The 144,179-nt window shown below is 36.6% G+C and overlaps 2 protein-coding genes across 4 annotated transcripts; one reads left to right on the forward strand and one right to left on the reverse strand.

Moving 5' to 3' along the window:
• Positions 1-10,470: 10,470 nt before the first annotated feature.
• On the reverse strand, positions 10,471-104,262 carry METTL25 (methyltransferase like 25). 3 transcript variants are annotated; one of them, XM_046646610.1, is made up of 13 exons: positions 103,998-104,262; positions 85,797-85,961; positions 85,461-85,567; positions 78,101-78,700; positions 75,413-75,560; positions 55,022-55,087; positions 54,309-54,403; positions 50,690-50,719; positions 45,293-45,366; positions 25,163-25,256; positions 13,166-13,240; positions 12,544-12,615; positions 10,471-10,705 (listed from the first exon to the last, which is right to left on the reverse strand). In XM_046646610.1, the coding sequence occupies exons 1-13, from the start codon at positions 104,254-104,256 to the stop codon at positions 10,613-10,615; spliced, it is 1,878 nt and encodes a 625-aa protein (XP_046502566.1). In that variant the 5' UTR covers positions 104,257-104,262; the 3' UTR covers positions 10,471-10,612. The 3 variants fall into 3 exon arrangements, with proteins under 3 accessions (XP_046502566.1, XP_046502567.1, XP_046502568.1); XM_046646611.1 differs by lacking the exon at positions 55,022-55,087; XM_046646612.1 differs by lacking the exon at positions 13,166-13,240.
• A 68-nt stretch (positions 104,263-104,330) lies between these two features.
• On the forward strand, positions 104,331-111,667 carry CCDC59 (coiled-coil domain containing 59). The gene is made up of 4 exons (XM_046646613.1): positions 104,331-104,596; positions 105,543-105,882; positions 108,869-108,968; positions 111,172-111,667. Exons 1-4 carry the CDS (start codon positions 104,443-104,445, stop codon positions 111,331-111,333), a joined length of 756 nt encoding a protein of 251 aa, XP_046502569.1. The 5' UTR covers positions 104,331-104,442; the 3' UTR covers positions 111,334-111,667.
• Positions 111,668-144,179: the final 32,512 nt, after the last annotated feature.

Here is a 144,179-nt window from a genome sequence, read left to right on the forward strand (position 1 = left end):
TCCCTCTTAGTATCACTTTTGCTATATCCCATAAGTTTTGGTATGTTGTATTTTCATTTTCATTTGTCTCGAGGTATTTTTTGATTTCTCCTTTGATTTCTTCATTGATCCAATAGTTGTTCAGCAGCATGTTGTTTAATCTCCATATTTGTGACTTTTCCAGCTTTCCTGTAGTTGATTTCTAGTTTCAAACCAATGTGAATGGAAAAGATGCTTGATGTGATTTCAATCTTCTTAAACTTATTGAGGTTTGTTTTGTTTCCCAGCTATGGTCTATCTTTGAGAATGTTCCATGTGCACTTGAGAAGAATGTGTATTCTGCTGCTTTTGGATGGAATGTTCTATATATGTTGATTAAGTCCACCTGGCTTAGTGTTTCATTTAAGGCCAATGCTTCCTTGTTGACTATCTGTCTGGATGAGCTATCCATTGATCTGTCATGTTTTAAAGTCCTCCACTATTATTGTGTTGCTGTCAATTTCTCCCCTTAGGACTGTTAACAGTTGTTTTATATACTTTGGTGCTCCTATGTTAGGTCCATATATATTAAGAAGTGTTATGTCTTCTCGGTAGAATGTCCCTTTTATCACTATATAATATTCATCTTTGTCTCTTGTTATCTTTTTTGGGTTGAAGTCTAACTGACATAAGTACGGCTACACCCATTTTCTTTTGTTTGCCATTTGCTTGGAGTATCATCTTCCATCCCTTCACTCTGAGCCTATGTTTGTCTTTAGAACTGAGATGGGTCTTCTGGAGGCAGCATATTGTTAGGTTTTATTTTTTAATCCATCCAGCCACCGTGTGTCTTCTGATTGGTGAATTCAATCCATTTATATTTAGAGTGATTATTGATATATGAGGACTTAATACTGCCATTTTATCTTTTGTTTTCTGGTTGTTCTATAATTCCATTGTTTCTTTTTCCTTGTACTTCTGTCTGTGATTTCAGTTTGGTGATTTTCTGTAATGTTTTTCTTAGTTTCCTCTCCTTTTATATTTTGTGATTCTGTTCTGATTTTTTGTTTTGTGGTTATCATGCAGGTTTGTATAAAAGATCTCACAGATGAGATAGTCCTTTTTCTGATAGCCTCTTATCTGCATTAGTCTATGCAGGTTCTGTCCTTTTCCTCTTCCCTTTCTATGTTATTGTCACAACTTACTGTTTTTTGTGTTGTGAATTTATTACCAAGTTGAAATGGTTATAGTTATTTTTGATGCTTTCTTTCCCTTTAGCCTTTATGTTATAATTGTTTATTAACCTATTCTGATAGAGAGTTCCAATTTTCTGATTCTGTCTATTTACCACCTTGCTCAAAGCTTTGTAAACCTTTGTCTTTTTGTTTCAGGTAGGAGAGCTCCTTTCAACATTTCTTGTAAGACAGTTCTAGGGGTGATAAACTCCCTCAGTTTTTCTTTGTCTGGGAAACCTTTTATTTCTCCTTCATATTTGAAGGATAACTTTGCTGGAGAGAGCATTCTTAGCTGATAGTTGTTGTCTTTCAACATTTTGAATATCTCTCTCCACTTTCTCCTAGCCTGTAGAGCTTCTGCTGAGAAATCTCCTGAAAGCTTTATGGGGGTTCCTTTGTAAGTTATTTTCTTCTCTCTAGCTATCCTTAAAAGTCTTTCTTTGTCATTGACTTTTGACAGTTTTAATATAAAATACTTTGGAGAAGGTCTTTTTGTGTTGAGATAATTAGGAGTTCTATTATCTTCATGTACTTGTATATCCTGTTCCTTCCCCAGGTTTGGGAAGTTCTCAACTACTATTTCTTTAAATAACCTCTCTGCTCCTTTTTCCTCTCTTCTCCTTCCAGGGTATCCATTATCCTTATGTTGCTTTTCCTAATTGAGACAGATATTTCCCATAGAATTTCCTCATTTTTAAAAAATCTTAGTTCTCTCTCCTCTTCCACCTGAATCATTTCTAGATTTCCATCTTTGAGCTTGCTAATTCTCTCTTCCATCTGGTCTGGTCTATTTCCAATGCTTTCTATTTCATTTTTCATCTCGTTAATTGTGTTCTTCATCTCTAGAATTTCTGTTTGGTTTTTTTTGAGAGTTTCAATGTCTTTGGTGAAGTAATCCTTTTGTTCATTAATTTTCTTCCTGAGCTCACTGAACTGTCTTTCTGAGTTTTCTTGTAATTGTTGAATTTCTTCATGACAGTAATTTTTAATTTTCTGTCTGTTAGATTGCAATCTTCTATGACCTCAAGTTTGAGCTCTGGAGAGTTGTCATTTTTTTTCTATGTTACTGTGTTACTGTAGTTCTCCAAGGTGCCTGATGCATTGATCCTCTGCTGGCACATTTGAGGTAGTAAACACCTTTCCTGTTTGTGTAAGGCTTTGGTTACTTTGATTCTAAGCTGCTTCTGGTTTTCTCTGAAAGCCTGCACTTTTCGCCCTCCACTGCCTCTGCTAGAGGTGTCACTAGTGCCCTCCTTGGGCTGCTTGTGCCCCTAAGGTTGGTGCCTTGCTGCTTATGATTGCTGCAGTCACAGGTGCTGTCACCAGGGTCACCAGGCTGCAAACACTTCTGCTACTTATGGGGTTGCCTGGGTGTCATGTTTCCCCACTGGTTCTCTGCAGGTTCTCCACAGGCATGAGTGCTGCTGCCATGGGTATCACCTGTGTTGCTGCTCCCTGGTTATCTGGGGGTGCTGGCAGCACTGCTGCTGGGGTCATTGGGTTCATGAGTGTTGCCACCACTGCCAGAGGCCCAGGGTCTTGTATGCAGCCCTTGCTGCTGGTAGGGCTGGTGTTGAGGGTACTGTCACTGGGGGTTAGGTCACGGGTACTGCTGTGGCTTCTGGAGACTCAGGTCACAGATGCCATCTGCCACTGATCAGGGAGGGGGAGGGGCTAAGCCATGAGCACTGCTGCTGTTCCTGCAGCCTCTGTTCTCTGACATTGGTGTGCTTTTGGAAACCTCAGATCAGGCCACCACTGCCACTGCTGGGAGTATCCACACTCTGAATGCAGCCCTTGCTGCTAGGACACCCAGTGTCTGAGTTGCTGCTGCTCGGGGAGGGGGATGGAGCTGGCACCTCTGGCACTTCCTGAAGCATTAGGTTGTGGACACCACCAACCACTGCTGGGGGAGGGGTAGAGACTAAGCTATGAGCACTGTTAGTGCCCTTGTAGTCTCTGTTCTCTGGCACCAGTGCGCTTTTTGAGATCTCAAGTCAGGGCACCATTGCCACTTCCAGGAGTATCCATGTTTTGGATCACTGCTGCTGGGGGAGGGCAAGAAGGCTGCTCCCCTAGTTCTACTCTCTCCTGGAGATCCACTCCACCCACCTTCAATGTATATATGTATGGATCTCTCAGGTGTTCTGGTGTACTGTGCAGGGAGTTCTTTGTTGGTAAATGGATGTCCTACTAGTTGTAACTTAGAGGGGATAGAGAGAGGGAAAAACTCACTGCACCATGATGCTGACATCACCCCTTGCTAATTTCTTCTTATATTATGGTTTTAGCTCTTCTCACAAGTTTTGTTGTGTAATTTTTTCAATATAATTAAATTCAATTACTTTATTATTCAAAGTACTTTCTGATTTCCACTGTGATTTCTTCTTTGACTCCAAAATTATTTAGAAGTCTAATTCTTAAAGCATATGGGAATTTTCTACTTATATTCAAAATAATTTTTTTTAGATTAAATGCATTGTGGTCAGAACTATATATGATTTCAATTTTTTGAAATTTATTAAAATCTGCTTAAAAGTCCAGCACATAGTCAATTTTTGTAAAAGTTCCACGTGTGCTTGAAAAATTATGTACTCTACAGTGGTTGGGAACAGTTTATTACATTCCTCAATTACATCAATTTTACTTATTTCATTTTTTCAAATCTTGTATCTTTCTGATTTTGTTTGCTGTTACCATCAGATAGATGGGAGCATGAAAATACTCCCAGCATGACTGTAGATTTATTTATTCCTCCTCATAGCTGTGTTAATTTTTGCTTTATATATTTTGATATTATTAACTAAATACAAATTTGGGATTATAATATCTTCCTGGAAAATTAAAGCATTTTTCATTATGAAGGTTTTTTCTTTATTTTTAAAAATACTTTTTTGCCTGACATTAAAATCTACTTTGATATTGATACAGCATCCTTTTGATGAGTATTTGCAAATATGTGTTTTTCTTCCTGTTAATTTTGAACTTTTTGCACCCTCATGTTTTAGATGTATCTTTTGTAACTGGCGTATTGTTGGCCTTTATTTTTCCAAAAAGTCAATCTTTGTTTTATAATTGAAGCATTTAATTTACACTTAATGGGATTACTGACATATCTAGACTAAAGACTACTATCCTATTATTTGCTTTGTATGTGTCTGTATGTTCTCTTAGTCAACGTTTTTTCTCTTTCATTGCATTTTTTTTTTTTTTTCTGGAGGATTGGTAATCAGTATCACATTGGTTGAGCAACGCCCCTGTTCTGGACCCCACACCCCAGGGCTTCCTGAACTTTGCAGTCTTCTCTGGTGCCTAGGATGATTGGGCTGACAGTGCCATCAGGGCAGGGCAGCCCAAGTCCAAATTGGAAACTGTTTGGGTCCCAGTTCCCATTTCTCTCCTTTGGGTTACTCTCTTCCTACCTTCTATTCCATGTGTGGGTTTAATCAGTCGTCCTCCAAAATTTTGAGACTTGTTCCTATAAAATCAACCTGGGCCCACAGTTCCAGGAGTGCAGCCAGGTAAGCAGATTGCTCCACTGGCTGGTACAGTATTTCTTCCATGGGACCTGCAAGATTGGGCTGTCGGAATGGTAGTGACAGGCTAATACTGAGTGACTCACATTATTTATGTAAGACAGGCATCCTGCAAAAAAATATTTGCTCATGGTTCTGCTCACTTTTGGGGTGGCCTTTTGAGAATATAATTTCATTCTTTTCCTTCTATTATCTTGGAAGTTATATTCTTTCTAATTCTTGTAATGATTACCTTAGTATATTACAATACTCCATCTTATCAAAGTCTAATAATAACTATTAATATTATTTTCCTCTTGGTAACTGAAAGGACCTTGTTAGAACATTTTTAACTCCATTTATTTCTTTTTCTTGTATGCTACTGGTTTTGATTATTTGAACTGTATATATCTTTTAACTCCCAGTAAACCTTATTATTATTGCTTTATGTAGTCAATATTTACCTGAGTATACCTATCATATAACCTTTTTGTTGGCCTTTCTTTCATCTTTCATTTCCAACCTTCCATTTGAGATCACTTCCATCCTGCTTGAAGAACACCCTTTAGTATTCCCTTAAGTGCAGATCTGCTTTTGAAAACTCTGTTTTTATTTGTCTGAAGCTGTCTTTATTTTAGCTTAATTCTTGAAGGGTATTTTTACTGGGCATAGAATTCTATGTTGGTAGTTGTTTATTTTCAGCACTTTGCAGGTATTGTTCAATTGTCTTCCAGCATATATTGTTTCTGTTGAGAAGTTCATTGTCAATCCAATAGTTATGTCTGTGTAGGTAATGTGGTTTTTTTCTTCCAGACATTTTTAGATTTTCTTGTTGTCTCTGGTTTTCAGTAATTTTAATATATGCCTAGATATGTTTTTCTTGTTTAAAGTTTTGCTTCTTGAATCTGTGGTTTGATTTTTTTTTTCAGTTGAAGAATATTCTTAGCCCATTATCTCTCTGAATAGTAGTTCCCTCATTCTCTCTATCCTTGTCTTCTGGGACTCCAATTATACATATGTTAGACTTTCTTGATGTATTCTCTGTCTCTCTCATCCTGTGTTCTGATTTTTTTCTATCCCTTTGTCTCTATGTGCTTCATTTTGGATATTTATTTCGGAATTTACCTACAGTTCACTAATTCACATTTCAGCTTTGTCTAATCTCTATTAAACCCATCCATTGAATTATTAATTTTGGTGAATGTATTTTTCACTGAGAATTTCCATTTGATACTTCTTTATAGTTTCCAATTTTCTGCTGAAATTCTCAGTCTTTTCTTTTATCTCTTTCAACTCAGTAAGAATGATTATTTTAAAGATACTGTCCCATAACCGAGATATATGGAACCCACGGGTCTATTTCTATTCTGCAGTTTCTCTTATTTTTTAACCTCCCTATATTCTGGTCATTTTTTCTCATGTGCCAGACATTGTATCTGCAAAATTGTTTGCAGAAATAACGTGAGGCCTAGAATAATGTTACTTTTTTCAGGAAAGATTAATATTTACTTCTGCAGTTTACTAATCTATAAAATGGGGATAATGATAGTACCTACTTCATTAGCTGTTGTGAGGATTAAAGGAGTTAATACACATAAAGTGCCTAAGCAAAAATCAATGTTTTCTAGTTTATGAAGACAGACGTCCGCAGGTGCTACTTTCTATTGGACATTTTAGTAAGTGATTTAAGGCAGAATTGATACATTCATTTAGCAAATACTCATCATGAGCATTTTATGCGGCAGGCACTGTATTGGGTGCTGGGTATAGAAATATGCCTAATAATTGTTGGAAGATGAAATCCACCATGGTTACAGACTGGCAGAATAGTAGTTGAGTCCTTGACCATTTCTATCAATTCTACGCCTCCTGAATATTAATTATTAATGCAGGATCACCAGTAGTGAAGATTAGAAGCCTGTCTACCTGCATCTACTTTAACAGCATGTCTCTGGGCTATATATATATATATTTACAAAAAACTGATGGCAACAATATTCTTAAATGGCTTTAGAACAACGAATTAAAGTTGAGGAGATTTAAAGAAAATTTGTTTCTGTGTATTTTGAAAAGAAACTTTAAAGAATGGAGAAGAGCAGCAGAAGGATAAGAAATAAAAAACAAAAAGAGCAATCAATTTAGCTCTTAGCCCAAAGGAAAGGATGGAACTTCATACCTTACTGCAAAGACTTTGGAATAACTATGCATGTTAAAAGTGGGTAATAATAATAATAAATATTACTATTAAATTATTATGCACAGTGGCTAGAGCCACAGATCAAAGAACAATCTTCAGATGCATGTAGTTTGGAAAGGCCTTTTGTATAACTCTCTGCATTTATACTTACAGAGACAGAGTAGTCATGTTAGAAATAATCCTAGAAATAAATATTCATCTTAGCAAGCAAAATTACTGTGAAATTTAACTGCTGAACATAAGATAATATTTTCTATCCAAAAATCAAATCCACTTTTTTGTCCAAATTTAGTGGACAATTCCCCAGATTTTGACTGGGGATGCGAAAAATCCATTTCTAAGTTGTTTTTTTTTTTTGAGGAAGATTAGCCCTGAGCTAACTACTACCAGTCCTCCTCTTTGTGCTGAGGAAGCCTGGCCCTGAGCTAACATCGTGCCCATCTTCCTCTCCTTTATACGTGGGATGCCTACCACAGCTTGGCGTGCCAAGCGGTGCCATGTCTGCACCCAAGATCCGAACCGGCGAACTCCAGGCGGCTGAGAAGCGGAACGTGCGCACTTAACCGCTGCGCCACTGGGCCGGCCCTCTAAGTTGTTTGATTAGAACTTAGAACACATTTTTTTCCCTACAAAATCAATGTTATCAATATGGATAAGTTCCCATTTCTCTCCCTCTAGGGCATTTAACAAACATGGTTATTGCTTTTATATTATACATTACGTATCAGGAATTAAGTGCTTTACATCGAGAACTGCAACCATCTGCATCAATATGACAGAGCTATGGGGTCTAAGAACTGAGACAACCTGTGTCAACATGATTTATTTGTTTGTTACAAGAAAACTTTGCCCAGGAAAGATAAGACTGTAAACCAATAAATAACTTCATTGTTTGTTTCAGGAAATTCCCATATATTAATTTATGTCAGACAAACGATCTGCTCACCTTGTCAAAGAGTTTACTTATCAAGCAACAGTTTACTTAGCAAGACTTGCTTCAAGACCCTTGCCTTGTTATAGATACTAATCTAAACGATTGTGTCATGAACCTTTCCAAATCCCAATCTATTCTCCACCTTAAAAGAGCCACCTTAAACCACTTGAGACTAGACTCCCAAATCCTATAAATAGCCTCTCCTGACTTCTTCCTGAAGAGACTGTCAGGACTCTGAAGGCAGAGTCCTCTCATCGCAGAGAATTCAAATAAACTTAGTTTGGCTTTAGTAGGAGGTTGTCCAAAGATACTTTGGAAGAGTTAAACATATTTATTTCTTTAATCCTCTTAGCAACCTTATGAGTAAATTCTATCCTCATGTTCTTTTTACAGACGAGAAAACTGAGGCACACTGAATAGTTACGTGACTCACCCAAGGACACAAAACAACTTAACTCACATAAATCTAGACTATGGTACTAATATTACTGAGTCTTTCTTCCCCCTAAGTCTATTGATTTGAAGACACCCTGAAGAATCCTAGGCCCTGACCCTCTCAGGCCCATACCGTAATTACAGTACTAATTACCATAATTAGTAATTTTGTTTGCTTTCCTCATTGGACTGTGAGCTCTTTGAGGATGAGACATATCTTGTTTGTCTCCATACTGCCAGTACCTAGCACAGCCTCTGACACATGGTAGGTATTCAATAAATATTTATAAAATAAATATTAAATGAAACCCCACTTCATAAATGAAGCTTTGAGATATTAAGAACTTGCTTCAGCTTACTTAGGAAGTAACTGTCAGATTTGGTGTTCCCACCAATGCACTACAGTCTTTAGCTCAACTGTAAATGAGTTCTCAAAGAGTAGTTTTTATGAGAATCTACAGACAATGCAATGGGGATTCATGTGTATAAAGCTCCAGTATTAACAAAATATAATATTTCTTTGCTTTTTGCTGAAATATTATCATCTCAGTGTGATCATACAGGTCATCTCATGTTGATTAGATGCTTGAATCACACATTTGTCTCTGATTAATAAAAGTGGAAAACATTAATTGATAAATGCAATTTCTGACAATGTTTTAAAACCAAGGGATGTGACTATAAAGTTTCCTTGGTATTGAAATGGTTGTAATTCACTTCCCATACTAAACAGAGCTTTACACATATAAAGTTATTTTTTTCTTTATTATAAAGAGAAATGAATGTTATACAAATATTTTGGCATCAAGAAAAATGTTTAAAATTTTACATAGAAGGTGAAATTATGAAAGGAAAGAAAGTAGGCTGGAAAGATTTTTCTGTTCCTTCTGAGATAGCTACTCATATAGCCAACGATATAAGGAAATGAAATAAAATGACCTACAGAGAGACATCACAAAATGCAAACCTGTGAACCCTGTTTTGATTCTGAATTGAACAAACTGATACGTAAGACTTTTTGAGCAAATCATGGAAACGTGAATGAGGACAAGTAATAGATGTTATTATGGAAAAAATTCTTAATTTAGAAATATATATTAAAGTATTCATGTGAGATAACAAACTGCCTGAGATTTGCTTTAAAATTCTCCAGGGTCAGGGGTGTGGATGACGAGCATGCATGTGTGCATGCTCATGTGTGTACGGATGAAACAAGACTGGTAAAATGTGGATAACTGTTGAAGTTTGTGATGAGTATATGGGGATTCATTACAGGCTACTCTCCACTTCTGAATGTTTAAAATTTTCCAGAATAAAAAGCTTAAAAATTGGCTAATTTCCCCAGTACTGTACTAGCTATACAAAGGACCTGATCATTCACATATATATTGGCTGCAAACTCAATGTTAGTATCACAACCCAATGCAAAAAGTTATTCTTCTCATCTGTGGATAGACTCCAAAATTTAAGAAAACAGTTACTTTTTCTGCTTGGGAGAATTTTGTTACAGTCTCTAGCTGAGCATCAAAGAAGCTTGTTTCCAGTGCCCAACTCTTCTGAGTGTGTTAGAAACTTCAAGTTTTCTGTTAATGAAAGGAACCTGTACCACACTGGGCAGAGTGCTGGCCTTCTCTCATTCACTCTTGCTTTACTCAGATTGGCTTTTTATAGAACACAAGGTAACTCCATTAAGTGCCAAACCATCCCTTTATTTCAGTAAGAGAAATAGCCTCAAGAATTCTTAAAGTGAGTATCTCTTTTATAAGATATATATTCCTTTAAGGGTACAGAATATTTTCTCATCCAACATAGACTAAAACCCAGTGGAAAATACACTTGATATTAGGCCCTTTTATGGCTGGCCTGGCTTTTGGGTATTTCTTTCCTTTAAATGTGGATTTTTCTCTTCTGATAACATGGAAAATCCTTCCAAAACGTGGAGGAAAGTACAAATGATCTTCAACTAATTTTACAATATTTACACCTATACCTTTCATCTGCTTTTAAGTCGATAAAAATAAAAATGCAATATGTAGCAAATATCAAGGGCCTCAAATATTGAACAGGAAATAAAGCTCAGATTACAATGTCCTTTTGATGTACTAACTCAGGAATGTAGGTCAATCCTTTTATAGTATTTTCACGAGTACTTATTTTATTAATGTATGCTTTGACAATGGAAAAATGGATTATGGCATTCTGTGGTTAGTGATTATTTTGCTGTTTATTTAAAACATATACAGCAATGTTTTTCAAATATTCACATAACACGATATAAGAAAAGCCAAATAAGCAATAGGTTCTACAAACAGACGCATCTGATACCTTGCTTCAATTATCATTGCTGCTTCTTCAGAGCAATAACAGCGTAACATCTGGGAGATTTCACAGGATCAAACAACTTTACAAGCGCAGACCATGCAATATCTTCCTGAAAATTGATACGTGATTTAGATATACAATCATTTGTTGAGGACAAAAATGAGAGATTAACTCAGACTATATAGTCTAATATAAAAACTACATAGAAAACAAATTACATAAAATAAAAGTATTTTTGGTGAATAAAATTAACATTTACAATTTCACCTTCAGGAATTCATGCTGAGGAAATAATTAAGATGTACACAGAGTGTGAACTACAAGGTTACTCTTTGCTGTAACTGTGGAAAACCGGAAGTGGCAAATAACAATTGAGTGTTACTTATATAAATTATTATATGATGAAACATTATTGAGCTTCTGTAGTATATTTAATAATGGGAAAATTCTAAATAAAATAAATGAAACTAGTTAGATGCAAAACTGCATTCATTATTTGACTCCAATTTTTTTTTTTTTTTTGAGGAAGATTAGCCCTGAGCTAACATCTGCTGCCAATCCTCCTCTTTTTGCTGAGGAAGACTGGCCCAGAGCTAACATCCATGCCCATCTTCCTCTACTTTATATGTGGAACGCCAGCCACAGCATGGCTTGCCATGCAGTGCCATGTCCACACCCAGGATCCAAACCAGTGAAGCCCGGGCCACCGAAGCAGAACCTGTGAACTTAACTGCTGCGCCACCTGGCCGGCCCTAATTTGACTCCAATTTTAATTAAAGTATAAATAATGTGCAAATATGTATACGTGCAACATACATATATTAGAAAGAAGCACTAGAAAACATACCAAAAATTTAATAGTTAACCCTGAAAGGTGGGATTATCATTACTTTTCATTTTCTTTGTTACATTCTTCATTTTAACTTTTCTAACACAAATATGTATTAACTTTTATAATAAAAAAAATTATGTAAAATATTAGCATCTATATGATTTCTATCACTTCACGACAAAGCTATTAATTTTTGTGCATATTGTTTTGCCTCCCTATTTTATTTAGGTCAATGGAAATTGTTTGGAATAGGGAAATGATGTGTAGTAAAACAGGCCTGATTCTGTCACCTACTAACTTGGGAACCAAAGCTTTTCAGTGATTTTGAGTTAGTTGGTAGCTTAGGAAAGTACACCATTATCTAAATATTTAAAAATTGGCTTTCTCTATAAAAATACAAATTAGAACAAAAGCAAACATTTACTAAAATCCATTTGTTCCAAGTAGACTGTTGAAAAGAAGAAAGTAATGCTCCCCATATGATAAAACAAAATTGTTAAAATAAAGGGTTTATAGTGGAAACAGAAGGCTGAATCCACAAATGGGTTTAATTTAAACAGTTCACGAAACTTTACTTTGATCACAGCTCAGAACAGAATCCACAAAAACCATTCTACCTAAGGATAACCAAAAAGACCAGTTTTTTGGTCATTCAACATTGGTAAAACAAATAGGATTGTGAAAAAACACAAGAAATTTCACTTGATCAAAAAGAACTTTCTATATTGCAAAATGCATATGTCCAAAAGTCCAAAAGTGAATTAAAAGGTAAATTCTTACACAGTTAAATATATACGCTATCTTTTATGCCTGGCCTTTATTAATTTTAGCTATACAGTATGTTATATATGATGGTTTGTGTTCACTGCCTACTGTCTAGTAATTACCACACAATTAAAAGGATGTAAACTTTATTACAGCAGCTTTGCTGAGAACATCTGTTATACATATGTTTATGTTTAAAAAGAGATGGAATGAAGATCTAAACTTAAAAAATATGACAAAAATTATCTTACTGGTTCTATGTGAGAGAAACTTCTCCTAGATACAGGTGGGTCCATATTACTGGATTTAATGAAGATACTTGTTATACATTTAAAAACAATATAATTTACCTGCTCTTTCAGGTAGCAAAGTCGATCCAGAAGAATCAGTGTCTCTATACAAGGAGCCAGAACAACTTTCAACTAAAAGAAAGAATAAGACAGGATAGTGGTACTGAAAAAAAAACAGACTAGCTTAACACTGAAGTTTAAGACAATGTAGCTACAGAAATTTACATAAGGCCAAATCTCCAGTACCCATTGTACATCTTCAGAAAACGAATACTGCAGAGATCAAGTTTTTCTTTAATAATAATAGGAAAAGAGTCACTCTGAGGTAGAATCTAAAGGCAATCATACATTTGTGATAGAAACTTTTAAAGGGGGTACTAAGAATGAAATTCATTAAAAGGAATGCTTGTGAAATAACTGCATTGAGACCAATATGTGTTCAAAGAACTCAGAAACTTCTTTCTGTGCATTTATAATATACTTTAAGAGAAGTCTACCATGTGTTCTCTTTATTAACATTACTGGCACCTAATATAGTTCTGAAATAGGAAATGATCCAAAATGGCTTTTCTACAGCAAGAGAAAAACAACATAGATTGGTTGGTCCCATAATAAGATTTAACAGGACCCTATTCAAGTCTAGTAACACATCCAATTTAATATGTTTAATTCTGAGATTTACCATATTAAAAGCTTCCAGCTCATTCATTCTAGGCTTATACTTCTCATAGTAGTCCATTATAATTTTTTCTGGCAGCTTCAAGATAAAAAAACAAGAATAATATATTTAAAAATAGTTAAAAAAATATTTTTTTCCTTATCAAACATACCCTAAAGTAAAATACACAACAATTTAAAACAACCTTAGGTGTCTGAAGAGTTCTAAAGATATTCACAAAGCAAGTCAATATAACTCTAAATTCTTTCATTTAAATCTTTTGCACTGATAACAGGTTATTCAACATATCAAAAATAAAATCACCAATAACATCCTATTAACATTGTTTAATTTCAACAAGTAGTGATGAAATATTTACTTTCACTGGTTTCTATGCTTGGGGTACATTGTAGGAGCTCAATAAATATTTTTGAATAAAAGTAAGATTTAAAACAATATATTGAAACTACATACCCTAGAGAATAATTCAAAGGGAGCAGGAATACAATAATAACATATATTCATATTAAGGTAATTTCCTCTAACATCCACCTAACAAATCCATCAATAAGCCTCATTCTCCATTTTTTCTCTAAAACATGAGATATCCACAGAACACTGAACCCTTGTGGTTAGCAGGCCACTTTCTAGATTACTTCCATGTTTCTGCTCCCACCAGTTGAGCTTTATGCTTACTAAATCAATTGTATTTGTTTCTAAACTTGTTATGCCAACTGGCATATTATTGCAATGATATAAGGTAAATAAATATTATATAATTAATGAAACATGAATGCAAAGGAAAAGTTGAATGCCTTTGTGAAAGGCTTGATAAAGGAAAGTCATCAGAAGAAACTGCTGTCAATTTAGAGGTGGTCAAAGCAACTGAAAAGACTAGATTAAAAAAGTCAAAAATCTTAAAGGATTTATACTCAAATTTCTTTGCAAATGTCTAAATGAATTTATTATTTTTTAAAGCCCCTATTCCCTTTCTTACTGCATTAAATTACTTTTGAATTTGAAAGGACCAAAGGGTAACAGTGAAAGGTAAGGCTTCGTCTCACCCAGTCTCTAGCGGTAGCATTCTAGAAAACATCCCTGCTTTGGGACAGAGCTGTTGCAGATTATGCCCCCTTCCCAAACCCTTTTAAAAATTTTGTCCATCTTTGAATCTTATGAGTACCTCTTGGATCAAATTTTCGCAGTAGAGTGTATTGGACTAGATTCAGGCAAAAATTCTCATCTCACGAAATTATGTGTGTATCTGAATTACAGCCTTTAATCTTTACTTCTCTCCCACCTTCTGGGATCAGCAGTTGCAGGACTAATTCAGAACTCACAGTCTTTTTTTTTTGATCCTGCTTCACTAGCACACAGCTTCCTACAAACATGGCTTTTCAATGTGATTCCTTGAGTTCTCCCATATTCTGTTTCTCTTTTGTGCCAAACTGGGAAGCACCACCCTGGTCACCAGTTGCATTTGTTCCAAACTAGGAATTGTTGATTTTGCTCCTCAAGACAGGCCACTTTAGAGAACTGTGTTCTGTTGGTTTTGCTGGTGATTTGTAACCCTGGGTATTTTCTCTTGGAATCTTTCTGCATCACTTTTTACCTTCACTGTACTTCATAATACACATGGTTGGGATTTAAAATGCTTTCTGATTTTGTCAAAGAAGTTAGTGTGTATTTCTGTTTCTCATTCTACTTGTTGCTTTTGTATGACTCTGAGAAAAGGTGAGAACATCATCTTAACTCTCATCTAAAAAAACGGAAGTCTGTTGCTTCACTTTAAGTGAACCAAAGCTGGAGATTGTAGGCTATGCATTAGAGGTACGTTTGACGCAAAAAAGTTAAGGCAGAATTTCAAATAGTGAAACTATATGGAAACCTGTGTGCAAAAAAACCCAAACAAATAGCCTTGTTCTTATATCAAAAGTTTGGTGAACGAAAGTATATTAATATGTCTTTATGTGAAAAATGCAGTGTTTAAGGTATGATTTCACGTATTAATCAACTTTTTCAATCAAATGCTCAACTACCAGTCTGATCAGATCAGACCACAAAGATTACATGGAAATTTTAAAATGAAGACACTATCTCCTTTAATCCTAACACCAATCTGTAACATACATATATTCACAGTCTCATTTTACAGATGACCTTATTGAGTGTTAAAGCCAGTGAGGCCTAAGTAGGGCCAACATCCTAGAGACAAATGAAGGCATCAGAATTGAGGCACTGCCCAGTGTAGGTCATACCTAAATAAGGACATACATGGAAACCTACAGGGTGAAGTGCCCATTAAATGGCAGCTGGGAGTACTGGTCATGAAGTCCAGTGCTCCCTGCTGCCCATCCTCTACATTCCAGAAAAAGGGATTAGTAAGAGTTAAGCTGTGTAATAGGGCCCTAGCTCAGTGGGCTGTGGTTTGGGCTCAAGGAGCTATCCAGTACTAAGGGGAAACGGGAGTGGAAGATGGTAAATGAGAAGTAATGTTTAGGTGCTTTAGATTACCCCCCCCCCCGCCCCTTTCTTGTAATTTTTTGACAGTTCTTTTAACTCCAATATAGCCTATGTGTTAGACAGTATATATCTTACTATTCAACACATTTCTAATTCTGGACCAACTTCATCCTGTCTGAAAAAGTTTCAGGCGTCAAAGTTCTCGATATAAGCTCCTCCTTCTTGAATGCTTCAAGAAATTTCACCATTCCTTGAATTTCTTCTGCCTTTATTCCAAATCTCAATTCTTCAGTCTGCTTTAGAAGTACATTTATTTTGCCTGTTGGCAAGTACAAATTTTCTCTTTATTCTTCCTCATAGGCTTATTTATCTGATGGCTGTCAGTTTTGGAGAAATGCTAAACAAGCATTCTTCTTGTGCTCAATGTCTGTTAATAAGTTATATCAATATGACAAAAAGGAGCATGGGCTGTAGAGTTAGACAGTCTGGATTGGAATCCTTCTTCCCTAACTTCCCAGATTTTGGCATTAAGAAACCACTTAACCTATGTCTTCATTTTCTCACCTATAAAATGAGGATAACAGCACTTGTTTCATAAGGGCATCCTTAGTATTCAGTGAGATAACCTATACAAAGCTTTCAGCACAATGTCTGGCACAAAGCTAAGGTTCAATAAACATTAGCTTTTCTCATAATTTTTTTTTTCAAGATTTTATTTTTTCCTTTTTCTCCCCAAAGCCCCCTGGTACATAGTTGTATATTCTTCATTGTGGGTTCTTCTAGTTGTGGCATGTGGGACGCCGCCTCAGCGTGGTTTGATGAGCAAGTGCCATGTCCGTGTCCAGGATTCGAACTAACGAAACACTGGGTCGCCCGCAGCGGAGCGCGCGAACTTAACCACTCGGCCACGGGGCCAGCCCCTCTCATATTGGTTTTTAAAAATGAACTTGTATTTTAGAACAGTCTTAGATTTACAGAAATTTTGAAGAGAGTTTCCATATAGCCCATATTCAGTTTCCCCTATTAACACCTTAAATATGGTTATTTACTATAATTAATGAGCCAATATTGATACATTATTAGCTGAAGTCCATATTTTATTAGATTTCCTTAGTTTTTACCTAATATCCTTTCTCAGTTCCAAGATCCCATCCCGAATAACACATTGCACTTAGTCCTACTGGAGCTTCCGAGGCTTGCCTTATTTGTGACGACTTTGACAGTTTTGAGGAGTACTGCTCAGGCATTTTGTAGAATGTTCCTTCACTGGGATTTGTCAGATGTTTCCTCATAATTAGACTGGGACTATGGGTTTTTGAGAGGAAGACCACAGAAGTAAAGTGCCATCTTCCTTATATCATATCAGGGGTAGATAGTATCAATATGATTTACCACAGTTGATGTTGACCTTGATTACCTGGCTGAGACAGTGAATGCCAGGTTTCTTCATTGTAAACTTCCTCTTTTTTGCCCCCTCTCTATACTGTACACTTTGGAAGAAAGTCATTATGTGTACCCAAACCTGAGAGGGGAGCTATGCTCCATCCTTGAGGGTGGACTATTTAAATAAATTATTTGGAATTCTTTTCCATGGGAGATTTGTTTCTTCTCCTCCATTTATTTATGTATTAAAATTGTCTTTTTATAGATCACTATAAGGGGCCAGCAAAGGTGGACATACTTCAACTTCAAGGGGAATGAGTTGGATTAGTGGATGAGATACATAGTTGATAGGAGATCCTCTCCACATCCTACGCTATCAGAAGACGGGTTAGCAATTGATTTATTTCTCACCACTAGATGATGGGACTGAGGCTGCTCATAAACCTTTGGCTAGGTCATAAGTGGCTCAAGACCTAAGGAAGGAGGATGCAGAGATGAGGCCTGTTAACTGATCCTGCCTAGGGAGCTGGGGAAGACAAAGCTAGTGACAAGGAGGCTGAAGTGGGCCTGACAGTCTTAGGTTCAAAGGGGAAATTATCCAAGCCATTACTCAAAAGATTAGTGTCACTAAGAATCTTCTGGAGCACACAGTGCAAAGGTGACTTGATAGATTTCTTACTTTTAAAATTGATGTAATTATGTATATAACTAATGTTTCTAAGCTTGAAATTTATGGTCAATAAGATAAAATTAAAGAAATAAAAATGTAATGCACAAAGTTCTTCCCATATTTTCTAATGTATACTTGTCAATTACTAGCTAATGGAAATAAAATTTGAACTGGCTACTATCTGAACAGCATAATCCACATATAAAATACTAAGTTCAGTTCATATTCATTCTAAAAGTGATTATTGATATATAATTGATACATTTGATACATATTGATACATCATTTTTTACATCATGTTACTTATTTTTTCATTTGAATATATGTCAACTACAGATTTTTACACTTCAGTAATCGTAACTATCTAAAATAAACATTGAAATTAATGTTTTTTCTTATATTAACAGCAGTATCAATAAAATAATTAAGCAGGTCTTATTTTTCTCCCTTAAATAAATAAAAAATAAATAAAAGGTGTAATGTATTTTCCTATTCTTGCAATGATTATAACTTCTACTACTCCCTGGAGCTCCTGGTTGCCAGGGAGACATTTCTGTACCTAATGCTTCTCTGTGGTTAGCTGGGAGAATAAAAATAATTTTTACACACAATGTGGCTATTCTTATACAGAATTAGACTTATATTACACAAGAATGTTCTATTGCTTAATAAAATATCCTTTTATCTTTTGTGCATTTAGCATGAAAATGTTATTAGGCTTGGTCTTTGCATGTCCTAACATATTGTTTTTGATCACAATTTGAAAGAAGTATAAATTGTTAATTCTTGTCTTTTTCCAAATGTAATTGCTCCAAATCTATACAATCAAAAATTACAGAAAATTTTATTATTAATAATATGCTTATTTTCAAGAATTTGAGGTGGTTTATAATATGAAGCATAAAAACACATCAATAGTAGAACCATTAAAGAAAGGACAAATACTCAAGGGTGTATATAATTCAAGGGAGAAGATCATGATGCCAAAATAACCTAGCTAAGGACAGTTGCTGGAATAAAGCATAAATTGAACTTTGAGCCTTCTGAGAGCTAAGGCAAAAAAGTAATAAGGTGAATGTTCTTTGGAGGAGATCATACTATCATGAAAAATTAAACAGAAATTATGTAGACTGCTATATAGCAGAACTCAGATAACAGGAAAAAGCTTCTTAATGTTATCTTTACTGGATGTCCAGAAATATCCTTGTACCAAATATGTCAAGACTCAGAATGCCTCCAAACCCAAAGCCCCATTTTCTTTTTTTCTTTGCTCAGCAAGATTAGCCCTGAGCTAACATCTGTGCCAATTTTCCTCCTCTTTATATGTGGGTCACTGCCACAGCATGGCTGATGACTGGTGTAGGTCCATACCCGGGATCCAAACCTGCGAACCTGGGCTGCCAAAGCAGAGCATGCCAAACTTAACTACTACACCATGGGGCCAGTCTCCCAAAGCCCCATTTTATTGTGGTCTTGTCCAGTCATTGCTTGGGGAAAGGGTCACGGACAGCAACTTATGCACAGGTCTTCCTGTGGGTACACACGTTTCCTCTCTTTCACCTTATTGGATTAGGGTATTTGTGACCTATTACAGGGCTGCTGCTAGCTGATATGGTGTCTTTTCAAGAATTAGAAAGAGACTCCCCCACTTTCCTTTGGGGGAATGCAGTCCTGGGCCAAGGAGCTTGTCTTAAGTAGAACATGGGCTGGAATTTTATCCCCACTTGTGCTCTCAGCTAGATGCCTCTGTGTACAGCAAAAATTGGATAACTCTATGGGGTGGTCCTGCTGATGATGTGGCATGGAAGAAAAGGTTTACCAAATAGGTATGAAAGAGATGAAATGAATCAATTAGATCTTTTTCTAGGGGGAGGGTAAGGGACTGAAAGGGATGTACAAAGTTTGTTGGAGGCAGAAAGCATAATCATGAAGAAACAACCTATCGATAAGCTCAAATCTGAAGAGAAAAATGATCTAGGACAAAGAGTAAAATGGCTGGTAGTTCAGGAGCTGAATCACTGTAATGGTGAAGGATTAGAAAACCTATCACTCAGGAAGTAACAATAACAGTCAATATGGCTGTTTTGAATCCTGCTCCTATTAAAAAACTACATTCTGATGAGACTAGGCTGTACATCTCTTTCTGGATTTTTGTGAAACTGAGAGATTCCAGTCTTATAAATATATGTATTCCTGAAATAACCGCCTACCAATTATTAAAAAAAACTCCAGTAAATCTTTATTTCTTGCAATCAAATATTCCTTCCTTCTTAAGACCTTGATAAAAGCAAACTATTTAATCAGAGTTCTGATAATGCATCCCTACAGGGATAAACTACTGTAGGTATACGGTGTAAATATGGTAATATAGTTCTTTAATGATCTTATTTGATATAGAACCAGCTATGGATAGCTAGATGCATTGGGAGGGGCACAAAATCCCTCAGTAATATTCCTGCCAAAAATGCATAACTTTAATCTGTTCATGAGGCAACACTCAGCCAACCGGCCTTTTGAAAATATGTCAATGTCATGAAAGACAAGTGTTGAGGAACTGTTCCAGATTAAATGTGACTAGAGACAGGACAACTAAATGCAATGTCCCATCCTGGGCAGAATGCTTTAAAAAAAAAAAAACACCACGCTATTAAAGACAGAGGCAGATGATGTCAGCTTGTTTCATGATTGGTAATGCTAACTTTGTTCACTTGGTATAGGATATTGACTAGGTTTATCTACTCTACGAAATTAGAAAGCCTGTGGGAGGTACTTTGAGTCTGTGTAAATATCCTGGTCTCCAAAAGTCTTTTATGCAATGATTTTAACATCTACTAATGATTCTCCTGTGAATCAATGATTACCATGGTGGCTGCAAAAATCAACCACCAAAAAGTGTTATTTATGGGAATAACGCACATGCTTTTCTCATATCATCAAAAATGACAGATACACAAATATATATTTAACCTGTCTCAGGAATTCGCTGTTTCTTTAGGGTCAGAGGGATTCATTCAGTCTACATCATTTATGGGTACATTATCACATGGAAGTTTATGAGCTCCTTACATTTGTTACTGGCCCTCTTGTGGAATGATTCCTGCACTCACACCTGTAGTTAAACCACCTGGTGATTATGATCAGTCCTGATTATTCTCTGATTTAAAATCTAAAGATCAGTTTACTTGGCCTCTCCACATGTACCCACTCCTTTAGCCTCATCTCTCACCACCGCCTCCCCTCCTTGCTTTATGCTCCAGCAATGGCTGACTCCAGAATCGTTTCTTACATCACTGTGGTTTTGCACAAGCTATTCCTCCCACACATCTGAAATGAATTCCTCACTGCCTACCCTCTCACCTTGTTTGCTCAATGAACTACACATCTTTCAAGACCAAGCTAAGGTCCTTTGTGAGATCTTCACAGGCAAAGTGAGTCACTCCTTTCCCTATGACACCACCGTAGTTTACGTGTCTATTCTAAGTTCATGCTGTAATTACTTGTTATCTTTTTTCACGGGTTATGTCTTAATTATGTTTGTAGCTCCAGAGTTTACACTGTTCTTGGCACATGGGTGATTCTTCAAAATTAATGTTTGCTGATGAATAACTAAATTATTTTGGTCTCAAAAAGTTTGCTTTTGCTGGCCTGTTTTTGGAAAATATCTAAGGATATTCTCCCGAATTATCCTCCAACTACTTCCAGTAAGGTTCTAGCTTAGTGGTTTTCAATTTTGTCCGTTCAACAGTACACCACCTCCCTCTTAAAGGAGCAGTTTTATTGCTTTTATTTCACTTCTCAGTATCTGAAATTAACTTCTTCGTTTGTTTGAGTATTCATTATATGTATGTAACACACACACACAAACACACACAAGCAAGCTCTAGAACAGAAGCTCCTTTTATTTTCCTCTTCTTATGGACAAATACTCCAGCTCATTCTATGACTATCAAACAATACAATTTCTGACGCTTTTAAAACCCTATGGATGTGTGTGCGTACATTCATGCATTCCTGGGCACGTGGTGTATGCAGGGGGAAGGAGAAAGAAAGAAAAGTAATACAAAAGAAGATAAAATGCTGTGGACCATGAAGAAAACATGAAATCTTAAAGACAATTTTGAAGGTTTTCTGAAATTTGGTGAGATACTAAAGTTTGGGTCAGAAGACAAAGTTTAAGAATAGCTAATCTTTTTGAAGTCTAGGTAAAGCTAACCACTAGGATTTTATTGTAGACTATTCTAAGGTTCTACTAAAATGTTTTACAAAGAAGTACTTGAGATTTCCAGGAATTTTACCGTAACATTTCATTCTATTATAAACAGTATACTTGCTGATATAAGGTAGTTGATGTTCTGCCACAATTTATTGTTTTTAGTGGTACAGAGTTAGGCTTAACTTTACTGTGGAATCTAAACATTCCCCTTAAACAGACCTGTATTTTGTGCTGTTTAGAGGTGTTAGAGCTATACAAAATTAAAGATCAAGGAGGGGAGCGTTTTGAATAAAAAGTCTTCAGTACATAAGAACAGAGCACTGCTTCTTCCTCCTTTTCTCTCTCCATGCTTCTTGGTATAATATGGGATTTTTTTTTTTACAAATGTAGGCTTTATAATGGGAATGTTATACTGGGAATGTTAGATGAGTGCATATGGAATCTCTAAGAAGACCATTACTTGAAGGATCTCAAATGGGGGTGATTTTGTCCCCCATGGCATTTTTGGCAATATCTGGAGACTTTTTTTTTAAATTTAATTTTTTGGATTGTTACCACTAGGGTGCTACGGCTGACATCTAGTGGGCAGAGGCCAGGGATGCTACTAAACATCCTACAATGCACAGAAACAGCTGCCCACAACAAGAATTACGCAAATGTCAACAGTGCTGAGTTTGAGAAATTCTGCCGTAAGATATAAAGTCCATGCTGTCTTTCACAACTGACTAGAGGACTCACGGATTAATGTTTTAAGCTGTGTGTGAGCCACTTATATATCCAGCACATGCAGCTCTGGTCTCCTTTGGAATGATGATCCATCTGGGAATGTCCTCTGTTTACTTCTATACATTTAACATGATTTCTTGCAACTAAGAATCTATCTAGAGCAAATTAGGAGATTTTCTAGGCACTTCACCTGCTTACAGTTTTGAATATGAAGAGATGTGCTTTAAAAGATGAGAAACACACCAATGCATTCACTACACTTTCAGTTATACATAAAAGTTTGTTAATACGTGATTATGAGTTTACTCAAAGATCTTTTAAATATTTTGGTGTATTTAATATTTTAAATTTAAATGGTTTGGATACTTTTCAGTAGTTAGAATCTCATGTGAAAATTGATTTCATTTTTAAAATAAAACGACACAAATCTCTGTTTCTTGTGCTTGCGTCAAAACTATCATTTTAGCACTGATACTTCATGATTTGGGAGAACAGTAATAGAATTTTGTATTGGATCAGAAATATAAGTTTGGTTTTAATAACTTATCCTATATCCAACCACTCTGGTCGGGAAGACACAACTCTCTCAACTCGTCTTGCTTAACATTAAAACAAGCAAGCAAAAATCCACAAGAAAACATATATTCATCTACTTGCTTCCTCTCACCAGCACATCTTCTTAAACACCTTATTATGTTGTTCTGTACCTTCCTCCCCCAGTGTCTTCCAGCTTGGGCTTCTTGTTCCTTTTCTTTTTTCTAACCATTTTATTTGACATTTGTATTTAATGAGCTTCACTGGTATTATGAGAAAATCAGCGGGCACTATTATTGCCTTTATTAACTAATAAATGGAATCATTTGAGACTGATTTTACATGGTGATGCTTATCTATATTAATCTTTTTTTCTTTTGTTTTTAACTGCACTTCTCAGTATAGCGGTGGTGAACAGTTTAGGTTTTTACATTAGTTGAATTTGTGTTCATGTTCCAGCTCCCACTTGCTAGCTCCTTGACCCTGGGGAAATCACCTGCCTTTCTCTAAGCCTCTCTTTCTAGATCATTACACCGGGAATAATAATTGTATCCACCATGAGTGTTTTTGTGAAGAGTTAAATGAGATAATGTTGTGATGTCCTTAGTTTAATAACTATTACTTAGTAAGTGCTTAGTAAATATTAGCTATCAATATTCTTATCAGTAACATCATAAGCATATTAAGGAACATTTACTATGGTTATTATTAAAGACACACCTGGGAAGAGAAAGCCATCAGGAAGGATAAGCAACATTCTTTCTGGATTTTTACTGTTTGGTTTTGGGCAAAGAATAATAAACAGCTCTTTATTTGTGAAAATAATGCTTAGGTTTGTGTTCTTGATATGAAATGCAAGACATGAAATTGAGACATGCAATAAAGATATGTACTATTTAAGACTAAATGGAAGGAAGACCAGTCTGATTAAAACTATTTTTTAAAAAAACCCAGAAATAAAATAACTAGAATAACAGTGTCTATTCTTATTCATTTATGCAAGACTAGTAGGATCTTTGTTTTGGTGACTAAATAAAAATATATGTAGGATTCATATCAATTGTATTATTACAAGTAGTACATTTACAAAGATCAGCATATTAAAAATTAATAATATTCAGTTAGCATTTACTATGTACAAACATTGTATTCAGCATTTTACGTATATTACCTAATTTAATATTTCTTAAATCATATGAGTCAGGAATGCTTTTTTAATAGCCATTTTACAGAGGAAGTAACTTGATTAGTACCAGTCTAATTGCTTTAAGTAATAAACCAACTCAGGAGCAAACAGATAATTGGTACAATAAATAGTAATATCCTTTAGCTTTGATATAACTTAACCATATCTGTCTAACTTTTCTCTTTCACTAAATACATTTCATTCCTTTAACCATCTATTTTATTTATTTTAATTTATAATCAATTCAAAATATCAGAGTAATCCAAGTTCAATTTTATATTTTAGTCAATAACTTATTTGAATCATTGAGAGTTTATTTTTTTTTTCAGGGTTAGAATATTTATTATTACTAGTCAATCAGCTTTTCTTCAATAAGAACATTTTGTCTTTAACAATATGTTCTTAATTGTTAGCTTGGACCTCCTAGATGTTACCACTTTCCAGGATTCTCCCATTCAAAGGCGTTTTGAACTTAAGATTTCTTAATCTGCTATACAATCTTTAAATAAATGCAGTTCAAAATTAAAATCATTTTCTCTTGCTTACTTACAATTCCCATTTGTTCTGTTATCTTGCTTTTTAACTCTACTTTTATTTGAGAATTGGCACGTTTTTACCTGGATAAAGCTAAAGGGGGAATCTCTCTAGAGGTGTACGACAGCAAACTACTCATAATGACAGAAAATGTGAACTAGAACAAAGGTCATGGAGGTTTGCTTTCAACATAATTCAAACGTTTTTCACAAATGGGAGAAAAGTAGAAGGAAAATAATTTTGTATTATCTCAATTCATTCCCTCATGGGAGTTCTGTTTTTTACAAAAATAAAGGGTCTTCATATACTGACCTTGGATTCATCTAATCCAAGCTTCTTTAGAGACTTTCTGACATAATCCAGAAAGGAAGAGGATTTGGAATAAATTTTACCAACATGCTGATCACTGCAAAACAAAATTGAATCTCTTTTTAGATTTTCAAAAATTAAATTAAAGATGATTTAAAATTCAATCATGAAATACTTTTAAATACCATCTGTGTATATGGTACAAGACCTAGATGTGATAAAACGTAGTAATATTTCTGTCAACATTTTTTATTTATTTTTTTGAAGAAGATTAGCCCTGAACTAACATCTGTCGCCAATCCTCCTCTTTTTTGCTGAGTAAGAGTGGCTCTGAGCTAACATCTGTGCCCATCTTCCTCTACTTTATATGTAGGATGCCTACCACAGCATGGCTTGACAAGTGGTGCGTGAGTCTGCACCCGGGATCCAAACCAGTGAACCCCAGGCCGCCAAAGCAGAATGTGTGAACTTCACCGCTGCGCCACTAGGCCAGCCCCTGAACATCTTTAAGCCATATATTATAAAGTATTCAGGATCTCCTTCGAGAATTCCTTTAACATACAGCAGTGGAAGACAATATTATGAAGATGATACCATGAGAAAGAATTTGTAAACTCACAGTATTAAAAAGCCTCATATTTGGAGATGTGATCATCATAGCAGTGTGAGAGGATCCTTTTGTTTCTCTCCTTCAATCTACAGTGAATAAAACATCCATAACCCAACAAAAGCACTGCACAACACACCAGGACCCAGCAAAAGCAGTGTACAACACACCAGGATGCCAGAAAGATCCACACAATGGTACACACAAAGGTGGGTGAACTGAAGCACATAGAGGAGGATAAATGGGGAAACAGCAGAGGCAGAGCCCAGGATCCTGGATCCCAGCTGCAGTGGCTAAGCCAGCCATCCCAGCCCCAGGGAACTCGGTGGGCAGCAGCAGAGGCGCATAAGCAACTCTAGCCAGCCAGCCATGGTGGTGCCTGCAACCTAGGGAAAAGGAGTAGCAGCGGAGGCAGAGGCCCATGACCCTGGCCCCCCAGCCTCAGTGCAGAACCTGGTAGTAGCAGCGGAGGTGTGCACAGAACTCTGACATCCTAACTGCAGGGGCGGGCGCCTATGACTACAAGGTAATAGGCAACAGCTGAGATGGTGCTCCATGTACCACGCTCTTTGCTCACCTTCTCCTGTCCCCCAACCGAAGAGGCAGAGATTCTTATCCTGGATGGAGCTGAGGCATCGGCTACCCCAGCGTCCTGGCGGCAAAGCCAGTGACACTAACAACAGCAAGGCATCGGTGACCCTCAGAAGCACAGGTAGTGATAACAAGAGTACCAGGGACATCCCAAATAGAAGTGATGGAGGGTAGAACGTGTATATCCTCAAATATAGCCAGAGGAAGTTCAGATAAGAGCAATCAAAAACTGCTGCTATAGTGCCGCCTAATCAAAACAAAAGAAAGGCTTCTAACCCAAGCAGTTGAAAAGTCTGAATCAAAACAAAGCTATACCTAAATAAAAAACATGTTTGCTACAACCAATGTGCCCGGAGAGGAATAACTCAGCAAGCACCACAAAAAGCCACAGTACCAGGGAACTACAAAAAGAAAACAATTCTCCAGAAGCCAAACACAAAGTCATAGATTATCTAACTCATAAAGAATTCAAAATAGTTGTCATGGAAAAACTCAATGAGCTACCAAAAAAAAAAACCCAAAAAAACAAAAAATGGCAGATCAATGAGCTCAGGAATAAGATCAATTAATAGAAGGAATACTTTACCAAAGAAACTGAAACTCTAAAAGAACCAAACAGAAATTTTGGAGCTGAAGAACTCAATAAATGAGATGAAAAGAACATTAGAAATCATTGGAAATAGAGCAAATCATATGGAAGAGAGAATCAGTGAGCTCAAATACAGAAACCTAGAAACAATGCAGGTTGAAGAGGAGAGAGAACTAAGACTTGAAAAAAAAACATAGAAATTCTACAAGAATTATCTTACTCCATTAGAAAGGCAACATAAGCCTAATGGGTATCCCAGAAGGAGAAGAGAGAGAGAAGGGAGCAGAGAGATTATTTAAAGAAATAATAGCTGAGAACGTCTCAAATCTGGGGAAGGAACTGGATATACAAATCCATGAAGATAATAGTATTCCCAATTATCTCAATGCAAAAAAGACCTTCTCTAAGACACATGATAATAAAACTATCAAACATCAATAAAAAACAAAGAATACTAAAAATAGCAAGGGAGAAAAAGAAAATAATTTACACGAGAATCCCCACCAGGCTATCAGATTTCTCAGCAGAAACCCTAAAAGTCAGGAGAGATTGGAAAGAGATAATCAAAATATTGAAAGATAAAAACTGTCAGCCAAGAATATTCTATTCAGCAAAGTTACCTTTCAGATATGAGGGAGAAATAAAGGCTTTCCCAGACACACACAAAAAAAGCTGAGGAAGTTCATTACTACTAGACCTGCCTTATAAGAAATGTTGAAAGGAGTCCTCCTACCTGAAATGAAAAGGCAAATGTATACAAAGCTTTGAGCAAGGTGATAGAAAGAACCAAAAAATGGCAGATCTGTATCAGAATAGTATAGTAAACACTAAACTATAACATAAAAATTAAAGGGAAAGAAAGCATTAATAATAACTATAACCACTTCCATTTGGTAGCAAACTCACAATACAGAGAGGTATAATTTGTGACAAGAAAAACATAGCAGGGGAAGAGGAAAAGGACAGAACCTGCATAGGGAAACGGACATAAGAGGCTATCAGCAAAAAAATAACTATCTTATCTATGAGACCTTTTATCCAAACCTCATGATAACTACAAAATAAAATTCAGAACAGAGTCACAAAACATAAAAAAAGAGGAAACTGAGAAATACATCACAAAAAACCACTGAACTGAAGTTGCAGTCATAGTTATATACAAGGAAAAAGAAACAATGAAAATATAGACCAACCAGAAAACTAAAGATAAAATGGCAGTATTAAGTCCTCAAATATAAATAATCACCTTAAACGTAAATAGACTGAATTCACCAATCAAAAGAAACAGGATGGATTAAAAAACAAGACCCAACAATGTGCTGCCTTCAGGCGAACCATCTAACTCTAAAGACAAACATAGGCTCAGAGTGAGGGGATGCAAGATGATACTCCAAGCAAATGGCAATCAGAAGAAAGTGGGTGTAGCCATACATATATCAGACAAAATAGACTTCAAGCTCAGAAAGATAACAAGGGACAAAGATGGACATTAGATACTGATAAAAGGGACAATCCATCAAGACAATCCATTAATGACAGTACTATCTATGCACTTAACATAGGAGCACCATATATAAAGCAATTATTAACAGACCTAAAGAGAGAAACTGACAGCAACACCACACTGGTAGGGGACTCTAATACTCCATTTAGATGAATGGATTGACCATCCAGATAGAAAGCCAACAAGGAAACATCAGCCTTAAATGGACCATTAGACCAGACGAACTTAATAAATATATATAAACATTCTATCCAAAAGCAGAATACACATTCTTCTCAAGTGCACATGGGATATTCTCAAAGACAGACCATATTCTGGGAAACAAAACAAGTGTCAATAAATTTAAGAAGACTGAAATCAAATCAAGCATCTTTTCTAATCACCATACTATTAAACTAGAAATCAACTACAAGAATAAAGCTGAAAAAGTCACAAATATGTGGAGACTAAAAAATATGCTATTGAACAACTATTAGATCAATGAAGAAATCAAAGGATAAATAAAAAAATACCTGGAGACAAACGAAAATGAAAACACGACAGACCAAAATCTATGGGATGCAGCAAAGGCAGTTCTGTGAGCTAAGTTTATAGCAATACAGGCCTACCTCAAGAAACAAGAAAAATCTCAAATAAAACACCTAACATTACACCTAAAGGAACTAGAAGAAATAACAATGAAGCCCCAAATCAGTATAAGAAAAGAAATAATAAAAATCAAAACAGAAATAAATAAAACAGACACTGAAAAGACAAGAGAAAGGATCAGTGAAACTAAGACCTGGTTCTTTAAAAAGGAAAATAAAATTGACAAACCCTTAGCTAGAGTCGCTAAGGAAAAAAAAAAAGGAAGGCTCAAATAAAGTCAGAAATGAAAGAGGAGAAATTATAACAGATACCACAGAAATAAAAAGAATTAAAAGAATACTATGAAAAGCTACATGGCAACAAATTGGATAACTTACAGAAATAGATAAATTCCTAGATTCATACAACCTTCCAAAATTGAATCAAGAAGAAATAGAGAGTCTGAATAGACCAATAACAAGTAAAGAGAATGAAACAGTAACCAAAACCCTCCCCAAAAACAAAAGTTGAGGAGGACATGGCTACTCTGATGAATTCTACCAACATTCAAAGATTTAATACCTATCCTTCTGAAACTCATCCAAAAAACTGAAGAGGATGGGATGCTTCCTAATTCATTCTATGAGGCCAACATTACCCTTATCCAAAACCAGACAAGGAAATCACAAAAAAAGAAAAGTATAGGCTAATATCACTGATGAACAGAGATGCACAAATCCTCAACAAACTATCAGCAAATATAAAACAATATATTAAAAGGATCATATACCACAACCAAGTGGAGTTTATTCCAGGGATGCAGAGATGATTCAACATTCAAAAATCAATGTCATACACCACATTAACAAAATGAAGAATAAAAATCATAGGATCATCTCAGTAGATACAGAGAAAGCATTTGACAACACTTTTCATCCATTTATGATAAAACTCTTGATAAACTGGATATAGAAGGAAAATATCTCAACACAATAAAGGCCATATATGACAAACCCACAGCTAACATCATACTCAATGGTAAAAACTGAAAGCTATTCCCCTAAGAACAGGAACAAGACAAGGATGCCTGCTCTCACCACTCTTATTCAACAAACTATTGGAAGTCCTAGCCAGAGCAATTAGGCAAGAAAAATAAATAAAAGGGATCCAGATGGGAAAGAAGTAAAACTGTCACTATTTGTGGTTGACATAGTTTTATATAGAAAACCCTAAAGAATCTACCAAAAAACTCTGAAATAATAAACGAATATAGTAAAGTTGCAGGCTACAAAATCAACGTACAAAAATCAGCTGTGTTTTTATACATTAACAACGAACTAGCAGAAAGAGAAATCAAGAATACAATCCCATTTGCAATTGCAGCAAGAAGAATAAAACACATAGGAATAAACTTAACCAAGGAGGTAAAAGACCTCGACACTGAAAACTATAAAATATTGTCGAAAGAAATCAAAGAAGATACAAACAAATGGAAAGATATTCCATGCTTATGGATAGGAAGAATAACATAGTTAAAATGTCCATATTACCTAAAGCAGTCTCTATCAAAACCACAACAACATTTTCCATAGAAATAGAACAAAGAATCCTAAAATTTATATGGAACAGCAAAAGACTCCAAACAGCCAAAGCAATCCTGAGAAAAAAAACAAAGCTGGAGGCATCACACTCTGATTTCAAAATATACTACAAAGCTATAGTAATCAAAACAGCATGGTACTGGCACAAAAACAGACACAGTGATCAATGAAACAGAATCAAGAGCCCAGAAATAAACCTACACATCTACGGACAGTCAATTTTTGACAAAGCAGCCAAGAACATACAACAGAGAAAGGAACGTCTCTTCAATAAATGGTGTTGGGAAAACCGGACAGCCACATGCAAAAGAGTGAAAGTAGACCACTATCTTCTACCATAAACAAAAATTAACTCAAAATGGATTAAAGATTTGAACCTAAGACCTGAAACCATAAAACTCCTAGAAGAAATCATAGTACACTCTTTGAAGTTGGTCTTAGTAGTATCTTTTGGAATATGTGTCCTCAGGCAAGAAAAACAAAAGAAAAAATAAACAAATGGGACTACATCAAACTAAAAACTCTGCACAGCAAAGGACACCATCAACAAAACGAAAAGACAACCCACCAACTTGGAGAAAATATTTGCAAATCATATATCCAATAAGGGGTTAATACTCAAAATACATAAAGAACTCATATAACTCAACCGCAAAAAAACAAACAACCTGATTAAAAAACAGGCAGAGGATCTGAACAGACATTTTTCCAAAGAAGATATACATATGCCCAACAGGCACATGAAAAGATGTTCAACATCACTAATTATTTACTAGATAAATTATTAATTATTTATAATTATTAGAGAAATGCAAATCAAAACCACAATAAGATATCACCTCATGCCTGTCAAAATGGCTATTATTAAAAAGACAAGAAATAACAAATGTTGGAGAGGATGTGGAGAAAAGGGAACACTCACGCACTGCTGGTGGGAATGTAAACTGGTATAGCCACTATGGAAAACAGTACAGAGATTTCTCAAAAAATTAAAAACAGAACTACCACATGATCCAGCTATTCCACTTCTGGATATTATCCAAAGAACACAAAAACGTTAATTTGAAAAGATACATATGCACCTGTATGTTCACTGCAGCATTAGTCACAATAGCAAAGACTTGGAAAAACCTAAGTGCCCATCAACAGATGAATGGCTAAAGAAGATGCGGTATATATATATATACAATGGAATACCACTCAGTTACAAAAAAAGAAGAAATCTTGCCCTTTGTGACAACATGGATGGAACTTGAGGGTATTATGCTAAGCAAAGTAAGTCAGAAGGAGAAAGAAAAATACCGTATGACTTCATTCTTATGTGGAAGATAAACAAACACACAGATACAAAGAACAGACTGGTTGCTACCAGAGGGGTGAGGAGAGGGTGAAAGGCGTAAAGGGGCATATTGGTATGGTGACGGATGGAAACGAGACTCTTGGTGAGGAACAAGATGTAGTCTATATATACAGAAACGAAATACAATGATGTACACCTGAAATTTATACAATGTTATAAATCAATGTTATTGCCATTTAAAAAAGCCTCATTTTTAAAGGGAAATATAGTTTTTCAAATGTTTCCATTGTGCTACAAAACACATTTTAATTTTACTGGCTCAACATTATAGTGCACTTTTCATTGAAACACCTGCTAATAGTGGCAATAATTCAAGAGCTATGCAAAGAGAACTTCTTCAGTGCCAGCCATTGATCAAGCACCATATGCTGAGTTGGTTCTGACTTGATCTCATTTACGCCCTGCAGATTTTCATTACAGTTTAAACAAAATATCATGAGATGGTTTTGAATTTAAATAATGCAATGCTAGACTATCACATCTCACAATTTTGGTTGCAATGTAAAAATCAAGGGAATGAAAAATTCACCACTTTCAAGTTGTCAAAAACAATGAATAAAACCTCATTTACTCTTGGCAGTACAAATATTAATCCCTATGATTAATTAGACATGAAGTTCTATCAATTCTTCCTTTGAAATATATCAAATATTTTCCTTCATCCCAATTTCTAGACAGCCACCTCAATTTCACTTATTATCACTTCATGTCCTAATTATTGCAGCTACTTCCAGGTTAAGACTGAAGTCTGTTCCCTTCATTTCTGCCTACATTGTCATGGCATTTTCTTAGAGGAACATTTTTATTTACCACTTCCCTGCTCAAAAAACTCATATCTCTCTCATTTTTTGGGATAAATTTGAAACTCCTTAGCTAAGCAATCGGGGCCACTATATTCTGGCTCTAACTGCATTTCCCCATTATACTCCAGACTCCAGTTTTCTCTAGTCGTTGTTTCAGACTGTCCTCCACAATTCTGTCCCGGTGCATTTGCTCATGCAGTCAATTCCTAATGGATTATAAGGTTCTCCACTCTCTTTTTCAGTTTAAACTAGAGCCATCCTTTATGACCAAGCTCAAATTATGTGTTCTTTCTGGTAACATGACTAACAATAATCTTTTCTAGTTTTGAAATAATAGTCATTTGAATAGGTGTAAGTCCCAGGAAGCAGAAATTATATTTTCAAAAATTTTTAATAAGTTTCTGTACCATTCTCAGATCCTATATAAATTTATGTATCTTACGTATAACAGATATCATATAACAGACATGTACATCTTACATATCAGAGAATATTGAATTAACTGTGTAGCCAGAAAAAGATGTTAATTTAATATTAACTCATGCTCCTTATCTTAAAAAGGTTTTTAAACCTTGATTTTTTTTTTTTTTGAGGAAGATTAGCCCTGTGCTCACATCCACTGCCAATCCTCTTTTTTTTGCTGAGGAAGACTGGCCCTGAGCTAACATCTGTGCCCATCCTCCTCTATCTTATATGTGGCATGCTTGCTACAGCATGGCTTGATATGTGGGGCCGTAGGTCCGCACCTGGGATCCAAACTGGTGAACACCAGGCCGCCAAAGTGGAACACGTGAACCTAACTGCTGTGCTCTTGGGCTGACTCCCTTGATTTTTTTTTTTTTAAATGCAAAGGGGCAAGCAATTTTTTCTATGAACCAGTGATTTTGGTTATTATTTTATATTGCTCATCACTGCCTAAAGGAGTAGCTCATAGGAGAGGGAGCATAAAACAGTAGGTAAGTGTGTGGCCTCCAGTCAGGCTGACTCTATCAACTACTAGCTCGTTGTTTATAAAATGGGATAGTAACAGTACCTATTTTATAGAGTCACTGCGGGGATTAAATCAGATAACACACAGAAGATGCTCAGAACCGTGCTATAACGTGAGCTGCTATTGTTGCTATCACTGTTGTTTTTATCATCCCTGGGATCATGGTCTGGATTCTTCTTTGATTACACAGTTATGGAACCAGAGTAAGATGCTCACAAGTGCGTGCTAACCATTGTAAGTTGAAGAGAAAATATAGCGTAAGTGTAGATAGTACGGATTTATTTCCTGGGTCTTGTATTTCAGATTGCTTGAAAATAAGAAAAACGTTTTAAATTTTAATTTCCCTTGTCTTACTTTTCCTTTTCAGAATATAATATCTTTTACTGTTCCAAAATCTCACAGCATGATTATAAGATTACTTTTAGTGTGTTAAGCAATAATTTGCTGCATAAGACTTTTTCTTTAAATCCTTTCTTAATGTGTACTATTTCACACCTGTTTTTAGTGTAACAATTAAGGGAGAAAAATACCAGCCAAATAGAACTAGAAAGGTGATTATTTGATCTAGTCACTTCTCTCTAAATTCCTCCAGAGCTTCCCATGATTCTTAGGATTAAGATCTAAATGCTTAACACAGTATATAAGCCTTGTACCATCTGGTCCTCTTTCAACCTCTGCAACACTGTTTTATGACATTGCCTCTTCAACTACAATAGCATTCTCTCAGTTTCTCGAACACATCATGCTTTTGCCTACAAATACTACTCTTTTTTTTTGAGGAAGACTAGACCTGAGCTAACTGCTGCCAATCCTCCTCTTTTTGCTGAGGAAGACTGGCCCTGAGCTAACATCCATGCCCATCTTCCTCTACTTTATATGTGGGACGCCTACCACAGCATGGCGTGCCGAGTGGTGCCATGTCCACACCCGGGATCCGAACTGGCGAATCCCAGGCCGCTGAAGCGGAACGTGCACACTTACCCACTGCACCACCGGGCCGGCCCCCTACAAACACTATTCTTAGAACACTCCACTCTTGAGCCTTTCACCTAGGGAACTCCAAACTCCTCCTTTCAGATCCTCTCTCAAACACTACTTCCTTAGGGACGCCTTCCCCAGCCTTTGAGATCTCCTGACATGGAGAAATTTTCCTTCATATACTTCCTCTTTTTTTGTTTTTCTGTCTCCCTTGATATCTTAAGTCAGTGGAATCCAAAGGGGGTGAACACATCCCAAGGGAAAGAGAATGTTAGAATTTTTGTTTCTATGTATATTTACTGTTTTATTTCAATTTTTGAGTTTACTTTAAAATCTATAAAATAGAGTATTAGAGAGACATGCATATCACTTATAAATCATTTTCATTTTTTGGGTGTTCACTGATAAAGGTGTAAAAATTGAAAAATATGTTTGAGACCATTACTCTGAGCAGCTGAAGAGCAGAGTTTCCACATGTTTTGCTCATGACTATATCCCCTGGGCCTAGCATAGTACCTCACACATAGCAGGGTCTCAATACATGGATTAAATAAATCATCTCTCAGCTTGCAGAAATAAAAACATCTAGTTAGACTATAACAGGGAAATGCATCCATATAATAAATAGATTTACTTATTAATCAAGCAGACAAGAGTACGGTCAGGCTTAACTATACAAATAAACAAGTATAATTTAAAATACGTAGAGAGAACTACTGAATAAATATATAAGGAAGAGTGCAATGAAAATAAAACAATAATAACTTTTAATATTTATTTCATGTTTATGGTGTGCCAGAGACCCAAGTTCTTGGCTGCATTTACTCATTTAATCCTTACAACAACTCCATGTGGTAGGTCCCATTATTCCCCCGCTTTAAAGATGGTGAAACTAAAGCACAGAGAGATTAAGTAAACTGCTCAAAGTTTGAAGCCACGATGTCTGGCTTCAGAATCTGGGATATTAACTATTAATCAATATTACCTCCAGCACAGTCTTTCAGTATGATTCATACTCAATATTGTTAAATTGAAGATGAAGAATGCCCACCTTGGGGCTGGCTCGGTGGCACAGAGATTAAGTGAGCACATCCTGCTTTGGTGGCCCGGGGTTCGCCGGTTCGGATCCCAGGTGCGGACATGGCACCACTTGGCGTGCCATGCTGTGGTAGGCGTCCCACATATAAAGTGGAAGAAGATGGGCACGGATGTTAGCTCAGGGCCAGTCTTCCTCAGCAAAAAGAGGAGGATTCGCAGCAGATGTTAGCTCAGGGCTAATCTTCCTCAAAAAAAAAAAAGAATGCCCACCTCTGTGTTATAGGCCAACAGAAATAGGAGATTCCACGACATCCTACAAGAGTAGCTGTGTGTGTATATTCTTACAGAAAAGTTATGCAGGCCCTCCTGCTGCACTCAAGGAAAAGGAGTTTTAGTGCTTTAGGGCAACTATGTGATGCTAAATAATTCTAATAATTAAAAATTATATGACAGATGTATATGTGGTAGGAGGAGATTTTTTCTTTCCAAATCATTTATTGCTAGACTTACTGCTTAAACTTATCAGCAGTTAGGGCCAGTTACAAGTACTTGGTTTCTTTCCAAATGGTACTCTTATTAATTAGATCATTCATTCATTCATTCATTTTGCAAACATTTCTTGAAATGTTGTATATGCATGATAGTGTACTGGTAAGCACAGGTTTTGAACTCAAGACTGAAATGAATTTGAATCTTTGGTCTACCACTTATTAATCACATAACCTCTCTTTATCTCTGCCTGATCATCAGTAGAATGGTGGTGTTAAACCTGTCTCATAACATGAAGACAAAATAAGATATTCTAGGTACAATGCTTGGCTCATTGTTTCATAAACACTCAATGAGTGGTGATTATTTTCCTGTTATTGTGCTGGGTTCTAAGGGTAGAATCATGCACAGTTTATAAAAAACCTCGCATGGTTTATAAAGGAAGACAGGTGAACAAATGCTATAATCCTGTGTGATAAGCACGTGACGGTGTGCGGAGGCCAGTGGAGCAGGGAGCACTTTAAGGCCTGGAACTGAACATGGGGCATTCTTAGAGAAACAACTAAGCTACAGAACATCTCAGTTTTCAACAGCACTGTGAACAGCAATATTAAGAAAACAATGAATAAAGATTAACATACTCAAATTAGGCCGACATGTAAAATTTAGAAATAGCTTACAACAATTTGTTTTTAAACTGTGCTCCTTACGGACTCCAAGGAGGTACTTTAAAGGTTTATAATTTTCCATAAAATATGACAGTATCATTGTGTAAGAAATAAGTCCTTTCCTAAAATTTATTGAATTTATTTGGTTCTATATAAGACTGTATTTGAAAATAGAGCGCGACTGCTAAAACAGTCTGGAAAAAACTGGCTTTATTGCCTTCATGGGTGTGGGAGAAGAGGGAAGCACTCAGGGAACACTTGGATTTCAACCAGGCAGCGGAGCTCTGGTTTACCTGGTCAACCGTGACGCTCTGCCTCTTTCACCAAACTGACGGGAATCTTTAAAATATGAATGTGCACTGGGAATCTTAAAGAGGATGATTTTACATGACACATTTACTTGGTTAAACAATTCTTTTCTCCAGAAGTATTTTTACAGAATCATTGCTCTTCAGGACAACAATCTGGAGAACTGCTATAGAATCATCAAAATCTGATTTATCCTTTTTCAAAAGCATTTCTAAATACTCAGGAGCCAGATTACTTGGTTCTATCACTTGTAGTGAACGAAACAAAAAATCATTTAAATTGGAGGACAATCAATGAGAAGCTGATGATACAGGAGAGAAAGCAGATATGAAATGTTAGAGAGGAGTGATGATGGATGGTGGACATCATACAGATGATAATTTAGAGTAAAGAACAGAAGAAAGAAAGTGAGCTAGCCATGTGGCTATCTGGCAAGGAGCAATCCAGGCAGAGGATACATCATATGCAAAGGCCCCGAGGTAGAAGTGTGTCTGGTATTTTCAAGGAATAACAAGGAAATCAGTGCAGACATAAATGAAGGGGAAAATAGTAGAAATGAGATCAGAGACATAATGAGAAGCCACGTCATGTAAGGCTTTGTAGGTCATAGTGAAAATATTAGCTTTACTTCCAAGTGAATGAGAAACCATGGGAAGACTGTGAGCAAGATCTCACTTAAAAATATTAACAGGATCACTATACTATTGTGTGTAAATAAACGATTATAGGGGGCAAAAGTAGAAGCAGGAAGACGAATTAGGAGATTATTACAATAATCAAGATGAGAGATGACAGTGGCTTGGAACAAAGTGGAGGCCCTGAGGATGGTCTGAAGTGGTAGAAATTTAGATATATTTTGTTGGGAGAGACTATAAGATTGCTAAAGGACTGGATCTAGGCAGTGTAAGAAAGAGGAGACAAGAATGCCTCCAGCATGTCTGGCCTGAACAACTGGAAGAATAAGATCGTCATTAAGAGGACTATAGATTTGGATTCGTCAGCATATAGATGGTATTTAAAGCCATGAGATTCGATGAGATCACCTTGGTAGTAGGTATAGATAGAAAAAAGCAGGTATTGATTAGAAAATTAGAGGTTTGAAAGAAGAAGAGGAATCAGCAAAATAAATTGAAAAAAGAGAAAGAGAAAAAAGGTGAGTATCTTGTGAGGGACCTTCCCTAGAATATGAGAGAAAAAAGAGTTTCAGTAAAGAGTGGTAGATTGTGTGAAATACGGATGGCAGGCCAAGTAAGATGAGGACTGAGGACGGACCATGGGATTTAGAAACATGAGGTCATTAGTGCCCCTGACAAGGGTGGTTTGATGGAAATAAAATCTGATTGGAATTCATGAGAAAATGGGAAAGAAACTGACAGCACTTTCAAGGAGTTTTCTGGTATAGGAAAGAACAGATGTAGGATAACAGCTGAAGGGGAAAATGGGGTTCAAAGAGGATTTTCAGAATCTGTGCTCTTAATCACTATGACAGACCATTTCATTTAAATAATGAAAACTGGCCATCAGGAGCTCACTAAATGGTAGAGGAATAGATGAAAACAACTAACTGTATTAGGTTCAATAAGAGCAGTGAATCACAGATTAAACACTATGGGCAAAGAGAAGACAGGAAGAAGGAGACAAGACAGATATCATATCAGAGATGTCTTCTAAACTAGGTTTCAAAGAATGCCTAGGAGGAGGTTGTGGGAATAAAGGGCAGCAGAAATGGGGAGGAGAGTAGTCCAGGTACATAGAGGAGCTCCAAGGAAGCATACAATGTGCAAATTTAATTGCATGGGAAATGATGACTAATACAGAGTGCCACGACAGGGTGCATGTGCAGCTACTTGGGGTGCAGAGGAGGAAGAACGGGGTGATGGATTAGGCTGGAAAGGATATTAGTGACAGATTAGAAATGGTGTTGAATGCCCTAATAAGGATATTTTAGTTTTTAAGTATAAAGAAGTATATACTATCAAACATTTTGAAGTTAGAAAAGTGACATGACTGTTTCTGAAAGATATATGATAGGACTTGAAGAACAGATTAAAAAGGGGCCCTCTGTCAGAATAAAGCATGGCCAGCATGCTAAAAAGGAATTAGTATTCTTTCTTTTAATAAAAGTGAATGCACTAGATCTAATTAAAATTCTACTCAAGTGAACCCACCACCACCCACAGGCTTTTCCAAAAATACAATTGTAAGAACCTGGTTTACTTGCAGCAACATTATTGTAGGAAATTTTAGGAAAAGGTGAAGTAGATGTGTACTAAATAAATGAAAATAAGCACATGTAGGAGAGAAAGTACCAAAATTCAGTTCTCTATCATCACAAAATGTTTATAAAATTATTTATTTTGTGTGTTTCATATGCTAATACATTTTGGAAGCCTTAAAAGATCAGCAACATAAAATTTTGCTGGAAATGGAAATCATTTAAGGAAGCTTCAAAAGTCTTCAAACTACTCTTCAATTTAAAAGATACAAATTTGCTAATTCCAAGTTGACCATACATTATGAATTAAATAATTAGCTTTAATTTTGGATCAGTTTTCTGATCTGACTTTTCACTTTCCTATTTGATTATAGCAAAATCAAAATGAAAATTAAATTCATAATTATAGGTATCAAAAAGTATATATTTCTTGCATAGTTGTTTATAGTACTTATTATGACAGAGAATAATAAAGTGAGTAAAGTGTATACATCATATTTTCTATGCCTTCTAAGTGTTTTAAGAGATTTTTTACCCCATGAAATGCGTTCTTCAGCATTTTATTTCCCTTAGAGAGTTTCCAGATAAGAACTAATTATAAAATAAAGAATTTTATATAAATTATTGAGTTTTAACAGAAATGTTAAATGCTAAATCACAATCACAATTAATAGAGTAAAAATGCTATATTTAAGTCCATGAAAAAACTTTATTTCTAATCTTAGCCATATAAACAATTACACTTAAATTACACCACTTCAGAACATTATTTCAGGTATTCTAAAACAGTATATCACTTGAAGACAATTTATTTCAGTTAACAAGGAAAACTAAACAAAATACGAAAGAAGTAATTAAGTGACCTTATTTTCTGTCTTCAGTGCTCTCGCTGGCAAGAGATTCCAATCAAGTCAACCTTGACTGACAATGCTCATCAAGGAGCATGTAACGCAACTCACATTAAACACATCCTGAAGAAAATTTAAATTCAAAAGAAGCATGGACTATGGACTTAGTCCTGGGCTTGGTTCTTTCAGGTTGTTACGACTTCAGACAAGCTTTTAACCATTTTTATCTTAATTTTTCTTATCACTATAATGAGGTGACTGTAATAGATACTAGGAGTATAATATGTAGTTCAACTAACCCTGGAGTGTAGCCTGAAGACATTAAAATTGTATCACTATTGAACACAAATAAGTATTTATAAAATATAAGGTATAAAGAATGTCAAAAAATGAACCTTTATATCCAACACCAAACTTGAGAAACAGAACAACACTGGTATGTTGAAATCCCTATGTACCCTCATCTTTCCCATCTCATCACTCCGTCCACTCAGGTGTCCCCCACCTTGTGTTTACCATTCTTATGTTTTTCTTAATTGTTTACCACATATTTATACTCCTAAATAATTATACAGTTGTACTTGCTTGTGAATTATATAAATGGAACCATCCTATAGGAATTTTTCTGACTTCTATTCGCAACATTCATCCACTGATGCATGTAGTTGTAATTTATACATTTCTCTGTGGTATACAATTTATCCATTCTCCTATTAATGAACTTTTTGTTCCTAGATTTTTGCTCTTATAAACATTGCTGCTATTGATCATTCTTGTATAAGTCTCTAGGAGTATATGCATAAGAGTTTCTCTAGGATACCTACTTAGGCATGGAACCACTGAGACAAATTATCTAGACATTTTCAACTTCATTAGACAATGCTAACTTGTTTTCCAAGGGGTTGAACTAATGTTGTTCTCCTACCAGTCACATGGACAGTTCTACTTGCTCTACACGCTTGCTAACATTTGATAGTGTCAAACTTAATTTTTCGCTAATCCAATGGTTATAAAAATAATATCCCATTGTGGTTTCATTTTACATTCCCCTGATGACTAATCAAGATTGAGCATCTTATCTCGTGTTCATTGGCCATTTGAGAGTCCTCTTTGTGAAGTAACTAATCAAGTCTTTTCACTATTTTTCTTTTACACAGGTTAATTTTTCTCACAGATTTGTAGGAATTCTTTATATATTTGCATATTAATCTTTTGTCAGTTATAGGTCTTGCAATTAGTTTCTGCCAATGGTCACTTTTCTTTTCACTCTTTTTATGGCATCTTCAGAAAACAGAGTTCTTAATAGTAATGTGGTTGATTTTTAATCTTTGCAGAGTTGGAGGTTTATATTTAGTTTAAGAAATCCTTCCTCTATCTCAAGGTTATAAAGATATTCTTCAATACTATCTTCTAAAAGTACTATAGTATTGCCTTTCATAGTTCAGTTTTTAATCTACTATGAATTAATTTTTGTGTTTGTTGTAAAGTAGGGATCAGATTTAATTTTGTTGTTGTTGTTGCATGTGGTGGGCAGAATAATGCTCTACCAAAGATGTCCACATTCTAATCCTTGGAACCTGGGAAGATAGTGTTACATGGAAAGAAGGAATTAAGGTTGCAAATAGAATTAAATTTCCTAATCTGCTGAACTTAAAATGAAGAGAGCATCCTGAATTCTCCAGGTGGCCCATGGTAATCTCAAGGATCGTTTCAAGTGCAAGAGGGAGGCAGCAGAGGAGGTCAGAGTCAGAGAAAGATTCGAAGATGCTATGCTGCTGGCTTTGAAGAGGGAAGAGGCAGCCATGAGACAAAATATGTAGGCTGCTTCTAAAAGCTGACAAAGGCAAGGAAATGGATTCTCCCTCAGAGCCTCCAGAAGGAATGCAGCCCTGCTGAAACCTGACCTCCAGAATGCTAGATACTAAATTCGTGTTATTTTAAGCCATCACGTTTGTAGGAATTTGTATAGCAGCAAAGGAGACTAATACACTGTATAACTGTATAAATAACTATTGTCCTGGCACTATTTAACGACTAGTCCCTCCGCACGCAGCTAGAAGCAGCAGTAATCTGAAGTGCTATAATCACAGATCGAGATGACTCTGAGTGGGGCTTTAGCCCACCTTAGGACTGCTCCATTTCTGGTTCACCTTCCCTCACACAGTGTGAACATCTAGGGATCTAATCAAAGGGTGAGTGCTTTACCTGGCCTACACGGTCCTCATCCTAGGGAGGCCAGGAACTCTAACTTTTGTCTCACTAGAACTCTTACTCTACCGAAAATTGTGCTCACCTCCTCTACCCACTCTGCTGACTGGCAGACAGCTGCCTACTCAGGAACCGGCAGGGGCTGGCCCCATGGCTGAGTGGTTAAGTTCACATGCTCTGCTTTGGCGGCCCAGGGTTTTGCCGGTTCAGATCCTGGGTGTGGACATAGCACCGCTCATCAGGCCATACTGAGGCGGCGTCCCACATAGCACAACCAGAGGCACTCACAACTAGAATATACAACTGTTCTGGGGGCCTTTGGGGAGAAGAAGAAAGAAAAAAAAAAAACAAGATTGGCCACAGATGTTAGCTCAGGTGCCAATCTTAAAAAAAAAAAAAGAACTGGCAGACGCCTCTGGGGAAAATAGCCTAAAAGCTGACCTTATTTCTCTTAGTTTCCATCTTCTCCTAGATCTTTGCCCTGTAACTTCCTTCATAGGTCTCTGATGTTCTCAAACCATTAGGGGCCGGCCTGGTGGCGCAGCAGTTAAGTGGGCACGTTCTGCTTTGGCGGCCCAGGGTGCGCCAGTTCAGATCCCAGGTGCAGACATGGCATTGCTTGGCAAGCCACGCTGTGGTAGGTGTCCCACATATAAAGTAGAGGAGGATGGGCACAGATGTTAGCTCAGGGCCAGTCTTCCTCAGCAAAAAGAGGAGGATTGGCAGCAGATGTTAGCTCAGTGCTAATCTTCCTCAGAAAAAAAAAACACAAATTTAAATACACCCACACATATGCATGCACACACATCTCCAGTGTTTTTAGCTTTTCTCAGGAGGAGGGTTGGTCCTAATTATCTAGTCCACAGTTATTGGAAGTGGGTTTCCATCATTTTCTTTGATTTTCGTACATGTTATCCTGACTGGAGTATGAAAGACTCCTGTAGGGACATGAGATCCTATACATCCAGAACCTAACAGGCTGCCTGTCAAACAAGAAACAACAGCTGGGTTAAAAAATATAGTATGTGCAAGTCTTGGCAACTTACTAGAATGTGTGGTTTGATGATGGGAGAATACAATCAAATATATTGTAATATTTCTAAAACTTGATAATGGTGATGCCATTCCCAGAAATGACAAAAGAAATCAAGAGAGGGAAGGAAGAGGAAGAGACTTGTTTGGAAGTCGACTTGGATTTATGGATGTGGCTGAATCTGATGTGATGTATTTGTGAGGTACTTAAGTAAAGCTGTTCAGATGAAAATGAGAAATGTAAATCTGAACTTCTAAAGACAGGTGGGAGCCTGATACATGATTCAAGTCCTTTGTTGTGAGGGGAGCTGCTAAGAGAAAGAGGAAATATAGAGAGACAGGAGCTGAACATAAAGCATTAGAGAATGCCCAGATACACTTAAGGGATGAGTAAGAAGAAAAACCCTTAAAGAAAACAGATGAGTGTTCAGAGTCTGAAAAAGAAACTTAGAAGAGTACAGCTTAATAGAAGATAACGGGGAAGTTTGGAGAAAAAACAATTATCAACATGGTCAACTGTGGCTGAAAGGTCAAGGAAGCCCTGGAATGAAAGAAGTCTTAAAATAAATACCAGCTATCTTCTCAGTAGTAAAGGAAGGCAGAAATGTGGAGGAGTGGAGAGATTTGAATTTTTAAGTGAGAAGAAAGGTTTAGAAAAGAATGTAGATGATTTTAAGTGGTCATTAAGAAAACAATAAACAAATTAATGCACAGATTTCAGGTACTAAAAGGCAGGTAGTCAATGTCTGAGTGGGCAAAAATTTGCATGAGTGGATATGAATTTGCACTATTCTGTGAGTTTTTTCAACAAGTTTAGCACCTTGGAGTGAACTCAAGAGGAGCTAGTTTTGAGGAAAATACAAGATATTCACTTTTAGACATTCTGAAGATTAATATATGGAAAAGAGAATGAAGATCAGGATATAGGTTTGGGATTAATCTACATAGAAATGACACTTGAAACCAATGGCATATGTAGATATTTGTATGTCATAATTTCTATCAGTAAAAAATAGATTATTTTCTCTTACTGGGAAGTTATATCCAATCTAAAAATAGCTTCTATCTCTGTTAGTAAGTGTGGATTAGTTTTTGAGAACCTGAAAATTGCCTTATTTTAATTTGAAGAATAATCCTATTACAACCATTGTAATTAACAAGAGGACATTCATGAAACTTGAAAGGACTGCAAATGTATGCTTGAGAACAGCAGTTGTTGAACCAATATTATAAAAAAATTCTCCTAACCCTCGTCTCTGTGTAAACAATGTATTATTAGAGGAAAACAGAAACAAAACAAAACACATGCAGGGCTACTATTCTACCAGCAGAGACTCAAGTGGCCACAATGCCTGTTTATGACCAATATCTGTTCTAATTAGTTAGTGGTTATGCTGTACTGGTTGTAAAACATTTCAAATATAACCTATTCATATGATAATATATTCACTGAATTACTATATGTAACATTTCAATACTTTCTAAAATTCTAAAGTACATTTTCCATATATTACTTTATCATTACAACAACCTTTCAGGACAAAAAGGAACCATTAGAGCCACCACTTTAATAATGATTAACTTAAGATACAGTTGCTGCCTATTTCTTTGTTATTTACTGACATTATGCTCAAATTCAAACACCCAGTGACCCCGAATAAATTCACTTGAAAACTAAAAGTCACTTCACTTACAATATGATATAGTTATTCTTATTAAAATAAAATCCTCGTACCATTTGGTGATGCCATAACAATCTTTAATAATATCCTGAAGTACAGCACGATAGAAGAGTGATTCGGTGGGCAGCTGAAAAAAATGTAGATACATAGAAGCATAAGAAACAAATAAAAAACAGAAATCAAATCAATACCAGAGAGTCAGGACCATAAGTGAATGTTAGAAACCTGACTTTATTGCTAAACATAGAGGACAATTTTATAATTTTTCCACTCTAAGTTAAAATGTACCCTAAGGCTAATTCTCACTGAGAAAATAATTCTGCAAGGAAGTGGGAAAAACTATAAAAGTAGTAGTGAATGAGGAAGAAAAGGCATAAGCAAATAATGAACTAATGTCTCAAATGGAGTGCTTATCAGTTAAAAATGTAGAAATAAAGTCTCATGACCAGCAAAGTGCGCCAATAAGAGAGCAGTCAGGTAGGACATGTGCAAAAGAGAAGAGAATGTGGGCTTGTCCTAATGGTGGGGGAACAGAGATAATATTACCTAGGATTCACAGCCAGAAAGAGAAGGTACGACCCTAAGTCAGGATGTACTAAAAATACGTCTGAGGTCTAAAAGATCACAGCATTGGCTACTGTAGACTTGAAAAGAAGGCCCTTAGGGGGCTGGCCTGGTGGCGCAGCAGTTAAGTTCGCACGCTCCACTTTGGCAGCCTTGGCTTTGCCAGTTTGGATCCCAGATGTGGACCTACGTACCACTTGTCAAGCCATGCTGTGGCAGGCGGCCCACATATAAAATAGAGGAAGATGGGCATGGATGTTATCTCAGGGCCAGTCTTCCTGAGCAAAAAGAGGAGGATTGGCGGCAAATGTTAGCTCAGGGCTAATCTTCTTCTTCAAAAAAGAAGGGCTTTGGAAAAGACATAGGATCAGAGACTGAAATCTTGCTGGGGCTTCATTTCCTGGGGAAAAAGAGGTGGGAGGTGTCCACGAAGGTGAAAAGCTTTTGAAAGGAAAGAAGGAATGGTTGAAGAGAAGGGCCCTAATGAAGCATGGCAGTTTCAAAGAAGTAGAAGGTAAAAAAGTATTATACACAAAAGAAAGTATGTTTTGCTGTAGCAACGGAAGAGGTACTCTTAAACTAAGAAAGTACAAAAGTCACCAGACTCCATCCACATTCCCAAAGACCTGTTAATATTGATACTGCATAGGAAAATCCAACACAAAATAATGTCAGCAACAACAACCCTGCTACCATGCAAAGTTATTATTGAAAAAAAAAAGAAAAAGAAAAATGAGCAAAGATGAAGGGAGGTCAACAATACTGAATGCTTTTGAGAAGTCAAATAAGGTAAAAACTGAGCCAGCTGTGATGGCCTAGCACTTAAAGTTTGGCATGCTCTGCTTTGGTGGCCTGGGTTCGCTTTCCAGATGTGCAACCACACCACTCGTCTGTTAGTAGCCGTGCTGTGGTGGTTGCTCACATAGAAGAACTAGAAGGACTTAGAACTAGAGTATACAACTATGTACTGGGGCTTTTGGGAGGGAAAAAAAAGCAAAAAAAGAGAGGAAGATTGGCAACAGATGTTAGCTCAGAGTGAATCTTTTATAGGTGAAAAAAAAAGTGAACACTCCCATGCCTGTGGCACGTACTATCCCCATTAAAAAAAATAATAATAAGGTAAAAACTAAAAACTGTCCAATGACTGGGAAAATTTTAAAGATAAAGTTCAATGGAATGTGCATATCCACTAAGTTATCCTTTTGTCACTTCTATTCTCCTTCAGGGCCCCAAATTGTTCTTTTCATCTGTTTTCAAGAATATGTTTGGATTCAGATGGAGTTTAGCACAAAATACAATTTTGCCTGTGTGCTCCAGCAGAAAACCTACTCTACTGTCCTCCTCGCATCTAACATCAAGTTCCTACACTGTGGATCCCAGGTGCTGAGACTACGAAAAAACAAAAGTTGGGAGTTGAGGGTCAACCATTATTTCTTGGGTCTTCACCTAGTGGCACTGCCCTTTTAAGTCACTCGAGAATGTCTGTCTGACTTGTAGGATCTTGACAGAGCACTTTGAAAGAACACAAAGTTATACCCGCTCTGGATGGTGGGAATAGTGGGAGGGTGATTCCAGTAGGAAAAGGTGTCAGGAGTACTAGAGTCCCCAACTCAACTCTGACATGTAAACAAAAAGCAATAGGATATATTGGAGTATATCAAGAGGCTGTTTGACTTAAAAGTAATTTGGTCTGACCTTGTTTTTCCAAAAGGGCCTGATGTGGCACATTGAGCAAGCATTGTACATCTGCTTTAAACCTTAATTATGTCCCAAAGGCAAGAATGATGCCCTTAAAGATAGGGATGTAGCTTCCCCCCATAGCGGAATTTCTTTAAGGATAAGCATCTCTTCCTGGAAACTAAGGAATAATTACTGACCTGCTGACAACCAACTTGCTGTGCCAGCTAAGCATCTTGTAACAGTAGTAAGAGATATTCCTGTCATATGTGACACACGCTCTTTATTCCGAGACAGTATATAATCATTCTGTACACCCTACTTCTTTGGTGCCCTTCCTTCCTTGGGGAAATAAGGTCCTGGACTATAGTCCTAGACTTGGCTCATAATAAACTCACCCTAATTTTGATTTATAGATTGATTGTGGATTATTTGCATCAACAACTCCTAAAATAACACAACTGAAAGCAGACATACTCACATACTTGAGTGCCCACACTTGTAACCTTCAAAGGCACACTTCTTACATAAAATCTCTTTCCAAATACAACTCCTTGACTTGAGACAAAAATCTCTTATTGCTAAACATTCCTTTTCCGGAGACTGCTCCAAAACATTTCACTCAGAATTTCCTATCTCTGGATATATTTTCCATTTGACATTTTTTCATCTTGAGCAGTTCTTTTCTGCAGTATCAAAAATCTCTACTTTATCATCTGTCCTCCTCTTTCCCCCAAATCCACTCAGTTCTCTAACAAAAATGCTGAAATCCCTTTTCTTATATTAACACCTACTTTTTTATTGTTCTATTCAAATTAACGGCATTTTGGAAAATATATTATTACATGAAGTGAAATATTAGTATCATAAATGGCTTACAAAGAGTTCTTAACTTTTTATTTGGTTAGTTATAGTAGATTGGACCTTTAATTTTATGTGACTTTTATATGAAACTCCTAAAAATAGTCAAGCTGGTATATGAACTGAGGAAGCCTGGCTCTGACGTCCCAGTACCAAGCTATGATATTATTTTGCCTTTCAGACACTTGGGCAAGGATGAGGTGTCATTAATTTTTTTTATTATATAATTTCACTTAGGAAAAAAAAACTCCTACAAAGAAAGTTCTTCTTCTCATGCTTTGAGAAAAATTATATAAAATGATATCAAGATTATTTAGAAATAAATGTATATTTATGTTATTAACCAATTGTAGAAAGAGCACAAAAAAGATCAAGAAACGCATTTTAAGCAAGAGAACATACAGAAACGGAATGCATAGAGAAATACAAACAGGATAGAATAAATCATCATTCCCAAGTTACCCTAAGTAAATAAGAGCTTTACAGCTGTTTCCTAAGAGAAAGGGAAGAGAGTTATGAAGTGCCTTCAGATGTGCATTCCTGGGATAACTAGGACTATCCATCCTGGTAAATACAGATGGGGGTAAGTGGGAAGGGAATCAACATCTCCCGAGCAGCCTGTGCCTGACTATCCCAGAAATAAACTGGATGTGGCTCAGAGTTTACTTTCTTTCCTTCACAAGTGATAAATCAACTTAACACTAATGCATTTTACAATGGGAGGGAGCAGAAACAGTACACCCTTAGAGTTCATATATCAGACATGCATGGTACAGGTCTAGTGGAGAGGGCACTATGCTAGAAGTCAGGACTCTACAATTAATTAAGGCAGCTAGACAGCAGTACTAAACGTCAGCTGTGTATCACGTTCTCATATAAGTTTGGGATAATACCCAACTCATAAGATTGACTGTAAACATGAGCAAGCACTTGGGAATGGAAAAACACCATACAAATTCGCTGGGGCATTATTATCATGAAGGCTCTTTCCTCTTCCAGACCCCTAGGGAGCCACTAAGTGGATATGGAGTACAGTAGTTAAGAGCTTGGGCTCCGGAGTCAGAGATTCAAATCTCAGTGTCCATTACTTAGTGTCTTTATGTATATAGTGGGACAATAACAGTACTTGTCTCATAAGACCATGTATGTAGTGCTTTAATTGATGAAGAAAACTCTGAATAGTACTTTGGTAAGCCCTGTGTTAAACTTCACTATTATTTTCATGATCGTAATTATTAACTACCTATAACAACAACAATAGTTGACATTTACTGAACACTTACTAAGTGCTAGACATTATTTTACACATTTTACATTTTTCCTCCATTTAATCCTCACAACAAGTTTACAAGGATGGCATTACTGTTACTCTCATTACTATTGTTATTATTCCTATTCTACAGATAAAGAAATTAAGCTACGAAGAAATTCTGATGTGTCCAAGGTCACTAAGCCAGTAACTGATGAAGACAGGATGCAAATTAGCAGTTTGAGACTAAAACCCACACACTTAAACAGTATGCTCTAAAGCCTTTAAAAATGCCTGATAAAAAATTTTTTATCAGTTTTTAAATAGGTACAATTAATACATTAAAAAAAAAAGTGCTTAGCATTGTGCCTGGCCCAGAGTAAAGCACTCAGTATAAATGATATGTATTGCTATTATCATTTTTAAAAATTCAAAGTGACACATTAATGTTCCTTGAAAAGAAGCAAATGAGAAATTTCTAAAATTTAGGTTCAATAAGAAAAATCTTGTGAAAACTTTAAACTCCTAAAAATAAACTTGAAAAATTCCTAATATGTTTCATGAATCATAAAGTGGAGGATAAAGCAATTATCGGGATATTTGGGGGATACATTTAACTTCTGTTTACATGTGCGAACTCATTTGGCTGTTGCAACTAATGACTAATGAAGTCAATAAAGAAAAAAGTTCAAAAACAGCCAACTGAAATATATGTTTTGGACTATAGTTCAAAAATAAAATGAATGCAATACCTTGTTTATCTTTGCTTGAAGTAAGCCCCATAAAAGCCTAACAACAACAGCATTCTTTAGAAATATTTATAGACTGTTTAGTATAATATGAAGAAGTGAGACATTAGTACAAGAATATAATGTGGAAGTTTTCCTAAAAGTTCAATTCCCTTTTTCTGAAAGTTCTCTTCTCTTTTAAAGTAAACTTAAAGAAAAAATATAAATTTGAACATGAAGAGGTGACAAGAAGAGGTGCTATTTATTAAAATCCATCAAGTTTTAAGTTCATCAGCAGGTCAAGCATGAAGAGTACTTTAAGAAAAGCTATCCTGTTCGTCAGCTGGATTAGAGTTAACATTCTTACTTACCCCTCGGCCAACTGCAACCCGCTCCAACGCCTGTAAGGAGAAAAAAATAAGACAAAGAAACGCTGATACACTTAGTCTTATCTTTTAAGGTTTATAAACACACTCATATAAGGGTTTGTAAAACTGACATTAAAAAGATTAATTAATAACATGAAAGTTTACACACTTAAAAGTCTTAATATCATTAAGGAATGTTAACTGATATATTTGTATAATTTAAGGCTGATATAAAATGGATGTGTGTCATGTATACAAACACATACACACCCCAATTGTACACACTCCTTGAATTTTAGAAGGGATTAGAAAAGAGAAAAGAAATGAAGTGACATATTCTTGGCTTACTTTTACTATAGCTAAAACAATCAAATAAATCCAAAGCTACTATTATGCATATATATGGACACATTTATATACATTTTAACTTTTTTCTTCTAATTTTTTATAAACATATAATTTCACCTTTTATTAAACAAGATTATATTGAACAATTATAGTTGAAAACTTAGTTTTGAAAAGTAGGTATGTTTTTGGTCTGCAAATTCAAATTCATATATGATCCAAGTACCTGGTAGAAGAGAAAGTAATATATTTTTACAATCCTATATATAGCTTGTTTTACCTTTTTTTTGGTGAGGAAGATTGGCCCTGAGCTAACATCTGTTGCCAATCTTTCTCTATTTTGTATGTGGGATCCCACCACAGACTGGCTTGATGAGCCACATGTAGGTCTGTGCCCAGGATCCGAACCTGCAAACCCTGGGCTGCTGAAGTGGACTGCATGAACCTAACCACTACGCCACCAGGCTGGCCCTTGTTGCACATTTATATTTATTTAAGATCCAAAACACTTTTATAAAATATTTCCTAATATTTCTAATAAATTTCATAATCCAACATATATGAAAGATATGTATAAAAGATTTGTTATAATTTAAATATGGAACAGAGCCTTCTGAAACTTTCAATTTTTGGAGTGTGTAAAAAAAACCTTCATTTTTTTACATTTCCACACATATAGTTTTATAACTGAATTAGATTAAAATATTTGAACTGAAATTTCATTTTAAAATTTTAATTGGAAAATATCTCAAACATTAAGTAGTAAAATATAATAGAGCTGTATATACGCCTTACTCAAATTTAAAATACTCATATTTGCTTCAGATTTCTGTCTTCATAAATAATACTTTTTAGATATAGCTGAATCATATACTTTTAAAACTGAAAGATAATTTACAGATTATCCTGTGTAAGTGCAATTTTTGCAGATGCACGAGGTTATTGACAGGGTAATTTGCCTCAAGTTGCATAGCTTGTTAGTAGGTGAGCAGGAACTAAAACTTGTTCTTTGAACTCTGATTTATTTCTCATGCCCTCACACCATGAAGATTTTGTGGGAAAACGAGTTGATTGCACGAAAATTTGTTTCACAGAATAGTTTGGAGAAAAAAATGTAATTTTTTCATTGACTTGAAGGATACTTTCACTGAACATCTAGAGACAGAGTGTTATGAATACAGGTGGTAGTCATTATATAATTTTAATATTAAGTTAAATACCAACAGGTCCAGAATAAGTTTATCATTGAAGAAGACACTGAGTATTCATTTACATGCTGGTTGTGCTCATTTCAGGTTAGATTTTTGTGTTACTGGCTTTTGCTCAAAGGCTGAACTGAACAAAGAAACAAAGGAGTTTTCAATAATAAATTATTTGGTGTCAATAAAAATATCATGTAACACAGGACTACTTTTGGCATGTGCTGCTGATCAGTTTATTTTAGAAATACAAATGATAAATTTTGATTACATAATAAGAGATAATTAGGTAGGTGATAGGTTTCTTGGAAACATTAATATTTTTCTTGGCCAAAAAATAATGAAGAAAATATACCAAGTGTTCATTTCATACTAATCTAAAATATTTTACAGTTTTATCAGCCTTGAAGTATGCTGACAAGATTGCACTATTCTAATTAAATTTTATTTCTGGTTAGTACCCTTAACAATTTATCTGAAAGTGTCAGCAGAAAGATCTCTTTTTTTAACTCCTTAAGCTTTGAACATTTGTGGAAAAGGTCAGTTATAGAACAAAAGGCAATAAAACAAGATGCACCAAAAGAAATGTTCCTTAGATTTTCCACAATTACTCTAGCATCAAAAAAAGAAGTCAAGGTGAGCAAGGACTGGGACGAAGCTAAGGAGAGGGGCATTTCATGGGAAGCTGACTTGGTCAGGCAAAGTTCTTAAGTCCAGCATGGTCTACAAATTCTACATTTTGGAATTTATTTTTCAAAAGCTCTTCTTTTTGGTTCTTTGAATGTTTATTTTTATAGCAAACATTCTTGTTTTGTGGATGCAGTATATTTTTTTTACCTCTTCAAGGGCTATTAATAGTTATTTTATGTTATTTTATTTTGGGTAGTATCCATTTCCTCCAGGTTGCTGTCTTTCTATTTGTTGATCTGATCTCTCTTCTTTCCTATTAGGCTTTCTTAGACATCTAGTGATTCTTGGCTGTCTGTTGATAATTAAAATGGGGGTATCATACACCTGATTAGAAGCATTGTCTTGATGAGTGAGGACTGTTAGTTCGGGACCTCGCTGTAAAGGTGAGGTATCCTGTTTCACTGTGAAATCCCCGATGCCAAGATCTTTAGGTTTTCTCTTAGGCTAGTCAGATTCTCTACAAAAGACTAGTTCAATTTCTTGCCTGGAGGGTATAAGCTTGGCTACCAGCATTCTGGGAACCAAGTCATTCCAAGAATGACCTGCCAGTATAACAAGACCTTGAACAAGTATCATTTATAGACATAATGAAAGAACAAGACAAATTCCCAGAAAAGTATCTTAAGAGGACTTACAAAAGGAAATTATTATTTGAGCATAAATAGATTTCTAAGATAATTCCAGGATATATGATCTAGAACACTGGTACCCTATTTTTTATATTGCTGTTACTGGTGGATAAATAACAGCCTAATAGTAACTAATTTATCTTGGGATTGGATATTAAACACATTACTTAATCAACTATATTTTAAATTTCTAATGATAAAAAACCACTTACACTGTTTAACTTGCATCTGTTCCTTTGTAAACACAGCAACACAAACAGAGAAGACCAGGGGAGAAGTGTTCCAGGTCTAAGGACACAAGCCCATCAGGAACAAGCAAGGTTGTATTTGACTAGATAGCTACTTGATACCCCAAGTGGCTTAATAATAATTCTTCCCATTCTATTAAAAACTAGAAAACCAAATGATCTGCTACGAACACACACAAATACACCACAGAGCTGTCGATAAAGCACTGAACTAATTCTGTGTTTGAGACTTGGTAGTTGGTGTATTTTATATGATAATTAAAGTAATTATACGTAAAAGATAAAGTATCATAATGTAGAATTCAGTATAACTATAAATTGTTACCACACTGCATGTAGAGTGGATAATGTTGGAAGGGCAAGTCATTTTTTTCTCATAATTTGCAATGAACAAAAGCATTAATGATGATGCTCTGCAAAATTTGGCATTTAATGCATAGTATTAGCCAAAAACAATAAATTCTGCAACATCTGGATAAAGCTCTTAGTCTAGAAAAAAATATAACCATACCAAACAGGCTGACATTCTGGCATTACGACCACAGCACCATCTTTCTTCCTTTAAATAGCAGGACATTGGAAATCCCCACTTTTGTTGAGTACATTCTGCAGATGGGGGAAAAATATGGATTATTTAAATAAAATTCTTCCTCTTTCAGTTTAAGTAAATAATCTATTGAGAAAGCAAATCAGTCATTGAGAGAGTCAAACAGTAGTTAAACATGGAAGTGGTAATGTTTAACTGTTCATTCCAGTCTGTTAATTGAAAGCATATTAATGCTATGAAAATGGTATTTTCTCAACAACAGCTGTTTTGTGTTTAAGCTCCAGGTCTGATACCAACCAATTTGCCAATTATTTCTCTAAGATTTAGCAAAAGCAATTTAAAAGGAAAAAACTTTTCATGTTCAATGTAACTATAGCAGATAAGTAATGAGATACTGGACATTTATTGAGGACTTGACTTTCTAAAAAAATAATTTATTAAATAAGACATTTGGCAATTTTTTAGAGAACAATATTAATTGATTCCTGAAAATGTTAAAGCAACAATTTTTTTCCAGCCACAATGGTCAATTTCCAGAGAAAGAACAGCTGTATTGGCTCTTTTTTCTTCATTGTTTTAAGAGCTGTAATATTTTCAACTATGATTCAATTTGGCTCAACTGGTATGGTTCAAGTAATAACAAAAAAAATCAGCATTCATTGCTTAATCACACATACCTGCTTCCCAAATCACTCGCAGAGTTACATATGCAACTTGCTGATGTTTAAACGCCTTATCTAGAACTATTAATTACACAGAGGTTTTGAAAAGAAAAACAAATCAATTTTTATTTTAAATTAAAGCCTGGAAAATAAGAGCTTAAATTTTATGAAAACTGTGACAATGAAAAGAAAATTGAGATAAACATAAATTTTCTATTAGGTTAAAAACTACAACAGAACTAAAAACTTGAAAACAACAAAACTCTTTAAAAGAAAATACTGTTGAGGTAGATTCCACTAAATAAACTTCTTTGCTATGAAGGATCAGATGATTTTTGATTAAAATAGAGAAAGTTTAAGTTTCATGCAGATCATACTGTGAAAGTGGTTTCTTTCAGGTATTAAATTAAGATTTATAATAGACCCTACTGATAATCAGATGGAAGATACAGACCTTCCCCCAGGAATATAAATAATAATAATGCTAGTATTTATATAGCACTTAATATTGTTAGGTACTATTGTAAGTGCTTTAAATGTATTAACTAGCTTTAGATGCTAAGTGCTTTAAATGTATTAACTAGTCCCCAGAGCAATTCTATGAAGTAGGTAAACTATTATCCTCAATTCTATCAAGTAGGTATACTATTATTCTCAATCCTATGAAGTAGGCATACTATTATTATTCTTATTACACTATCATTCTCATGTTTCAGATAGGGAAACTGAGCACAAGGAAGTTACATAAATTGCCTAAGTTGCAAATCGAGTACATGGCAGAGCTGGAATTTAAACCCAGGCAGTCTGCCTCCAGAGACCATGCTCTTAACTGCCAAGTTCTATAAACAATTTCACTTCCAAGTGCACAGGACTCATAGAGCCCTTGAAGCCTATCCAGGTCCTAGGGACCCTGGACTGCTCCTTCTGTCCATTTCCAAGATGACTTGAAACAGTGGTTTGAGTTTTCCTGAAGGCTTTACAATGTAACTGAGACACGATTATTGCTAAATGAAAGGTTTACAGTAAGTAGGGTTTTTTTTGTTACAACTAAAAAGAGAAATACCTAGATCTTACTGCACAGGGTAAAGGGCTAGAGAGATGGGGTTGTGCTACTTCAATCAGAGGGTTTAGCAAAAGTGCTAACCAATAAAACAGCTAGTTTTTCCCTCACCCCCATCAATTCTCTCCTTGTTCCTTGTAGTAACAGAGGACTCAACTTTCAGCTGGGTATTCAGCGGTTCAGATTAAAGACTGCAATTCTCAGACTCCCATGCAGCCACTAGCACAGCTCCAAGACTAAGTTTTGGCTAACTGGATGTGGGCAGAAATGACGTGTGCAAATTCTAGGTCACATGCTTAAAGGGAGGGGGTATGCTTTTTCCCCTACACTTTCCAACCCCCTTCATCCCTCCTCTGTCTGGAATGTGGCCACGATGGTAAGCCAACTAGGACCATATAAACAAGAGAAGCAGAGGATAGAGCAACAAAATAGAAGGATTCTGGGTTCTTGGAAGACTTTTTGGTAGAGAACTCCCATATCAGCTCTAATGCTCTACTTCTGGATTGAAACAGAAATATCCCTCTGTCTTGTTGAAGTCACTCTTACTTTGGGTCTGAACGTATTTCGCATCTAAGGCTTTATCTTAATTTAATGCTTCTCAAACCTTTTACAGCTCAGCACTCTCGGAGTATGGCAAAATTTGAACATCACACTGGAATAAACAGATGATGGTGATTGTGTTGAGGCAAAACCCAGGAGATGAAGGAAGTAGTATTTCAGGAACACCCATAAAGTATCCATGGCACACTGGTTGAACAGTTCTGTCCTAATTAACATAAAGTCTTCTTTGAGGATGTGATATTTGAGCAGAAACTTAAATGAGAAGCATCACTGAGAATATTAGGGGAAGACAAGGAAAAACAAACACACTAAGCTTCTACCAAGATATAGCTAATCTTCAAAAACACAATATGAGAATATTTTACAGCTTAAAATGATAATTAACTAGCAATTTCCCAACTTCTAATATCCCAACCAAATACCTGGAAAACAAACATAACACTGGAAAGGAGGAGATGAAAGTCAACTTATTGCAGAATAAGAAACAATGGATTTGTAATGAAAAGTACAATTAGTGTACCATCACTGCTCTCTGCAATTCACCTTACACTATCAGGAAAAAAGCATGTTGGGGCCAGTCCCACGGCCAAGTGGTTAAGTTCACGTGCTCTGCTTCGGCAGCCCAGGGTTTTGCTGGTTCAGATCCTGGGCGCAGACATGGCACCACTCATCAGGCCATGCTGAGCCGGCATCCCACATAGCATAACAAGAGGCACTCACAACTAGAATATACAACTATGCACTGGGAAGCTTTGGGGAGAAGAAGAAGAAGAAGAAAAAGATTAGCAACAGATGTTAGCTCAGGTGGCAACCTTAAAAACAACAACAACAAAAAGCATGTCTCCTTGCCTGAAAACAGGTAGGAAGATCCTCTCCCAGTAATAATCTAAAGAAAACTTTGACTGAAAAATTACTTTGACTGAAAATTACTACTTAACATTAGATTGAAAGGGGAACAGTATTTCTGGAAAATATATGACATTAGAAGGGGTATATTATTTCCAGGAAAAAGAAATCTAATACAGTCAAGTGTCATTTGACGACGGATATACGTACGTTATGAGAAATGCATTGTTAAGTGATCTTGGCATTGTGTGAACCTCATAGAGTGAGCTTACACAAACCTAGGCAGTACAGCCTACTACAAACTTAGGCTGTATGGTACTAACCTTATGGGACTACAGTTGTATATGAGGCCCGCCACTGACTGAAACGTCATTATATGGCACATAACTGTAGAAGAACCCACACCCAAGTTACTCCCAAATTCTTGACCCACAGAAACCGTGAGAGATAATACATAGTTATTGTGGCTCTAAGCCATTCAGTTTTGTGGTGATTTCTCAAAAAGTATTAGATGATAAATACAGTCTAGAAGTAGCAAGGAGGAGGCTAAGTAACCCATATAAGGGAAGTGAGACAGAGAAAGCCACTGCTTGAGGCATACGGAAAGTGTGCTTCCTTAGGAAGGAGTGAGGTTTTGATTAGATAAGAAAATAAAGGAACTTTGAGAGAACAGGTTGTGCACATAGGCAATTTCAGTAATGACTGACTGTGAATTCCCAAGGGTTGTGGAATTGAGGAGGGGTGGAAGACCAGTCAGAACAAAGGACATAGAGAGAGACATTTGATTAGAGTCCCAGAAATCAGGAATGAATTGTGAGGCCTGGGGCTCTGGTGAGGTCCGACAAGGACAGGGATCAAAGGCATGATGGCATTAGTCCTGGCATTCTCTAGGGAGATGGTGGTGAAGCTGTGAGTGTGGTGGAAGAAGGAAAGGAGAGGGAGTTTTTCAGGGCAACACAGAGTTCTGGGCTCCCCAGTTGATTTCTGGTGATAAAGGGAAGATGCAGGCAGGGATACATAGGACTCCTGGGATCCCTCTTGATTTCAGATGATACAGCATGGAAGCCAGAGGGGAGCAATCAGACACTGAGCACATGGGGCTGTCCCTGGAGAAATGGAGGCTAGTGGGAGATGGGCAAGTAAGTTCCCTAACTTGTGTGATAAGAACGATGAGGATGGAGGAGGGTTACTGTCTTCCTTAGGGCTCACAAAGCTACTCTTTGCCATCACAATGAAGACCCAGAGAAGGGTATGTACTCTTAATCCGTGTGTAAGAAAGTTCTCTCTTCAACCCTTATAACAGTGTGAGGGATAGCAGAAGGGGAGTCTAACTGATGCACGTGGCTCCCCGCATCCCTACCCAAAACAACTAGCAACTTTAAGATCCTAGGGCAGTTTACGGAGATTCTACTAGTTTGTTCTTTCATGTGTCAATAATATTATTATCCACTTAATTACACAAGTTTGAACTTTACAACCATCTTATACTATTCTCCCCTTTAATCCCCAAGTTCTTACACACACATCCTCTATATCTCCTTTTCATTTTCAATCTTCACTAGCTCTTGACTTGGTAAATGCAATACTACCTACTTACCAATTCTCTTTTTCCTTTCTTTTGGTCTTCTCATCCATCCTTTACATTAAGAGTAACATTATCTTTCTAAAATACACACATCTAACTATATCACTCCAACAGATCTTGTTTCCCTCACCACTGGCATCTATGAGACCTAACCCAATGAGTATTTTTCTTACTCACTGTAGATTTTCAGGAGCTTCTGATACTCCTTCCTTAAAACATTCTCTTAATCTGGCTTCCATTCTCTCTTATTTGTGACCTCCTGCTCTTCATATCCCCTTGAGAGCTGATTATTTTCCGTCTGTCTATTAAATGTTCTTAAGGCTTAATCTTCCCACTCCCCATCCTGTTTTCATACTTTCTTTGAATAAAAGCTCATAAACTCAAATGCCTTCAGTTGGTAAACAAATGTATGAAGGAGCTAGGTAGAATATAATAGGTACTAAACAATTTGTATGGTAACCAAGTATCACATTTGACTGGTTTTACTCTTTTTACAGTACAACTTAGACATAATAAGACTGTCTAAATTACCCTATATTAGACTGTAGGCACTCACTGTCAGCGAGTGCAACCCTTGCGTGATCTATACTCTTTCCTTAGGCAAGCTTATCAATATTTCAATACACACTGATGATTCCTTACTAGCTTCCCAGGGCTGCTCTAACAAATTACCACACACTGGCTGGCTTAAAACAACAGAAATGTATTCTCTCACAGTTCAGGAGGCTGGAAGTCCAAAATCAAGGTATCAGCAGGGCCATGCTCCCTTTGAAGGCTCTAGAGAAGAATCCTTCCTTGCCTCTCTCTGGTGGTTGCTGGCAATCCTTGGCTGATAGCTGCATCACTGCAGTTTCTGCCTCTGTCTTCATATAGCTGTCTTCCCTCTGTGTCTCTGTTTGTCCTCTCCTCTTACGACACTCGTCATTGGATTTAGGGTCCACCCAAATCCAGTATGACCTCATCTTAACTAATCACATTTGCAAAGACCCTATTTCCAATTAAGGTCACATTCTGAGGCTCTGAGTGAACATGACTTTTTGGCAGACACTATTCAACCCACCACAATTTCTAAATTATATCTACAATTTAGTTCTGTATCACCAATAGCATAACCAACATCTCCAGATGGATATTTCACTGGCACCTTAAAAACCACAATGTAAAAACCAAAACTATGAAAGTTAGAGGCGAAAATTATAAAGCAAATGTCAGTCAATACAGGAAAAGATAAATAGAATAGAGTACATGCATTCCAAGAAACTTTGTAGATTGTAAAACAAATTTAGTAAACTATACATATTAACAATGGAAGAGCTCCAAGATACACTGCTAAGTAAAAGGGCAGTCCTGTATTGTTCTTCCTCATCAGAACACCTTGCCAGTCTTCCTTATCTTACCAATCTCCTTTGGAATGTTCTTGGGTTCAGTCCCTGTACTTACTCATTTCATCATTTCTACTCCCTAAGTGATCTCATTCAGATTTAACTATCTATATGTTAATAACTCAAGAATTTCTTATCTTTAACCCAGTTCTCAGAAATTCAGAACTAACTATCCAACTGATAACACAACTTCTGCACTTAATTTCTAAAAGGCATGTCAAACTCAACCTGTCCAGAATGGAAGAACTTCTATCTCAGTTTTACTCTTTTGGCATTCATATCCAGTTTACTAAATGATAACTCCATCTTTCCATTGTTTCAGGTCAAAATTTTTGAGTTATATTTTGCTTTTTTCTTTCTTTCATATCCCCATTGAATCTGTCAATAATTTCTGCTAGCAATACTTTTAAAATATAACCAGAATTTAACCATTTCTTCTAATGCTCTCCTCTCATTTAAACCACCATCACGTCTCATCTGGATTACAGTAAGAGCTCCCTAAGGGATCTCCCTGCTTTGACTTTTTTTTTTCAGTTGTACTAGTCTCTTTGGTGTTCTTTGAAAAGGCAAGCAAACTCCTGCCTTTGAGCTTTTTACTTGCTGTTCCCTCTGCCTGGAACACTATTTCTCCAAGATAACTGCATGGCTTCCTCCTCATCCTTCAACTGTCTGCTCAAATGTGATCTCAGCAACAAGGCCTTCCCTGGTTACTCTATATAAAACTGGATCCCTCCAGTCTCACTCATTTAGCTTTATTTTTCTCCATAGCACTTATCAGCATCTGATAAACCAGATATAAATGTTTGCTTTTTATTCTGCTGTCTCTACACACTAGGATTAAATGTCATTAGCAGGAACTTTTTTTTCCTTCCATCTCTCTTGCCCCTAGAAAAGTACCTGGCACATTGTAGACCCGCAATAAATATTTGTTGGAAGAATAGATAAATGAATGAATGAATCATTACATTCAGTTTGATTCCTTTTGTTAAAAAACCCTTAGATATTTGTACATATTCAGATTTGTGTATGTACAAGCATAGGAAGAAACACGAGAAGGGAGTGTCACTATGGCTAGTGATGCTGGATAAGGACTTTCACTCTTTACTGTATATGTCTGTATACTGTCAGAATTTCTTTTATATTATTATATATTAGTTATGTTAAAAGGTAAATATATAAATAAGTAAATGTTGCTTAATATTCTGAGTTCACTCACAGTTTAAAGCACTGTATTAAAGCTTACTTTTTTGTGTGACATGCCTCTGTGTCATTTTTATAATGCTTTATAATAAAAATAAAATTTAGGTTGATAGGCATCTTGCAGTTTTCCACAAAATATTGTTTCTTTAAAAAGGCCAAATATAGGGGGCTGGCCCCGTGGCCGAGTGGTTAAGTTCGCGCGCTCCGCTGCAGGCGGCCCAGTGTTTCGTTGGTTCGAATCCTGGGCGCGGACATGGCACTGCTCGTCATACCACGCTGAGGCAGCGTCCCACATGCCACAACTAGAAGGACCCACAACGAAGAATATACAACTATGTACCGGGGGGCTTTGGGGAGAAAAAGGAAAAAAATAAAAAAATCTAAAAAAAAAAAAAAAAGGCCAAATATATATCACTTACGAACCCTTTCATTTGTTTTTAAAGTTTAGTCTCTGTTCCATGTCATTCTTTCCCAGGATTGACTAAGACTCCTTAGGCTTCCTTACAAATATTCCTCAAGGGTATCTGAAAACTTGCCATATAGAGACTGACACACTCTCAAGCAAAGATGACATTGGATTTTAGTTGTAAAAGTTTAGAAACTTATTTCCCACCTTAGAGTTTTATAGTTTAAACTTAGCATCAAAGACTATAGGACAATTTTATGAAAATTTCTTGATATTTCATTTTAGCTTTTAAATAAGGTTAAGTGTATATGACATTCAAAATATTACCTAAGGAAAAAGGCATATTAAAATTATATTGAACTCTTCAGATTTCTGAAGCATTTATATGTTACAGATTTTTCAAATATATTAAAACAACAACGGGGGGCCAGCCCAGTGGCACAGCAGTTAAGTTCACACATTCTACTTCAGCTGTCTGGGGTTCACAGGTTCGGATCCCGGGTGCGGACATGGCACCGCTTGGCAAGCCATGCTGTGGCAGGCATCCCACATACAAAGCAGAGGAAGATGGGCACAGATGTTAGCTCAGGGCCAGTCTTCCTCAGCCAAAAAAAAAGGAAGATTGGCAGTAGATGTTAGCTCAGGGCTAATCTTCCTCAAAAAAGAAAAAACAAAAAAAAACCCTACAAGGATAAATATAATTAAACAACTATGTAAAGCAGACCTACACTCCTCAGCCTTAGTAACATAATAAACTAAAGAATAAATTCAAAACGCTACAACCAGAAGGGGAATAAATAGATAATTTACAAGTAGATAAATTCTAAAAACTGCTTTACTCTCTTAAAATGATTAGACTAAATATGGGTATAAAAAGTTGGTAACTTAAGAAGGTAAAATTTATGTGTAGCTATCAACAATGATTCAAATTGTAAAGGAGGTACTAGAGAAAGATCCTAGAATTCAAGACACTTAAAGAAAATCACAGCATAATGATCATACGTTCATGTTAATTAATCCATTCATCGCATAATAAGGATTGAGCCCCTACCCACCCTCTCCTTCTGCCTTCACCAGAATGTACCTTCAATCTAAGTCACTGAGATATATATTCCATGTACAGGCTTTTGCTTCACAGAATATTATAAAGGAGTATAGCTGGTTAGTCAATAGTAAAGGAATAATTTATTATTTCCCATTTGTTTCTCTCTAGACCATTCCAGGTATACCCCTACTTACAACATCCCTTTTTCTGCTTCTCATCTCCACTTACAGTTCCGTTATATACTTAAGATATTAGTATTTCCCTTATCCTTTGGTTAAAAGTGTAGCTGGAAATATAGTCTTAAGGGAATATGTAAATTAGTGTACATACAAAAGAAAATAAATACCCAGTTAAAAATGTATATATGACTCTAATAGAGTCATATCTACATTAAAACACTGTTTCTTAATGAATCAGTCTAGATACTACAGTCTTGATATTTTTATGCATGACTATAAGAACAGCAAAGTCTGGGCGCTGAGAGAAAACACTGTTGGTCTGAAACTCTGTGACAGCAGCTCCCCAAGAGTGCTTCTCACTGTGGGGGACAAGCTTCCTCTGCCACTCTTGACACACTCTTTACAGTCTTTTTTCAAGACTCTAGTCTTGATAAAAGAGTTTACATTGAGACACATAAGGAACACCTGACACACTGTCAATGAGACAGTCTTTACACTAATATTATCAATCATGCTGTAACTTCATTCCTATAAAAACTTTGCTCACTGTGCCAGACTGATGATGAAAGAAATTTAAACAACTTGCTTATAATTTATTTACCATGGGAAAAAAGCAATGTGAGAACACTACAGCAAGATATTTTTCAAGATCATTTGCTCTACAGTATACAAATCCAAATTTATACATAAAATTAGTAGAAAGTAAACTAGTTTTTTAAAATCCTGTTTTATATTAGTTTGACAGTCAACTTTTGGTAAGAATTTCTATCAGTTTTGATTTCATAGAACTTTATATTTGAGCATAAAATATTTCTCTTTACTACTTCTTTTAAGTGAATATATTAATTTTCTTTCTCGATTAAATTACATTCTTGACTTTTTTTATTTACCATGAGCAAGGAAGAACTTCTTTTACGTTGAATAAATACAGCCTGCATGACCTTCAAAAACCACTTTCTATTAGTCACAAAAAAATAGCGAGGTACAAATTAAAGAAAGGGGTAAAATATATCAAAACTCCATTTCTAACTACTTCTAGGCAGCAAGAAAATGGATGCCCTACGGCAAAAGTAAAATCAGTGCCAATACTCTAGAAAACATACAACTAAGTGAAGATCAGACACAGCTGTCTGTGTGAGGTGATTGTGCAGACTGCCAAGTATATCTAGACATCTCTGTATTCACCCCATATTAATTGGCAAGAATTTTTCTGAGACATAAGCCAAGCTGAACAGTAAGTAATGTGATCTTGTAACAAAAGCTTATAAACAGCTGAATCTACAAGGCTGACAGATTCTATTTATCTGCTCTAAGATTACAAGAGCAATACCTTATTCAAGTTGAGATAGCTCCTGATGGTTTCTGAATTACTCAACAAGCTAATAAACAAGCTAATAACTTAACTGATAGTCAAGAAAATGAAAACTTAAATATGTATTTACTAGGAATTACTGTCAGATTAATTTTACTTCTTAAAAACCAAACAAATAAAACTTTGGGAAAAACAACATTTACAGTCATTATTACACTGGCACAGATTTAAAAGTATGGTTTTCAGGGCCCGGCCCAGTGGCCCAGTGGAAAGTTTGCACATTCTGCTTCTTGGCAGCCCGGGGTTCGCCGGTTTGGATCCCCGATGCGGACATGGCAAGCCATGCTGTGGTAGGCATCCCACACATAAAGTGGAGGAAGATGGGCACGGATGTTAGCTCAGGGCCAGGCTTCCTCAGCAAAAAAAGAGGACTGGCAGTAGTTAGCTCAGGGCTAATCTTCCTCAAGAAAAAAATGTATGGTTTTCAAAAATGCTACATTATCATTCAAATGCAGAATCATAGAAGGAAAGCACACTATTTGTTTACGCAAACCCAACATAAAGTAAAAAAGATACTGAAATTAAACCTAAATGTTGTGATAAACATAGGTGAGGTTCAGTTAGAATGAAAGGCATGTTTTGGAAAGCTACATTCCAGTCATAGAATCATATTATTAAAGCCAGCAAGAGACCACCAAAATCATCTAATTTCAGCTTTCTCTTTTTACTAATTTACATATGATTCAAAAGGCTAACTGATTTATCCAAGGCCACAGCACTGCAGAAACAGAAGTAAAACTCCTGTCAGTCAAAGCATCTCCTCTTCTATGCCGTGTTCTTGGACTCCCTTGAACATTTAGATATCGCTACCTCTGTGCCTCCAATGTAACTTATGCATAACTCTAATAAAGCACCTTTCACACTGTCTTTTGTTATCTGTCTTCCCATTGGCTTGTAAATTTCTTTCAATTGTTTTATCTAGAAATTCCTGGTATCTAGCAAAGGGGGTACAGTTTCTTGAGTGTTTCCTACATCTCTGCACATTCCATGTTGAATAAACGTTCAGTGATATTCTTAATGCCCAAAGTTGTTACTAAATCAGCTCTCATGTTCTCCTAATTTCAGAGAGTTTTCATTTTAATTTCAGCTTGGCTTTAAATTAGTAGGACTTGCCAGGAAATTTCCATGCCCCAAAATTCAGATTCAAATATTAATGGATCAAATACTAATGATTTATAGAAAGGCTAAAATTAAGTTCATTGAGAAGAATTAATTTGAAATATTATCAATCATTTACAAATTACTTGTTTTTAAAGCTTTCTTTTCTTCAAAGAATTATTTTGAAATATAAACAACCACTTGTAATTTGTTTTTAATAATAATTTTTTATTTTCTCAAATTTTATGCTAAAATTCTTAGAAAAGATTCAAGTAATGAACATGTGATGTAGTAGGCACCATGATACATAAATGAAGTAAAATATTTCCTCTTCAACTTAGATGTTTATGAATCTGAAAAATCCCTGTGAGATTTAGTTGAGAAATTGAAGGCCTTATGTGAAAAGCTGGATGACCGAAAAAGAAACAAACTTAGGAAGACATAAATATTCTTCAAATTTGTCAAAATAAAGCAACTCATTCTTTCAACAAATATATATTCAGCATCTGCTATATACCAGACACTGTTTAGGATGCTCTATAGATAATGTTGATTTGCAGCTTACATGAGCAAATTTATTTATAACAAACATAAATTTCTATTTATTTCAAATTGTGAAGCTTGCTCGCACTGGCTCCGGAGAGAGGGGACTGTGTCCTATCTTCCCAGCTCAGCATTCAGTGACACCAGGTTGGTGCTTGAAAGTGGCCAAACGGGGCGTATTTACACCACAGAAATCAGGAAACGCTATGTACGAGGACTTTGATTCAGGGACCACAGCTAACCATTTAAACATTTACTATCACACCACTGGCTACAACTCATTAATTGGTCAGGAAATCAATTTAGTGGATTGTGACCAATATCTTATAAATTTAATAGTAAGGAATAGAATAAAAAATACCAGCACCCATTGTGTGTCGTAAGATCCTGTATCTTTCAAAGAACAAATATTAACTGAAAAGAAAAAAAGTACTTTTTAAATAAAATTTCAACTATCAGCTTTATCTATTTAACTGTCTACATACATACTAGGTAGTGATATAGAAAACTAAATTCATCCAGCAAGCCAAAAAAGCCTGTGCATAATGAAAACTGAAATGTCTCTAATGAGAAAAGCTGTCCTCCAAAATAGAATGGTCTTGGACATCATTACTGCCTCACAAGGAGGCGTCTGTGTCATTATCCAAATAGAATATTGCATATTCAAAGCTGATGAGTCTATTAATGTGTTGTCTCTATTAAATCACACGAGGACACGAATGAACACCCTGAGTGATCTGGATCATGGGGCTCCTGGTGGAAAAGACTGTCACTGGAGCAGCTTCTCCAAGGATACAGCCTAGAGACAGAAATGTGGCGTTGAGACTAACTGGACTGGGCGCGTGACTGAGCGCAGCTGAGGCGGCCTGTGTCCACGACTGAACCCAGTTAAGGCCTCTATATAAGTTTCTAAGATTTTGGCGGCTGGGTGCAGTAAACTACTCACCTTGTGATCACTCAAGATAAGCCTCATAACTAAATTGCCTTGTTTATTAAACCTGCCTCCTGGCTATCTGGAGTGGTCTGCTTTGTTCCTTTGGTCTCCCCACGCCCTCCACATTTGGGGCCGGTTTCAGGATGTTCCCACTGGAGAGGAGGTTGCGTAGAAACACCGGCCACTCCTTAACTTAACCCACCGTGTTCCTTAAACTTGGAATGCTCCTCTCCACATTTTTGCCTACCTAAATCCTACCTCACAGAGCTCAATTCAAAAGTCACTATTTTCGAAAAGCCTTTCCTGACCTAACAAGAAATAATTTTTACCATCTAGCTGGAATAGCTCTTTTAACACTTACATTCTCTTTTTTCCTTACCTCTAAGAAATCACTTACAAATCATATATCTACATATACAAATCATATATAATTTTTTTTGTTTGCTGTTGGTATTATTGTTGGTTTGTTGTACATTTATAGTATACAAACATAGTGACAGTCTTAAGGTAAAAGTTTCACACAATGGAGAAGCATGTAGACGAGACCTTAAATTCCTCTGTACTAGATATTTAGAACATAAGTCCTTAAATAAGAGAGAAGTCTATCACTCTTCTGCCACAGCCCAGAGGAAGGCAGGCAGTACACAGTGTGTTATCCAGAGACCACATGGGTACGGTTGCTCTGCTACCCTCAAGACTTGGGTACCAACTCTGGTATCAAGGTTAATTGCTATTTCTTAGCAAGCAGGAAGGGTGAAAAGAAACAGGGTGGCAAGCAGCTTCCTTTTAAATGAGGTGCACACATCATTTTAACTCACATTCTACTGGCTTGAACTTTGTTATATGGGAGATAAGTAGTCTAGCTGGGTGGCTGGGTGATGTTTACTCTGCTAAAACTAAGAGGGGTTATATTATTAAAAGGAAGAAAAGGACAATGGATACAACTACATTCTGTTACACATACAGTTGGCCCTCCGTATCAACGGGTTTCACAACCATGGATAAGGAGGGCCGATTGTATTCATCGTGCTACACCATTTTATTTATATAAGGGATTGAGGATCAGTGGATTTGGGGATCCGCAGGAGGTTCCTGGAACAAATCCCCTGTGGATACTAAGGCATGACTGTACATACTATTATATTCCCCACTCTCCTTTTCACTCCCTTCCAGTACCCTATTCATGCATTAATATTATATACATGCATGCACGCGCACGCACACACACACACCCGTGGCGGAGAATGCTAATTGCCTACCTAATATCTAGTTTTTCCTTCTTTGTTACTCATAGAATCTTGATTTCATTTGAAGCTGCAATGTGCCCTTCTAGAAGGTTACATTTCTCAGCCTTCTAGAGGTGGCCTATAAGGAAAGAAAGCTGTTGGGTAGAATTTCCAGGCAAGTTCTTTAAAGGATGCTGTCTCAGATGGGAAAACACTTTCATCTTCATAATTCTTTCCATTTGGACTGTAATGGCTAGAGCAGTAGCAGCCATTATGCAACCATAAGTGAAAGGCCAATAAAACTGCAGACTTTGGCCCTCACACCCTTAAACCATATGAACCAATGTCAGGTACTATGTTACAGATTTTCTGGACAAAAAGAGGAAAATAAATTCTATGTGATTATGCTAGAATAGTTCCATTTCCATGTATTTAGATGTCTGTATTTATAAAAAGTTTCCCAAAATATGATCACTTGCACATAAAACAATCTCAACTTACTATACATGTTCAAAACTTTGCTCTGAAACTTGGTCCTTCCTTAGTGTTTCCTATCAAGTAAGTTGCACCACCAACTATCCAGCGGCTCAAAACAGAAACCTGACAATAGTCTTTGCCAATCCCTTCTCCTCTATCTCCCACTCCTCTAAACAATCTTAACTGTTTCAATTTCTTCTACTCCTGCTACAGCTACTCTAACTTTAGTTCCCACCTTTGTGGTCTCAACTTGTAAGAGTACTTGCTATGAGCCTCCCCTCTGGGTGTGCCTAAGTACACGTTTTATCATTTGTACTCTACCCCTGGTAGGGCTATGAAACCAGAGCTCAAGTTTGCCATGGTACACAAATACCATTAGTAGCTTCAGTGTTTCCATTTGTGAAACATACATTTGGTATATTTTAATCTGTAGGAATTCCAAGGGCCTGAATTTGGGAAGTATTCCCACAAAAGGATTTGAATTTGCTTCTGCATAGAGCTGACTGGAGACTGCTTCGTCTCATTCAAGGTCGTGGCTTAGTACGGACTTTTCAGGTTTACCTCCCCTACCATGCAGGAGGTTCAACATCCGTCTCTAGATCCCAAAGTGACCAGCATTTGCCTCAAGACAACACTGTCTGCTACCTTACGGCTCACAGTTCCCTGCTCTCGTTTCAACTCCTCTTCCTCCCCTTCCCTTTCTCTCCTTTTAGTTTTCTGTTTTTGACTTTTCTTGATCCATGGAGATTTCCCTTATTTTTTGTGGACTCAGCAATGCTTTAAAAAATACCCTTTTTGATTTAGGCAGGATCTAGCTGAACGTAGCAGGAGAGTTCCTCAGAAATATCACATCTCCTACACTACCAGAAATGCAAGTTAAATACATGCCCTTTTGAAAAAAAAAAAGAAAACCATGACCATGTTTTATTCCTCTACATCCTACAAACTTCTAGCATTAAAATCCCATAGCAGACAAACAGATTTGTTTAATAAAATATGCATTATATGAGATAGAAAATACTTACTGAAAAGACAGCAAGTGCATGCATTGTTGCAATGATGGGATTAACTCACTACTATTTACTTGATGTAGAAATTAGTCAGACCTTTCTATATGACAGAAGACAAGGTTTAATGCTGATATGAACTAGCTAAGATTGCCCTATTACTATTATTTTTAATACCACATACCGGACATCTGAAAGATCTCAAAATACAAGATAAGCTTATTTTTAAACAGCATGTTACATTTTCAAATAATATGCTCAACATACTTTCCTTCAACTTCCAGACTTCCCTTCAACTTTCCAGGTGAAGTATCTCTAAATTTAAAGCAATGAAGCCACTTGTTAATCTTCAAAGACAGTAAAGATGACTATATAAGTATCTAGCCTTCTCCCTTAAAATTCCTACTGGTGACATAAATTGAGAAACAATCTACCGTAGAATAGGTATCATATGCCTTGACAAATTTCTGTTTTATACAGAAATGGCAGGACCAGACTGAAAGATACCACTAAAAGATGATCTGCAGCCCTTCCCTGGTTAAAAAAACAAAAGGCAATGGAGGTATTGATGCAAGAGTCACCTTACTGCTCTGGAACAACACATTAAGGCTGGGGGTAAACATGAAGGTGGGCTACAAGCTTTCAAGGGCTACACTATTTATATTTGGCTCTGAAGATCTGCAGTATTTGGAGGGCGCTAATAATACCAGAAGACTCCCTGGCATTGGGCTGGGAAGAGGTGGGGAAAGACCAAGCACACAGCTGTGCCCTGACAAGGGCTGCTCCTGGCAGGGGCTCCTCGTAAGGTCAGGGAAGAAGCTCTGTGAAACCACCTGATGTGACTCTCTAGGGTCCCAGCTCTTTCTCTACTCCTCCTGCACTCTTAAGCCTCTGCGATGATCATATAAACTTACAAGAAAAGTAAAATGATCCTTTATCCCTCAGTCTGGGCCTGAAGGATTCAGTGAGAGCACTACACCAATTTCTGACAGAATACATAGTAGGCAGAGAGAAACCTCTCTTAGGCTGAACCAACACATACAGATGACCAAGTCCAGAGGCAGAAAAAAAAGTGATGGCCCTGCTGTCTTGCATTCAGTTTTAAGAGCAAAAAACATTTTTTCCTAGAAAAAGATATGCTCTTTATGACTCACAGGTAAGAACTGTGTTTCATATCCATTCCTAAATAAATGGAATTACCATAACCAATTTAGATTGAGAGTCACCTATTTCTGAGGCTATAGATGGGCTCAACCCTCCCCATAACCGACGCCTGAACAAAATCAAAGTTCAGTGAGTAAGGAATAAGAGACGTATGAATCTCAATGGGTGACTAGTAGTGTTTCCTAGAGTGCATTTCTATCTTTATGGGGAAAACAACTAAAAGAATGTCTCTCTCCAACTTCTAAGGGAAGAAATAATATAAGTATTTCAAATTAATTATGATAATCAATATTAAGTCAAAACACTGAAACAAGTCAAGCTTGGGAAAATATATATATTCTATAAAGCACTGCAATAAAACTGTTTCTGGTATTTCTTGTTCTCCTAGGAACCACTGGCTCATAATGTATAAATATTTAAAAGTAGTTTTTAAAACATATGGTATAACTTCAGTATTCATAATGGCTCAGAGAGCTTTGAGGTATTTTTGAAAACTGACATTCATGACAGACCACCTCTACGGTCTACCACAGCGTATTGGGTAAACATATTCATGTAAAACACATATTGTTTACATAATGTAGTACATATCACCATAAAAAGTTGCAGTGTACATACCAGATTTTTCTACTATGCTATGTTGGACTATTAATAACTCAAATTTACATCCCAAAGGGCAACACTGCCCCAATTCAAACTTAAAAACAGCTGTGCAAACAAAGTGAGGGTGAGGGGCAGGTGTGTATGATATGAAGGGAGAGACACATGACACACTTGACCATTCAGAGATATAACTCCACAGAACCAGTGCTAAGATATACGACAAGAAATATGGTAACCTTGTGCATGGAAACCCCTCAACCTGTAAGTTAGTTAGTTTAATATAATGATTAAACTGTATAGTGGTGGATTTCTATTGTAGTAAGGAATACTAGAACTATATAGTACATGTTGCATATACAAAATAAGACTACATCCGTGTTCCATCTATCCAAATAGTCACTGCTAAATAGTCTAGAACAAATTCTGTTTGCCGTTGTCTGCTTCCACTCACACACATAAACACGCATGCACATATGCTCATCGATAAAGTCAAGCTGTCAAAATTCTAGTGGTACACATAATAATTATCTTGGACATTCCTTGTTTGTTCTAGGTTTTCCCCTTGATTTTGTCTAGTTTCTAACCTTTAACTTTATTGTACATTTATGGCTCGGTTTCCTGCCATATTCCCAGGTTTTCATTCTGAGCTCTATACTTCAAGGACTTTTCTTCACTTAATTACTCTAGCTTTGTGCACTCTGGACCTTTATTTACCCTCCTGGACCCTTCTGGATTCAGTCTTTGGTTTGGATCTGCAAACCAGCATGTGAGTAGAATGCAGCATGTGAGTAGAATGCACCTAAGTCTCTGTATGGGAGAGGTTGAAATAACTATAAATAATCTTGAATATATTGCTACAAATCATCCTCTAGAGTTCTGTACCTCTTCTTATGGAACCATAATACACACTTTGTTTTCATCTATGCTGTTCATCAGAATTACCTACAGAGCTTCTTAAAAATACGTATATTCAAGTCTAATTCCTGGAGATTGTAATTCAGAAGTTCAGAAGCAGGTCCCAGGCATCATATACTGAAAGGATCATATTTGATTCAGCTAGGCAGCCAGAGTTGAGAAACACTGCTACAAAATCTGCAGGAGATGATTCATATCTTCTCTCTTTTACTATAGCCAAGATAAGGAAAGAAAAATGGAGACAGGGATGTGGGAAAGAGAGGAGGGAGAGAGTTCCCTCTGACATCTGGTTTTTGAGATGAGAAAATGTGGCAGTCCAAAGTTAGGCAAAACTGCAACACAAACCAGGGCTGCTTTTATTATTCCTATTACTTATTTTTCCACATTTTCCCCCTATCTTTTGGCTTTCCAACTCTTTTCTTGACTTCCAAAGTATTTGAAGGTACTCATGTTGCATACATCTCCACCTATTTCGTCATATCACTCAGTCCTGTTTCTTCCTGCTTATTTGCTTTCCCGACAAGCAAAACTCCCAGCCCTCTGTCCACTTCAGGTCTCTATGAGGAAACCAAGTAACACTAAGACAGTACTGTTAGCTTTCGCCACTTAAGCCTGGTATCGTTTACCTGATAACCTATATTTTTGACAGGAAGAATGACTGTCAAAATGAATGACTTCTCAATGAATTGACTCTGCCTATAAGGAGGGAAAATGAGAGTTTGGAGCTGCCAGTCACTGTTGTAACCAACATTTCCAACGCTTTTTCTTGCCTGAGTCCTGGGGCCAAAAATGTCCCATCAACTCAGTGAACAATGGCAACTTCCACTCTAGAGGAGAAGGCAAACTGCCTTTTCCCAGGCAGGATTCAAGTTCAGTGCCTGAGAATCTGTTAATTGAGAGGCTTCCATTGCCAGGGTGTGAACACTTGGAGTTATTTCATTCAACTAATTTCCCCAGCAGAATCAAAGATTATTTTATGAATGATTAAGTGCTAAATAAACAAACTATGTGAACCAAGGAGAGATTCTGGGGAAATGGGTTATGGGTGAAACTGAAATGAAAAAATGGAAGTCTCATTCACTCTAAAAATTGCCCCTTTCTACCCACTGAAATGAACATTAGGATTCTCATTATCACTATTCCTGAGAAAGATACAAGGATGAATAGGATGGGAGAAAAGACAATAAAAAAGAGAAGCAGTGACTATGAAAGGCAATGAGAAGGAAACCTGATTTTAAACATTTATCACTCATGCCTTTATTTATTCTGTGTGCAGCACCCTTCCCACTTTGCCTCATTTACTTCTATTGAGCTTTCAGGACATAGTGAGTATCACCACATCGGGAACAGACCCTCAACCCCCGCCCCCACACCACAGACTGAGCTACACCCTATTCTGCTGTAAGATAACACAGATACAATACTCTGTCTTATAGCACTTACTACACTATTTTGAAACTAACATTTGAGGATTAGAAACAAAGAGGAACACTGGTGGCATTCACTCTATTTCGCAAAAACCTTTCCCAGTTCTAAGAATTCTCTCTCTTTCACTCATATTTCAGTAGAATTATACAATCATAATTTTTATCTCTTGCATGACTAAATAAAAAATAATCAAAATCTCATATTCATTTGTGATTAAAAACTGAGAAAAAGAGCAAACAATACCATCCATATGCACACAATTTCCTGACCTAAAAATTCTTAGTAAGGAACACTGGATGTTGATAGAGACTTCATTAAACTAATAAAAAAGAAAACTGGTTTTCTTTTTTTGCAATTTTTTTTTTAGAGCATGTATTTGCCATAGTAAATCATATTGCTTTTTTTTCTTTTTTTAAGTATGCTTTCTGGTGAGGAAGATTAGTCCTAAGCTAACTTCTGTTGACAATCTTCCTCTTTTCTTTTTCTCCCCAAAGCCCCAGTAGATAGATGTATATCCTAGTTGTAAGCTCTTCTAGTTCTTATATGTGGGATGCCACCACAGCATGGCCTGATGAGTGGCGTGTAGGTCTGTGCCCAGGATCTGAACTGGTGAACCTCAGGCCGCTGAAGCAGAGCACACAAACTCAACCACTATGCCACTGGGCCAGCCCTGCAAACTGCTAATACTAATAGACTAAATAACAATTAATCTGAACCAGAAGTTTGAAACCATATCTAAAAGATATAACAAATAAAATGATGAAAGAGAGGCATTTCAGGAGCTGCTCTGGATGAAGGGTTGTGGGTGCTTCAAGTTCTGTCCATGTACTCTGTCCTTTGCTCCTCAGGTACCTTCTCAGCCCAGAGAGCACAGTTTGAATACTATTATTTTAATGCAATTGCAGAGTTTTGCAGCTTTTTAAAATCATAGTACATTGACTCTTCAAAATTCAGTAAGGAACTTTTTGGGGGAGAAATATCAATATTCCTTACAAAATGGAGAAGGCTTTGGATGAAAGCAAACCCTACAGCTCTATATTCCTGACAAAATAACTCAGCTTTACTATCTTAGTAAATGTGTATCTTGCAAGTATTTTTAAACAGAAGTTCTCTAAAACATATACCACATAAAATTTTCACAGATTTGCAGTTTTCAGCATTCATTAAGATCATTTTATGACCAAAGAAACTAAAATAAAATACATAAGGTGATAGTGCATCAAATTTTATTTGATGTAACATTAAGATTGCAAGAATATCAGATATCTCAGATGTTAATTCAAAATGAAAATAATGTCAACAAAAAAGAGGGAGAGATAGAAAGCAGCCATTAGGCTCAAATAAAGAAAATGACAAGATATGGAGAACTTTGTACCTTTAGGCGGGTTTTCAAATTCTTCAGATAAGAGGTGGTAACAACAACCCACACTGCAAACTCCCTTGATTTCCGACTTGGAAGTAAATATTCGCAGAGTATTTGAAGCAAGATCACCACAAGTATGTAGACCTACCATCAAACAATTCTTTAAAAATAAGAAGAAAAAATAAATTTTGGCAATTAGAAGGAGGGCTAAAAAAACCCATTTCAGGTGAAGATTTTAAAAGTTCATTAGTATATGCAGAGTTTTTCAAAATCATCAAATTCTACCTAGAAAGGATTGTTTTTTATTTTCATAACAAATAATTATTTCCTTTGTAGGCAAAATGACCGTGATCTTTTATCACAACTGACATACTTTTGAGTTGATTTTCTAGTGTTCTTGGTTACTTATCCATTTGGATTTTCTCTGATCTCTTTTATAATTATTATTTGCTTAACAACTAGCCAAAGTAAAGGTTGGACCAATAAAATATAGCATGCATTACTAGGACAAATTTGCGATCTGAGACACATTTATAATTTACCAATTTTTTAATTCACTTCTTCACAAACTGCCCATGAAAACTTATCAAACATTGTCATAAAAAACAAATATGTGGGGCTAAGTTGGCATTTCTACTCCAATACCAAAAAAATTTACTTAGTTGCTTCATTGCATCAAATATGGCAATATTAATTTTAATATAAAAATTTTTGTTCTAAATTTTATAGCATGAATTTTATATAAAAATTCTCTTATAAAAAGTTTATTCTAATCACCCAAAGCCTAATTTAAATGTATACACACAGAGAATGGGTACAGATGCACACACTCACAGAACCTTGATCAATACACCAGTTTTGTTTTAACTCTTCAGTGCCTTAATTTCCTCATCTGTAAAATGAAGATAATAACAGTACCTCACCCTAAAGGATGGTTGCAAGACTTAAATAAGTTAATACTGGTAAACGATCTAGTACAACCTCTGGCACACAACAAAATTCAGTAAATGATTTCTATTCTTATCATCATCGTCATCATGTTATTATAAATTCAAAATAACAGACATATTAAGTTGTGAATCAAGTATATTTTTATAACTATCTTCAAAACAAATACAATTGTTTCATTTATTTTACTAAAAAAGTTACTTTAGCCTATACAATCTACACATAAAGCAGAGCGGAAGTCTAATCTTTCTAAAGAAAAAAATTGTTCCTGTAAGTAGCTTTGACCTGATAGAACATTCAGTTCCTTCAACCAGAATTCTCTACAAAGCACACATTTTGGAGTGTTGTGCAACTATTTTTTCTTGATGATTGGGTAGGTTTTATTTAGATGTTACAATGTTATAAATAAAAAGGAATTCAGAGAGGAAGACTTTATTGCTAATTAAGAGGAGAACAACAGAGGTATAAACCTCTCTTTACACTTAGCTTAGCTCTACCTAAAGATAATATAAGAACATTTAATCTCATTCTTTACTGTATTTAGCATATAAAATTAGTTAATAATATTAGCAGGTGGCAGATAAAAATATGCAATCACCATATTATCCTAATACTAAAATATTTAAGTAATGTATGTGTGTATTGTGAGGTGAGGAGGGGACAGGAGGTATTGGCTAATCCTGGTTATTAAATTGCTAATTCACTATAGGATCCAAAAACATTCTTCTGGTATATCTTGTATTAGATAGATTCTTATAAAAGTTTCCATATAGATTTGATCATATACTTTCCTCAAGACTTTGAAAAATATAAATATATGATAATAAACACTAAAAATTTATATTTTTTGAAGTTAGGTTAAAGTAATTGGGGTTGTTTAACCCTAAGAGAAAGTTAAGATATAAGCTAATTACTGATCTCATACATAGGAAAAACAATTAATGAAGATTAACCAGTTTCCCTTAATTAGTGGAATCCAAAATTATCTCAGAAAAAGAAAAATGTCCCCTTCTAAAATGACAAAACACTAGTCAGCTACCAAACAAGGATTTTAATTTATAAAGAACTCTGGTATCTTTCATTTATTCAATTCTTTAGGGAAGAATTTCTGAAAATTTTAACAAGAGTAGAATATCACAACTTCAAAAGCTACTTTGTTTTTTAAGACAATGAATGAGGCCAAATGATTTCTAGAAGCTCCTTTACACTACAGTTTTAACATAAAATGTTGCCTTTCTCTTACATAATCTGACATACTTGTAGTTTAGAAAAAGTTCAAATTCTTTAAGAATACTCAGAAGCTACTCTTGCTCAAGAAAACTGCACATTTGGTTACCAAGGCTAACATTAAACATAATATTGCCCTAGATACCTCTTTACCTCAAATTTAAGAGTTTTATGTAAGTTTTCTCAGATTGGAATTTTAACAATCCCTAAATTGCATAATGAGAACTTAGCTTACTAGTTTTCGTGTTAGTACTGATGTTTGATTTAGGAAGCTCGAAATGAGTGGAGGGCACTCTCTTCTGGAAAACTGTAATTGTCAGATTGTCAGACTGTACTCTTGTCAGATTTTGATAGCTGGGGGAAGCACGAAAGCCTGCATACAATTTTATTTTCTTGGTCCTTCAGATTAATGTAATCAAATAAGATATGCAGGTTAAGTAAGCTACTATTAAATTTAATTCTATGTCTTAGAGCATTTTTATAAATCAATTTAAATCAAATTAAGGAATTCAAAAGCGCAATCACCTCCAGATCTTTAATAATATCATTTAGGTCTGAGTCAGCAGTGATAAACGATGTTAAAGGTGAATATATATTTGATTCATTTGACCTCGATGTTGTTTTTCTTCTCTCTTTATTTGCTTCAGACATTTTTCTCTTAGGTATCCGGCATGAAGAAGTAGGTTCTATGGCATTAATAGGCAAAAGGTCTATAAGAGAAAATGCATTTCCAAAACACAAATTGTCTTCTTGATGTGAATGAACATGTAGGTTTTCCATTTGTTTTCTGATGTTAGAAATTACAGAGCCTGAAAAATCTGGCAAAAAATCTGAGGTAGACTTCTCTTCTTGATTCGCGGGACTGCTGTCACAATCTCCCTCAATATCTGCTTTACAGTTAATTCCATCTTGCACTTTCCTTTCTTTTGCCATTTTTAACACCAGTCCATTGACATCTAATTTTGACCGAGTATGATAGACTTTCCAATGTTTCTTCAATTTCCTGTTTCTCTCCTCAGCTCCATGAGTATTGGTATTTGAGGAATCGATTCCATAAACTTTTAACCCATACTTCAAAGACAAAAAGGAGCTTAGGTAGCCTTTTCCAGAACCCAGGTCAATTACCTAAAGTAAGAAAAAGAGAATGAACTAAAGGATTTTAGGCAGACGGTAACAGAAAGCATTCTTGATATTTTTTTTTAAAAAGCAACTAAACAAATGGTTGTATAATTTATACAACCTGTTATGTTTGTTTTTTATTTTTTTGATTTCTATTAAAAACCAACCACTCTCATAATTTTTATTCAGCATTTGAAAAGAGGTTCTAGGTAGTGTAATAAGTAAAGGAAAAGATGTAAAAGACATAAATACTGGAAATAAAACTGTCTTTCTTCATAGATGACATGACTGTTTCTGTAGAAAATTTCTGAAGAATATTTAAAAAACTAACAGAACTGTTAAGTGAATTTAGCAATGTGTCAGAATAAAGGATCATTAGAAATTAATAATGAATCCTGAGAACATATACAAGATAGTAGCAAAGAGCAATTAGGAAATACAATTGAAAACCAACTGAATTAAGATAGCATAGAAATAGAATATCTAGGAATAAATTTAACAAAGGTTGTGCAAGACTTTTACACTGTAAACTATAAAACACGCCAAACAAAACATTTGAAAGCTCTAAATAAAGACATACCATGTTCATGAAATAGCAGACTCAATATTAAGATGGCAATTCTCTCAAACTGACATAAAGATTTAACGCCATCCTAATCAAAATCGCAGCAGGGTTTTTTAAAGAAATTGACAAGCATATATTACAATTTATATGGAAAGGTAAAGTACCTAGAATAACCAACTTTGAAAAAGAATAGGGTTGGAGGATTTACACTGATTCAGGAATCAACATAAAACTACAGTTATCAAAACAGTGCAATGTTGGCATAAAAACAGACATAAAAATCAATGGAAAAGAATAGAGTCCAGAAAGTGACCCATACTTATACAGGCAACTGATTTTTGACAAAACAGCTAAGGTAATTCAATGGAGAAGATGGTCTTTTCAACAAATGGTGCTGTTATAACTGAAAGTCTGTATGGAAAAACATGAACTTTGCCTGTCTCATGCTAAATACAAAAATTAATTAAATGTGGATCACAGATCTAAATGTAATAGTAAAAACTATTAACTTCTGGAGGAAAACAGGAGAAAATCTTTGTGACATTGAGAGGAACAAAGATTTCTTAAGTAGGACATGAAAAACATGAACTACAAAAGATATAACTGAAAAAACAGATTTCATTAAAATTAAAACTTTTGCTAGTCAAAAAGGAAAAGAAATATTTGCAAAACATATATCTGACAAATGGTTTGTATCCTATATAAAGAACTCTTACAACTCAATAAGATGACAAGCAACCAATTAAAAAACAGGCAAAATATCTGAACATACACTTCACAAAAGAAGACACAAGATGGCCAATATGAAAAGATGCCCAGCATCACTGATCATCAGGGAAATGCAAACTAAAATCATAATGAGATACACACAAATGTAAAATGGTACAGGCACTTTGGAAAACATTGGCAGTTTACCATAAAGTTAAAACACTCACTTACTATATCACTTACAAATCCCATTCCGGGCTATTTACCCAAGAGAAATGGAAAAATGTCCAAACAAGGTCTTGTACGTGAATATTAATCGCAGGCCCAAAAATGGTAAGAATTCAAATGTCCATCAACTAGTGAATGGAAAACAAATTGTGGTACATCCATATTACGGCATATCATCCAGCAATAAGGAGGAACAAAGAGTACACACGCACAACATTGATGTCTCTGAAAAGCTATGTGCTAAAGGAAAGAAGTCATCATAAAAATCTACATATTATTTGATTCCATTTATACGATGTTCCAGAAAAGTCAAAATTACAGGCAGAACAGCTGTTCCTTGAGAATGGAGGAAGAAATATCTTGCAAAAGGGCATGAGGAAAATGTTTATGGGGAGAGAAATATTTTTAATTAAAGTGGTGGTTACACAACTGCATACAATTACCAAATTCATCAAATTGTACACCTAGAATTGGTGAATATGGAAATTATACCTCAACAGCACTAAAAATGACAGGAGAAAGAAAAACTTACCAAGATGGTTATTGTACTGCCATGTCACTTCATAAGCAATAAATGGACAATTACAGAAATACTATCAAAAGAAATCATTATCTAATCTTATTATATCTATCTTTAATTCCTAAAATCAATTAAACCCTCACATAAGTATGAGCCACTCAAGGGAACATTCCTACATTTGAAGTAATGCATGTCATTAATTAAATCCTTGAAAATTTCAGCACTGGCAATTCAAGTAGTTCATAGGTAAGACTCAACAAATAATGTCCCCTAAATAAGTGACTAGCCTACAACTAATTCTCTATACCCCTTTTTTTATGTTAATCTCTGGGCTAGGAATTGTGGGAAATACAGAAGCATTATATATCTTGATTTTAAGGAACCATAATCTAACTGAAGATATCATACTCATACTTATGAATACAAGGGCTATACAGTAGAAACTCTATTATCAATTCTCCCGTATCACAATCTCCAGAGAAAGCAAAGCTCTCCCTTCCTTTCCTTCTACAAGACATACTCACTGATGCCAATAACAAGCTTAAGGCTGGCAACAAGTGGGTTGCTTGCAAGCACCAGTACATTTGTTTCTGCCAATTCAGATGTTTTGTTACCAAGACATAACTGAGTTTGTTCCCAAATCTGTCTATGACAATTCCACTTGTGAATCAGAAAAATTCTGGCTGCAAGTAACAGAACATTAAATTTTGAACAACGAAAAAAATTCACCTTAGTTAAAAAATCTGGTAGTAAAGTCGAACCACGCAGAAGCTCAACCATATACAGCCTTTGGGCCATCTTATTTGTAATCCTTCCGGCTGCAAGATGCTATAGAAACTCTAAGAATCATGTCTTCACAATATAATATCTAAAATCTTTTCAGTAATGGGCAAATTTTCCTAGAAAATCTGTCAGCCAACTTAAACTTGTCTCTTATTCACCCAGCTTGACTTTTATCACCCTCCAAATTGTCCTTTAGTAACATATGTATAGTAGTGTTACAATAGAATGAAAAACTCTGTGCAATTAAAAATTAAATAAGCCATACAACTTTTTGCTTTCAAACTATCTGGTCTGAATAGCAAAATCTCCACCATCTTGGTCAACTACACCTTATTCACAACAGTCTTTTCCTTCCTGGATCATCCTATAGATCTGAAGACAGAGGAGGCACCAGTTCAATGCTTGGCGGGGGCTATCTTCCTAGTTCCCTAATTCTGTTTAGGAGGATTTCCCACATATCTCACATAAACATTGTTACACATAGTGGTTACATTTCTTAGTAGTCTGAGTATGGCACTATACTTCAGATAGAAGAGTTATATTTTGTTGAATGACCTGGAGATCTGCCATTCTAGGCTAATCACTTTCAAATTTATAACTCCAGTATGGAATTCTCCCATGAACTTCATACTCATATATCCAAAAGTCTACCTAACATTTCGACTTGAATTCTAATAAGCATTTCATATTTAACATGTTCAAAACTAAGTTCTCTGATATTCTCTGTAAAACCTGGCCCTCCCACAATCTTCTCCATCACAGTTAGTGATCTCTCCATACTTCCAGGTGGAGAATAGGACTCAGTTCTTTCTCTTATACCCTCGAACTGATTTGTGAGCAAACCCACGATCTTACCAAGGGTACTTCATACCCACTGCTCCCTGAGGCTGGCTTACTCCAACAGCCTTCCTGGTCTCCCTGCTCCCACCTTTCTCCCCTTGAGTCTATAAAAAAGTTTGATCATACCATTCCTCCTGGTACAATCTCTCATCACCTCTCTAATCTTATCTCCTGATACTAACCTCCTTTGTTAACTGGGTTTCTTGCCTCAACTCTGGAAGCTCATGATCAGGTAGCTAATTTCTGAAAAGAACCAGCTTGAATGTCTACAAACAAAGACTGGTGAAGAATGCAAAGACAGTGGAAGTATTTGCTTCACAACACTTCTCAAAACAGCAGCCAGACTGCCCCAGTGGCTTCCCAACTCATTCAGGATACAAGCCCAAATCACCACAATGGCCTCAAAGACGCTACAACTCCATGACTTGCCTTCCACCACTGCAACTTCAGCTCCTGCTTCACTGCCCTCACCCTCTCCACTGGGTTCCTGGCTGTTTCAAGAACACAGCAAGCATATTCCTACTTCAGGGCCATTCCCTCTATCTGAAAAGTTTTGCACCCAGATATTCTGATGGATAACTCTCTAACCTCCTGAAGGAGGTCTTAAGTCAAGTGCTACCTATACAACGAGGTCTTACTTGCCCCTTCCTTCCTAATCAAAAATTTTAATCTCCCATCCCTGAATTACTAACTTCCTTTCATTTTATTTACTTTTTCTCTTTAAAGTGTATCAACATATCCAATAAAATATACTTATAATTGTTTTATTATCTACCTCTCCTCATTAGAATATAAATGGCACAAGGGCAAAGATTCATTTTGTTTTGTTCACGACTATATCTTCAGTATCTATAACAGTGCCTGACACACAGTAGGAGCTAAAGAAATATTTGTTAAATGAATGCATGCATGCAAGTATGAATCAATGAACACATTTTAGAAATAAAAATTAAGATGCCTTGGTAATGTGAATGAGAGAAGCAAAGGGTTTTGGCATGTAGGGAGCAATATAGTTGATGCAAAAATGAATTCTGGTTTTTTTCTTCTCTAGTTCTTTACGGTCACTAGTAAAGTCAAGTATTTCAGAATCTGGGTTTCCAGACATCCCCACGAAATTTGTATTTATTAAATCTTCATTTTAAAAGAAAAGTAGTACATACATAATACATTTTAAACTTAACTACTGTGAGAATCAAATATTGCTATTAAGTGATTTCAAGAGAAAGACCTTGTAAGTCTGTATTTTAGGTCATTTTTATCACTAGGAACAATCTCCATTGCTATGAAAAAGGTTCATTTAAAGCAGGTCTAACATGATATGTTAAGCTACTTAAAAATTTTTCTCTGCAATTTAGAAATAAATCTGCCTTATTCATTTAAAGTTATTTAGTACTATGTAATATTTCATATAAATAAAAGAATAAATGTAGTCAAAATATAAAGTTACAAAGCACAACAATAAATACCCCTTATTTCAATTTGGGTTACCACAGAGCAGATTCTACACCAAAGATTTAAGAGACTTATTTGGGAGGTGAAAGGAATACCGGTAGGGAAGTACAGAAGAGAAAAAGAGAAAGGAAGGCAGCCCAATAAAAGGAGTGTTATTAAGCAAGATACCACTTTAGGCCAATTTGGCTTTAATCACACTCGGAAACTCTGAGAGCTAGTGTGAACACACGCCTCAGAATGATCACACCTGAAATGTCAGTGAGTTGATACATTTGTGTATCAACTTGTATCAATCATTGATTCAAGGCTGCTCACAGGGAGGAATTAATTCCCAGAGCTCAGATGCAGGCAGTGCCTTGCTTCAGCAGCCAGAGGAGACTCACAGGGACAGAACTGCAGATCTTGTCGGGTAGAAAGCGGGCTGCACCCCATGCAATGGTAAGGCCCAAGAGTATCTGGGTGAGGTCCCCACCAGCATCTGCTAGACCCATGAACCCACCAGCCACCCTCAGAACTGGAATATTAGTATTTCCACTGCATATAACAATGCTTTCCTTCCATATCCCATCTCCCTGCTTCCCCTACCACAGGTAACTATTCTCAAAGCATTTTTATGATTCCCTTGCTTCTTTAATAGTTTTGTGCATATATTTTTTGCATTAAGAATATACCATTATTTTGCTTAAGAGCTGTTCAAAAATGGTATCATAAAATAGTCTTCTGTAAATTGCTTATTTTTCCCATTCAATTTTTCTTGCTAATATTCCTCTGCGTGATACGTATGGCTGTAGTTTGTTAAGATTTACTGTGTACTTGCTCCCTCCACTCCAGCTGAGTCTCACCGCCGTGGTGAGTCTGTTACTGATCCTGAGAGGCATCGCTTAGGTATGGAGCACTGAAGAAAAGGCTGTAACTACTGCCTTAGCTCTCGCTTCTAGCTCCTACCCTAGAGATCCACTTTGCCAGAAGCGGCTCTGCATGCCTAGCCCAAGCTGCGATAGTTTTCTAATCATCCTCAAACTCTCCACAAGTCTGGAAGAATCCATGGAAAAGGTCCTAACACCTAATAAAAATTGAAGGAGAGAAAATCCTTCATTACCCCCATAGATGTTCTTGTAGGAATAAGAAAAATAACTTACTATTTTTATAGGCCAATGTAGGCAATCTTTGATTTTATTTTAACATCTGTTTTCAGACACTACCCTTCACAAAAGCTATTTTTCACAACAGGAATGCACTGTGATTCTGACACTATGAAAGAATCCAAGTTGTAAAATACAGTTTCGCGTTACTATAACCAGGCAGGCGCCCCAGACCACAACTTGGGAACACCTAGTGACAAACAATTCTGCAGAATGGCATCTTTATAATGCTGCCTCAAGTTGGAGTTCCTACAAATCAAAGAGAATTACCCTTCGCTTCTATCGACTCTGAAAAGAGTAAAATTTGTAGCAAAACGCTAATAGTATCTTATTTTCAGTATAAATTTGTTATAAATACAAGGTAGTGGGAAGTGAGAGCGTATATTTAAAAGAGCTGACATATCTTACATCAACTGTTATTTAATGACATTTTAAAGGCTAGACAGTGATAGTAAAAAAGGAAATTTCAATGATACCAAAAAAATGGCAATAATTGTAACACCTGAAAATACAAGAAAATACTCTTACCTGTTTTATTCCACAGTACTCAGCAACACTGCTGATCACCTCTGACATTGCCTGAACTTCGTGAGATTTTTTCAAATTCATAAACTCATCTGGTTTCACATTTTCACCTCAACAAAAATAAAACAAAATTAAAATACTGCTATTAAAGAAAAAAATTTAACAAAAATCATCAGTTGATGTTCATGTTTTCTACAATTAAATATGAAAATGATATAGAGACCCTATTGTGGTATCTGTATGATAGATCTCTATTAGTTTAGCTGCTATGAATCAAAACTGAATTAATAAAATAAGTGCCTAGAAAACATAAACACACATTTACACAAATACACCTACCAGTTCTCTGTTTTTGATTTCCTCGAAGGGCTACAAGTAACTGTTCAAAAGGAGTACATATTCCCAAGTTTTGTATAGAATAATATTTTGCAGCCAGAGCAAAGCCTTCCACACTCACCAGCTTCTGGGAAGTTTCACAAAATATTTTGGGAAAATCAGTAATACCTAAAAAAATCAGGATAAAAGAGAGAAATGTTACCCATAACTAAATAATTAATAGCTAATTTGTGTGAGATTAAGTAAACAATAAACACTAGATATTTATAACAAATTACAATATTTTCATTTTGGTGTGAATTTTGGCAATGTTTCTACTGGTTCCATTATATTTGTTATTTAAGCTATTAGCTATTTGTTGCATCCGAATTTTCTCTTAATACAGTATATGATTATCTATTTAAACTCCAAAGGAAAACTTGGCCTTTGTTGTTATTGTTGTTCCAAGAGCCAAAAAAAAGAAAGAAAAAAGAAAGAAGTTTAAAACCCTGCTAAACTGTATTGGGGTCATTAAATTTATGAAAGGCCCTGGCTGACCCACAACTGTGAATTTAAAGGAGGTCAGCCCGAGCAACCCCACTGCTCCCTGTCCACACTGCCTGTGGAATGACGGCAACATCCCCAGTGGCATAAACGTTACTGTAAAACAGTTCCTGTGTCATTGGACCATGTAGAATGGTGGGGGGGGGAGGGGTGTATGTATTCAAGGCACTGAACTCAGTATGAGTTCTAAGACTAATCAGGTTACGATCAGGTGAAAACAATTCATTTTCTTCCCGCGGTCAGTTTTAAGCAAGATATTCCATAAGTTAAGTCTAGAAACTATCAACAGTTTTCAAATGCTCACTCAATTTAGAAGAATGTGGAAAACTGGCATACTGTCTGCAACATCCGGAGCCCCTCTCTGTGTGAAGATCACGCACCCTGTTGAACTCAGGTGTGGCCACATCTCGCCAAGGTGAACTGTGCCATTTTCAGGCAGAAGTTTTAAGAGCATCAGGAGATTCGCTACACTTTTTTCTTTCCCCAGAACGGTAATCGTTGAAGCTCGTGTCAGGGTGGAATCTGCATTCCCAAGTAACTATGACAAAGACATCACTGCCGAAAAACTACAATGGACATCAGCACGTGTGAAAAGTAAACTTCTTTGTTTTTAGTCACTGAGTTTTTAGGCTTATTACTGCAGCATGATTTTTGCCTATACTAATGGACACCCATAGGCACACTGATAGATTGGCTTTTTATTTGTTCAATCCCCTTTTTCTAAGGCCCTTTTTAATCCATGTTAACTTATTTACAAAGGTTAAAAAAAGGTGTTCCAATTTGTCTGTAGTGGTTCAAAGAAACTCTTTAGATGGAGCAATCCAATTAAGTCCATTCACTGAAAATTATTTTTAATAATTCAAAAAACCACACATACCACAGTTAAAGGAAGTATTTAAAATGTTCACCTTACAAAAGTATGGTGCAAGCCAGGAAAGAACTTTAGCTCTACCAGAAAAACCAGGCTAGGAAGTCTACTCTAGCATAGCTGATCCTCCATAGTTACTTATGAAATTTAAAAATCCACTAAAACTCAAAGAATAATGATGCTCCCTGGCAAAAACTAAAAGCAAGAAAATTGATGAAGGCTTGCAGAATTCTAAATAAAAGCTACATGTTTACTTAATAGCTCATATCTATTAAGTTGTTGGTGGTAATGTTTACCAAATTAATTATTAAGAATAAAATCAGCAGAGCCATGTAACTTCCATTTCTGAATCAACTAAGTAGAAATTTAAACTACAAAATTACTATAGTGAATTTATTTAAGATGTATATTGTGTATTATATAAAGTTCTTTGGACATTTTACAAACTGAATTTACTAACGCAGCCAAAAGTAATAAAATCCACATCAAAATATTTAGGCATGCTACAGAGGGGAAAACTCAGTCAAGTATTACGTGAGACTCTCAGGTTTAAGGGCAGTCTCAACATCCCCAAGTTCCAGGGCAGCAATTTCTTAGAGTGTGATAGAATAAGAGTACTAAATCTCAAAGCGCACAGGGACTATTACAGCAGTCAGTTATTGGACAATGTTGCCAACAGAAAGAAATGTGATGTTTCTGTTGGAAAAGTAAAGGTTCAAAGCAATTTAACTGTCCTACTGAAAATACTTGAAAAAATTCCAACGCAAGCTGAATTAAATGTTGTTAATTTGCTTTTAATTATAGGCCTCCCAGTAATTTCAGAAATTTGGAGAGCTAAATTACAAAGATGTTATCTTTTTAACAATGTCTACCTTTATAAGAAGGATAGTGTTCTGATTCAGTCCATTAGTTTATGTTATTTAGAGCTACACTAGTTTATTCACATAGTCTAGAACTCCATGAAAAAAATCTTTTTGAATTATGGGAATATAGCTTATGCACTTTAAGTGATCCAGCCTGTAACTTCCATTACTGGCAATGTTTAGAGATTCAGAGAGAGAAGTGTCAGTGATCTTGTCTTTGCTTCCATCTCTGAAACAGTATGTGAGAAAAGTTACATGGCAATGGTATGGTGTATGGAGTCCTCATAGTGCTTCCCCAGGTATGCAGAATGAGTTCGGGTTTGGCAACTAGCAAAACAGAAACCATGCTGTCACTCAACTTATATTTAGTTAATTCTTAGTTAGATTTTTCACACAACAAAAGCTTTGTTTTTAAATTTGTTGCCCATTGCACCTGCATGTGATGTGGCTTGATTATTTTGCCAATATCTCCCTCTGCTGGAAGTACCTGCTCTGCTTTATTGCATGCTTTTTCTTTAGTTACTCTTATTTTTTGTACACCATATATCACTAATCTACAGAGGTTTCTTATAAGATAGGTTAATTGGGCATGAGGGAGCAAGGAGAGCGAAGAGACAGGAGAAAGTTATTTTCTATAAATATGAGATCAGGATATCTCTAAGTACATATATTTTTTAACAGCAGAGATCAATGTACAAGGAAGGACAGAAAAGTTATATATACACACGTTGGATTATGAAAATCTCAAGGCAGAGAAATGAAGAATAATGTTTCAGAACTAAAAATAAAATAGAAACAATCAATGAATATATCTTTACATTTAATAATTAATACAATTTTCAAAACTAAACATCCTACTTGAACATTACCTAGCACGAAGACAATGTACTACTAGGACTCACAGTAATACATCACTACTAATGCTAGCATTTATTGCACATATCCTGTGTGCCAGGTAGCATGCTAAACAGTTTTCATTTAATGCAATAGAGCTAGCTGCACAGTGCTCTTATCCCCATTTACAGAGGAAGAAACCAAGACTTAGGCTGCAATTTAGCCAGGCTCACACAGACACCAAGTGACAAGGCATGTGAACCGAGGCAGTGCTCACACCTTGCTCTTAATTCCCACATTCGATTAGCGTGCCACTGCAGTAAGTTCAGTGGACAACAAATAAAATCAGGCAAGACAGCAGTTAAGAAAAGTGCTAGGCAGATCTGACTGTCAGAATCAGGTCTAGCAAGAATGTCCTCCGGCAGAGATCAATATGTCTAATATCCTAGGCTAGTTCATACTCACTTTATCTTCTTAATTCTTTCATTTTCTACATTCCCTCAATACCTCTCTCTCTACCAGAAGTGAGCTTAAGGTTTCAAGGAATTAAAAAAGTAATTTCTGCATATAAAACAACGGATAAATCTCTGAAAAGGAAATTAAAAGATTTTATGCTAAGATTTTGTTGTGGTATCTATTTCTAGAAGCAAGGCAACCGTACTGCTTCATGCCAAGTTGTAAAGTAACAATACCTTGCATATAACAGGCACTCAGTTAGTAGGGAATGAATGGATGAATGAATGAATGCAATTCCTTAATACACTTACTATTGTAGCACCACCAGCTACTTTGGAGAACAAATCCTGATTCCGTGGTGGTAGTGCTCGCTGAGGCCATTAGGAGGACTTCACTAGCACTGCTGAGCCTGCTGGAGCAGCATAATACTTCATCGTGGCCCTAATGTTTATAATTACAAGGTGAGGCCAGAGTGATTTAGAACATCTAGAATATGCCATAAGATAAAATGCAATTATGTGCTAAATTTGGGGGTTGAACCATGTTACAGGGGTTAGGGCAAATGTCACTACTGCTTGTATCACACAGTCTAGAATTGTCCCATGGCCCAGAACTTCAAGAAGAAATCAACAGGGGGTCAGCCCCGGGGCCGAGTGGTTAAGTTCGTGCGCTCTGCTTCAGCGGTCCAGGGTTTCGCTGGATCGGATCCTGGGCACGGACGTGGCAACCGCTCATCAGGCCATGCTGAGGCAGTGTCCCACATGCCACAACTAGAAGGACCCACAACTAAAAATATACAACTATGTACCGGGGGGCTTTGGGGAGAAAAAGGAAAAATATAGAAAAAAAAGAAAAAGAAAAAATCAACAGTACCCTCTTAATAACAATCTTCACAAGGACACAGAAATGTTTTGCATTCAATTCTACATGAATATCCTACAGATGTCTCTGACACAAAAGTTCAAAACTGAATTGAACGTTCTCACACTTCCCAAGCCTTTCCTTTCTTGTACAGCCTATCCTGTTTAAGAGTGTCATCACTCACCCAGTGCTGAAGTTAAAAGTCTTCACATTATCTTAAATGCTCCCAGTGCCTCAATCCACACATCCAGCCACCTATCAATCCTAACGTAAAAATGTCTTTCATTTGGGAACCCCTCCACCCGCGATCACTGCTGTGGCTCAAACTCTATCAGCTCTCCCCAGTGCTGCTGCAATAGCGTCACAGGTGATTTGCTCCTTATTGATAAAACTCTCACAGCACAATGCTCAGTAAGTGTTGGATGAGTTGAACTGAACATGTTTTCTAAAATGGAAATTTACTTATATTCAGTGCAAATTTAATTACACATTTTAAGGCTTTGGCTTCTACAGCAGTTGACTTCAGGCTTTAATCTTTTATACTTGTTTAGTAGACTTCAACCAAAAGTCTTGTTGAACCATGAAAATTATACACAGGATGTGTTAGATTTTATGACTATTTGAATATATCAGAATCCTAGCATCTATTTAAGAAGAAAATAGAATATACACTATTGGTTCTTAAAATAAATCAATTTATATCACCCAATTATGTGCTAGGAAACTTCTTGCCTAAGCTACTTTAGGGTAATTTATGGTTGCACATGAAATGAAAAAATATGTCAATTCAACCATGCTCTTAGAAAAAATGAGATAAAATTAACAAAGAATTGACATGCACGTCCTTATTGTGCGAATACTAACATCACACTGAATGTATAAAGTACATGTAACCATCTCAAAAGCATTTTCACATTTAATTATTTATAAAAATGAAATTATTAAAATAGAAAAATCTACAGTATTTTAACTCTAACAGACTCTTTTCAGTGTTTAATTTGAAGAAAATAAAATAAAAATATCATACAAAGAAACGGCCATTTAGAAATTGATTTGGTAAATAAAATAAACTTTATAAAAAATAAATAATTCAGAGGTGCCTACTAAGTGCAAGATAATAAGTGAACCTGAAAAAAAGCTAATCTGTCACAATCTGTGATTCATCTATGGCACACAGTGTCTATGAATTACAAAGCACGTGGACAACAAATGTTCCGTATGGATTCTGCGGGCTCAGCAAGCCCCAGCATGAGATGCCACATGCGATGCGCCTACTCAGGCCTCCGCACCTGTTTTTACCTCTGTCTGAGACCATCTTCTCTCAGAGATTTTCATGGTTTGGGTCTTCACTCAAATGTCACCAGTTCAGTGAAAACAACCTTGACAATTCTATTAAAAACTGCAACCCCTTTCAACCTTCATCCCTCTCCAATCCTTTGTTAATTTTTTATAGCACTTATCACCATATGACATAGCAGGTAAGATCCAAGACAACACAGATTTTTATTCACTGCTGTGTCCCCAGTGCCTAGAATAATGTCTGGTACTCAGTAGGTACTCAATGAATGAATGACTAAATGAATAAGCAAGAACTAGGTTTGAATTATGGTTCTCAGAGTGTCTATCCCTGTGTGGCCATGAGCAATTTATTTATCTGCTCTAAGACTTGATTTATCTATAAAATGAGGGGTAATCCCTATTTTATAATGCTGTTTTAAAGAGTACACACATACACATATATATCACATATATACATGTATTTAATTACACTCATCCTAACACACAGCCTAGAACATAGTAGGCAACTCCCAAACCATGAAGTCCAAACTAAGTAACTGAGTATCCTAACACTTTAGGACTCCATTGGAATATGAGGTGGAAAATATTTAGGCCCAGAACACCACGAGGGCTACAAGCAAAGAACTTGAAACAAAGATCAGTATTGATACTCAGTTTCTAAATGTGGGGCCGGCCAGGAGAAGGGAGGTTTGGGCTCTGGGCTTGAGTGCTAGACCTCTGTCATGAATGAAGGCATGACCAGGCCTAGGTGAGCTGCAACTTGAGACCACAACACAGAAGTCCAACAGTTAGCACGGGGTGCTACACTCTAACAGGAAGAAAGTGGTTAGCGCTGGGCGCCGTCCTATATCAGCTTTAAAGTACAGGAGAGAAATTTAGTACTAAAGATATTTCTTACTGAATTTGATGTGATATAGATAAATTATAATCTTGACTATGCCTTAAAGACCTGATGTAGAGTTTCAAGTATGCTTTACTATAATGTTTTAATTTCCTATTATTAAATGTATATTTTCAGAAAATAACCAAAGCCAAGAGACAGTAGGTAACCAGAATTCAACACCTTCTTCAAACTCCATTTAAAATTAGAAGCATTTCAGAATAAATTAAATAAACACTTGTAAATATTTTCTGAAAAACAAATTTAAATTTGGGGGCAGACCGGTGGCACAGCAGTTAGGTTCACACGTTCTGCTTCGGCGGCCCGGGTTTACCAGTTCGGATCCTGGGTGCAGACCCATGTACCACGTGTCAAGCCATGCTGTGGCAGGCGTCCCACACATAAAGTAGAGGAAGATGGGCAAGGATGTTAGCTCAGGGCTAATCTTCCTCAAAAACAAAAACAAAATAAATAAATTTAAATTTAATAAATCAAATATAATTTTGTTAGCAAAATACAAAATAAATTCCAGATTGTAAAACTTTAAAAATTGATGTTATAATTGTAAAAGATATTTTAAAACTGAATCTATTTCAGCGCAATAGTACTTTGAAATCAACCTCTGTTCTTCTCTTGATCCTCCCTACCACAGATCTCTCACTTCCCACTTCAACTGTCACTTTTGAACACCACCGTAGGCTCCCTGGCCCCACAGTGCCTCAACAATGCCAGTATCTTAGTAACTAACATTGCCATTGATCTCTTACTGAGAAGACCAATACTTCTTTTCTATACACTGACTTGCGCCTAGACTTCCAGGCATTCAAGAATAAAGACGACTTTTCAGGTTGTTTGTTATTGAGGCAGGACACACAAAGGACTTTTTGTCCCAGGTAAAATGTAATTGTAAGTATAATTAAATTACTAATAAGAGATTCTGAAAGAATATAATTAAGACACACTTCTCTCAAACTTGTACTTTTTTTCCATTGTGCATTTCATGAACTTGAGCTAAATTTCATCTGCTCTTCTTATTCTAAACTCCATTACTTAGATTTCAACATCAATACAAAACAGATGTGTGTCTATTCTATCTCTTAACTGAACTCAGCTATAATCATTTGTCAAGTAAAAGGAATTTGCATTAAATACACTTTTCTCTATCTAGTTCCTACCATATCTCCAGTAGATCTTGCTCTTGCTTAATTTTTGCAATGATGTGTATAATTCACAAAATTCACATCCGTTTTATTCTTTAGGGGCTATTATTCAAAGTGGCGGCTATACAGAGAATAAACAAACAAAATGCCAATTTAAAGTTTAAATTCACCATTTTGACTTCAGTGATGAAGTAAGAAGGAAGAATTAAGCTTCAGTAACTGTCACTGGTGCTGCCGGGAGATACTGGTCTGATAACCTATGGCCGAATCTGAAATGCAGATTCTCTCTCAAGGGGAGAGACTGTTTTCGGCACTTGATAAAAATTAGTTAAATGAATGTTTGAAAATATATAAATATATCATAATAAGGAACAAAATGTTACAGGGAAAAAATGAAGAATGAGCACAAGAGCTGATCTAAATCAAGATGAATTTAAAGAGCTTCGTAAAAGTAATAATGCGCTCAACCACTGGTTCTCCTCCTGAGTTTAAGAGCTCAAGAAGCCGTGAATCCCCTAAAGCTGTCTGCGAAGTTTTGTGTCTCTTCATGAGCATACATGCCTTTGTTTGAGGAAGAGGTTCTAAAGCATTCATCTGATTCAGCCTTTTAATGGAATCTGTGATCTAAGAGATTAAGAATCACCGATTTTTACTGTTTCCTCACTTTTCACCTTGCCCAATGTTCATATTATAACAAACAATTCCACCAAGTACTTTTCCTCTGGCTTCTAGAGATCATTTTAAATGTACAAAACATAAAAACTAAGTAGTGACTGCCAAAACAACCCAGGATTATTCTTTTTTTCACTTGCAGAGAGCTATCAATTCTGAATATAAATTTCATTATTTCTAAAGTTAATCTAACTTTGAAAAGATAACCCTTTCCTCTCCAGTATTTTTATTATTAAACAGATCCTCTCTTAGTGTTGATGGTTTAAGTTATTAGGATGAGATTTTTAGATAATGTTCATATAGCAAAAAAATAAAAATAAATTTAAGGAACCAAAACATACAGGTCTGTTCCATTGACAAAATGTATGTTAATAATAGTAAATTGTTTTAATAAATTTGTATGACCTAAATTTAAATCTCTAATGAAAAAGGCAAGATTCTTGCTTGTTTGCATAATCCCAGAGATATCCTAAGCAACACATACAACCACCTGATTCAGGAGAAGAATGACCCACACAAGAAATATCCTTTTTTGACTAAAAAAAAAATTTGAAAGACATGCATATACTAGATGAATGGGGATGGGGAGGAAGGAAAATTGAAAAGAATAAGCAGAAATAGAGATAAATTATACTGTTAAGTTTGTGAGATTAAAAATGACCCTCCTCCTCCAAAAAATAATTATTTCAAGATAATTTAATAATGGAATTATACTTCCAAATCCATTTTTGGTAGGAAATATTATAACACATTAAGCAGTATTAAGGTTTATAAATGTAGGCATTGCAGACAAAAGGACAGATTCACTGTGTTTAGATAATGCCTTCATAATCAACAGATGCAAAGAGCAGTCAAATAAGAATAATAATCTTTGAGAAATAACTCTTGACAAAGACAGAGCCATCTGTAGTGAAATTCTAAATAAACTGTAAGAATATTGTCAATTTTTAAGTAAAAAATAGTTGTCACGGCAGATTTGTTCAGTTCTCACTAAAATGGCATAAAAATTCTTAAGAAACACAGAGAGAAGAATAAAACAATAAATGAAGAATAGTTTGACATGCCAGGAGGGAAAACTAGAATTTTATTGTGGAGAATTATAAAAACCTGTGAAAGCAATACAACAACTGAAATACTTACAGCTGGACATGTTAAACTTCAAATATAAAGAATGACCAAAAACTTATTTAGAAAATGAAATCAACTAGTTTTGGACAAAAGCACTGTCACACGCTGGAAATTAAATAATAAAAAAATATAAAGATTGAAAACATTTTCTTGGGCAATGCTAAGGAACACAGGATTTTCATATGTCACTTTGATGCGGGATCGGTGAGCCGAGGAGTCGAAAGAAAGATTTCTTAGACTCTCAAGATCTGGCAGTAGTGCTCTTTATTTAGAGAATAGTGTGGAATAGCATGGGGACAGGACCCATGGGCAGTCGGAGCTTCTGCTGCCGCCGCTTCTGCTGCCCCCGCTGGCATGGGGACAGAGCCCATGGGCAGGCAGAGCTGCTGCTGCTGCCCCCGCTGGCATGGGGACAGGACCCATGGGCAGGCAGAGCTGGTGCGTGGGGACAGGACCCACGGGCAGTCAGAGCTCCTGCTGCTGCCCCGAGTTGAGGGTTAGGGCTAAATTTAAGGCATGGGTATGTGAGTCATCTCTTTACAAGACAAAGGAAGAAAAGTTAAAATGGTACCAGTGCCGGTAGGGTCCGGCCATTGGGCGGTCCCACAACTTTTAGATAAGAATCAAACCGGATTGAGTAAATGGCAGAAGTCACCGCTCAAATATTATCTTCAACTAAAGACAAAGGAGGATTTTGGGGTGGGGGGTCAGTTACATGAGGTTGCCAGACAGTAAACGACTTAAGTTCTTGCCTTCCCCGTTAAGAGTTTCCAGAGATAAGGCCATCCCCACCTTCCTCCTGGCGCAGAGAGGGAGACATGGAGATTTCCTTCACAAATGCAATTGTCTCTGATCAAAGGGCAAGCAAATTCCACTCCTTGGAGCCTGGTTCTCATCTGCAGTTTTAAAATTAACCAGCCTAAAAATCCTTGTCATAAACCGTGTTTTAAAATTAAGCAGCCTAAAAATCCTCATCAACTTAGCTGAGAAAGAGCGTAGTAAATTAATTCTCAGACCACATCAAAGGGGAAGAAAGTAGAGTAAAATTCTGCTTATAAAGGAATGCTCCATACATCTTCCCATTTTGTTGTGTACTACAATTACTGCTGTCTTTATCTCCTTTACTGGAATGTGATTTTTTGAAGGCAGAGATTACGTCTAGTTCACCGCTGTATTCACCCAAAACACCTAGCACAGTGTTCTACTAAGAAAGTGCTAACTAATTTTTGCAAAAATAAATTAGGACATGAAAATAATCAGGCACCCAGAGGTTGTAAAGCTTAAAGACTACTGACCTATTCTTAACTCTATTAACGATCATAGCAAATTTTGAAGAATACTGAACTTGCAGGGTCATAGAAGAGATACTTAAGGATTAGCTATCCCTTCTTCTCAGATATGAGTAGGGTTAAATTCATTTCAATCATTTCTGGTCCTTATAGCCCAAAGCATAATAATTTACACTACTCAAGACGTGTGAACTAATTTTAAAGACTTCAGGTGGTAGGTGAACGGTTGGGGGGCAATGAATGTGAATCCTTAAATATCTGGGTGACCTCAAATACAATATATCTAAAACCAAATGCATTACTTCCTTCAAAAGCTCCCCCTCTTGATTTTCCTAATTTTGCTAATAGTACCATTTGTTATTATTCTTCAAGACATTCGCACAATCAAAATCTTGGAATTATCTTTGATTTGTCCATTTCTCTAAACCCTATATAAATATCGGTAACCAAGAACTACCAATTTTCTCTGTACAAATTCTTTTAAAACTGTCACTTCCTTTGCATTTCCATTGCTACCATCTTTCCCCAGGCACATGGTTCATCTCTAGACTACCACAAAGGAATCCTAACCAGTTCTCCATGGAAGCACAATTCCAAACAATTTAACACACCAGTCTCCAGAAAGTGGCCACAATATTTTCTTCTAGCTTTATTTTTAGCTACTTAAAAATTTATGAACACTTTTCTCTATGTTCTCACTATCCCCAAATATGTTTTACAGTTTTCCTTCTTCACCCTTTTGCTTACACTGCTCTATCTGCCTGGAATGCCCATATACTCTATACTTAGCCACACCAAACTCAACAAACATACAATGAGGGCCTACTATGTGGGATTCACTATTTACTAGACCCCAGAACTCACATACTAGGAGAGTCAAAGGAAACAAATCATTATAGCACAATGTGCTAAGTGCACTAATAAAGGTAGGAATAAGATAACATACAAACAATTAGTTTTGTTATTAATTTAGTTTAGCTTGACCTGGGCTTTGAAAGAAGATGAGAAATAAATGCATGTTTACTAGTTGGGATGGGAGAGTTCCAGGCAAAGAGGATTGCATGAACAAAATTAGGGAGACGAAAAATCCATGGCACGTTAAGGGATCAAGGCAGCCAAAGTACAAGGTATATGGGCAGAGAGAGAAAGGCAAGAGAAGTGTTGATAATAACTATACCACTCCCGCATACTCCTTCCCTTCAACTGTGGTTGAAGACATCTTAAAAATTGTGAAGTGGCATCAAATTATCTCAGCCATCTTCTGATCTTGAACGGAGTCAGATCACGTAGGAAGTTCAAACATCTATTCACCTGGCTGACCCAGTAATGACTGGTCAAAGGCTTTTTCATCTTAAGATTCAGGTTGACCCAGGCCCTTAACATGATCATGGGTTTAACAGCCGGGACTAATGAGATCTGGAGATAAAAATTGAAATCATTCCATTTCCATAGGATTTAAGAACTGGCAGCAACCATAGATATCTTTTGGCCAAGTAATCCAAAACTATTTTTGGTTCTCAGTCTCCTTTGAGAAAGTGAAATAAACTCCTGAATCAATTCAACAGACATGCCTTCCAGCTTCAAGTGTTTTGAATTAAATGGGAGCATAACATCAATGCACCACAATCACCACCACCAACAAAGACTACTTAGGACGACCAAGAAGAAATTTAATCTGCTAAGATGAAATAAAAATAATTTAAGAGAGCGCTCAGGAAAATGATAATCTATCAGAGGCATACACTTTCCTGTGTCATTTGGTTAAAATAATAGTAAATTAATTATGCAGATGCTCACCAAAAGGAACCAATATTAAACATTTACTCAGCATCCAATCCTGGTAAGGATCATTTGAACGATGATAAGAAACAGGAGAAGCAGCATATGGTCTCAAGAAGCTGAAAGAAGAGTGTCAAGAGAGACCCTGGAGGCTGAGCAGAGTCTCAGAGCAGCCCTGGGCTTTGGTAGAGTCACCTAGGATGGCTTTGCAGGCACAGAAACTGCATTCCCCGAAAGCTGAATATGAAAAATTTCACAGTACACCAATATCTGACAAGGTCTGTGACCATGACAACTCCAGAACCATGTCTGAGCACAGAGAAACTCAAGAACATCATGCCATGTGTGAGAACAATGTGCAAACACAAAAGCTTCCATGCAAGCAGCCCCGTAGAGGAGTTCCTATGGTGGGGAACCGAGGTCTCATGTGAACAGACAGCACCAACCAGTCACCTATGCAAGTGAGAAATCGTGAAGGTGAACCCTCCAGCCTAAATCAAGCCTTCAACAATGGCAGCCCCAGCCAACATCTTGACTGTGACCTCATGGGACCCTAAATAGATCCACTCAGTTAATCTGCTCCTGAATTCCTGACTGACAGAAATTGTATGAGACCGTGTAGTTTTAAGTCACTTGTTATACAGCAATAGATAATACATAACATTCAGATAATTGTGTGTCAATGAGTGTGTGCTTTTCCAGTTAAAAGAATTTTAAGGTAGGTCATATAATTAAATATTGATTAATATTGTATTTCTCCTTTAATTCTTAGAGTACATTTTCTTTTAGTTCTTTGAACATATTTATAATAACCATTTAAATCCAACATCGGAGCCCAATCGGGATCAGCTCCTGTTAGTTAACTCATCTTCTCTCCCTGGTCACATTTTCCTTTAATTCTTTGAACATACTCCTTCAATCCAGCATCAGGGCTCACTTGGAACCAGTTTCCTGAGTATAGGTCACACTTTCCTGTTTCTTTGCACATCTAGTAGTTTTGGGTTAAAAAGCAGAATTGCAAATAATTTGTTGTAATGAATCTTTTGTTTTTCTAAGGATTTTACTGCTGTTGTTATTGTTCTACTAAGAAATTAACTTGCCTGGCGTCAAACTGTGAAATCTATCTCCAGCTCAGTGTACAGCAGCTGATGTCTCTGCTCAGTCACTGATTTACTAGCCTGCTCCCTGAGGGTACCCTTAAACCTGTGTAGTTTAGCAGTCAAAGATTTGGGTAGATTTTATAATCAGATTGTGGGATTCACACTCTCTGTGAGACATCACAGATGTTTCCGACGCTCCCAAGCCTAAAGTTCCACTTCTCTGACAGCCCTGAGTTCTGCCCTTAGATACATGAATCCAATCAGACTTCTGATTTTTGCCCCCCAAGCCATGTGCACTCCGGGGAACACACTCTTCAAAGGCACAGGAAATTTGCAAAGCTCATCAGGAGCTCTGTCTTTCCAGGGTTTGCCATTGCCCTAGTTTTGCCAGTGTTTCTGCAGACACGCTGGGTCTCTCACGCATGTGCAGTATAGAGGTCATCCAGGGATTCGGGCAGAGTTTATGCTCAGATCTCAGATCTTAGGCCTTGTGTGACTCTCCTACTGCCAGAATGTACTCCTTAAATTCCCATCTGCTCTGATCTCTGAACTTTGTCATCGTCACTTTGAGCTGGTTAGGATGTAGATTTCCACTGCCAGATCTAAGGGGGCTTGGAGCACCCCCAGCAAGAAAGCCATTAACTCTCGATTCTTACTGGAGCAATAGAATCTTTCTATAGCCAACTCTTCTCACCTACCTTTGGTCATCTTTCAGAAGCTTCCAGTAGTTGCTTTTAATAATCTGGTTCATCACTGTTGTCTGCTGGAGGAACTGCCTGACCTCCTCAAGCTGCCATCACCTGAACTCTCCCTGGACTATTTTATTAGCTTCCTATCTTGTCTTCTGCTTCCGCATTTACCTCCCAACGACAGCCTCTTCTCTGCCCAGAAGCCAGTCATCCCTTTGAAACATAAATCACATATCATATCCCCACATAAAATTCCTGATGAACTTTCCACTTCACTCAGAGCAAAAGCCAGGCCCTCAACAGGCCTACAAGTCCTACATGAAGTTGCCGCAGGCCATCTCTCAAACCTTCCCTCTTATCATCTCTTACGAGTCTCACCTCGACCATTCTGCTGTGCTTCCGACACACCCAGCGTGCCCCAGCTTGGGCACCTGCTCTTCCCTCGGTTAGCTGCATGACTGGCTCCCTCACTTTCTTCGAGTCTCTGTTCAGATTTTGTCTTGTTAGAGACGACTTCCCTGATCACCCCATCTAAAACAGCGTTTCTCTCCACCACACCATCAGGTTCACCTCCCCACCGCCGCTTTTCTTCATTGTATTACTGCCACCTGAAATCATTCGTATCATTCATACACACACACACACACACACACACACACGTACACATACATACATACATATATGGTGTACTATGTATCTACCCTCACTAAATCTTAAGCTCCACGTGGGCAGGGATTTTGTTGTGTTCAATATTATAACTGTAAGACCTAGAATAGGGCCTGGTAGGTAGAAGGTACTCAACAAACATTAGTTGAACGGATGCGTTTAGTGCTGCTATTTGTTAGGCATTATTCTTAACCCCTTCCATATTAACTCATCTATCTTTCATAGTATCTCATCAAGTAGGTACTATGATTATCCCCATTTTACAGATGAGGAACTGAGGCACAAAGCTTTGAAGCCCAAGTTAATGAAGCTAATACGTGGTGGAGCCAGGACTTGAACCAGTCTGTGTGCAAAGCCCACTGCATTAGTCCGCTCAGGCTGCCATGACAGAATACCGCAGACTGGGTGGCTTAAATAGAAATTTATTCTCTCGCAGTTCTGGAAGCTGGGAGTCCAAGATCAACGAGCTGGCAGAGTTGGTTCCTGGGGAAACCTCTCTCCCTGGCTTGCGGATGGCTGTCTTCTCACTGTGTCCTCACACAGTTTTCCTGTGTGCACCCTCCTGGTGTCTCTTCCTCTTCCTATAGGATTAGGGCTCCACCTTTATGACCTCATTTAACCTTAATTATCTCCTTCAGGGTCCTATCTCCAAATACAGTCACACTGGAGGTTAAGACTTCAACAAACAAATTTGGGGGGGGGGGGACACAAATCAATCCATAATACCCATGATTTATGCCATGGAATACATCTTCATTTTTATTTTGGAAAATCAAGATTTTTTTCTCTAGCTCTTTTTAGATAAACAGAGAAGAATAAACTTTCAAAACTCCGATCAAGCCATAAGATCACCTAGCAAGATAAATCTGCCAAAATGGCTACACCAAGGACTTTCAGAAACAACTTGGTTTCCTAACACACCAAACGATTGTGCCAAACATCTGCTACTGTACTTTCACACAGTGTGCACTAACTCAGTGCAGCTCTGGGAATTCGTTTGTATCTCCTCACCAAGAACCAGCAAAAAACCATCCTTCTTGTGAGCCCCTGATGGAAGTCTGTTCCAGTCTCCTTGCTGCTCCCTAAGCACACTGTGCGTGCTCCCACGTCAGGGCCCTGCCCTCCCAGTTCTCACTATCTGCAATGCTCTCCCTCCTGATAGCTTCATGACTTATTTTTCTCCTTATTTAGGATTTTTACAGAGTCATCTCCATGAAGTCTTGCTGGAACAACCTTTTGAAAACTGCAAATATACTTTCTTCCTGCATTTCCCTTATCTACTCCTCCCTTTTCTACTGTATTTTTCTGTGGCACTTTTTAAAACATTGTCTCTCTTCCCTCTAGAATGCAAGCAAGATGAAGGCAGGGATTTTTGTTGGTTTTATTTACTGCCGTTTTTCCCTAGCTCCAAGAAAAGTGCCAGGCATGGTAGACACTCAGTAAATGTTTGCTGAATGAACGAATGAATAAACTTCCCCAAGGTCATAGAGCTAGTAAGTGGCAGAACTGGAATTTGAACCCTATTTGACTCAAAAGTCTAAAAATTTAAACACTAGATTATACCGTACATAGCAGCTAACAATTGTTTAATAAGATACAAATCTGATCAAAGAGCAAAATGCTCTTCTCTGACACAAACAATACACCTCAGACAGTGATGGAGACAATGCCCATCTTTACATAAACAAAAATTAATATTCCTCACAAGCATAAATTATAAAAATTCACTTTTTAATCCTATTGGCAGCTGACCATTTGTACAACTAAATATTTTGTATAAAAATGTTTGCAGAGCCAAAGACATTTCAAAAGGGAACAATATAGTCTGGATTATTTAATTGTGGTTTCTTTTCTTTTTTTGGCAGCTACCCTGAGTCATTCATTAATTCATTCATTCAACAAATATTCACTGAGCATTTAATGCATGCCAGATATTTTACTAGGTGCTGGGAATACGTCAGTTTACAGGACAGACGTGGCCTCGGGTTGTCTGGAGTTTCCGTCCCTGTGTTATCATAAGTATTAGGTATCATGAGAGCAAACTGAAGAGGTGCCGAACTTTTCCACAATAAACAGTGAACGACTTTCAAGAAACCAATATTTACCAAGACCTACTATAGGAGGCACCCCTAGTGGTGCTTTGCATCAGAGAATGCTCAGTGAATAAAGTTCAATAGCAAGAGCAAGGTTGAGAACGCCTGCAAGCAAATCCCAGGAGCCTGTTGGTGTGCTCTCATCCTTCTACTTCCAAAATAAACTCTCCTTAATAGAATCCAAGTTTCTTGAGGGCAAGAATCCCCAGAGCCTACAAAAATTCGTGGCACACAGTAGATACTTTATTATAAACAGTTTTCAAATTAATTAGTGGATATCCCAGTTCTTCACTGCTACCATCCTAGTCCATGACACCGTCATCTCTTTCTTGTACTACTGAAATGGCCTTCTAACTGGCCTCTCAGCTTTTGCCCCACTAGTCTGTTCTTCAAATAATTTATCAGAGTTACCTTTGCAAGTGTTAGATTAGGTCACTACATCGATTAACTGGCTCAAAGGTTTCCCCATCAAACACACAATCCAATATTCTTCCAAGGTCTAGGGAGCCTGCGCGATCCGGCCCCTGCCGGCCTCCCTGACCGCACCTGCTGCTGTCCCGCGCCCGCTGGGGCCGCTCAGGCTTTCTTCCCGACCCTTAGCCAGCCCCGCTCTTTCGTGCCTCAGGGCCTCCGCCGTCCCCTGGGCTGAATCCCTTCCTGTGGCTCACGGCAGGCTGGCACCTTCTCCTGCTCCTGCCCACCGAAGTCAAACCAGCCTCCTCACAGAATCGCTATCACATTTGACAGTTCTCCTGTCTTCTTGGCCATTATCATCACTTGAAATTATCTTGATATATTTCGTTAAGTGTTGACTTATCTTCTGCTGTGTTTTTACATGGAATCTATAAGCATTGTGAGAGCACTGTTTGCCTTCCCTCAAAATAGTGTTGAATTACTAAGAAACGCCCGACCCTGTTCCTCGTTCTCTTTAAATTGTAGAAACACACCAGCACGCTAGGGGGCACGCTTCGCTGGGCGGGGCCTGCTCTCCGCCTCCCTGCCCGCCCCGCCCGCCGCCAGTCACCTGCTTCCCTCTCGCCTTCCACCAGGGGGCGCGCCTCCGACGGCCGGGCCTCCGTCTCGGCCGCCGAGCGCCTCAGCACCGCCAGTACCCTCTCCGGCGGCAGGTCGACCAGTTGCTCCCAGAGGGACTCCGTGTAGAAGTCCACCGTATGCGCATTCGAAATGGCTAGGGCTTCCCTCAGGAACCGCAGCAGCCCCTGCAACTTGGCATGCAACGTGGACAGCTCGTGGGTCGCTGGGAGCGGGCACGGAGCCGCCATGACGCTCACCCTCCCAGGCTGTAGGTGGCGCAAACGTGGCCGCAAGGCGAGGCCTTGCTCGAAAGTAGCAGAGGCCAGATAAGTAGAACTCCGATCTGGGCTTTACGTGAGCGATTGATTGCTTCTGCCTGATGACGTATTTTAGCAGCGTCCGTTGTGGTTTTCCGGCGACGCAGTTGGTGTGCGATGGCTCCTGTGCGGCCGACTGCAAGGTGGCGGCCAGGGAGCTTGGGGCCGCGTGGTGAAGGAGTTTCTCCGGGCGGACTAAGGAATAAGAATGTGAAACAGAGGAGGTGGCGACCTAGCCATCCACAGGCCTTCGTGGGGAGCGTGCGCGAGGGTATGTGAGAAATCTTAGAATACGCGACCCGGGAAGCAGGGAAGAAGGGTTTAGGAACAAAACTGGCTTCTCCTGGGGGCAGAGGAAGCCAATCCCGCTGGAGCCGTGGGCTTCTCAGAGCTCTGGAGGGAAAGACGAGGCACTGTTGCTAACTCTGAATCTTTAAACATCTTCCCTGACTTAACCCCATTCTTGTTCAGAACTTTATTCTTCTGCATTTTTCCCGTGAAACCGTAAGCAGAGAGCTTCTAAAGGTCCGTTTGTGCATATAGTACGGTATAGAGTAGACGGAAGGACTGGGCCAGAAATACACTGCCCCAAACCCTTGCTGATTACAAATACCCCAGAGCCCTCCAGTCTTATCTTAGTTTTCTTCCTTTCCTTCGCTTTAGTTTGTGTTTTTCATTTTATCTTGCTGTCTGTAAGTTCCCTCAAATCCCGTTTGTAATGTATAAATCTTAAATAAGTTCAGTCTTTTGTTAATTGCTAGCTGTTAAGAAAGTTGTACATCTTACCTGTGTTGAATTACTTTCAAAAATCAGTCTTACAGTAGTTTCTCTTAGGTTAAATAATAGATGTGACAATTTTTTTGTTAAGTATTTATTAAAGACCTAGATTAGGTGTTTTAAGTGAGTCAAGGAATTTGTTTTGATTTGTGAGTACAATAAATGGAGTTGTACAACACTCTAATCATTTTTCCTTCTTCGAGATTCTTACTTGAGTGTTTGCATGACTCATGTTAGCCTGGTCTTTTCGCAAAGGACCAACATACTGTTCATTTCATTAGCTTAAACTTGTTTTCTTGAAATAACCTTTTAAAACAAATATAATGTAATTCTGGCATCTGAATGTGATGATGTAAAAAGATTTTCATTTTAAATTAAATTACGTTTTTCATGCAACTTATTTTTTGAGAAAGTAATTTATGACTGATATTTTTCGATAGGTCAAGGCTTTGCATTTCGAAGAAAACTAAAGATTCAGCAAAATTACCAGAAATTGCTGTGGAAGGAAAAGAAGGCTCAAACCTCACAGGAATCCCAATTCACAGATCGATACCCTGATCATCTGAAACATCTCTATTTAGCAGAAGAGGAAAGACTCAGGAAGCAACGTAGAAAAGTTGACCAGCCTTTGTCAGAGCAGCAAGTTGACCAGCCGTTGTCTGAAGAACAAGTTGATCAACCTTTGCCAGAAGAACAGTGTAGCATTGATCAGGCATTGTCTAAAGAACATTCTAGTATTCAGCAGCCTCAGCTGGAAGAACAGTGTAGCATAAGAGTAAAGTATGTGTTATTTTCTTTTGAAATCTTTTATTTTATATGTAAGTAGTGTTCTATGAAAAAGATGATAGGACAATTTATCTAGGAATTGGAATTTTTTTATTTAAGGCATTTTAGAAGTCACAATGTAATTATGTGAAAATATTTTCATGGAAACTTTATTTTCAGTTTAAGTGACTGAATTAGACTAGTTTAGTTTAATGGAAGAAATAATGGAATGAGATCTGGGTTTTGGATTTCACCCTCTCAAGTACATTTAACTTTCTCGGACCGTGGGTAACTCCTTTTATTAATAGTGATGCAAATAATCCATAATCAATCTATAAATCAAATTTAGAGTGAGTTTATTGTGAGCCAGATCTGAGGACTAGCCCAGGGCATGCCTTCCCCAAGGAAGGGCACCAAAAAGTGGGATGTACAGAGTGGTTATGTGCCATCTTGGAACAAAGAGCATGTATAACATAAGATAAGAATGTCCCTTTTACAATAGTCATGAGATTGCTTTGCTGGCACAGCATGTCAGTGAACACAGCAGATTGGTGGTCAAAAGGTGAGAGGTCACAAGGTGAGCACAGCAGGTCATTAATTAATCCTTAGTTTAGGGCGAGATGCTTATCCTTAAAGAAATGCTGATATGGGAGAAGTTACGTCTCTATCGTTAAGAGCATCATTCTTGTCTTTGGAACATAGTAAATATTTGAAGTAGATGTACAATGCATGCTAAATAGGTCACATCAGGCCCTTTTGAAAAAAATATTAGGACGAATTAGTTTCACACCAAATGGCTTCCTCATATACTCCAATATATACTATTGCTTTAATATATGTTTAACAGACAACTAACTTTTGAGAGGTATTAGAGTGTAGTGGTTAACATCATGGGCTCTGGAGCTGTATGTAACATGTTGGTGCTCAGAGTCCTCTTCTCTAAAAGAAAAACAATAATAAGTATGTACTTTACAGCTGCCATGTTGCACAACTCCAGAATGGATTATTCACACAGACTCTTTGGTATCCCCGACCTGTCTCATGATGTGAAGACTAAGTGAGTTCATTTGTGTAAGGTTCTTAAGAGGTGTATGGTACATGGGAAGTGCTACGTGAGTGTTGACTACCACTGCTGTTGCTTCTATTAGCGTTATTACGGTATTATTAATCTGGGTTTTTTTCTAGAGAATGTAGACTTGGTTGCAATTAAGAAGCAAATGGCACAGCTCCATAAAACTTTGGTTTTATAAAAGCTAACTTGTAAAGTTTTCTCTGCACATACCTCAGGTTAAAAAAATTCTAAAATCTAACTTTCAGAGAAGCCAGTTGTTGTTTGGGACCATAACTTTTTATTTCACTAAAATTCTGTTCTTTAAAGTTGTGAACTATTTGTGGTAAAAGTAACAGGAAATTGGACCCCAGGAAAAAGTGTAGCTGAGGATGAAGATAGAGATACTAAAAATTCAATTTTTTCCTTTGGCTTGTTCATCTTCTTATTGGATAGGGGTTGTAAAGCTCTGGCAAAGGATTAGTACTAGAAGTGTAGATTTGAGTCAATCCCTGTGATAATTGAAGCGAGAATGGTTAAATCATGGGCAAGATACAAAGGTAAAAATTATATTCTTAAAGATGAGTTATTTTCAGGTGAAAGCAGGAAAAAGTTGCCATTGAAGAAGTTACATAGAACTGTCATAATAGAGAAAGAGGAATACTTAGTGACAGCTAAGTCAGCAGAAGAAAGTTGTGCAAAGTAGGGATTGGTCAACTATAAAATATTATAAAGTCCAAGAGAAAAAGGACTGAGAATAGGTCTTTCGATTTGTGGTCTAGGCGATTATTGGCAACTTTAGGGAGAAGATTTTCGATAACCTTGATTAAGTTTTCAGCCTTCGATGTGTGGCATCTGAAGCCATGGTAACAGATATGACTGCCTAAAGAGTATGGTGACCAAGAAGAGAAACACTGAGAGGAAAACCTGGAGCACGGAAGAGAAAGAAGATCAAGAGAGAAGAATGTCACCAAAACAAGGAGAGTAGACTTTTCAGAAGTAGTGAATGGTCGATTAAATGAAGCTGAAAAGTGCCCGTTGACTTGAACATTGTATTTGGCTAGAAGGCCACCACTGTCTTGGCGTGGGCAGCTTCATTGGAGTGGTGAGAGCAAAAATCAGAGTGTGACAAGTTAAAGAGTGAATGGGAAGTGACCATCGTAGACTGTTCACTATTCTTTCTAGGGACCTGACCGGAAGGACAAGGAATGGGAGACTGGTAGTTAGAAGAGGATACAGAGTCTGCTGATGAGTACTTTGTGCATTTGTTTACCTTGAGAAGGGAGCTGCTGGAATGTGTTATCTTGTGGTTATGGAGTTGTTGTAGTGAAAAATTGAAAGACAAGGAACAAGAAGATTATTATTAAATCAGATAGCCTGAGGAAATGGATGGAATTGGGACCTAAGTGGTTGGATTAGCTTAGAAAGAGTGGGACACCTTCAGAGAGGTGAGAAGTGCTTCAAGATAGACTTGTTCTAAATGGGGACTAGGTCCAAGGTGTGGCCATGACTGAGTAGATGTAATGAGATGAGTTATTCAAAGGACTTTGGGATTAAAGTTCATGTACATCTGCAACTTCCATAATGTCCTTCAATTTAATGCCTTTTTCAGTTTGTCATTTCTGCCATTCATGTGCTGGTTTCCTGTTTTTTGGGGTTTTTTTTTTTAACACCTTAGGATCTTTCAAAGATTTCTGTATTTTGCTTGTTGAAATATTTCTGTAACAGTATCCACTTACCACTCTTTAATTATATCTTGAAAGCTGTCACTATGTTTTTAATATGTTATTTGGACATTTTACTAATAAGATTAATGTCTTCTTTCTTCCACCCTCTCTTCCCTCTCTATTAATTTGCATTTGTGAGATTTGACTATACGAATACTATATTTGACATAATTGTGTTATATCATTTTAAATCTCTGATTTACTTGTCTTAATTTGTCTTACAAAGCTCCGTTACTATTCCAAAGAAAAATAAGAAGAAAACATCAAATCAAAAAGCACAGGAAGAATACGGACGGGTGCAAGCTGAGCGTGCTGCTAAGAAACAAGTAAGATCTACTTTTAAAATATTTAGATTCATTTTTCCTTATTTATCCTAAATGTATATGTAATTGTGCTTCTTAGTATGAGACACACAGTGTACCCTCTATAAATATTTGTTAATAAATGAATGATCTGAGTAGAGCTGAAGGATTTCAACAGATTCAGATTCCTGGATTATTTGTATCATCCTTAAGAGGTGATACTAGTAGGTCAAGAATAGGATTTTAAAGATACTGTTTGTAGGTTAATAATATGAGCATCTGGGACAATATTTCTCAGAGTATAGTCTAGGAACTTGCGCTTTTAACAAGTGCCTCAAGATGGATAATAAAATTGGAGAACTGACCTAAGAAAAATATAGGTGATTTTCACAGTGTTATATTGAAGCAAGTAAAAGCCAGAGGGATGTGTTAGAATAAAATACTTCTTTACTCTAAAGAGTTGGTCTTGCCTATTAATCCTACTACATTAATTTAGCAAAAAGTTACCACTCTTTATTGTCATTCAGAAACCCAAAATTATAATAGCCTTTCTTCAAACGAGGAAAGCGAAATCATCTACAGGTTCAACAAAATTATTTCGTTGTCTCTGTGGTTCATTCCTTCTTTTCGTGTTGAAGCTATATTAACCTATCACTTTAAATAGGATAGCACATCAGTAAAAAATACCCCAAAGATGGCATTATCGTATGACTTCTTTTGTCTTATTTTTGAGTTGAGTAAATAAGAAATCTGGAAGTTTAACATCTAAAATTCTTATGATTCTTTTTAAAGTGATGACACACTAGGCTGAAGCAGAAACATTTCTGCTTGGAAATTCTGGACCTTTGTTTTTTAGCTTGTTATGTTACACTTTTTTCTAACGAACCATCTGTTATCTGCCACCTTTGGAAATAGAATACCAGATGAAGTAAAGACCATTATACAGTGAGGACCATTATGTGTAAAACATTTAATATTCTTTTCAGATTTCCTTTATATAAATGTTAGGGCTTTGTAATCAAGAAAATTGACAGTTTCTTAGAACTTAGGGGTATCAAATGTTAGTATAAAAACCAACAACATTATCCAGGAGAAATCAAAATTAAGAACATTAATTAAATAAAGACCCATAATAGATGGTAAGACTATTTAATTTTTTTTTACTTTGTTTAGAGAAACTCTAGAGGTAAACTAGACTCCATATACCCAAATTCACAAATAAGTTCCAGATCTTTATGTGCTTCGTAAAATAGGTGAGGTGCTATATCGTAGGAGAACCTGTTTAAGTGATAGAGCATAGCATGATGGAGAAGTGTACAGATTTTGAATTCACAAGATCTGGATATGAGACTTGGCTCTTCTAGTTATTTGGATCTTGGACAAGGCACTTTCAGTATGATTGAGCATCAGCTCCTTGTTTCTAAGATGAAGACAACCTAGCATACAAGGTTTTGAAAGAATGGAATATGCTATGATGTATGTGAAAGCAGTTTGTTAATTATGTCACCATACAAATGTAAGGCTGTGTCATTTGGGGTCTGTATATATTACAGGGGGCATTGAAAAACAGTGCTAATATTGCATTGTTTAAGATCTTTTTACTTTTATATTTAGTTTAATAAGAATACTAGAGTGCATTTCAAGTAGTGCTTTTCGGGTCTGTATATAACTGAATTATTTTTACTTTTTTTAAGATTGGCACCTGAGCTAACATCTGTCACCAGTCTTCTTTTGTTCCTTCTCCCCAAAGCCCCCCAGTACCTGGTTGTATATTCTAGGTTTAGGTCCTTCTGGCTGTGCTGTGTGGGACACGGCCTCAGCATGACTTGATGAGCAGTGCCATGTCTGCGCCCAGGATCCGAACCACGAAACCCTGGGCCGCACACGAACTTAACCACTTGGCCACCAGGCCGGCTCCTATTTTCACTTCTACTCAAATGTATTTGAGTCTTTATCTTAGCAAATTAGATGAGCATGATAATTCTTAAATGATCAAAATCGTAATACCTAGCACAGTGTTTTACATATGTATTCAGTAAATGCTTCTTGAGTTAAATCTGTCAGATGGCAAATTAAAAAGAATACCAGATATTCTGGAAATGAAGGCTGTAGTGTTATATGGACTAGATAACTTTATATGTTATAACGTGGTATAAGACAAAGAGGGTACGCTGCTTTAGTTACATATATTACATTACATGTTAATTATATATGTTAATAATTTCAGGAATTTGAGAGGAGAAAACAAGAAAGAGAAGAAGCTCAAAGGCTCTACAAAAAGAAGAAGATGGAAGTGTTCAAAATATTGAGCAAAAAGACTAAAAAGGGCCAACCAAACTTGAATTTACAAATGGAGTATCTTCTTAAAAAAATACAAGAACAAAAGTAAATCAGCCGGGTTGTCCTTAATCAAGGGTTAAAAAATCTGCTGTCTGTTGAGTTCTTTTGTATATGTACTCTACCTCCCAACAGTTTACTAAATTTGTCAGCATAAACCAGATTGCTAAACTGTACTAAATGGAAAATGTCCAAATATTTTTGTTCTTGTAAAGGAAAATTTTCTATATATACTCTATATAATATGATTTGTCTGTTATTTATTTGCCTCTGAAGAAAGGTTGGTCTGAAGAACTGAAAGAACCTTCTAGTTGAGCGACAGGTTCAAGTATGTAGTACTTTTGTACCATATGAAATTCAGATGAAATAAAGTGTTTTGCAAGTAAGTGGGTAGAGCTTTCAATGAATCATTTCAATGAAATGTTTAAATTTAGTAATCAGCTATTGTGGTTTCAAAATTCATTTTAATGATCAAGGAGGCAAAGACTCCCCTTGGACTTATTTATTTATTTATTTTAAATTAAGCACATTTTACAGAGGGCTTTGCAGAAACCTGGGAGCAGGCTGCCTGGGCGCTAAACTACCTTCTGCTCCCACCACATTACAATGTAGTCTTTTTAAAGATTTGCACCTGAGCTAACAACTGTTGCCAATCTTTTCTTTTTTTTTTCTTTTTCCTTCTCTCCAGAGTCCCCCAGTGCATAGTTGCACATTTTAGTTGTGGGTCTTTCTAGTTGTGGCGTGTGGGATGCCGCATCAGCCTGGCCTGATGGGCAATGCTATGTCCGTACACAGGATCTGAACTGGTGGAACCCTGAGCCACCGAAGCGGAGTGCACAAACTTAACCACTCAGCCGCGGGGCCAGCCCCACAATGCGGTCTTTATAAATAAAAGCGGAGTTTTGTGTAAGAATGCAGAGTCTGATGTTTATAAACATTCTCTTCAGTGGAAGTACATGGCTTGTTAGCATAAGATCTGTTGAATGACGATGGAAAGCCAGCAGTGTCACAGCAAGAATTGAGCTTTCCAGATCCTCTGGGATCCTGTTGTGTAAGAATATTGTCATCGGACATTACCAGTGTTGTCTCTGTTGGTATCTTTGTGAGCTGAGGGAAAGTACTGGAATACTGCTGCTCCTGCCTGCTTGCACTTGCTGCAAAATGAGAAAGGCTTGACTGTCGTCATCATAAACAAAAGGACTGTACAATGCTATTTGTAAAACATTGCAGATAAAGTTTTATGAATGGTAACAGCTGCAGCCTGATATTGCATTAAGGTTTTAGGGAGTCCTTGCACTCTACTGATCACTCTCCATTGAAAAGTGCAATCGGAGGTGCTGAGGAAACACAGCTTACTAAGGAGAAATTCTTTATTGCGTAGGAAAAGTGGTTAGAAATTTGCAATGCATTATATTTAAAGCGAGCAACTGAGAAAGCCTAAATTTGGCTACCGTGGTGAAGACGGTACATTGTGAAGCAGAGTGAAATATTTCAATTAATGGCTTTATAATGATTTCATGTGTGTTTTTCTTTTACTTGTGGACAGTTTCTCAGGATAGGACAAAACATGGGAAGAGAGCTAATCCTTTTGAGAGATGAGTAAAAAGTTCCTTTTAGCGACTGTTGAGCACCTGCTATGTATGCAAGGTCCATGTTAAGGAGTTATAAAAAAGATTCCTTGCTTTAAGGAACTAAGAGGGCAGTAAATGCCAAATAACATCATAGGACAGAAAGTAATCTGTGACAATAGGTGGAAAACAAAAGGTTCAGACTTGACTGCAGCAGAGTCCCCCACAGAGCTGCTTACAGTGCGCGTTCAAGCGCCTGCCCCGAGCTTTGGATAGCATTGCTGGGCTCGGTAATAGACGTTTTAACAAGCAACCCTCGTGATTCTGTTCTGTTGTGGTTGGTCCTCAGGGCGCATTTTGCAAAACATTGAACCAGGGCCTCAGTTTTCTGAGAGGTTTCATCTAGTTGAAGACATCAGGGAAAGTTTCTTGGATGAGATGCACGTGAGAGAAATCTTCAAGTTCGAGAAGAGAATTAGAGGTGAAGACAGCATGAGGAAAATTACAAAGGGAAGAAAGCTTGGGATATATTTAAAAGTTTGTTCAAAAGTCTTAAAAATAGGTATATGTATATTGTCGTTACCTTGGGGGGCTAACACTTCCTACCCATTGCTGAGGTTTCCTTCCAAATGGAGGGGGCACCCTCGGCCTAACACTCTTGGTCTCCTTACTGTTCTTGTTCTGCTTGGGAGGTAATGACTTAATCAAGTCAGGACCTGGCCTGCCTGCACAGTGCATGTCCCCTTGATTCCTATTCTTAGACTGAAAATTGTAGAGAACAGGGTGTATTGGTGAAGGGTAGGAAGTGGATTGGGATGGAGGCAGAGCAGGGAAGAGGCCTGTGTATTGGGGAATGTAGTAACATCTAAAACTCCAATTTGTGCTGCATAGGTCAGTATGTTGAGAAATAAAACGGGAATGAAATTTGAGGGAATGTGATGTCCAAGTGGAGAAGCTTTGAGTCATCAGAGCTTGTGGTCTCAGACCTCAGACTTTAATGTGTACACATGGAGTTTTGATCTTGGCCGTTTGTAGAGGGTTATACTTGGCCATTAATTTGATTTTTATAAATGTGCAGGAGGTTTTTAATTGCCGAGGTTTTGCCAAGATGCCTTAAACCTTAAGTCACATGGAATTTTGACATGAAGTTTGTCCACAGAAAATTGGTGATTTCTACAGAGGCAGGGTGCAATATCGAGCCTTGAGCAGAAGTGCCTTGGCCTCAACAAAGAAGCAGGGTGTGTCGTGGGCGTGGTGGAGACACAGCTTTAGCAAAGGCACAGAATGTGGGAGTGGGGTTCACCTGGAGGTGGGTGTCCCAGATGGTCTCAGCTGGTGCCCGCAAAGACAAGGTTTAGTGAGCTACAACAGAAGTGCTGATACAGTAATCCCCTGATCCATGAGAAATACCTTCCTAGACCCCCAGTGGATACCTTAAACCTCGGCTAGTACTGAGCTCTATATATACTATGGTTTTTTTTCCCTATACGTGCATATTTGAGGTGCGACAACAAAACTAGCACAAATTTCTTTTTCCTTCAAAATTTCACAGATAGAAGATTCTTTCATACCTTGGATCTTAGCAACCTCAGCGTATGATTTTTTTCTTCATTAAGTCGTGAGCTTTAACCTTTTCACTTTAAGGAAGCACTTTATGGCTTGTCTTGGGCACATCTGAATTGCCAGCATCACTACTCTTGCACTTTGGGGCCATTATTAAGTAAAATAAGGGTTACTTGAACACAAGCACTGCGATACCACGACTGTCCGTCTGATAACCGCGATGGTTACTAAATGAGTAAGGGGCGGGAAATGTGGACAGCGTGGATCCGCTGGGCGAATTCATGTCCAGGACGGGGTGGGATGGAGCAGGATGGTGTGAGATTTAATCATGCTACTCAGAATGGTGCACAATTTGAAACTTACGAATCGTTTATTACTGGAATTTTCTATTTAATATTATCAGGCCACAGTTCAGTTAGCCCCAGTCAGGCGGGGTTCGGAAGCAGACAATCCTCCTCCTGACCTATCCTCAGGTTAGTAGCCTAATGCTCCATCACAGTGCCTACATCATTCCTCTCACTTCATCTCAGCACTAGGCATTTTATCATCTCACGTCATCACAAGAAGAAAGATGAATACAGTACAATAAGATATTTTGAGAAAGACCACATTCACATAACTTTTATTATAGTATATTGTTATAATTGTTCTGTTTTATTATGTTACTATTGTTAATCTTTTACTGTGCCTAATTTATAAATTAAACTTTATCATGGGTATGTATGTATAGGAAAAAACATAGTACATGTAGTGTTTGTTACTATCCTAGGTTTCAGGCATCCACTGGGGGTCTTGGGCCGTATCCCTGCAGATAAGGGGGGCTACTGTGTTAACAGGCATTGACAAGTGCAGGCAGCCTCAGGGTGCAGGCACGACCTTGAAATACATTTAAATTCATGTATAAGCATAAAGGGCCTCATCAGAGGCTGCAGAGACACTAGAAGGCAATCTCATTTGAGGCAAGAATTTAATGATAGAAAAAATATTTATAGATATGCTAAACATGAATGACTATATCAGTATTTGCTGCTTTTAGACTTCAAGGCAGAGGACTTGTGTGCAATCCAGACTTATAGAGAAGTTCAAGGTTTAAATTGTTCATGCCAGTCATTAAATGTAATGTAAGAGAGCAAATTCTGAAAACAGAGATTTTGAATATACTAAATGGGAAAGGTCAGAACCTCACATGAGACCTGGTGATTAGGACCGCACCGCTGCAAATCTATACTTTACAAGATAGCGCCAGTATCTCAAATGCCACTCTCTGAGAGGGAAGATACAGTGTGCCATGCTAAATGCGTAGGGATACATTTAACTACTTGCTGAAAAATTTCTTCCCATCTAGCTTAAGTATGCAGGTCACGGACCTGCACAATATGGACGATTGGCATTCTGATGAGGCCAAATCCATCCCCACTATTCTCCTTCCTACAGATCCATGAGTTTCTACTATAGAGTTTCTGATACATATTGTATTTGGCAATAACAGTGACTGGGTTCTGAAAACATAGTTTTGTCCAGGATAACTGCTTTTTAAATTTTGTGGATGTGCGGTAAGTGTTATGATAATCTTGGGTGTTATATTATTTCTTTAGACCTTTTAAAAGTTGAGACACACCATAGACTTAATGTCGAATTAATTTAACTTTTGAGGAGCTGAATGGGTCACATCTGTTCCCAAGAAAGACACACAGGCTGCAGCTGCTGTAGAAATTCATCTCCGCATTAAGAACATTTCTGCCTGTGAGTGAACAAAATAAGAAACCGGGAAGGATTTTAATTTCATTGGACTTTTTTAAGGATAAGAGAATTCAATTCTGGGTTTTGCTTTTTTTGGCCTTTGGACATTAGCTTGAAAGATAATGTAATATATAGACTTTATTTTCTTCCTAGGAGTTTGATAAGGGGAAGTATTTATAATAATATGTGTGACATCAACATTTTGCTGGCTTTTTATCATTGGGCTCTCTTTATGTGTTTAGATAATCCCCACAGAGAACACCAGATTGAATCACCCATGCTGCTGATCAAGAGCCCTGTACCAGAGATGCACACCTCATGGACCTAGTGACCTGGATTTTACAAATAGATTTGTTGAAGTACAATAGATTGAATATATTTAAAATGTATAATTTAGTGAGTTTTGGCACATGTATTCACCCATGAAATTATCACCAGAATCACAGATTCATCACCATCATCTCCAAAAGTTTCCTCATGGCCCCTTGTAATCATTTGTCCCAGGGGCTCCCCAAACTGGTCCGAGGCAGCCACTGATCTGCTTTCTGTTACCATAGGTAGTTTGCATTTTCAAAAACTTTATATAATTAGAATCATATACTGTACACCCTTTTTTGTGTAGCTTCTTTCAGTCAGCATAGTTATCTTGAGATTCATGTGTGTTTCTGCATTTATCAGTAGCTTGTTCCTTTTTATTGCTGAGTCTTCTGTTGTCTGGATATACCACTATTTGTTTATCCATTCATCTGTTGATTGACATTTGGGTTATTTCCAGTTTAGGATTCCTATAACAAGCTACTATGAACATTTGTGTGTAGGTGTTCTCTGGGCAGATGCTTTCGATTCTCTTCAGTAAATACCTAGGAGAGGAATGGTTCAGTTATATGAAAAATGTATATTTAACTTTTTAGGAAATGTGACATCTGTAAAGAGATTGGATGCTGGAAAAGTGGTTACCTGCCAAAACTGACAAAGGAGCCTATAAAGTGAAATTAGGTGTCCAACAATGTTATCCAAGGTGTCATTGCATCACCTGCATTATATCTATTTTTGGGGCAGGCCTTCCAATTCCTAGTGAATGCAGATGCTACATTTTCCACCTTAAATCTCACCATTTTATCTCAACCTGTTCCTTTCAGTACTAATAAAATAATTGGGTAGGTTGTCTCCAAAAGACATTGATAACCTATGATCTCACTATTCTTGCAACTTTTACCAATTTCAATTGTGTGCCGCTGCTCCAGCTAACTTAATTGAGACTTGCTTTGTAACAGCTTTATGAAATTAAGTGTTTGCCAGAAGGCACCACATCAGAGAAACCCAAACGATAGCGGTTCCCTTGCATAGACGTCCTCTCCCGATGCAGTGTGAGATTAGATCCTTCTACTCTTTGGGCTAAAGACTCTACTGGCATGAGTAGAATATTTGGAACTGACCTACTAAGATTCAAATGTATGCTAATAAACCGCCCCCCAAGATCATCCCAATATCCACTCAAACCTTAAGAAATCTCAGAAATACAACCCATTATTGAGTCTTTATTAGAATAAGGACGGCCACATCTCATTCCTTGCAATACTCCCACATAGCCAGTTGTGAAGGCTATCAGAAAAATCCACCTTACCCCTATTTGTAGAATTGTGATCCCTACATTCCTGGTGGTTCCCAAAGCAGATATGTCCTGTCCCCCATCCCCTAAAAAAGTAAATATTTCACAGTGGTCAATTTTATGCAGTTTCCTTTAGTAGACACATAGATAAAGACAATGTTTGTTTGCTATTTTTGTGGGGAAATTAACAGCATACTAGATGTTTACACTTCAGGGATTTACAGAATCCCCCTCATATTTCCTTCAATCTAAGGAAACAGATCGATTTTTCTCTGAAAGTCCATGCTTGTACAATATGTAGATAATTTATTGCTGTGCCTCCTTAATCTAAGTAGTTCACAAGAAGACTTTATGTATCTCTTTTCAAGATTAGTTGAAAAGGGTTAGGAGCCATCTAGAGAAAAGTTATGATTTTTTCAAGAAACTATACAAACTATTTGGGTCACAATCTGTCAGCACATGGGTGTTTTTTGTTCTCCACCAGAACAGAGATGATTCCATTTTACCAAGGCCCCACACTAAAAGACATTGAAAAGATTTTTAGGATTTTCTGGTTATTGTAAGCAATAAATAATTAAAACAAAATAGCTTAGTCCTCTCATGGACTTATTAAGGCAACAATCGTGAGCTTCTCCCAGGGTATGCAAAATTGAAAAAAGCTTTCTCCTCTTTGAAAGCTTCTCTTCGACAATCTCCCACTTTGGGTCCCCCCTAACCAGGTCAAACCCTTCTCTCTTTTGCTCAAGAAAGACAAGATGATGCATCGGGGGGATTAATTCACCAGAGCCTGCCGATTGCCTCTATTAGCATATTCTTTGGTTTGGTAACTGAGGCATACTTTGTGTACTTGCAAGAGGTGGCAGCAGCTGCCAAATTGGTTGAAGCTCCTGCCAACATGGTGTTTGCTTCTCACGAACTCACTAGGCTGCCGTGCAATACTTGTGACTTTTAGGCCACACTCCATATTTCTCTATCAACAACTTTTCTTTGTACGAAATCCTTTTATTATCTCTTTTACATATCATTATGTAACATAGTTCAAACTTTACTCTTGCAATTTGATTTCTTCTTCAAGATGAAGGGGAAACAAGTGACTATAGGCAACTCAGGAAAGCATGCCCAGATATAATCTCAGACACACTTTTAGTCAATCTTTTTTCTTTTATCGAGGTATAATTGACACAACATTATATTAGTTTTAGGTGTACAACATAATGTTTCGATATTTGTATATATTGTGAAATGATCACCACAAGTCTAGTTAACATCTGTCATCGCACACAGTTACAGAATTTCTTTCTTTTGATGAGAACCTTTAACATTTACTCTCTTAGCAACCTTTAAATACGTAATACAGTATTTTTAACTATGGTCAGCCCCAGTGGTTTAGTGGTTAAGATCTGGTGCTCTCACCACCATGACCCAGTTTGTTTTCCAGTCAGGGAACCACCCACCTGTCTGTTGGTTGTCATACTGTCAGGCGGCTGTGTGTTGCTGATGCTGAGAGCTATGCCACTGGTATTTCAAATACCAGCAGCGTCACCCATGGTGGACAGGTTTCAGCAAAGCTTCTAGAGTATACAGACTAGGAAGAAAGACCTGGCCACCCACTTCTGAAAAAATTGAATAGCAGCGGAGCATTGTCTGATCTAGAGCTGGAAGGTGAGAGGATGGCACAAAAAGGCCGGGCAGGTTTCTGCTCTGCTGTACACAGGGTCACTAGGAGCTGGCATTGACTAGACAGTACTAACAACAATTATTCACTATAGTAGCCATGCTGCACATTACATCCCCAGGAATGTAAGTTTGTACTTTTGGCTCTTTCACTCATTTCACCTCCCCTACTTGATTTAATATAGTTGATAGATGAATTTTATTTTTAAAATGATAAAGGCATGCTCTTTTATTGTGTCTACTGAAAATGCAGCTATTAAAGTAGCTCTATTACATAATACTTGATCTTCCCAGGTAGCAGAATTAATAGCTTTGACTGAGGCCTGTACTGTGGCAAAAGACAGAAAATACAAAAATAGAAGATATGCTTTTAGAATTGTTCATGATTTTGAAATGTTATTAAACCTAAAGGATTTATGACTTCAGATTTTTTGACTAATGTGGAAAAGAAATCAATGACTTAGTGGAAGCATTTCAAAATTCACAAGGAAGCAATGGTTATTAAGGTAAAGAGCAGAAGCAGACCAAAGCCAGCAGTAATGCCCTTGCACTGCCACATGCTAATGGCCAGCTTTCCCATCCCACCTATATGAGATGCTTCTAAGTTGACATCTCTCCCTTCAGTTATCCTTCAGATGGATAACTGTCTCAGTTTAAGCCATAAGTCTGATTGACTCACAGAAAGCAGATCAACCTTCTGAAGACAGAATTGGCACAGAATTGGCATTGCAGGGATGGAGGCCAAAAGTCTGAAATCAGCATGTGGGAAGGGCCGCGCTCCCTGTGAAGGAACTCGGGAAAGCTCTGTTCCAGGTTTCTCTTCTAGCTCTGCGGTTTCCTTATGGAACTATGGAGGCATAACTCGAATCTTCACATGGTGTTCTTCCTATGCACATTTCTGTGTCCAAATTTCCCTTTTTATAACGACACCAGTTATATTATACTAGGACTCACCCTAATTACTTCAGTTTAACTTGATTACCTCTGTAAAGACCTATCTCCAATCACATTCCTGGGGGTTAGGTCCACAATATCTTTTTCTATGGGACACAATTCAACTCATGACACATATCAACATAAAAATGCTGGGACATCATTTCTCTTCCTTCTATGGGCTCATGTGTCACGGTGCAAACAGTGTACCAACCCAAATCCGTGGATTTCCACTCATGTGAGAACTTAAACTGAGGCCAAGTCAAAAAAGTCTCCAGAAGCAGACAATTTTGAGAAGCAGTCACTCTGCCCAAGAACTCTGAACCAAGGAGATGACAGTGGCTACACAGCCCAGGCCTGAGATTGACAAAACAAGACAGAATAAATTTCTTTAAAAAAAGTCTTTCTCTTCTTTGTAATTATTCTTCTGGTATTCTTTGGTGATTTAACCTAAATATCATGAGATTATTGTTTCCTGTCAGCATAATCGAGTTTAACCATATTCAGTTCTTGGTATATTCAAAAGACATGGTTACAATTAGCCTGTGCATTTGCAATAGCATTAAATGTAAAAATGATTGGGTATGTGGGAACTTGTCTTTCTGTATATGGAATGTCTCCATGCTACCAATGCCTTGCAATTCCAGTAATTATGCAGAGGTGTCTGTGATAGATAGCTCTGGCCCCCAGTGACCACAATCTACATGAAGTTCATGAAGCCCTCCCTGTGATTCTCTGTAGAGGCCAAGTTCACCTGATCAAAAACCATACAGTCATGGGCTCTGAGCGGATACAGCCTTTGTTATAACTCAATTTCAGGGGCCAGAAACAATAGAGAACGGTCATCACAAACACATATTACTTTCAGTAATGTTCAAGAGATGAAAAATAGTATAGAAATGATAGGGGAAATAACACAAAGAGCCATTAGTGCAGGTTTCTTTAGGTGACTCCTTCCTCCCTATATTGGGTTTGTGGAACCAGAGCTTACTGGATGTTACCTGCTAACTGATTAGTCTTAGTAACATAGCCTATCTTACGTCAACTTTGCAGATAGTGCAGGATCCATTAGAGATGACAAAGCAATATGTCATCTATCAAGACAAGTTCATTACTGGCTAGAAGGATTGGTTGGTTCATTTTCGACTTGCAGTTGCGTTTATAGTAGTGAAGTACAGTTGTATAGGTTTCAGAAAATTGTTATCTTAATGAAAAAGCTCTTTCGCTGAACCTCTGATACACAGGGACACTCAAATGGTGATTCTATGCTAGAGTAGACCAAATTCCTTATTGTCAAACTTTCTCCTCTGGGGTAGAGGGATAGCCACAGGAAGTGACTGATGAACTTTGACCTCTCAGGCACACCACATACAAAGCAGAGGCAGCCAAATGCCGTAATCCAAAATTGGGGAAATCACATACAAGGTAGAGGTGCTTAGACAGTATAATCCTAAAATGGGCACCATATAAACACTCCAACCAGCCCAGTGCTTACATACCCCAGATATAGCTATCCAGCAACATCAGTGAGAGACCTTGTTTTCCTAATATGGAACAGAGATGGTTCATGATCTTGTGGTTACAGAAGAACTACTCTGTTTCTCTTCCGACAAACTTCTTTTAACAGCCTCCTGTATTTGGTCTGTTATTATGTATATATATAATTTTACTATTATTCATTATTATATGTATAATATAAACATATTATACACATATTACATGTAATATAATATTAATAGAACAAATATAGAGAAACCCAGTAGAAGTTGCTGGCTTGGGTTGAAAAATGTTGAGTTTGTTGGATTTACATCTGAGTAGACCTTAAATTATCTGTTCACAGCAGTAGAGAAAGTCAAGCGGATCTTTAATACCATCCACTCCCTCTTGCCATCCTTAGGAAAAAGTCTTTTGGAAATTCTGCTTGAGTTAGTTACCTTGGAAGTCGGTTTTGAAGGTTACTTTTCGTGCTTTTAAATGTAGATTAAAATCTGAATTCATTTAGAAAACATTAGCATATTTGTATGACTTGCATTTTATGCTGGCATATTGAGAAGAGTAGTCTAGATTTCTTTTGTCCTAATCTGTGTATAATTTGGTGTGGTATCAGAGTATCAGATGTTCATAATAACTGTTTCCTTTAGTAAAAAGTGATGAACTAGCGTTAAATTCATCCATTATATTCTTACCCCTATTTCCAAGTAAATTTATTTTTGGTATACTTTATTAACAAATTAATAAAAAAGCAAGTCTAAGTTTTGACTCAGAGAAGAGAGCTTACAATTAACTGCTACCCACGCCTAGCCCATTATAAAATTTTGAGATGTCTTCTACAATATGAATCATCACAATTTATAATTCTGGACATTTATAGATTCTTTACAGGGTGTATACTCTCTCATCAACTCTAAAGTGTTGTCCACATTCTCTGATTTGATAGGAAAGTTTTTACGTTAGTGGCCTGATAAGTGAGTCACCCTCCGGAGTCATGACAACTCTTTGGTATACATAGAAATTTTAGCAATAATGTGTACTGTTCTAGATCTCACAATATGGTGTGAAAGGAAAGAATTGTTCTTTGCTTTTAATTAGAAGAGTTTAAGAGTTTGTAGCATTCTGCTGCCCTGATAATTACTGAAACTGGGAAACATTAATAATTTATACAGAGTGTGATAGGGATAAATATGCTTGAGTTATTAACTTACACCTTTGCAATTTGACTAAGGAGGGAATCTATGTTTAGAATTGTGATTACAAAATTATTATTGTTTTGCCACTTTTAGAAAAGCTATTAAAGAATTTGAGAACTAGCTTAAATGTGCTGTCTTGGGACAAACTACAGACTACAAATTCGAGTTTGGCTTCTGATACTCTGAAAATGGGACAATGCTTCAGGATTAGACATTGAAATAGTAATAAATACTAATTTTTAGGCTTTCCTAAACTTGGCTCTTAACTGTACTCATGTACATTTATTTCATCTGGATTTCATGGAAACAGAATTCTAAACATAATTCAGAAATGGGAACATATGAAGTAAAATACCGCTTAATTATTTATTCAAGGTCATACAAGAATTTGGCTTCTGAGTTAGAAATGGAAACTCATTTCCTAATGTCCACCGCAAGCTGCCATATGGATAACTCTAGAAATTCCATCTGTGAAATTTCGATCAAGACAAATGCATTTAAGCCCTTTGAAAACTTTGCTTGCTCTGTAATTCCACATTTCAGACTGATTATTATACAGTAATTTACAGTGAGAGGGGTTTTTTGGACAGTACATGTTGGCACAGCATCTGGCCCCTTTTGGAGGAACCATGACACACACACACACATTCAAATAAATTAACATCCAGTTTCAACTGACTAATCTGAGTTGACCAATATGATCTCCTTCCTAGAATACAAAATTATGGTTTAGCCAGTAACAGTGGGAACAGTAAGCTTTTTTATTTTTTTTCTTTTAAACATGATATGTATCTATAGGTGTCCATCTAACATTCCATGTTTGAGATTTTTGTAGTCAGTGGAAAAGGAAAGAGCAATGGGAAAAATATTTAAAACAATGTTAAACATTTACATGGAAATTAATCACATTTCTACTACTAACAAGTTGTGTGACTTTGCAAAATGACCTACCATCTCTGTGCCCCAGTTTACCTGTCTATAAAATGAGCATGATGATATGGTTCACAATTTATTTTCCAAAACCCTTTCATCCAAGGGTGATTCAAATTCAGAATGTTTTGGATTTTAAATAGGTAATTCAGTGCAAACATCATATATTTACATAACAGTCACAGCAGGGTTTCAAGCAGCATATTAAAATTGCTGCAGTTAAATGAATAAATATTCAAAGGAAGAGATAATTCAAGAGTATAAATAGCCTCGTATCAATTCAGGTCAGATTTCTGCCTGTATGAGCAAAAACAAAACAGAGTTTTCAGAGACTTTTGCCTTTCAAAATTGTAGGTACAAGATTATAGACCTGAAATAATATGTATATCATATTGTAATTAAGTGGGTAAATAAGTTATTTCATGCAAAGCACTTAGAACAGTAACTGGCACATAGTGAGTGCTCGCATGTGTTAGCTATTATTATTTTGACATTGTATATCTCATTTTTTCTTTGAGATGTTACCCATTGATTTAATCATCTTATTTGCAATGAAATATGGTCAAAGTTTCACACCAATGCATCTTGAAAGGATTTGTCTGGTTTGTTGACAAAATTTGTGTTGTAAGGAAGAAATTAAAGGTCAAAAATAATAAAGTCATTAGAAAAAAGCACATATGTTGTCAATATGAAGCACTTGCAATTACCTGTAATTGCAATTATTTGCCTGTAATATTTCAGATATTAATTACGTTATATTCTGTATCAGTAATATTTAATAACAGTTTTTACATGGCTAAATTGAGAATCATGCAGGATTGTCTTTTTCACAGGCTATAAACTCATTCAATTAATAATGGCAATTATATCTATTAAGAGACCACAAAAAAATTCTCCTATGACACCTAAGTGCTGGATGCCTTACAGATAAAATCTGCCAGTATTGAATTTCCCACACTTATTTCTTTATCCATGAAAAATTTTGACACTTTTGACACTTAAAAAATAAAGCGTTAAGCATATAATATGAATTAAACTTATTCTTCCTCCAAATTTAATTGCAGAGGCTTCTTTAAGTAGGTTAAAGCTAATACCACTTAAAAAGTAAAAATGTAATTTCACCTGAAGTCCATTTTCAAATGTAGATTTCTAAACATATTTTTTATATCCATATAAGCTAAGAGCTTGAACATTTTTGACTTTTGGAATTACTTGGCTAAATGTTAAACACATTATTTTTTCTCTCATAACATAATTACCAAAAATTTTCACATGAAGCATAAGTTGGTATTTTGAGGCCAAATAATAGCAAACTAGTAATTTGAGGTCATGAAAGAGAAAAATGTCAAAGAAATTGGTAGATATTGAGTTACTATTAATCTGACACTATACATATGTCAGAAATAAATTAATTTTAATAATTAATAATAATCTTATTATTATAAACACCTGGCACTGTGCTAAGAGATTTATGAACATTATCTAATTTAATCCCCAATGAGCCCTATGATTTCACCCAACCTTATGATTGGTTGATTAATAATATGATGATGAAGGCCAGCCTGGTGGTGTAGAGGTTAAGTTTGCACACTCTGCTTCAGCTGCCCAGGGTTCGTGGGTTTGGATCCTTGGTGCAGACCTAGCACCACCCGTCAAGCCATGCTGTGGTAGCATCTCACATAAAATAGAGGAAGATTGGCACAGATGTTAGCTCAGGCCCAGTCTTCCTCACTAGAACAGCAACTAAGAAGAGGCCAGCCTGGTGGCGCAGCAGTTAAGTTCACACGTTCTGCTTCAGCAGCCTGGGGTTTGCCAGTTCGGATCCCAGGTGCAGACCTACACACAACTCGTCAAGCCATGTGGTGGCAGGCATCCCACATATAAAGTAGAGAAAGATGGGCACGGATGTTAGCTCAGGGCCAGTCTTCCTCAGCAAAAAGAGGAGGATTGGCAGCAGATGTTAGCTCAGGGCTAATCTTCCTCAAAAACAACAACAACAAATAAACAAATAAGTAATAATAATAATAATAATAATATGATGATGATGATGATGATGATAACTACAAAAGTAGTAATTTAATCTTGCCCAACACTGGATTAAGACCTTTGTAGACATCCTCTCATTTAATCCCCTTAACAACCGTGTAAAAAAACACTATTATTGTTGCCTTTTTCAACTGAGGAAATTATCATTCTTTGTGACATAATCCTTTAGTCATTTTTGGTAAATCAATTGATGTGCAAGCCAGGCTTCATCCATTTCACACGGAGAATAGTATTCTGCCAAATTAAATTCCTCAAAATTTTTTCTTTGTGTAAAATGTTTCAATATTAGTACCCCAGTTGATCCAGGAATCTGGACTATGTATTTCTTGTCTGATTTTTTCTTCCCCTCCTGTGCACATAAAGAACCATTAACAATGCAATAATTAATTTCAGAATAACAGAAAAGTCCAGCTACTGTCCTGACGTTTAATGAATCCTTTTCTTGGAACACATGATATTTTTTCTTTCATGTTAGATATATCCTCTTTGAACAAAAGCTAGACAATTGTTATAGGCTGTCTGGCCTGAAGAATTCCTTATGGAGTTTAGAAAAGAAAGGGAAAGTGATCTTTCCACCTAGCCTCATCTTGTTTCACAAATGTCCTATTCTGTAATGCTTCGTAAAGCCTCAAGATTCCAAGATCTGGTTTTTTTCCTAGTAATTGAAGAGTGTCTAGCATGGTGAGGTGTGTTGAGTGTTATGAAAGAGTTGTGTCTGTTCTGCAGCGCAGATTCTTCTTCAAAGGGCGTGTCTTCCATTTTGGTGTTAGAGTAAATGAGCCAGAGAGATGCTACTGAGTGAAGACAAATAAGATAAGTAAATTCAGGATGCGGCATCATGGACGTATTTTATTTGGATATTACTTTGCTTTTTTCATAGAGGTCTCATAGAAGGCTACTTCTTTATCATATTTTATTAAAACAATAAATTACTATAAAGTAGTACCTCCAGATGACAAAAAGATTAAGATCCACGAATTTAGCTTACACTTAATTTGCAAGTAACACAGCAATCCACACTTTATATTAACAAACCTTACTATAACACTGATAAGAGATCAATGTTTATGCTTTACCCTCACATTTTATAGTTAAAGTTATATATTATATTATAGTTAATATGAAATACATATGCAATACAGCATAGGTGGGTGGAGCTATCGATGTGTTTCACCCTGATAGCTTATAGTTAATAAATGGTACCATAGTTGACATAGGGGACCTTTAGATAGGTTGGCCCTATCCACCTCGTGTAATGTAATTTAACATATCCACCTCGTGTAATGTAATTTAACATATCCATCTCATGTAATGTAATTTAACATTCCCTCAGTAATACTGATCAAAATAAAGAACCAAGTCTATATGTTCCCTGAATTGTGTTAAAGTCTATAATTCCCAGGTCACAATATATATTGGCCTTTAATATAACACGTCTTGGTTTCTAAGATGAGATGAGAACATGTAATTCGCATTCTCTAAAGTCACAGCATGAGACTGCTTAAACTCTGCATCTGGATGTTGATAGCTGCTTTTCTCCTAACTTTCTTTGTGGTGCTGTAATTGGATGTGCTACATATTAAAATTCACATCTTTTGTGCTGATGTTGTATTAACACATTTTCTCAAGTTGAGCATTCAATTGCAACAATACAAATAGTGTGAAAATGTAAAGGGCTCTGCTATCCAAATTTTTTTCTTTTGCTGTAAATTAAAGGAGAATAAAATTCTCACTATGAAATAGAAGGCTCTCTATGACATGGTACATCTTTATTTCTCCAATCTTCTCTCTTGCAGCTCCCCTATATGCAATCTATGTTATACCAAAATTCTTATGATTTACTAAGAATTGAACTATGATGGCACACTGGGTGGGGGCGATGTAGAGAAGAGAAGATATTTTAGATGTATATTTAGGAGGGGTTGGTATTTAATTAATTGAAAGTGGGCTGTAATAGGAAAGGGATAATCTTGAATGACGCCGAATTTGTGTTTTGTGTGACATAATGAAATGAAGTCCTAAGGGAAGAGAGGGTAAGAACTTGGAAATGTTACCATATCCAGGGTTCTATATGATCCATGGTGGTTTTCCTACACCTTGCCTGTGTAAATAATTTCTCGAAGAACCTCATCTCCAGTTTGTGTCATCTGTTTCCTGACAGGACATTGACTGTTACTCAATAACTGGTACTGAAAGTGGCCTCAGGAAGGAGAACTTCAAATTTGGGACATGAGTTGTTCACATATTTGTGGAGTGTTAGGGAGAAATGGGACGCAGGTAATCCAAGACATGCGGTGACACTATGATTACTCAGATGATCACTGATGTTGGCATGGAATTATGTATATGGGCAGACTATAGCATTCAGATATCAAGTGATTATAAAACTCAGTTGCTATGGCAAAAAAGATGATAAAATTTGTAGTGTCCCCTGCCTCCTTCTGAAGGCTCTAGAGGGTGTAGATGTGGAAAATGAGAAATTGAAAACCACAAATTTCTGACACAGATGATCAGAAAGCTCAAAGGGAAGTCTCGAAGGAGCCCCTCATCTCCTGTGGCCAGAGGGAAGTTATGGCTGAGAACCAAGTCCAAGATCCAGTTGTGAGTCTTTCAGAGTTCCAGCTCAAATTCTCAAGCTCCACAAGTCTCTTACACAGATGGAAAAGTGTTGGCGGGGAAAGGGTAGAGTTTTGAAACCATGAGAAAGGGATGTGTGAGCGGCATGGATGAAGCTGACAACTTTGCTGTTCTCCCTACTCCCACCGCCAATTCCCTCAAACATAAGACATCCAGGAAAATAAAGAACAAACCTCGCTGCATAAAAGCCTCCCAGTGATTGCACTTGCCTCACACACTGATTCTCAGCATAACGCATCCACCAGTGCATCCAGACCTATCACAGGTGAAAAGCACAAGGGCTGCTCTAAGAAGAGATGGCTCACACACCCAAAGGGTTTCAGGGACTCTCCAATCTGTATTGCCAAGAAATTAGAGAATGTGTATGGCAGTGGATTTTATGAAATTAGTTGGAGAATAAAATTTAAGGTGCAATTGGGCTGAATTCCTTGTCATGCTTGCATTCACCCAGAATATAAAATTTAATATATTGGCTTAAGTATGTGGAAAAGGCATTGATTACCCAATAAGTTGGCTGACTGAAGACTGGACGCATCAGTAACCCATACGTTATAAAGTGGAAATGCCTGAACTTTGCTGGAATACTGAAGAGGAAAAAGTCCAAAGCCTCAAAAAGACAGAAATGTTGGAATGAGTCTGCTCAGCCCCTTCTCACCACACCCCAGAGAAGGATGCTTGACAACATTTCCTCCATCAAAGCACTAAGAAATGTGTTACTGAAGAGGCTGCCAGCCTGCCAGGTATGAAATTTTGCAAACTGGTTGCTAAACACAGCCACTATTAAAAGTTCAGTTATCTGAAAAGGCTGTTAAAATAATCCTTCTTTCCCCAACTATATATCTGTATGAAGCAGGAATTTCTTCTTATATTTCAACCAAAACAACATACTGCAACAAATTGAATGCAGAAGCGTATATGAGAGTCCAATTGTTATCTATTAAGCCTGATATTAAAGAGATTTGCAAAAATATGAGACAAAGCTATGTTTCTCACTACTTTTTTTATTTTAGAAAATATGGTAATTTTTGGCAAATTACATTACTTATGTTAGCATGTAAGCCTGTTGACTACCTACTACTAAATAAATATTTATTTAAAATAAGTAAGTAAATTTAAATAAGAAATTTAAAATAAATAAATAGCTATTTTGAAATTGTATGGTTTTATCTTATAGTAAATAGTGAGATATAGGTGTATGAGTATATATATTACAATGGTTCTTTCCTTAATAAAGCTTAAGCCTTTAAAGGGGAAGAGTTCTGAGATTTAACAAAGTTTGAGAACCAGTGCTTTATCATTCTTCTGCTAGGTAGTCAAATATCTCTCGCTGTCAACTTTCCTTAGGTCTTTATTACAGATCACCTACTATGATTATTGCAAGTAGAATTGCAATCCTTTTCCCTCAAATGTGTATCTCCTATCCCCCTCCTTTGCTTTATTTTTAAAAACTTGTCATAAACTTACATGTATCTTATTTATCTTGTTTCCTATGTGTCTCTTCAGGTGAATACAAGTTCCCTTAAGGCAGGGGAATGGTCTGCCATGTTCCCCTCTGTACCGAAAACATCTAGAAGAGAGCCTCATACACGGTAGGTGTTTAATAAATATTTTTTGACTGATGCTGAATGAATAAATGAATGAATTTCAGTTATCAATTCCATAGATAGACTTTTCTGACTTCCCTAATTAGCTAGAGCAAGGGTTCTTAACAATTTTATGCCATGGACATGTCAGAGTATATTTTTTTAAAGGTTAAGAATATGATTATCATATAATATTGAATGAACACCTGTCAAAATTTATTCAACTCATTAATAAGGCAACTAGCAGAAAGGCTAAGCTGGTTCAAAGGAACAGAAGTTGTATTGCCATTGGAAAAACAATACTGAATAATCCTGCTGGTTAGATACAAAACAAGTTAATATCCCATAGTGCAATAAAACCATAATTTGGGGGTTATGTTTTCAATTGAAAGAAAATACCAGTCAAAAATATACACGTTAACATGTAAAATCACAGTTTGAGTCTTTAATCAATAGTAGAAATCGACTTAAGTGACCAATAGAACTATTGATTCCCCTAGATAATGAAATAGTCCTTGGGTTCATCTGTTAAACAATATTCCAATATGACATTGAAAGGATTTGATGCTCTCCTTTTGCCTTATTTCCAAATTTGGGATAACTTTTCTTAAGAGTCCTCTTTTTATGATCATGATTATCTACAAAGATTATTCCTAATCACAAAAATGGCTTATCTTATTGTCTTTTGACCTGATTATTTATGTAGGTGCGCTGAAAAGTGTTAATACAAGCCTCACAGAGCATAGACAGTTGAGCAAATTCAGACTAGAAAATTAACTTTTGTCTGGAAATTTCATAAGAAATATAGGCTCAGACTTTTAAAACTCTTTTTATTTGCTTTTATTTCAAATCTGGGGAAACGATCACAAAAGTCTCTTTATACAAGATTTTTTGTAGTGACTTACATTGGGGTGGATTATTCTCTCTTATAATCACCCAAATAGTCTAAAATCCATGGTCCATCAGGAAGTGACTTTTGTTCTCAGTTGTGAGACTGGCATCTTGTAATTCATAAGATATGTGCCAGTCTAGTTTGGTGCAAGAGTGTCATGGTTATTGGTTCCATGTGTGAAGTGAAACACTTATTCAACTTAATGGTGAGCTCTTGAGACTTATTATCAAGTATGATACTCCATTATGACCTTGTTCCATATCGATTTGTCAAACATGTCCTGATAAAAGGAATGATGGATTCTTATTGAGCTTATGAAATAAATACATTGACATAAATAGTAAGAAGACTCAATAAAAGAATCCGTTCCTGAATTCTGAGAGGTCAGTGAGAATCAGATGTTTCAATTTGCAAAATGTTTCAATTTACGAAAGCATAGTCTACTAAATTGAAGGCTAGAGATAGATTAATAGGAAAGGGAAGGCTTCCTCATAAATCCATCAGAAAATAGATCTCCAAAAATAAAACTAACAGTATGCCAACAGAAACAACCACAATTAAATATGCCTCATTAGAGTATTTGATTCTATGTAATTAATTCCTGTTCTTCTGGATCTGTTTTCTTAAAATCTTCTGCTTCTGGACCAAAATGATTCCTGGAAATCATAATTCAGTCCTTGGGGATATCTGAAATTGTCTGAGCCATGTCTGCTTAAACTCCAAAGCCTGTAAGCATGAGTCTATTTCTAGAAAGATTACCTGGTATAGTCCTTTCAATGAGTCTGAGACTGACTCAATTTTTTGCAGGTAGTGTATAGCACAGCCTTCAAGAAAACATGAGAGGGAAGAAGAAATGATCAGTTGATGATAAGACTGATGAATGGAAGCAATTAATTTATTAGAGCAACCAAAAATATCAGAATGAGGAGAGACTGCCAAATGGTCAGACCATAAAACTAGATTTCCATCCATTGATTCCACAAATGGCATAAGAAAAAACAAAGATGAATGGAACAGCATAAAGTCCAGAAATAAACCCAAAATGATCAATTCCTTTTTTTGCACAGGTGATGAGATAATTCAATGGGGAAAGCATTATCTTTTCAATAAATGGTGCTGAACCAATAGGATAACCCTATGCAAATAATAATAATAATAAAGGAAGAATCTTGACATATATCAATATTGAAATGGACCGGAGACCTAAACGTAAAAGTTAAAATTATAATGCCTCTAGAGGAAAACATAGGAGAATCTTTGTGACCTTGGCTTAGGCAAAGGTTACTGAGATATGAACGATCCACAAAAGAAAACATTGATAAATTCAACGTCATCAAAATTAAAAATTTAGTTAAAATTAAAAAACTGATGCCTTTAGAAGGCATCAGTAAGAAAATGAAAACACAAACTGCAGACTGGGATAAAGTATTTGCAGAATTTATATCTACTAAAGGACTTGTGTCCAGAATATATAAAGAACTCTTACAACTCAATAATAACAAACAACCCAATTAAAAATGGGGCAGGGATTTGAATAGACATATCATCAAAGAAGAATAGGACCATGAAAATATGCCCAATATAATTAGTCATTAGGAAAATTCAAATTAAAATCACATCTACTGGAATGGCCTAAATCCAAAAGGGACAATACCAAGAGTTGATGATGATCTGGAGAAACTGGAACCCTCTGTCAAGAACTGTGAAAGATCTGAGACTTTACCCTACTTGCAAGCTAACAAGTCAGCCTTCCACGTTCTGTGACTGCTGACATTGGATACAAGACTCTGAGATGAAGGACAGTTTATTACTTGCAACAATTGCAGCATCTAGAGTACTGTTTTTCTGCACCAGTTCCCTGAGCCCCAATTCCCACTGGGTGATACAATGAGGGCCAGGTGGATTCGGGGGTGTGCTGTGGGATTTTTATCACAGCTGAGGAGCCCTAAGCTTAGGGAATCTGAATCTTTTATAATGGGCTGCGAGCAAATCTGCTGACCTTTCTCCTGAGGAAGACGTTGTCTTTATTACACTAGACAGGAAGCAAATGTGCTCTTGGCTTTTTCAAGGCTGTTCACTATACAAACGTACTTTAAAAACATAGTCTGAAGCAAAAGAGCAGTTAATTCCTCTGCTTTCAAAATGTGCAGAAACCTGAAAGACACGAGAATTATCTCCTTGCGCTCACCAGTAGTGCTGGATGGAAAAATGCTTGTGGAAAATTTGGCATTTTTAGGAAAAGTGAAACATACACTCACCGTACAATTTGGCGAGTCTATTCCAAGGGGTCTACTTAAAACAAAGAAAAAATCCATACAAAGACTTGCATATAAGTGTTTGTAAAAGCATTTTTCATAATAGCCCCAAATTATACTTCAATAAAGCTGTCTTTCAAAAAAGCACGAAAAGAAAAAAAATACAGCTTTCTGTCTAGAGTTCCAGGTTTTAATTTTTCTTCTCCCTGGCAATATAGCCATCTCCTCTCCAGACTGCCTGGCTGAGGCATGCCACAGATTCCAGGTAACTGCCTCAGCACCAGGTTTAAGGCACTTTCCTTATTCATGGGTCTCAACTCTGTGTTTCAGAATCATCTAGAGAGCTTTTAAAAGACAGTAGCACAGGAGAATCGACCCCCAATTCCAAGATTTTGATTTTCTCAGTTTGAGCACAGTATTCTTTTGTTTGTTTGTTCCCCAGTTGATTCTAATGTGCAGCCAAGGCTGAGAAAAAAATATTGCACTACTTTTCTAGAATAATTTTGAAGCTATTTTGGGCGTCAGTATTGCTGGCACCTGTGATCACAGCCAGCCCCCAGTGAAAGTTGTGGGAAGTAACTGAGGAGAAGGTTTTCTCTGCCTCATCAGTGATGCTGTAGCTCTCGGCACAGGTTCGGGGTTGGGGGGTGGCTTTCAACATCCCTTGGGGAGTTTCCCCAATACACGTGCTTGGGGTGTCGTTGTCCCCCTGCTCTGTATGGTAAATGCCCCTGAGACTTCTCACCTCTCTCCAGCCAGATTTCAGGGACACCCACTGCTGAGTGGTTAAAATTTCTTTTACCTTTTGAGGAAAAAAGAAAAACAAAGCAGTTAAGAGAGAGCCTATGACTTAACTATGTACAGAATATATCTTAAATGTCCTGAAAGATAAATGTGAATACTTCATATTGACTCTTTTTTTGCAAATTTTATTTTCTTTATTAAAATGTCAAATGATAGGCATATTGATACTCATTTTAACTAGTACAAAATTCAAAGATGTATGAGTAAAAGGTTGAAATTTGCCCCCACCCTCTTCATTCCTCCCACTTGGTAGCTACTATAGAAAGCCTAGTTCTCTTCCTTCCACAATGTCTTTTATGCTCATACAGACATGAAAAAAAAATGTAAATGGCCTATTTTTTCTTAATGATTCATCTTAATGATCCATCATGTTTAATACATATTTCTTTCTGATCAATAGACATATATATCCAATTATCTTTCCCTTAAATAATTGCATAATAGAATGTACCAAAATTTATCCATGTATTTTATCTTTGATTGATATTTGAATATTCTCTGGTTTTTGTCATTACAAATATGTTACATTAAATGTCACTACATATACGGTCTTAGATGTTGGTGCTTATATTTTTATTGGATAAATTCCTCCAAGTGGGATTATTTTGTCAAAAGTTGTGTGTGTGCATGTGTATGTGCATATTTATTTGATTTATAGATATTGCCAAATATTTCTTGAAAGATTGCAGGAGCTTGCAGTGGGTGTTTTTTTATTTTTAATTTTTGCCAGTTAGCACAAGGTTTGCAATGATTATCCTATTAATGGTTTGTAATTCTCACTGTACATTTCATTTTCATTTTCCTTGACTACTAGTGAGGATGAGCAGCTTTTTGACTATTTGGATAACTTCTTCTATGAATTTCCTTAGCATAAGACTTCATTTATTTTTCTATTAGATTCCTTTTCTTTTTCTTATCAATTTACAAAGCTTTTTGTATATTAGGGAATTTATGCTTTTACCTACCATATCTGTTCCAATATAAGCCCGCAATCCCTGCCTCTGATTTTGTTTGCAGTATTTTCCTCTTACGACAATGTATGTCTAGTTAAATATGGCTACCTTTTTCGTGATGACTTCTAAATCTCCTGTCTTGTTGATAAAGACCTTTCCCCTCTAAAGATATGAACTTCTCTAGAGAGATGAAATTCAGAATTTATATTGAAAGTAGGATGTGGAATTTACTTTTGTAGAGAGTATGAGGTAGAGGTTTATCTTTGTGTTTTTCCAAATGTGACTAATTACATCAATATACATTGTTATCAAACTCCTCATTCCCCACTTGATTAAATTGTCATGTTTGTCATTTATTAAATTCCTAATACACTCTTTTGGATTCTCTTCTCTCTACACTTTCTTTTTGTCTTTTCTTGTGCCAGCCTCAAACTGTTTGGATTACTATGATTTTATGTTAATATTCTTTCAATATTCACTTCATATGACACTGAACTGTAATTTTTAAATCTGAAAGAGGATAAATGTGCTTCTATTTCCTTCAATTTTTATTATAGTCGAAGTCATTATGTAGCATTTAAAGTGTTTCTAAGCGCTTCTGTTTTTCTATGCTATGTTATACAAATATACGGATGTCTTTTTTAAAGTTAAACTACTCTTTAAAGCCAGCAGAGGGAGTCCAAGGCACTGTTTTCCTAGTGAGGAATTAAAAATCACTTAAAAATGTGTTCTTTTACTAATTTATGGAATAAATTTAAGAATTCAAAATATTTATTCTATTGAATATCTTTATTGATCAAAGTTTATGCCTACATAATCAAAACTTGCCTAATATTTATAGGCTCTCCATAAGACACATAATTTAGAGAAGAACCTAAATTTCTTTTTGAACTTGGAGGATTTTTGGCATAAATTTGTGTATACAATGCAGATAACATAAAATTGAAATATGTGTGGAGTATGGTAAATGTGATTCTGATTTGTTTGAAAATCAAACTCAGAAAAATTAAGGGAAAATGACAGTAGAAAACTTAATAAATGTTTATTATTTTTGCATTTATTTTTGATCAAGTGAGCACAGTTTTCTAGTGCTAGAATGTATATAAGCAGTTGAGGGTCTTGAACGAATAATATTTCTAAATATTTTTGAAGTACTTATTTCTTTAAAGTGTAAGAAATTAAAAAATACTGCAAACATGATAAGCTAAACGGGGTAGACAATTTAGTCAGAACTTATAAATGGGCTAATTTATATTGGACATTTTGAAAAAGCTGGGTTATTCCAACGGAGGTTTTGTCTGCAGCCTGTTGCTCTTTGATATTTATAAATATCAGCATGATGGAGACTGCTATGAAGTAGAAAACGCTTCACAGAACCTCACAGTAGCAGTAATTCAATCAAGCAAAGGTTACAGAAGCCCTGTGGGCCACTTGTTACGTGACAGCAGAGGCAGAGCTGATTCTGTTGTATCAAATCTTTTTAAGCCAGGAAGCTCAGTGTTAAATTTAATGCTCTATCAGGGTAACTCTGTTACTCTGAATTTGATATATCCATTTCATTTTTGTTCCACATTTATTCTGTTTGTTGCCAGTATATATTATCTGCTGTGTAAATATATATATATACACACATATTTTACACAAGACAAAATTATAAATAAAATTAAATATTTAAAAGTATAATGTATTAGAATGTTAAAATTTATTTTAAAACTAATATATCTCAAATATATGTACTTTGTAGTAGAGTCAGAATTAAACTTTGAAATAAATATCCACAGTGATATATTTTATTTATTTTATACTTTCCACACTTCCGTTTTCAAAATATTTACCCAGGATGAGCAGTTGAGTATTTTGCAAGAAACACAAATTTAGCTACTTTTAAGTTTCCAGTCATCTTTCATTAAAGGTTATAAGTATTCTTGTAAAATATTCTCAATTGAAAACAGGTTTATAAAACAACTAGAAAAAAATATACTTGATTATCCAGTTTTTCCTGGAGATAAGAAATAATTGAGCATACCTCAAAGTGAATTATAAAGAAAAAGACAGACATATTTTACTACATGAACTTAAAAATATTTCTGCATGTCAAAATAGATATAATCAAACTTAAAAGGCAAGCTCCAAATGGGAAAAGACATTTGTACCATATACATGAGAATAAACTTTCCAATTCAATATTTTAAAAAGCATACATTTCAAACTACAGGCATTTCTTAAAAGAAAAGATACAAATGGTTACTGGACACACACAAAAAATGCATTCTCACCATAAAATGCAAATTCAAACAATGAAGGTTTTTTGTTTTGTTTTTACCTTTCAACTTGACAATTAAAACAATAATATACAGTGTCAAAAATTGGGGAAGTCGCTATTCTTGCATACCAGTGGGTGTCTGATCTGATGCAATTTTTCAGGCAGATGATATTTATCAAGAGGTTTAAAAATATCCTGCACTTTGACTTGGTTATTCCATTTCTAGGAATTTATCCTAAAGACGTATTCAGAAATTGGCACTTTACATTCACTTTTCCCTTTTCCTGGAAGCTCTTTTAGGATAACTATGTGGCTAACTCCCTTACTGCCATCTCATCCATCTGCAGTCAACCATCAACTGTTCAATAATGCCTTCCCTGGCCAACCTATTTAAATTGTAAGTTCCACTCTTTCCAAATTCCCTTATTCTGCTCTTTTTCTTTATTGCATAGCACATAACATCTTCCAACATACTCTATAATTTATGTATTTATTGTGTGTATTGTTCATTGGAAGCTCAACAAGGACTGAAATCTTCATCTTCTTCCCTGACGTTTTGTTTCTCTAATTATCTGGAATAGTGTTTGGCATATTGTCAGTGTTCAATAAATATTTCTTGAATGAATGAATGAATGTCAAGGATGTTCATTCTAGCATTATTTATGATAGCAAAAGAAAAAAATGGGAAAAATTCCTCTATGTCTGGGAATGGTTAAATAAATTATGATCTATCCACATGTGTATTAGTTTCCTAGGGCTGTTGTAACAATTACCACCAACCAAGTGGTTTAAAATAGCAGAAACATTTTCTCACAGTTCCGGAGGCCAGGAACCTGAAATCAGGATGTTAGCAGGATTGGTTCCTTCTGGACACTCTGGGGGAGAATTGTTCCATGCTTCCTAGCTTGTAGTGGTTGCTGGCAATCCTCAGCACGTCTTCTATGCCTCAGATCCTTCACATTACCTCTCTCATAAAGACACTTATCATTGGATTTAGGGCCCTATCCTAATCCAGGACGATCTCATCTTGAAGTCCTTAATTGAATTTTCAAGGAACCTTGTCCCAAATATGGTCACATTCACAGGTTCCAGGAGGACAGAGCCTTTAAAAACAATTATTTTATTGAGGTCATATTGGCTTCTAACATTGTGTAAATTTCAGGTGTATATCACTTTATTTCAGTTTCTGTATAGACTGCATCATGTTCACCATCGTCTAGTTTTTATCTGGCACCATACATATGTGCACCTCTACCCCTTTGGCCCTCCCCCAACCCCATCCCCCTTGGTAACCACTAATCTGTTCTCTTTATCCATGTGTTTGCCTATCTTCCACGTATGAGTGAAATCATACAGTGTTTGTCTTTCTCTGACTTATTTCACTTATAGCTTAACATCCTTAATGTCCATCCATAGTGTTGCAAAAGGCACTATTTTGTCTTTTTTGTGGCTGAGTAGTATTCCATTATATAGATATACCACATCTTTTTTATCCATTCGTCTGTTGATGGGCACTTGGGTTGCTTCCATGTCTTGGGTGTTAAGAATAATGCTCCAGTGAACATGGGGTGCATAAATCTCTGTGAATTGTTGATTTCATGTTCTTTGGATAAATACTCAGTAGTGGAAGTGGAATAACTGGGTCATATGGTAGTTCTATTTTCAATCTTTTGAGAAATCTTCATACTGTTTTCCATAGTGGCTGCACCAGTTTGCATTCCCATCAGCAGTGTATGAGGATTCCCTTTTCTCCACGCCCTCTCCAACAATTGTTATTTCTTGTCTTGTTAATTATAGCCATTCTGAGGGGTGTGAGGTGATATCTCATTGTAGTTTTGATTTGTATTTCCCTAAAAATTATTGATGTTGAACATATTCTCATGTACCTGTTGGCCATCTGTATATCTGCTTTTGAAAAGTATCTATTCATATCCTCTCCCTGTTTCTTGATTGGGTTGTTTGTTCTTTTGTTGTTGAGTTGTATGAGTTGTTTATATATTTTGGAAATTAACTGCTTGTCGGATATATGGATTTGCAAATATTTTCTCCCAGTTGGTGGGCTGTCTTTTTGTTTTGTTGATGGTTTCCTTTGCCTTGCAGAGGCTCTTTAGTCTGAAGTAGTCCCCATTTGTTTATTTTTTCTTTTGTTTCCCTTGTCTGAGTAGACATGGTATTTGAAAAGATTCTGCTAAGCTTGGGAGGCCATATCTTTTGACGGATCATCATTCAACCCACTACGATATGTTACCTTGTTACAGAGGTATTAAAAATCTTAGTTTTGTTACTGTTTAAGATCTTGAGAAATGTTCACGGTGTAATGTTTAATTAAGAAAGGATGATGCAAATATTTGCTTATGTATATATGTTTGTGTATATTTGTGTATGGATATATAGCTATGCCCCCCACACATATAAACACACACACACTGATTAAATAATCTTACTTTTATTTAAATTTGTGAATTAAAAATGTCAAGAAGGGAATATACCAAAATACTAAGAAAGTTTAATGCTGAGATGCTGGTTTTCTCTTCATAATTTCTAGAGTTTTCTAAAAATTCTCCAAAGAAAATAGATTTTAGTTTTTATATTTACAGTTCTATCATAAGAAAAATAAAAATTAAACAGAAACAAATCTTATAAATGATTTATTGGGAAAATAAGAAAAATTGTTGCAAAATGACACAGTGATTAATCCTCTCTTTTATATCTAACACCATTAGGTTTATCTTCATGAAATTTTTATCAGGAGGATGTGGAATCATTTGTCTTTAGAGATTTTCTACAAAAGATGAGAGAACTATTGCGTTGGAAATTTATAAATTCACCTTCCTGATAACAAAGGAGTGGAGCTAATACACTCTGACTTCCTTTTAGTCCTATGATTTTGTCAGTTTTAGCATGTTGCATATTTTATGATTTATCAAAGCCATATTAATTAAATAGGAAGTTATTATCTTCTTTTCTTGACTCTTCTTGTTTTGCTTGCTTTAAAATTTGACACTATCATGCGCACTTTTTTGGATTCTGCCACTTTCCCTTATCATTAATAATTAATTAACTAATTAATTAAACAAATGTTCATTGGGTGCTCCTTACATGCCAAGCACTGTAACCAGAAAGTTTGAATCTGGCAGAATATCAGCCCTCAGTTTGGGAGCAAGTGCTTACACAGGGCTTGTGTTTGGTCTGTCTGAAGAACCGATGTCCCCTATTTACCAGCTTTATAGCACATACACGGCCACTTCTTCTGAGCACAGTAGGCTCCACACATGGGTCTGGCCTGTGCTGGGATTGGATGGGAGCCTTGGAGGGAATTGTTGCAAATGTAACTCATAGTGATTCCTGGCATCATGTCCTCATTTACTTGCAATTTGATTGACCAATGTCGGTTCACAACCTTGGGAATTTCCTGGGTGAAATCTGAAACTGGACCCCGTCCTTGGAGGGCAAGGAGAGATGAAGAAAGAGGCAGACCACTCCAGATTGGTGGGTGGGAGGTTCAATAAGCAAGGAAACTTACATAGGAGGCTTGTCTTGGGTGGCTGCAAGAAGAGTGGATCTCCGCACCAGCCCGCCAGAATCTTAAAAGTTTACATAGACGCCTTAATTCTGTATAAACTTTTTAACTCAGTCACTATTCAGTCTAGGTGGTCTCCACAACACGCTGCTCTCTCAAGCGTGCATCCTTGAAATGGCTCTGGCAGAAGTACATTCCAGGGTCTGGGGAGGGGTAAGGAGCCTCCAATTCCTTGGGCCCAGCTCAGGATCAACTGGCAATTACATCCTCTCAGTGACACCCTTTAACAACCAGTATCCTATGTGCAAAAATAAAACAGTGTAGAAGCATGTTCTCCAAGGTAATTGGCCATATCCATTAGATAATTCTGGGAGGAAAGTAAAGATAGATAATCAAAATGAAAAATTAGTGAATTTTTCCCTTTTAGTATTTTGATTTTAATGGTTAAATGCTATTTTATACAATGTGTGATGTTTTGACTAATGATATATATGTAAGAGATTTTCCTGAGGTATAGAGTACAATAAAGTCAAAGATACTTTTGTATTTATTAATAAACATGAATTCATAAAAGCTAGGAAGAACTTGTCTTGCAAACCTTACCTATATTGTTGGAGGCATAAATGAAAGCAATTTCCTAAATTTGCTGATTGTTCTGTCCTGCTGTGGATATTAGCCGATCTTAGGCCTTTTAGCACCAACATGAGCACTTCCATTTTGAATCTCACTCGAAAGATGAGACTTCCAGGAATTTAGCAACCCTTTCGTCACTTTGAAAATCTATATTGTGTACCTCTAGGGAAATCTGTTGGATTTCCTCCCAATTAGTTTTCTAAGTCCATTTCTCCAAAAGCCATTTAGCACATCAACGGTCCTGAGAAGCTTCTTGCATCAAATCTCATCTAGACTGGTAAAAAGCCACTTCCCCTGTCCTGCACAGGATGCTGGGTACAACTTTGTTGATGACCACGAGGGCTGTGGGGAACCCACACCTCAGCCTTCCAATGTGAGTATGTCAGTCTCGTGTGGGCAAAACAAGGAGGTCTCTGCGGATGTTCTCCCTTAGGTTCACTCTCTGGATCTGCTGTTCACCTTAGATAACGTTTGTAAGTTGCAAGAGGGAAGGTTAAATTTTAAGACAGATACACTAAATGTTTTGCATGCAATCTCTGATGGCTTCTAGAGGTGAAACAATCATCTACCAGAAGGAAGAATGACTGAAACCAAGCCTCTGATTTACTTCCAGGCTCGTGTGTTTTCCAAGGGTTAGATTTTTTTCTAGGTTAATTTTGGAAGCAGCACACCCAGAGATTAAGAACAGCAAAGTGTATCCTGGATGAAACACTCTTAAGTCAGGGCTATGCCATATTTGTTTTTATAATATCCATAATATGCCTGACATATAAAAGAATTTTAATAAAATTTTCTTTAATGCACGTAAGTCCAAGTACCAGCTGTGTCACAAAGACCGGTGCCAGCCATTGAAGGTCCCTGAGGCTCATTTTCTCCATTGTGTAAAATAGCTATAAAAAAGGTGCTATTGCTCCACATTGAGGAAAAAAGACGCTAATGTTAATAAATATATTTTTGAGCTATGGTTTTGTGTGGAAAAGCATTTATTACTGTGTACACATGCTAAAAGTGTTTATAGATAAATGAATACTGTAGTGTTAAGGTGATGAGGTGAGGTTAAAAGAGGTTGTTGGAATACCCAATCTGAGTCCTGACAAGAGTCATTGGTTCATTATATTTCTCTCATTTCACCCGATTCAATTTTTCTTCATAGCACTTGTAATGCATATCTTTTGTTTGTTTTAAAATATTTTTCTAACTAGTTCATAACATTTATTAAAGTAGACACCTTGCCAGTCATGTTCCCAGCTGAATCCCAAGCACTTAAAACGGTCTGGCACCCAGTAGACACTCAACTATTTTTAAAATAAATCAATACCACCACATTGCAGAGAGCCGCTCACCACTGGGTCTCTGTCAGCTAATGTTTATGGACGGTCAGTATTTTCGAACCTACTTGAAACTAGAGATTGTGAATGATGAGAAAATCACAATCTTTATATATCCTATGTAAATAGAAAGGAAAAATATTTTTAAATACTGTGTGGACAAATTTGTTTTGCTGCTGAAAATTAGGTGATTATGCAGGAAGATATAATTATTAAATCCCCATCTTATGGAAGGCTGTATGTGTTTTACTTCAGATCATTAAACTTACCCTTTGTGTGATTAATATCATATTTATTTGTGTTACATTTTCTAAGGAATAGATTTCAGTATTTGTTTGATATTTAAAAGCATTATTGGCTCCCCTATTAAGAGAAAGCATTTTTGGAATGGAATCTTATATAACAAAATCTTATCTTTAATCAGTATATATCCAAATATTGTTTCATGTTTATTGAAGCATGCACTAAAGCAGTTGACATATTTTTGGCAGTTCTGGTCAAATTACTTCATCTTTTTCAGTAATGTTTAAACTAAACTGACAGTTTGCTCTATCTAACAGCCTCTATCCACGATTGTCTAGTTTTTTCACAATATGAACCAAATGATTTTCTTGCATATAAAGTAAACCAAAAAAAAGGGTTGTCTCCCACAATTGTTACTTTGCAACTTGAGAAGGTATGGAAACATTACAGCTGCACTCAAGGACATATGTAGCTGATTTGAAATGTTCCTGGAAGAATCATGTTAAGGACTTGAGCAACTTTTTCTTTTATATTCTGTTTTCTCTGGTGGAAGTAATTTACATTTCGTTCTGAATTTGAACATTTTTCTTTTCATTTTCTTAGTTTGAACACTTTTTAAAGCTTTTTGTCTTCCATTTCTCTGTTTGAACATCACTATACATGCTAAGATTTGTTCTCTGGCTGATAGGAGTTTTATTTTAACACTTTAAGTTTTAGACAAAAGTTACTAGATCATTTGGCGCTTTCTCAGTTCTTAAAAAATATCACAGTTTTTTGTTTGTTTCTGTTTTGGAAAAAAACTTTAAAAATTGACAATTTATTTTCATTGGTGTCCACTTAGATTAATGGATTCAATTTTTTAACTTTAAGAAAAATATCCAAATTCTTCAATACCGTTATGTTCCTTTCTTTAATAGTGTGATAATAATTCCAGATTCAAAACAATTTTCTGTATCTGTATGTTGCATGAAGGGAAAATAAAGTAAGGCTCACTAATGTGAGAAACTACTTCAGTATATTGTGTTGGACTTTATATT

This window comes from Equus quagga, chromosome 19 (assembly GCF_021613505.1).
Source record: "Equus quagga isolate Etosha38 chromosome 19, UCLA_HA_Equagga_1.0, whole genome shotgun sequence".
In the NCBI taxonomy this organism is placed as follows: domain Eukaryota; kingdom Metazoa; phylum Chordata; class Mammalia; order Perissodactyla; family Equidae; genus Equus; species Equus quagga.

Bases quoted from the DNA above. Each gene is read 5' to 3' on its own strand.
- METTL25 (XM_046646610.1), bottom strand. From the start codon at position 104,256: ATGGCGGCTCCGTGCCCGCTCCCAGCGACCCACGAGCTGTCCACGTTG. The intron at 78,701-85,460 runs GTAAGAGTATTT...TTCTTACTTTAG, and splicing joins AGTACTGTGGAATAAAACAG to GTAATTGACCTGGGTTCTGG. The intron at 54,404-55,021 runs GTATGTGTGATT...CCCCATCTGCAG, and splicing joins GCGAGTGATTTGGGAAGCAG to AATGTACTCAACAAAAGTGG.
- CCDC59 (XM_046646613.1), top strand. From the start codon at position 104,443: ATGGCTCCTGTGCGGCCGACTGCAAGGTGGCGGCCAGGGAGCTTGGGG. The intron at 104,597-105,542 runs GTATGTGAGAAA...ATTTTTCGATAG, and splicing joins CGTGGGGAGCGTGCGCGAGG to GTCAAGGCTTTGCATTTCGA. The intron at 105,883-108,868 runs GTATGTGTTATT...TGTCTTACAAAG, and splicing joins CAGTGTAGCATAAGAGTAAA to CTCCGTTACTATTCCAAAGA.